General features: G+C 44.4%; 1 protein-coding gene across 1 annotated transcript; it reads left to right on the forward strand.

The window, feature by feature from the left end:
* Positions 1-23,257: 23,257 nt before the first annotated feature.
* Positions 23,258-116,965, forward strand: LOC147893064 (structural maintenance of chromosomes protein 4-like). The gene is made up of 21 exons (XM_087387582.1): positions 23,258-23,519; positions 23,629-23,748; positions 24,020-24,123; positions 24,209-24,277; positions 24,367-24,427; positions 24,578-24,741; positions 24,831-24,867; positions 24,952-25,062; positions 25,162-25,296; positions 28,012-28,299; positions 28,425-28,493; positions 82,554-82,718; positions 82,858-83,063; positions 114,158-114,479; positions 114,565-115,226; positions 115,324-115,420; positions 115,525-115,754; positions 115,900-116,065; positions 116,166-116,277; positions 116,483-116,664; positions 116,814-116,965. The coding sequence occupies exons 1-21, from the start codon at positions 23,340-23,342 to the stop codon at positions 116,940-116,942; spliced, it is 3,609 nt and encodes a 1,202-aa protein (XP_087243708.1). The 5' UTR covers positions 23,258-23,339; the 3' UTR covers positions 116,943-116,965.
* The last annotated feature ends 27,214 nt before the right edge of the window (positions 116,966-144,179 follow it).

The raw sequence follows: 144,179 nt of genomic DNA on the forward strand, positions 1-144,179 counted from the left end.
AACAACCATGTATGGTCACAAAACACATAGCCCACAGTGATAGCCATATTGCACCTGGCTCTGCTTACATCCGATGCACTTGACGACTAGCTAGCTCATAACTTGCTGCCTGTAGCACCTCTGGTTCAAAATCATGATTTGTATTACCACCTACTGCTTAGAACACTTATTTCATTAATTTTGGACTTGTCAATGTACAAATTCATTTTTACATATACTTTTGGACTAGTTTTCAGATAAAATTTAAGAAAGACCCAATCTTCAAAGCACATATAAAAACATAAAAACAAGCATTTTTTTATATATTTTTTAAGGACATGAAACTAAAATTATAAAATTTAACGCAGCCTAGATAAGTTACATGAAAAAATAAGATTCGGTTGTTGTAAACTCTCTTAATATTTAATGGTGTTAATAAACACCTTCAAAAGTTAAGCCTGAGATTTTCAAGACTACAGCCATTCAATTTAATGAATTTTCTATTTTCAAGTCCTTAGCCTAAATTCAACCCATTCAAGAGCTGAGCTCATCTCATCCTCATCGATGTAGTTAAAATTATAGAAGAGAAGTAAGGATTGATGAATTTTCTCCTGCATAACACTTTGTTTATTCCGAATGGCTTGCGCTTCCTCAGGGGAAAATCTTCCATAACGAGCCACACGCGAAGATATCTCACTTTGAAAGTCTATCAACTCTCTCCTATATGACTGCAATTTATCTATTTCAGTAGTAGCCATACTTATTTTTCTTTCCTCTTCCTTCTCTAAGCCCTTCTGACAAGCAAAGTCATCCTTCTCGTACTGGGTTAATGGAGCTGGATTTTGCTTTCTCTCCTCTCTCTTTCCTTAGTTCTCGGCAATCCATTCTTTGAGGCTGCTAATGGCTTGCTCGACAGAATCGATTACCTTAAAAAGATCCATAATGGCTGCAAGATGAAAGGAGTATGCTTGAGAAGAGGAGGTAAGGCTGCAGGCAAGATGGAAGGAGCAAGCTTGAGGAGAGGAGTAAGGTAAGAAGAGTAAAGTGGAAGAAGTGTGGAGAGGAGTAAGGTAAGAAGAGTAAAGTGGAAGAAGTTTTTGCTACGGGTGAGATATAGAAGACGAACGAGGTGAGGAAGGTAACGAGAGTGAGGAAAGATATAGAAGACGAACGAGGTGAGGAAGGTAACGAGAGTGAGGAAGGTAACTAGAAGAGGTAAGGCAAGATGAAAGGAGTATGCTTGAGAAGAGGAGGCAAGGCTGCGGGCAAGATGGAAGGAGCAAGCTTGAGGAGAGGAAGGAGCAAGCTTGAGGAGAGGAGTAAGGTAAGAAGAGCAAAGTGGAAGAAGTGTCTGCTGCGGGTGAGATATAGAAGATGAACGACTACTAGGGAATTTATAGAACTACAGATGCAAGACCGTAATGCGAGATGACTAGATGCAAGACCGTAATGCGAGACATTATAAAATAAAATGATGGGATGCAAGACCGTAATGGGAGACATTTGAGACATGTAAGATAGTGATAGTACATTGAAATCTATAAAATAAAATGATGGAACACAAGAATGATATAATTAATAGAATCTCATCATGAGATATTCTTTTAATACAATATAAGTTAGTAATTATTAGAATCTCATCATGAGATATTCTTTTAATATAATATAAGTTAGACTTGCTGTACATAATAAATGATAGATTTTGAGTACATTGAAATCTATAAAATAAAGTGATGGAACATAAGAATGATATAATTATTAGATTCTCATCATAAGATATTTATTGTACATAATAAATTAGACTTTCAAAAAAGTAAAACCTAATGTATTGTAATGAATAAATAGCATAAAATATCCTAATGTATTGCAACATTTAACATAAGTTTTAAAAACACTATCATTAATCAATACAAACAAGATAAAAATCTTCAAGGACTCATGTTTCTTTCTACATGTTTTACAACTGAATAGAGTCTGATGAGTCCTCTTGAGGCTGTGATTCTCTAAGAGTACATTGAGTCTCTACTTGTGTGGATGGTGTACATTGAGATTCTACTTCTGGTGCAATCGGGATAGACTTAATCTCTTCCTCCTTTACAAGATGTGATGTTGTAGATGCACATTGAGTCTCCACTTCTTGTGTAGGAAGAATGCATTGAGTCTCTAATTCAAGTGTAGACTATAATGCTTCTACTTGAGGCTGTGATACAGAAGGAGACTGAATTGTCTCTTCTTTTTCTTTGGCTCCCTCAGGTTCTTCATTGAGTCCATCATGTTGTTTCCCAATGATAGCAGTTAGATAGTGAACAGTCTTAGCCACAAAATCTTGTAGCTCGAGCTTGGTATATGCTTCTATTGAGACATGTTCAAAAATTTCATTGAGATACAACATGAAGTTGTAGGCAATTCTCCACCCACTACTAAACATGTCTTTCTACTCCACTGCGAGGCGTGTCTAGAAATTTGGTTGGTCTTGATGCTCCCTGATTTTCATAATCACAGAAACTAACTTGTTTGCAGACCTGTCCATCATGACATATGACAAAGTGAATTTGTGTAGTAAATAGTAAGATGCATGTTCATAATGATATGATAAAAGAACACTTACCTGAACACCCCGTGAAAGCCTGTAAATGAGTTGACAAACCAACAATGGTTGTCATCAAGGTCCCATACTATCAGGCTCCAATGTAAACTACATCACCAATAAAGAGCGATAAGATTTATCACAATATTAAGTATTAATTGACACAATATTATAAATAAGAGAGTAAAAGAAAGATTGAGACCATACTTACTTCTCATAGTATGGCATAAAGACACGTAGTATGCCATCCAAGTCTAAAGGTTGTAGAATTGAACAAACATCATCTATTGTCTTCTTGGTATCACTAAGTACAGCTGAAAGAAGAGAATCGAGCATACAGACGCGATTCTGTACTGATGTAGGAAAACGAGATATAACCGTACTGCGGCAATAAATAAACAAATGTTAGAAGCAGATTGAATCAAATGATTGAAGTATCAAGCCAAGAGATGTTCATATCAAACCTGAGGATGGCCATCATGACTTTGTCATTAGCCTCTTTCAAAGGGTCGGAGAGGATTGTAACTTCCTTGCTACCAAAAGTCAAAACAGGAGGTTGCTTGCTAATGATGACCCTAACCTCAGAAGAGCTCCCCATTTCGTCCAATACAACGGTTACATTAGGACAACTTATGGGCGTAGCAACCAATGTTTCCTCTGGATGCTCCACCACATTATCAATAAATGCCTTAATGATAGATGACATAAATGCATATAGATGCAAGTCTGTATATGTTGACAATGAGGTTTCACCGCCTCTCAAATTAAAAATTTGAGCAAGGAGCAAAAAAGCAGTTATATCCGACTCTCCACCCACAACTGTGGTCATCATTCTGCTTCGCTGCAGGGCATGTTACATACTCTATTTGATCTTCCAAGTCACCCTCCATTTGCATAAGTGATCTATAGCACCTACCAACTTTCGAGCAGATCTACACATCAAAATAGAAAACATAAATGAATGTGCGCATTGCATAGGATGCATCTCATTGACATAATTATGACACAAGTAGGTTATACTTACTCTGACACACTGCCATGGATAGATGCTATTGAATTGACAAAGAAGCATTGCTTGGCTAAGATGTCCACAATTACCAAGCTCCAATGCAAGCTGCATTATCAATTAAGAATAATTATTAGTTGATATAATCCTCCACAATGTAAGAGATAAGCTAGGTAGGGATTGATACTCACTCCTCGTGATATGCGGTAAAGATAACTCACGCCGCAGTCAAATCAATAGGTTGCAACCACTTAAAAACATCATCTATGGTCTTCTGCTTATTGCTAAGTACACTAGAAACAAGAGGATCGACCATATATGCACATCTTTGTATATATAGGGAAAGCTGTTGTAAAACCATACTGCAATAAAAAGAAAAGAATATTAGTTCATTTGATCCAATGGAAATATAAAAGCATAAAGTCAGTAAAAAGTTTGTGTTAAACCTGAGGATGGCTATTATGACCTTGTCATTGACCTCTTTCTTGAAGTTTATGAGGATTGAAATGTCCTCTTTATCGAATATAAAAGTAAGAGGTTGTTCTCGAACTTGAAACCTAACTTGAAATGACTTCTCCATTTGCTGCAATGTATGATTATTTTCTAGAGTCATCCGATGGATAGTCAGAGCAGCTTTGCTTTCTTGAGATGAGCTTTCTATATTCTCTGCTCCAGCTATGTCCTCCTCATCCTCCTCCTCTCCCTTCTCCTATAAAAGGATAAAATAATTATGAGATTCAAAATTTTAAATTAATTATAAATTTAAAAAGACCTTTAAATGAATAAAGAAAATTAAACATAAGTTTTCATACCTCTACATATCTTCGTGGTCTTTTTATGTAACCTTCAGAGGCAAGGTCAGTGTCATATCCATCTTCTTCTGCTTCCTTGCTATCGCTGGTGTCCTCACTATTATATCCAGAGCTTTGATCATTTTCATCATCTTTCTTGCTCTCATCATACATGATCATCTCTATGTCATCCTCTTCATGTGAGATCGGACCTTTCTTATCAAACTTTATTGTGAGAGAAGCCACGGTATCAAGGTATTCCAAGCAAGCAGGGCTCTCAATAATATTTACATTGTGTCCTTTTCTGATAAGAGCTTCAAACAAATGTCCCATTCGACACAATGTGACTTCCCATCCGGACGGTAGCAAAAATTCCATCATACTAATTAAAAGATCAGCACTTTTTGCTGGCCTTTCATAGTGATTTGCGTTGCGATGGAGGGGACTTGGAGCTTCATGCTCTTCCAGCAGTAGTTGCAATCTCTTTGCATTCCCTCTTATATTGTTTTGTAAGGAGTGATCATTGTAAGGGCTCTTCATGCACAAGAAAAAGGTTTCTAGACTCTTTATCTTGAGACCGCATTCTCTCTTGTCCATTTTTCTTGAGTATATCCCATTGTAAATCTTAAGCTCATTGCCATATTGCTTTTCTAGGGTAGCAGACATTTGTTCCTTGTCATCTTTATCAGCAAATATGACTATATTACATTGTCCCACTCTACCAATGGTGGTATGTAATATTCTGTCAAGGAGTTGACGAATGTCATCCGGTGATATTTCATAGACAAAGAAAAGCTGAGGTCTCTCCCAAGCAGTGTCGCCGGACAAAAAATCATTCAATGAAACTCCCTTGCACTCAACACTCTTTCCAAACTCTGAAATGATTTCATGTATGAAATAAAAGCCCTTGTTCAAAGTTTTTTCTTTTCTGAGAGTGTGCTTATTGATGACTTTTTGTGCATATGCATACACATTTTCCGGAATGTCACTTCTCATAGAGGGAGTAATTTCAGATCCATCATCTTCTACCTTCACCCATTTATGTGCCCAAGCCTTCTGTTTAGCTGACGGTAAAGCTGATGCCATCTGCCTCACAATGTTATGATCAATTTTACATTGGCTAATTGGAATATTTTTTTCTCCCAATAAATATTCAATTGCACTCTTTACTGCATCACGCTTGACCTGTTGGATGATGCAATCTTCCATGCAATGATCTTTATCCTTTTTGCCAAAAAACCATTCTTTGGACATTAATTTCTCTGCAGCAAGACTTGCGTATTTGTCTGGTAGGTTTCTTAAAGGCCTCCACATCCGAGCTGTCATCTCTTTTTTCTCAATCTTCTTTACCTTCTCTTTAATCAATGATGGAGCCTCATATGTGACATCTCCTTTCTCACATGCAAGACACACGTCTTTGATCTGATGAAAAACTTCATCACTACGGAAAAGTATGCTTGTGTAGTCTTGATACCTATCCCTTACTGTCTTAAAGCTTGTAATCACCTCTGCTCTTTCCTGCTTTCCCCTTGGTACAATGGCACTCAAGCATGTTTAGAAGTCAACAAGATTATCTGCTTTCACTTTAGTTGCAGTTCTTTTGAGAGTGGTCAAAGGAGAATTAAAAGTTTTCCATATGGTCCTAGCTTTGAGCAACATCTCTGAAGTGGAGGTGATTTTTTGTAGTGCATAAATGTCATGATTAAGTCTTTCCGACTCAATCAAATATTTTTTCTCGTTCTTGAAGATACAAATGCATGCAGAATAGTAGTGAAATTGAGGCACACTCGCGAAGGTTTGATAAGTAATTTCTCCTTTCTTGTATGCATCTCTAGAGCGCTCATTACAAGCATAGGCATAGTGCTGACCATCTATTGCCTCAAATGTACAATGAGCTAAGAAATTTCTCTTGGCATCCCTTATATGTCGTTCTGGATCATTCACTGAACTCTGTCCTTCTTGAAGTGAGGGAACTTGTTTTCCGAGGAACTTAGTGAATTGCATCTCAAAATCTATAGGTTGAGAGAAATTGATGGATTGACTATAATCTCCCATGACTGGCCAAAATGTTCTTGGACGGAGTACCAAATTAGAAACAACTGGTTTTTTTCCATCAATCAAAGCCTGAAAAATCTTTTCAGCATAGGTTGTATCTAAGGTCCTGCTGTTGGTGAAGACACTTGCTTTGACCACTATTGAAGCATGTATAACTTGAGTCTTCTGGCCCCATATATATCCTGGATCCTCATCTGTCACAGCCTCATTCAAGCGAAGATTTAGGTTCTTCATTGATAACATTTCTGCTTCTAGATCTGACTCCATTTCAAGACCCTCCGCATCCTCTTCATGTTCTTCCTCTTCTCTTCTTTGCCCTTTCTTTGTATATGAACGACCTCTTTTTCCAGTTATAGGACTTGGAATTGTAGCTCGTGAAGTACTTGCCTTTTGCATTTGACGTCGAGGTTTTTTTTTTAGGGGCTCAATGTGAACTGCTTTAGATCGCCCTACTTCTTCTTCTATTGCCTCAACTTCAGGTATACTTAAGGGCTTCACTTGTTCTGTTATTCCATCAACTTCATGAGTTACACCATCTAAGTGAGTAATACCATGAACAAGAGATGTGTGTGCATGTCCTGTCTTATCTGATGCATGTCGTGTCTCACTCAATTCAATTTCTGTCTGAGATGCATGTGCATGTCCGGTCTCCACCAATTCAATTCCTGTCTCAGATTTAGATCCCTTGTAAGCATCCACGTGTACAAGACCCTCATCCATTGCTACAATGTGTTCTATCTCATCCACTCCACTTCCTCTCTCATTTGTATTACCATGAACCAGGTCTACATGGCGTGTCTCATCACTTCCTTTCTCATGTGTGGATTCTTGCACCTTAGGTCCCTCCAATGAAGTTGAACCTTGTTCGATGACACCCTGAAAGTATTCAAGGATAATCTTTGACTGCATTTTTCTTGCTTCCTCAATGGAAAATTCCTCCCACACATGTTGAAGGATCTCCAATGCAAGAACCAATTCAGGAAATCTAGGTGCTTTTGGTGGCGGCATCACAAAGTGCATTGCATCTTTCTTAGAAAGAAGAAACGATCTGTTGCTCATTCTTGACTTTGTGTAAATCATCATTGTACTGCTGTCTTTTTCAATTTTTATTCCTACTAAGGTGCCCCCTTGAATCAAATTGCTCTTTGAGAAAGATACATTTGATGCCCACTCATCTTTCTCCAAATCTCTCTTTGTCATCACTAGAATGAGATTTCCTTTACTTAAGACCAAGGACCATGCTTTCTTTGTTGTGTCAACAACTGTCCACTTTGTGAAGTCCTTTGGGGCATAAATTCTTCCATTGTATTTCAGTGTCATACCATTGACAAATGTTGTAGCCTCAAGATCCATCCTGTATTCAAGCACAACACAAATTTTAAGTACTTTGACAAACTACAATTACATTGAAAAATCAAAAGTACAATGAGTCCCATTAATACACCTCAAGTTTTTATTCTTCCCAATCATATAAGCATCAATTTTATGCTTTGGGAATAGCCTAAAAGGCTTTACAAGGCTTAGAGCAAAATGCTTTGGGAATAGCCTAAAAGGCTTTACAAGGCTTAGAGCATAAATGTGAAAAAAAATAAGGATTTACAATGATCTCTGAATACAAATTTGAAGTCTGTCATATATAAGTGCAAAATGCTCTGTCAACTCCCGCAACTGATATAAGTGTAAAATGCTCTGTCAACTTCCACAACTGTAATCTGTCATGTCCACTGATACAACTTTCAATCATCTTGAAAGTTTAAAAACCTTAATCGTTGCTTAAATGGTAGGGTTGTTGTGACTGTGAAACCGAATGTAAACGAATGGACTGACTCCGATTAGGAACTAGTCGGGAAATTTTGAGCATGGCTTTGATTGGTTTTTTTTGAGTTCTCTCCTCTAAGGACAAACTAATCTATGCTAATCTAGACTACACCAACCGTCGAAGCGAAGAAAAGCAAGAAATAATTTCTTTTCCATTGTTCTTTTTAATATCCTTAGGTTGCGAATTAAAAGCAAAAAATAATCTATTTTCCATTATTCTTTTTAATACACTAAGGTTGTGAGTTTAAAAAAGATAAAATTTATATTTTATCTTTTTTAAACTCACACCCCTTTCTCTCTCTCTCCCCCCTTTCTCTCCCCCCCCTTCTCTCTCTCTCCCCCCCCTTCTCTCTCACTGCCGCCCCCATCCTCCCACCCCACCTCCCCCATTCTCACTCCCATGCCCACGCCCATTCTTTCACCTTCCCCATTCCCACTCCCATCCTCCCACCCCTTTCTCTCTCTCTCCCCCCCTTCTCTCCCCCCCCTTCTCTCTCTCTCCCTCCCCCTTCTCATTTTAAAAAAGATAAAATTTATATTTTCAAAAACTAATTTACTTACAACTCATAAGAATTGAACATTCACATTAATAAGAAGTTAAAATCTTAATAAATTTGAATTTAAATAATAAAAACATAAAGTAGTTTAACTTAAAGTTTATGAAAAAATAACGTAAAATAAAGAAAATAAGACTTAAAATTAAAAATTTAATATTTACCTAGAAGAATATATTAATTCTCCCTAAAAAGAAATAAATTAAAGTAATAATAACGAATGTAAGTTAAACTACTTTTAAAATTTTAATTTAAAATGTAATAAAATTAAAATTATACTTTTTATATTCCAAAACAAAATGCATTATAGTCTAAATTGAACTAGTAAATTGAAAATGAAAGTGAAACTCATTTTAAATTCAAAAACAAAGAAAAATTTAAAATTCAAGTTTCTACAAGTTTTGCTTTTAGCATACATTTGTCTTTCCACATCCACGCGTTTTTCTTGTGAAACACAAGGTTGTCTTTTATCACAATTTTCAAGTTTTCACACGTTTATCTTTTAAAACACAAGGATTCATAGTTTAAAAAAAGGCGAGAAATTTGAAATTCTAGTTTCCACACGTTTCTCTTTTCAAACACCAAGGTTTATAGTTTTGTTTGTTTAAGTTTCGACTAAATCACACACTAATCTCCTCTAATATGCCTCATTGATCGTAGCTCCCAAATTCTTCCATCAAAACATCTCTCCTTTATCTCTTCTTGATCGTCGCCCACTCATTTTTTCTCCTCATTGGTAAGATTTTCTATCTCGATCGTACTTTCTCTTGTGCCCTTCCTCTCTAAATTTTCATCAAACACCAAGGTTTATAGTTTTGTTTGTTTAAGTTTCGACTAAATCACACACCAATCTCCTCTCATATGCCTCATTGATCGTAGCTCCCAAATTCTTCCATCAAAACATCTCTCCTTTATCTTTTCTCGATCGTCGCCCACTCATTTCTCCTCTTCATTGGTAAGATTTTCTATCTCGATCGTACTTTCTCTTGTGTCCTCCCTCTCTAAATTTTCATCTCTCGTCCATCTCTCTCACTCTTCTCTCTCTCTCTTTCCTCTCCGCTCTAGTCTATGTTTCCTCTCATCTTAGTCTACTCTCTCCCCTCCTCTTCATTTCCCCTCTCTCTCTCTCTCTCCCACTCTCTCCTCACCTTTTCCCTCTCTCTCACTTGCGCTCCCCACTCTCTCTCTCACTTGCCGCGGCCTCCCCCCCCTCTCTGTCTCCCCTCCCCTCTCTCTCTCTCTCTCCCCCCTCTCTCCCTCTCGCTGCCGCGGCAGCGGCCTCCCCCCTCTCTCTCTCTCTCCCTCTCTCTCTCTCTCCCCCCTCCCTCTCTTTCGCTGCTGCGGCAGCGGCCCCCCGTCTCTCTCTCTCTCTCTCCCCCCTCTCTCTCGCTGTGCCTCCCCCCCTTCTCTCTCTCCCCCCCCTTCTCTCTCGCTGCCGCGACAGCGGCCCCCCCTCCCCTTCTCTCTCTATCGCCCCCCTCCTCTCCCACCCCCTTCTCTCTCTCCCCCCCCCTTCTCTCTCGCTGCCGCGACAGCGACCCCCCCTCTCTCTCTCTCCCTCCCCCTCTCTCTTGCTGCCGTGCCCCCCTCCTCTCTCTCTCCCCCCCTCCCCCCTTCTCTCTCTCTCCCCCCTTCTCTCTCGCTGCCGCGGCAGCGACCCCCCTTCTCTCTCTCTCCCTCCCCCTCTCTCTCGCTGCTGCGCCCCCCCTCTCTCTCTCCCCCCCTCCTCTCTCGATGTCGCGGCAGCAGCCCCCCCTCTCTCTCTCCTCTCCCCTCGCCTCCCTCCCTCTCCCCCCCCTCCCTCTCCCCCCCCCTCTCCGCTGGCCTCCCCCCCTGTCTCTCTCTCCTCCCCCCCTTTCTCTCCCCCCCCTCCTCTCTCGCTGCCGCGGCAGCGGCCCCCCCTCCTCTCTCTCTCTCCCTCCCCCTCTCTCTCGCTGCCGCATCCCCCCCCTTCTCTCTCTCCCCCCTGCTCCTCTCTCGCTGTAGCGGTAGCGGCCCCCCCTCTCTCTCTCCCCTCCCCTCCCCTCCCCTCCCTCTCCCCCCTCTCTCTCTCTCCCCCCCTCTCTCTCGCTACCCCCCCTTCTCTCTCTCCCCCTGTCTCTCTCTCCTCCCCCCCTTTCTCTCCCCCCCTCCTCTCTCGCTGTCGCGGCAACGGCCCCCCCTCCTCTCTCTCTCTCCCTCCCCCTCTCTCTCGCTGCCGCATCCCCCCTTCTCTCTCTCCCCCCCGCTCCTCTCTCGCTGCCGCGGCAGCGGCCCCCCCCTCTCTCTCTCCCCTCCCCTCCCCTCCCCTCCCTCTCCCCCCTCTCTCTCTCTCCCCCCCTCTCTCTCGCTGCCCCCCCTTCTCTCTCTCCCCCCCTCCTCTCTCGTTGCCGCGGCAGCGGCCCCCCCTCTCTCTCTCCCTCCCCTCTCTCTCGCTGCCGCGCCCCCCCTTCTCTCTCTCCCCCCCTCTCTCTTCCCTCTCCCCCCCTCTCTCTTCCCTCTCCCCCTTCCCTCTCCCCCCCCTCCTCTCTCGCTGTCGCGGCAGCGGCCCCCCCCTCTCTCTCTCCCCTCCCCTCCCCTCCCTCCCCCCCTCTCTCTCTCTCCCCCCCTCTCTCTCGATGCCCCCCTTCTCTCTCTCCCCCCCCCTCTCTCACTGCCGCGGCAGCGGCCCCCCCTCTCTCTCTCTCTCCCTCCCCTCTCTCTCGCTGCCCCCCTTCTCTCTCTCCCTCCCCCCTCCTCTCTCGCTGCCGTGGCAGTGGCCCCCCCCTCTCTCTCTCTCCCTCCCCTCTCTCTCGCGCCCCCCCTCCTCTCTCTCGCACCCCCCCTCCTCTCTCTCCCCCCCGTTCCTCTCTCACTGCCGCGGCAGCCCCCCCTCCTCTCTCTCCCCCCTCCTCCCCCTCCCTCTCCCCCCCTCTCTCCGCTGCCGCGGCAGCGGCCTCCCCCCCTCTCTCTCTCTCCCCCCCCTCTCTCGCGCTGCCGCGCCTCCCCCTTCTCTCTCTCCCCCCCTCTCCTCTCTCGCTGCTGCGGTAGCGGCCCCCCCTTCTCTCTCTCCCCCCTTCTCTCTCTCCCCCCCTCCTCTCTCGCTGCCGCCGCAGCTGCCCCCCCCTCTCTCTCTCTCCCTCCCCCTCTCTCTCGCTGCCGCGGCCCCTCCCCTTCTCTCTCCCCCCCCTCCTCTCTCGCTGCCGCGACAGCGGCCCCCCCCTCTCTCTCTCCCCTCCCCTCCCCTCCCTCTCCCCTCCCCTCTCCCCGCTGCCGCGGCAGCGGCCTCCCTCCCCTTTCTCTCGCTGCCCCCCCTTCTCTCTCTCCCCCCCTCCTCCTCTCTCGCTGTGCCGCGGCCCCCCCTCTCTCTCTCTCCCTCCCCCTCTCTCTCCCCCCTCCCCTCCCTCTCCCCCCCTCTCTCCGCTGCCGCGGCAGCGGCCTCCCCCCCCTCTCTCTCTCCCTCCCCTCGCGGCTTCCCCCCTCTCTCCCCTCTCTTCCCCCCCTCCCCCTTCTCTCCTCCCTCCCTTTCTCTCCCCTCTCTTTCCCCCCCCTTCTCTCCTCTCTCTCCCTCTCTCTTTCTCTCTCTCTCTTTTGCTGCCGAGGTAGCAAGACTCTCTCTCTTATATTCTCTCTCTAAAAATCTTTCCTTCACTTTTCTCTCTCTAAGTTCTCTCTCTGTAATAAAATTTCAAAGAATACAAATTTTAAAAAAAGTACCTGGAAAAAAGTTGAAATCTATGCTTGTGCTTGCTTTTGCTCTTCCTCCTCTTTTTGCTTCTCCTCTTGCTCTTCCTTGTTGAAATGAGAGAAACAATGAGAGAAGGAGAGTATATATAAGAAAAACTAGGGTTTTAAGTGCTTCTCTCTCATTGGTCCTTCTATAACATTATCTCCTCTCCCATTGGCCTCTCTATTAGATTATCTTCTCTCTCTCTCCCACCCACTCCCATCCTCCCACCCCATTCCCACTCCCACCCCATTCCCACTCCCACTCCCACCCCCATCCTCCCACCCCACCTCCCCCATTCTCCCTCCCACGCCCACGCCCATTCTTTCACCTTCCCCATTCCCATTCCCTCTCCCACTCCCATCCTCCCACCCCACCCCTCCCACTCCCACCCTCACCCCACCCCCACCTCCCCCATTCCCACTCCCACTCCCATTCTCCCACCCACTCCCATCCTCCCACCTCCACCTCTCACTCCCACTCCCATCCTCCCACCCCCACCACTCCCCCCCCATTCCCACTCCCACTCCCATTCTCCCACCCCCACCCCCACCCCCACCTCCCCCATTCCCACTCCCTCTCCCACTCCCACTCCCATCCTCCCACCCCCACCCCCACCCCCACCGCCCCTATTCCCACTCCCTCTCCCACTCTTCCTTTCTCCCACTACCACCCTCCCACACTCCCTTTCTCCACTTTCCCACTCTCCCTTTCTCCCACTACCACCCTCCCAACTATCAATTCCACTATTACTTATGAATTCTAATTAAAACTATTACTTAAATAAATGATATTACTTGAAAACACTCATAGGATTTAAGGTTTAGGATTTCGTGGTTTGGGTTTAGGATTTGGGGTTTGGTGAGTTAGGGTTTAGGGTTTAGGGTTTGTGAGTTAGGAATTAGGGTTTGTGAGTTAGGGTTAGGGTTTAGGGTTTGTGAGTTAGGGTTTAGGGTTTGGTGGTTTGGATTTAGGGTTTGGGGGGTAGGGTTTAGGGTTTAAGGTTTAAGATTTGGGAGTTACGGTTTAGGGTTCAAGGTTTGAGGGTTAGGATTTGGGGGTTAGGGTTTAGAGTTTGGTGGTTTAGGGTTTAGGGTTTGGGGGTTAGGGTTTAGGATTTAGGGTGTAGGGTTTAGGGTTTGGGGGTTAGGGTTTAGGGTTTAGGGTTTGGGGGTTAGGGTTTAGGGTTTGGGAGTTAGAGTTTAAGGTTTAGGGTTTAGGGTTTGGGGTTTAGGGTTTAGGGTTTAGGGTTTGGGAGTTAGGGTTTAGGGTTTAGGGTTTAGGAGTTAGGGTTCAGGGTTTGGGGGTTAGGGTTTAGAGTTTAGGGTTTGGGGGTTAGGGTTAAGGGTTTAGGGTTTAGGAGTTAGGGTTTAGAGTTTAGGGTTTGGGAGTTAGGGTTAAGGGTTTAGGGTTTAGGAGTTAGGGTTTAGGGTTTAGGGTTTGGGAGTTAGGGTTTAGGGTTTGGGGGTTAGGGTTTAGGGTTTGGGGGTTAGGGTTTAGGGTTTAGGGTTTAGGGTTTAGGGTTTGGGAGTTAGGGTTTAGGGTTTGGGGTTTAGGGTTTAGGGTTTGGGGTTTAGGGTTTGGGGTTTGGGGGTTAGGGTTTAGGGTTTAGGGTTTGGGGATTAGGGTTTAGGGTTTAGGGTTTAGGGTTTGGGAGTTAGGGTTTAGGGTTTAGGGTTGTTATTGGTTAGGGTTGAGGGTTTAGGGTTTAGGGTTTAGGGTTGTTTTGGTTTAGGGTTTAGGGTTGTTATTGGTTTACGGTTGTTATTGGTCAGTGTCTAATTAAATTTTCAAACAAGTTCTAGATTTTTAAATCATTAATAAAGTAGATTATTGAGAAGAGACTAATGTTCTTTATAATGGTTGTTACAGCTTGTTTGCAAAGGAAACTCACAAAGGAGATGGCTACAAAATTTATTCCGGGGATGGAGGTGATTTTATATTGCAAAAGAGAAGTAGTTGCATTTGCTACAATCCATGAAAGTGATCCAAATTCTATTTGTCACTTTAGAAGACTTGGCGAAGAGATTAGATCAACAAAGGACTATTCGGTGTTTGACTTTGATTGTGAACTTGTAAATGTTACAAATGGTTTGACGAATGAATCAAAAGCAAGGATGACATCAACAAAGGAATATTCAGTATTTGACTGTCAGAGTGATAAGATCAAGGATGCAACATCTCATGAAAACAACGTAGCAAATAAATCTTACAAGGAGAACTACACAAATCCAAATAAGAATGTACAGAAGGTCCCAAAACGGACATACAGATGCATGAAAAGACAACGAGTGCAGGCAGATCCAGAAAAGCAACCAAAGAGAATAAGAGTAATGAATGAAGATGTTATGCTAAAAGCAATGCGATCTACATGCTGTAAGCATACATGTATGCGATCCATTAACTTACATGACATCAAGGGTTATAGAGAACATGTCTGGCAAAGGAAAGGAAGCAGAAGAAATGAATACCTACTCACGAGATTGTCTTGCTTTCTTGTAAATGATAAGAGAAGGCGAAGTTCAGGACATCAAATAAGGCCTCTTATAAATGGAAAAAGTATATGCAATAATGCATATCGCATTATTAGAGGATTATCACATGGCACATATTGGAATTTGGCTAATAAAGCAAAGTATGGAGTTAAATTTAACATTCATGGAAACATAGGAAGGCCCAAAACAAGAGCCTCAACGGTTGCGGCAACAGCAATTTTGAAAGATTACATTTATGAAAATGCTTTACCGCAACCCCACCTATCAGAAATGCATCTTCCGATAGGTTTGACCAAAAAAGAAGTATTTAACTCTATTGGAGAAACACAGAGGCAAAGAGGGCATGCACCGGCATCTTTTCATACTTTGTATACTCTTTGGAAAAAAAGCTTTGGACATGTTAAAATCCCAAAGAGGCAAAAAATGTCAAAGTGCAACGACTGTGATGATCTAAAGCGAGCACTTGAGAGTGCAACATCTCCAGAACAAAAAGAAGCTTACAAAAGAAAGAGAGAATTTCATCATGGACGTCCATGCACCTTGATGGAGGTGGGGTCGAATGCGAGGGAATCCATTGATGATACTTGGGAATGATGGATTGTCCTAGCTGTTGTTGGTTGTATAGGGAATTGCTGTCTGCAAATTGAGTTCAAGTAGTTCTTCCCAATTTGAAATTCTCTTGCTATTCAAAATATAGGAGTCCACTTCTTGGGAATGTTGTCTTTGTAAGATGTTTGGTTGTTGTAGCATGCTTTCTTTCCAATTTTGTCATTGTTGAATAAAATCCAAACAACATGTGGTTTGAAGCTTGTACATGAAGATTAGGATATGCCGTTAGCACCATTAACCAAACCGTTAGGAATGTCAAAATTCCCAGAGCATATCTCAACTATCATGCCTGGCTTCAAGTGAAGGGTGTGGTGCATCCTGGAAGTGTTCTTGGGGTTGGTTGAAATTGTAATTGTTTTGCTGCATGATTAGTGTCTTTTGTCAATTGCTTTTAATATGTGTGGTTCTCCTTAAAGTAAATTGAAAACCTCTTCATTATGTCTATCTTTTGTTGCGTCTGTGTAGAGCAAGTGGGGCACATTCTCTTTTGTTGTCGGTTGTCAAATGTACTTGTTGTTAAGGAAGACGATGTTTGCTTGCGAGTGTTCATTTGCTCTTATTTGATTGAGTATTTCTATGCATGAAGCATTGTTTTGAAGCATTGGAGTTGTCAATTCATATAGAAGGATGTTGTCCTTCCAAAAAGATGGCATTGTTGTAGAGTTTGCTGAATGTTCCATGAATATCCATGAATCTTTTGTGGGGCTTCCTTGGCATAGATCCCCACACAATTAACGTCAAGCTAGCCGAATGGCTCTAGATGATTGTGTTTTATTTCATGCAGACACATGTCTGCTGCAACTAGTGTGCTATGGCCAACGAGGGAGATTTCGTCGAACACAATGAATTCGAGGTCTTTGTACATTTGTGAAAGTTCTTGCAATTTTGCTGCTGAAAAGCTCATGTAATGAGATGCCATTAGTGGCAAATGAAGAGTTGAATGTATTGTTGTTCCGCCAATGTTATGGGAGGCTTTTCCAGTGTAAGCAAGGAGCAAGACTTTTGGGAGATTTACATTCTCGGTTTGTTTGTGTGAGTAGTGTTGTAGAAGACCTTGAATGATGAGCAATAGCAAGAATGTTTTGCATGTTCCTGCATTCCCTATCAAGAATAAAAACAATTGTTTTGCTGGCCGATATCTTTTCTCAGGCATGATGTCCTCTAATAGCAAATGTTGTTCTTTGTTCAGCTTCCTTATCATTGAGTAGTAGGCATTGTTAGGTACCCATTTTTATGATGGCAATGTGGTTGCCTGATGTTTAGTGGACTTATTTTGATTTTTCATGTCAATTCCAATGTCATAGGTGTCCATGTTCTTGGATGTAGGTCCGTTAGATGTCGACATTGTTGTGGCTGAATTAGTTGACCTTGTTGGAAATTTTGGTATGAGTTTGTTGAATTTTCTTCTATTAGGTTCTATGGTGTGTTTGTTGTCATTGTACAAATCATGCCATGTGGAAGTGCTTTCATTTAGTGAAAGCTCAACATTGTCATATGGAAGAAATAGAATGCATTGCTCTTTGTAGTAGTTTTCTGGGTCATTTGTCTCACTATATTTATTGAAATGGATTATTTAGCCTTTCTCTTTTTTGTGGTAGTTGAAGGTGAGATTGTGTACTCGCTTGCAAATGTTGCCAAACAAATGTTGTTGATTTCTTGTTTGCACTTTAAGTACTTTGCCATGATGTCATCGAAGAAGATACTAGTGCTTTCGAGGTGCAATTGTTGTAGTTGTTCTCAACATTTCAACAAGTACGTACATTTTTTTGGAGGATTGGTGTTTATGTATTGAAATTGTCTTGTGGAGGATGACAATGGCAATGGCAAAGCCAAGTAAACAGCTTGCTAGGAACTAATATGTTGAGTGTTTAGGATTGCATTACCAACCTTGTGAATTCGTTCATTTGGTGCGGCATTGGTTTCCATGCTTTGTGCTAGTGCAGCTCTGACAGCTTCTATGGTTTCTTTGCCTATCTTTGTTATGTATGATGTGCAATATGCCGCAGCTCCATGGGGATTTAGGATGAATTGAACATCTGTACTTGCACCCCATAACTTTGAAATTGTTGGGTTGAAATTGTCTGTGTAAATGTCTTCTCGGTTTTTTTCCAGAAATATTGTTGGCTATAATATCGAGGACCTCATTGTAAGTATGTAGTCTTCTTTAGTTATGTGCAAGGATTTTAAAAAAGATGTAAAGTCTAGCGACAATGTTTTGTCCTCCAAAAAGAGGCTTACAATGGATTTCATTTTTTTCTTCAGATTGATGTTGTGCACATCATGTTCAAGTGGAAACAATATTTTCGTGGCTCTCATAAGCAAATGGGGGAAGCCAAAGCGACATTTTTTATTCCTCTTAAAACATGTTTTTTGATGTTTGTGTGTTTGTATTTCATGTCTTTCGAGAGGAAATTGGTGTATGTATCTACAAAAGCCTCAACTTCATGGTTCGATGATATTCCAAAAGTAGGTGCATGTTCAACCCTATTGTGGGTCTCAGCAATGACTCACGTGTCATGGGGATGTTGAAAATATGCCAACGGAGTCTCCACTCCTAGCTACTCCTTGTGGGAGCAATGCATAGAACGAGTCATCTGCAAGTGTCACTCGAGCTTGCAATGTGTCTCCATGCAAGAAAGAGGGAAGGGGAAGAGGAGAGAGGAGATGGGAGAAGGGAAGGGGAGGGAGAAGGGATGAGTAAGAAGAAGAGAAGAGAAGGGTGAAGGGGGATGGAGTGGCAGACACAAGGGCAGTATGAAGGAAACAAGAGAACACCCAAAACACTCTCTTGGAAGAGAAAAGGGAGCTTGTAATCAACTTGGTGCAAACAACAATGAAGACCAAAGTCAACCATTTGGCCTTTTATACAAGTCACCTTTTGAAGGGAGGGCCAACCCTTTTCCTTTTTAGCACTCTCCCTCTCTTCACAACCAAAGTCTCTTGGGCCCCTAGGGTTCCAAGCCATATTGCTATTCTTTCCATCTCTCCCTACTAGTGGAAATAGCACTTGTGTTAACCATATTAGAGTGCTTGGGACAAGCCTGGCATTAGGAGGTGTTCCTAATTGGCTCCCAAATAGCACTTGTGTTAGCCTCGCGCCTCCTAGGCTTAGGTGATTGGGGGCTTAAACTCCCTGAGCGCCCTCACACCTTAAACCATTTGTGGTTCTGTAGAGGCCCCAACAGCCCCTACAGGGAAATGAATACACGAAGGACTCTCAAAACACGAGCTCAAGAAGACGAGATAAGAATGGAAGATGAATGCTAATTGCATAACTGTAATGCGCGCATAGGTACATATATAGAGGCTTATACCCCTTCATTGCTCATACCATGCACCCCTTGGTATCCCATGTACACCCCCTTTGGCACCACCCCTATACACATGGCACTCACTATGGACTATGCGAATCCAAAATGTGCATTAGTAGAAGTCAGATGCCAAAGAAAGAGTGCAAGTGCGAATACAAAGTAGTACAATCATTTTGGCCACAAGCCGAGGCAGAGAACCTTGTAAGTGCATAAATGAAATACAAAAATAGTCATAGAATGCCACATTCTTGAAAAAACTCCAGCAATGTCGATGTAGATCTTGCCTTTTCCATTACAAAATAATTCCACCAATAGCTGCCCACACACTTGCAATCTGTAAAACGCCGTAGATTCTTCTTTTTCGTATCACCTCAACAATTGCATGCTTTCCATCCATGAATTAGATACCAAAGTCTAGGTGCTTACATCTAAACTATTTTGTTGGTATGTCCCTGTGATCGTATGTGCCTCCACCGGAAATACATTACATCTTCTTTGGTTCACTTTAAGAAGAACTTAGGTGTTTATAATTCAAGTGCAATAAGGAGTAAGGTACAAGAAATTCCTCCATAGGTATATGAGTTGCTGGAAGCCGCACCAAAAGTGGAAAAGCATCCCTTTATCACTCAGCATCACCATACACCACTGTGAGTCTACAACCTCGCTTTGATAATGCATTGAAGCACAATGCAAGAAATCTTGCACAAATCTTCTTTGAAGAAACAGTCGCATCTACTTCTCTTTGCAACAGAACAAGTCATAGTGCTCTTTATCGCTGTCATTCTCATCAAGGCTAGCACTGAGCAGTATACTGCAATGTACATATCACATGATGTTCCAACCATCGAGCTGGTTTAGGACAATCACATCAAGTCCAAGCTAGCTCGAGCTCAAAATTAAACAATTAAACTATTCTAAACTCAATCACAGACAACCACCAGGTTGGTTTAGGCAACCACTGACCTGCATTGTATCCAGCATGTGTATGAACATGAAGTCAAGTGTGAGTGTGTCCTAGAGTCCTAGGGTGTCCTACAGTTGTGTGGGTGTGAATGTACCTAGTAGGTGAGGCATTAATGCCACCTCCTAGTGGTTGGTGTGTTAACTGTGTGTGAATATAAGGCTACCCAGCCTATAAATGAGGCTCTTGTACTTGCTTATGATCACTGAATCTCAATCTAGTGCATGTGCCTCATCCTGTCTCCATCATGTGATTTCCTATCTCTCTCTCCCTGTTCCTAGTTTCTTCATGTGGTATCAGAGCCGGTTCATTCATCCTGTCATCTACTTCTCATGGAGGGTTTCTAGATTTCATCATCAACTTCTTGTAGCCCATTCGCTGATCTATAGCTGAAGGTTACCAAGCTACTCTTAACCTTTTGTTACACTAGCCTGCAAGAACCTATGTAAGGCCTTACGCATTTTCTGCTACCCTGTTTAGTTCTTCTAAAGATACCTTTGGTGACATTGCTGCTCTTGCTGATGTTCAATATCAAGGCGATACTCTTTCTACTAGAAAATTAGAATCGAATCATGCCCCTGTACTTGAGTTTCTACATGCAGCAAATCGGCACTGTGTTGATAAATAACGAAGGCTTGGATGTATGCCTATTCCTTGCGCCAAGAGAAGTCTAGAATGTCGCACAAAGAATCGTATGACAGAAATCCCATTTGAGAAGCTGCTATTATCTGAAGGTATTGACGACGAGCAAATTCGTGATTCGCTTATTTCCTGGAACGTTTTGAGTCGGATTGGATAGTGCAGGAATCCACTTGTACAAGCACAAGCCAATTCGTGAGTCTTGACGATTTGGCTGATGCAACACATGGGCTTTGTACATACATATTTGGTGGTGACTTTTGACCCATTCACGCTCTAAGTTTGTTGTAACTTGATTCAACGCACTTGGCCAAAAATGGCATGGAGCACCAAGATGAACAATATTGCCATGCAATCCACCCAAATTTGCAAGAACAAAACTTTGGAGATGAAGAATTTTTGCTACATTGCCTTGTGCGCTGGAGCAACAGTGACAAAGCAAATAGATGAAGAGAAGCAAGGTGTAGCAATTTTGAGAGTATATTCGTGGGTTCTCAGTTCAGCTGGGGATCTTCGCAATACATTTTGGGCAGTTGAACAGTGATGTAAAAACTTTGATCTAGAGAAGTGTTGTGTATCAGGATTTGAGGGATTGCTTCGTTCTTGGCCATGGCTATGGCTTCTTGATTGATTCTCTACACAAACAACATCTTTTGATACCCTTCTTATGGACTTCTTCTAGCATCATATTTGTTCAGATCCTTCACTGATTTGTACAATCGTTTGGGAATTTTGCTGAAAAGTCATGGAGCGTGTCCTAGAATGGGTGTGCATAATTTTAGCACAACATTGGAGGGCTGAGGCCCCTTAAAATCTCAATTAGATGTGTCCTTATCTACCAAACTTCTTCTCCCCATCCTCTTTCTATGGGACGAGCACAAAAGCAACGGAACCAACTCTTTGAGTGATATTGGACTTGACTTTTTCTTCCGATGATCATCGTTGACATAAACCTTTTCTAGCTTCAAGGAAGTAGCACAATCTGGCAATCTAGACACTTTCATTTTTTAACGATTTGTCATGCAAGTTGATCTCTGACCAGTTTCACCATTGTGACGTAGTCATGCACCAAATTGCCCTCATCCATCTTCACATTGAAAAGATTGTTTTTGAGGTCGAGTATTCGTGCTTCATCATTCACCTCAAACATCTCCTTAAGCACCTTCCATGCTCGATTTATGTCTTGGTCAATTATATGTCTATAATTTTTGCACCCACACTAGTGACAATCTATTGGGCTTCTTTGTCCCACACTGTCTAATCTAATCTGCAATAGGGTTTGTTGCAGTATTCTTTACTCCGTGGCATTCTTGATGTCTTGATGTCTCAACTCCACCGCAGTAGCTATTTGCTAGATACCTCTGACAACCAAGTGACTCCGAAGCTTCATCTTTCATGTTGGATTGTTGGACATATCCAGTTTCTCAATCTCACTAAAATTGGTAATGTGGGCATCTAGCTAGTCATCTTGAGGAGAACCTTTTATGAGTCTATGAACTTCGAAACTTAACTGAACATTGAGCTTCCTCCACTCGAGAGGAACTCCTTCGTTCAACATCAATATCGAATTCAAAAGATTTAAGCAACTTGTCTACGAGGCATGTTAACCAAGCTGTGATACCATGTTGAAGAACATGATATACTTTGATATCATGTTGCAAAATATGTGATTCGTACAACTAACCAACCTCCCCTAAATGAAGTGCAATGAAAGCTTGTTATTACTTTGTTTTGAGGGATGCTTATAGGGCAAAAGCTTCTTGAATCATAGTACTACTTCAATCGATTATTAAACATAGCAAATGATCTACATGATATACACAAATCATGTAGATCACACAAGAAACACTTCTTGATTACACAAAGTTATCAAGGAGCTTCAATCCTGTTTGATCATTGTCGTAACAATAGTTTTGCGAAGAGATGGTGTGTATCCTATTTGTCTCAAATGAGCGAGTCATGATTGCTCGAATTGGCCTTGCAAGTTGGGATTGCTTTGCTTTGCTCATGACTCCCTGAAGGAGCTTAAAATTTAAATTTACAACCAAAAAATTTGAAGCGTAGCTTCCATTTATGCAATCATAGAAGGTCATATGTGTGTAAGAAAAGGTGTACGCTGTGCGGCAATGTTTGAACACCCTTGAGTGTTGTTTGAGCCTATTGGGGCTCAAATGGGCACACCTATACATGCAATCGTGAAGGTGACGGTAGTGGCTATGTGCCCTCCATTAGTTTGTATTTAAATTGTGAAGGAGATGGTGGTGGCAGTTTGAGCAATCGTTGTGAAGAAAGTAGGACTCATTTGGGCACACAGCTTCGGAGACTGTGCTCTGTCCGCTTTCTCGGCTGCCTCTGCTCACTTTGGCGCGGCTGGTGTTGTTTATTTTCGCAATTGCCGTGGCAATTGAGTAAGTCAAGTGCGAAGTGGGAGTGGATTCGTCTATCCATGTTGAATGCTCCTTGAGAGACTCTTCTCACACTTCGACGTACAACATTTTCATTGCCACCTTCGAGTGAAAGGAGGTTCGCCCGCATTCCAATTGCATCCTCCACCAGAACATTTCGTCTGCAGATTTTACTTCAAATCGGTGCTTCGTAGCAGATTTCGCTTCAGAATTGCTACTTCAAACACATTTCGTCCGCAGATTTTACTTCAAGTTGGTACTTCTTAGCAGATTTCGCTTCAGTTGATCCTTGCTTCATCGACAAAATGTGAATGAATTTTCTTCAAACCTTCGGACCATTTTTTTCCTTGCAGAATCAGAGATGCTGGAAGATGAGCAGATTTCGCTCTGTGCCGTGCGGCCTCCGCTGCTATTTTGACAGGCTCGGTTTCTGCCGAGGAAAAAATGCTGGAAGATGAGCCGGAGTCCATGCCTGGTAAGATGCCTTCCGAGTTTGCTGAAACAGGATCGACCTTTCTGAAGGAGATTACCATCCGTGGCTTCAAAAGCTTCAGGCTGAAAGCGAAGATCGGTCCCCTCACTAGCTTCACCTGCATCGTTGGGCCGAATGGCTCTGGTAAAAGTGTATCCTTTCCTCCGTCAAAGAGTCTGCTGCATGGAATATAAGGTGCTTGAGGATCGTGAGTTTACCACGTAGAAAAGTGCCGTTACAGTACTGCCTTGATTCGCTAAGGTTATCGGCGAGGCGCTGGCTTTCGTGCTTGGAGGATCAGCAAAAAGTATGAGAGCTAAGTGCTTGTCTGCGCTTTTGAACGAAGATTTAAGAAACTCCGATCCGAAACTCGCCGCTAAGGTATTGCAGTGGATTGCGAAATTCTCTAAAGCTCCACGCTAAACTTGATTCAATGAAAGCCTCATGGATTTCAGTCGTCCTCATACATGCGCTACTTTAGAAATTTTAATTTCAGTAAATGAATAAGCTAGCTAGTAGCCACAAGAATACCCCCAGTCTTCATCTTCGTACGCAATGCTCGCGGTCTCTCGGCCACGTCCGGAAGACACAGCTAGAAACCACACCTATCTTTGAGCTTTTGCGCTCACATTTTTCATGCCCATGCTTGAAGGTTTCTGTGAGGATCGAAGCTTTTAAAAGCTTTCAGGTAAAAATATCAAGAGTCATGGTTGGATCAACGAGCAGTTACTATTGGAAGTCAGAGGGAGTAAGGAGGTATGTATACATCTTTGTTCTTAGGCTAGAAGCACAAATAGCTTGGAGGGGATTATCAAAATATATTTGATGTCTGTCGAAGCAGACAGCTCTCTTTCACGGAGATGAAGCAAGAGCTCGCAAAGGTTAGAATCTCTGCAGATATCTCGGAGAGGTTTGTCCTTCGCCTGTAGATACACTCGATGCTTCGCGCAAACTTCAATTGACAAATAGTGTAGCAGTAATATCAGAGAGTTCTTGCAGATTCATAGTGATGCAGAGCAGGCAAGCCATAAAAGCGAAACAACCATCTGAATTATGCGAGGTCACGTCCTTCTTCAATTTGATCAAAGAAAGCGTTCCCCTATCAGATATTCTCTTAGTATTAGCAAGGTTTTTCCAATTTGAAAGGCCGTCTTGCCTTCTTTCTCAAAAACTATTTTATTGATGTAAGGCCACTTGTATGATTGTCCAGTATCTCGAAGTTATTTTTGGAACTCGTCACTTTGAAGCAAAGATCAAAGAAGTAGAGAAGGAGATTTGTGAAAAGAGCATCGAAAGTAGTGTATTGCAAGATAAGCTTTCTGAACTACGATTGAAGATCGACAGGCTTCGGCCAGAGGTTGAGAAGTGGCATAGGTGGGATTAATGAGAGCCAAACTGTGGCCTATTAAATTGAATGTTTCTGCCATATGTAGCTAATGTTTTCTATTCCATTTCTGCAACAGTTTCAATGCAAAATGGCATGACTTCCAACGGAGGAAGGTGAGGTCAATAGAACTTTTATGGCTTGGTTACTTCCTTGAAATTTGTGGATTCTGAAGGCTGAAACTTCTTCCCCTTGGGCAGGTTTCTTATCTGAACTTGCAGGACAAATCATTGAGACACAAATTGCAACAGCAGACAGCACAGAAGGACAAAAAACGTTGTGCTCTCCTTAAAATTAAGGAGAAAAAGGATGTATCTTGATTTCATACATGTTTTCATAGAAGCTTCATTGGCATTTTTAACCTTGAGCGTAGATTGTTGTGCGCTTTGTTATCCTTGAGAGAGAATCAGGTTTTGCAAGATTGGCACAGACATCTCAGCTTGGATATCAATGAGTTGAAAGAGTGCCTACAAAAAAGACAGAGAAAGTTGGATGTTATCGAGAAGCAATTTGACGATTTATGCCTGAAAGTGATAAGATCGCAGGTTATCATTTTAGAAAATTCCTCTACATTCACACTTGTAAAAAATGCTTGGACCCCTTCTTCTACAGTCGGTCATAGGTCTGTTGCATATTGTGCCTTTGGACACTGCAGCCCAAGCTTTTGATGCACAAATCAAATTTCTTGTACGATGAAAAGTCCTCATTGACTCCTCAGATTAGCATTAAGATGACTGGTTGGAACGTTGATAATTTCACGGAGCCATACCTGTGTTGTCCAAATCAGACAACCATGATTGGGTGTTGCTCTTCAGTAATCCAACCATTTGCACAAATTGAGTGGCATATAGGAACGACTCATGGCCTGAAGTTCCATGAAGGGTTTGCCCATTTCATTCCTGTTGTCTCAGTGCTGGTATAAGAAGAAATTATTCATAATCAAACGTCAAGGTTTTAGAACTTCTGCATTGCTTTCCATTGGCAATACACATCTCGACAATTCTCCCTAAAAGGATAAGCAGCCTGTGCCGTTTACACGCCTTGCAAGCCTAATAACAGCATGTCTCCTCTTTGAATATTTGATCCTATGATCAGGGGACTATTTCTCTCCACAAAGGTAACATAGGTTCTTTTTCTTTCCTCCATAAGAGCTTGAGAGAGATGCTTGACAAACTTTTCTTTTTTGTCCCCCATATCATCATTGCTAGATGGCTTAGGCAGGGGCCGGGCAGGGCCTTAACATCATCAGCCTTATAGGGTTTATAATGACCCAAAGTACTACCATACACACTAGGAAATTAGGGATAGAGAGGACTGATGATGAAACCACCCAATACCAATACCTTTCTCCTTCCAAGTATACTTGGGCTCATAATGTTCAGAAAGTTACATAGCCTCCTTCAAAGAGCTGGGTCTCTGAGCAGAAACCTCACAGGCTAGGCTAGGCTGAAGATGATGAATGAATTTGAGCATCTTGCCCCACCATAATGATGTAAAAAAATGCAATTCTGATAACTTAGGTTTTTTGACCCCCTAGGGGCTGACATTTGGCACCCAATGATTGGAAAAACTTCCTGCAATTACAAATTTTATACATAGGCATGTCATAGGCTCAGGAGCACATGCTCCACTTCTCAAGTGAAACGGGTGAAACATTCTTGTGTTTTTCCATGATTTTGGGCTCTGATACCAATGCAACAAGACTGCTTCTGACAGACTATCCCATCCCTAACTAGTTTAGCCTAGTTAGACATCCCTAAGCTAGCCCTAATCAAGGTTAGAACATAAATGAATAGTTTGAACAAAGTAGCCCTACTGAAGCATAGAACATAAATGAATCGTTTGAATGGAAAGTATAGATCCATTCATTTAGGAACAAAGAGTGCAATGCTGAAGAGGGCTAGCAAAAAACCATGGTTGAGGCTGAAATGCCATCTCAACCCTATGGAGGACTCTGAGAAGGAGAGGGAGCCACTCCACTCCCTTAGGAAAACAGTCGTCCTATTGGAGGCTGCCCAAGAAGACCCGTGCATGCTCTCCCAAGGTGTGTATAGTATCTGTCCAAATACTGGCCAACGTGTATGCAGGGTGGACTTGAGAACTATCCAAGGCCTTTCTGCATCTCGATCTCCAAATATGCCTTGCTAATATGCTTGCCAGAATCTCTCATGAAGTATCCATAGAGAGCATGACTCAACCAAACATTGTCGTAGCCCCGTAAGAGAAAGCCAAGCTACCGAGCCCTAGGTCATAAAGCAGGGAGAGAGCATAAAGGTGCTCAATAAGCTAGCAATCCACTCCCGGATGATCCTCGCCTGTGTGTAGTTCTATAAGCAAGATCCGAGCACGGACCTCCACTGATTCACTGCGACCCCTCCATGAATAGAAAGCCAAAAGAAAGGGTGATTTCTCTATTCTTGAGGTTTTCCTAGAGTCTCTTCCTAAAGGATTTCTGCAAGTCAGCAGAAATCTGAAGATTCTGCCAATGAGAAGCTCTGGTGGGGCGCTTTCAGTAGTGATGGTAATTTTGAATCCATAGAGGTTAGGACACATTTCCTTAATGACAATGTATTGATTCTTCAAGCTATGTGCAAGATATGGTGATGAAATCGCCACATGCTAAGAGGAGGCAATTGCCTAACATATAGGATCCATTAGATTTCCTTGAAGCCAATCCCCATGCATTGATAGTTCGTGCATAATACAAGGGTTCACCAAGGAGGGAACTAAAGCATCTTCGATTCTGCGGCACCTAGCAGTTTTGGTAGGTTTTTGCCTTATTTTCTGGAATGCAAAATACTTGATTTTGGTTCAAAACATTGTTGTGGTATTGGCAATATATAGTTAGCAAGGAGGGGGAAAATGTAAAAGAATTAGGGTATGTAGGGATGAATGACCTGGTTCTGCTATTGTACATGTATAAATTTTTTGGGGATAAAAATAATGTTTAGATTTGCAGTTCTGGAAACCTAGCTTCTGACGAAAAGGCGAGACTTTTAAAAACCTATGTTCTTGTCTCCTCTATTGCTTCCAGATAATCCTATTCTCCTCTTATGTGAATTTACTTGGCATTGATTACTTTAACGTATATCCCTTGGTTTCCACAAAAAGATTGCCTCTTTTGTACTTGTAGCGCACCTTTTCAATTCACAAGTGGATCTCTTTGTAAAATGGAAATTTGCAGGATTTTGTGGACTATAAAAGCATGGAACTTAAAATGAATCTTTTTTTGTAATTTTTTTTTTTGGAGCCTATGACAGGTACGACTGAATGCAGCAAAGAAGGATGCTGCTCTTAAAAAAAGAGATCACATGGAGATAAAACAGCAGCAAGATGCTATAGAAAGAAACATTGCCTCTCTTTCCAGGAGCCTCGAAGAACTTGAGGAAAGAAAGAAATGCCTTGAGCAACAAAAAGAAGACCTGAAGCAGGAGAAATTAAGAATATCTAGTCAAAGGTTTAAAGAAGGGGTCCAGGACAGTACATGCTTTCAGTCTTCAGTGGAAGAAACAGAGGATGAACTGTCTGAGAGGATCTCAAGAAACCAGGTAAGACCCTTCTGAAGCGTAAATTTTTTATGTTATATATAATATGTGGTTCTTATGTAAGATTTCATGCTCTGCTTGGTAGTGGAATGTAGCTCCAGACTATTATGTTGCTCGTTTTGTTCCAGGAAACTCTGAAGGCAGTTGAAGCAAACATAAAAAGGCATGCAATGCAAGCATCCCACCTCATTGCAGAGGTAATTTAACAGGGGTCCTTTGAAAAAGCTTCATGAAATCCATCATTGTTGCTTCTTCATATTGAAACAACGTGGCCTGAGAAGGGTTGAGTTTTCAATATCAACTTAAACATTTACTTTGACAGAGCATTTCACCAATTCAAGGCCTTCTAAAAAAGTTGTTTTCTGCGATAAAATAACTGGATGAATTGCATAACGTTGTCACATTCCCTTAGTCTTTTTCTTTTTCATCTGCTTCTTTGCAAAATTGTGGCACATCTTGTGTCTCTTTTTGTCATTGGTTTGCTCTCCCACTTGATTTTACTATTCTGATGTTGCATGTTTTCATCTGCTTCTTTGCAAGATTGCAGCGCATGTTGTGTCTCTTTTCCTCATTGGTTTGCTCTCCCAACTGATTGTACTATTCTGATGTCGCATGGTCAGATTGAGATTATCTTTCTCGTGGTGTATATTCTAGGCTTTGATACAAGCTATCTAAAAGTTACTCATCCCTTTTCTTTTGTTTGCTGAGGTATAATTGAAGATTTTATAGCTTTCCCTGTACAAAAAGGGGACCAAAGGTGCCCGTGCATGAGACACTATGGCAACCACTCTCAAGAAAGAGGGTAGGTGAATGGTTATATGTAGAAACGTACGAGCAAGAGAGAGAGAGAGAGAGAGTCCTATATATTAACGTCCTTGGAAGGCCTTTTAGGCCGATGGGACAAAGTACATCAAGAGAAGGAACTCATACAAGTGAAGCAAAGGGAGCGCTAGGGTTCTTGCTGAGTGCTATGCTAAAGCTAAAGAGCTCAAACTCAAAACTCAAAACTGAAACTCTAAATCCGGAACCTGATGCCGTAGTGGCTCTCTGGTCGGTTGCGTCTGTCGAGTTGTCTCTTGATGTGGCGGAGGACGTGGTCTCTGCGGCCTTTGTATTCGATGGGCCATGTCGAGAGTGATGCCTCGACTCAGGCAAGTCTCCTCTTAGAAGAGCTGAGATAGATCAGAGCTCTGGTCACTATCTGTATCGTGTGTGATCTTTGCATCTCTAGCGCAGTAGTGTTCCGTCGTTTCTTCTTGCTACTTCACACTGCCCTCATGTCAACTAGATCCTCCTCCTCCACCCCACTATCTCCTGGAGCTGACTCAAATGCATAGAAGTTTGTGCATAGACAAAGAAAGAAAGAAAGAAAGAAAGATGTATTAACGTTTGCGGGAGGCCTTACATGCCGGGACAAAGTGCACAAAAAGGAGACTCATACAAGCCTCAATGGGCTGTAGCAAAGGGCACACTAGGGCCCTTGGTGAGTACTAATCTATCTATGCTGATTTACTGAGCTCAAGAGCTCAAGCAATATCATAATCAAATACAAAGTGCAAACTGAAGCAATCTGAGCACTGGGACTCAAAAACGGAATCCCGGCACAGTTGTGGCTCTCCGGTGAGTTGTGAAGATGCGTGTGTCGAGCTGTCTCACACTGCGGCGGTATCTCTGAACGTGTTGTCCAGAGTGACCCCTTGTCTTTGTCGGACTGGCCTGAGGAAAGCTGTGATAGGTTGGAGCTCAATAGAATGTGCTTTGGGCGCTCTTTGACTCACCGTGTGGTCTCTGCGTCCCTCTCTCGGTGGCACCCCGTCGGCTCTAATCTAGGCTGCCCTCGTATCAGCTAGTTCCTCCTCGACTACGCTATGTCCTGGACCTGTCTCAAATGTATAGAAGTTTGTGATGCGTCGCTGTGCTTGGTGAGCCTCTATATCTTGTGGCCTAGTTGTCTCTTGTTGCTCTTTGATCTGTCGTAGTATTTGTCTCCTGTGTCGGCGCGTCTCCATCAGATAGAGCCCAATGCAAACCTGGCCATGGAAGTGGATTAGTCGTGAGAGTGGACCGAATCCCCTCCCCTCCACTATCTAGGTAGAGACAAGGGGAGTGTCCTCGGATCTCATAGTAGGCTAGGCAAGCACAAAGAAAATGCTCCTCTGCCTCAACCACCCCCAAGGTGCATAACATGCAAATCCGTTGCTCTCTTTGTATATACACCTGTGGCGCTCCCTGCCTCAATCCTCAGCTGATGGATGAAACCTGCATCTGCCGAATTGCAATTCTCGGTGCATGTGAGACTCCTCAGTCCTCGAGGTACTGGGATCTGATAATGAATCCCTCCTCTGATACTTCTAGGAAGTGGTCACGATAGAACTGGATCTTGGTGGGGAGCTCCTAGTCCTCCTCCCAAGTCCAAGATGTATGGAGATGGAGGAGGTCTAACCGTATGATATGGTTGATCTCATCTTGTGGGATCTCGACTCAGGTGGCACGTCCATGCTGTACTGAAAGGGGGAAGTCTGCCCATCTGGATACCATGCTTGGCAAACCATGCGGATATACGTGCTTACCATGTGCTTGCCCCACTCTTTGCTAGTTGTCTGGATGACTCATGGCCAGCCTCGGTGATCTCCAGTGAGGTAAGTCCCAAACTCTATGAATGAATGTCACTGTTTGAAAGATGGCATCAACCTGGAGAGGTGTCATGGCAAACCATGCCTGTACTATCGCATGTGGGATTGAGGGTTTACTCTGTCTCATCCTAGATCCCATAGTCACTTGTAGCCGCTCCACTCCATCATCGGGAGATCACCTCCCCAGAAGGGTGCTGCATACATGGAAGTCGGCGCACTAAAGTGTCGAAGAGCTAGCTCTTTGCCGGTGGATCTTGAAAATGTGCTTGGAAACACTATCTCTGTAGTTGGTCTGCCCTTGTGTGAGTCGTGCCATGGCTGCCTGAGTCATTCGTGCAGATGGGTCCTGTGAAGACTGCTCTCAAGTACGTATAGGACTGTACTATCTCCACTGGCTCACCTCGGTAAATGAAGCTATGTCGGTGAAGCACTACCGTGAGGTGTTGAAGGTCATAAGCTTGGTCTTCCAAAGGTTGATTGTCTGGTCTCTCTCTCTCTAGAAAATCTCTAGGGCCTCCAGGTGTATCTGCAACGCCTCCGTTGAAGATGATATGAGGACTATGTCATCGACGTACGACAATATTTGTATCATGAGGTCAGTCAGTACCCCCTCGGCATTCTATGAAAGATGTAATCTCATCAATGTAGAGTCCGAAAAGAGTCGATGAGAAGGGACATCTCTACTTCACCCCTATCATGCTCTCAACCCAATCCAATAAACCACTTGGAGCACAGACTCTCCCTCTGACAGACTTATAAAGGCTCATCACACCCCAAATCAAAGTCTTTGGAATTTGCATCTCTTGTAGTCTCTTGATCATGTGGCTCGTGGGATGGTGTCAAAGGCCTTCCGAAAGTCTACAAAGCAAGCACAAACTTTCTAGTGTTTGGACTTCACCTCCTCAATGATAGCCCTCAAAGTGAAGATGTGATCTAGAGTGGAATGCTGCCTCCGGAATCTTGCCTGTCCTAGCGCCTGCTGCCCCCGAGCCTCTGTGTGACTGCTGATCTCCCTCTCTAATACTAATTCATTAATCTTGGCCAGTGTGCGGCCAATCATGAGGGTGCGGTAATTCCTAGTATCCATGGGGTCTCTTGCTTTGTGTATCGCTAGAATAGTGGTAGTGCTCCAAGCAAGTGGGAAGCCTTGGCATACAACATAGTTGAACATTTGTGCTAGAATTGGGGCTAAGACCTCATGTCCATGTGCAAAATGCTCAGTGCGCAGGCCCTCATGATCCTGTGCTTTCCGATTGTGTAGCCAACGGAGTGCAGCCCGTACATTTTGTGTAGTGAACAAGTTGATAAGGAAAAATATGGATGGACAACCAGGAATTATGTACTTCACCACGTCAGATAGGTGAGACTTCACAGGGATCAGCTGCAACGTGGGCTCGTAGATGATGAGCTTATGAACCAGATTCCAGAACAGATATCCAGAGCACACAAATAACAAGTCAATCTCCCACACAATCTGACTAGTACACACACAGACTCTTTGAAAGAGGGGAAAGACTACACAGCCCGAAACAGCCTAAACTCAGAACTGAACTTCCCCCCAAAAAAACTCAGGAAACAGTCAGCCTCAGAATACTATGAACCCACAGCCCACTGCTCAATGACCACCAAGACCCCCAAGCCCACATGCTGTTCATAAGAAGAACTGGCGGGTACAATCATCTGTAAACCTGCAGGTACATTCACGGTACAAGCAGCTGTACAATCGTACGTACGACAGCAGGTACTTACACCCCGTACCAATCATACACAGTAATCCACACAGTCTGCATTTAATGACGACCATCCTCCGTACAGCTCGTAGAAGACATCTTTAATGACCTGTACGTGCCTGTTCAGCCTGCAATCAAGGCACCGTACTACCAGCCCGTACCAATCAACAATTACACCCCGTACAACCTCGTACTGCAGCCCGTACAACCCACGCTTCAGATTCCGTACCAGCCCGTACGGTTCTTTCCAGCCTTCAATCAATGCACGCCATCCGATGCAAGGCTACACTTGTTCTCAGAGCTCATATACTCAAAATTCCTGCAGTCAGAAACCTACACCCATCTCATCACGTACGTAGGCCTTTTTCTTCATAGGCGCTCAGCCCTTCGCTTATGCACACACACACCCTCTTTCATCTACGGAAACCCCCTCCTACAGTGTAGCCCTTCAACCAGCTAACAGTTGCGCTCCTTCAGCTGCTCTCTCCTCTTCACCCTACGAGCCTCCCACCATCGCAATGGCCTCCAACCAGCCCACAAGCTCTTCGCAGCCCGTACAACCTCGCTCTCTCCTGCCACTTCTCTCTCTCTGCAAGCCCAAGCTCCACGTACCATGCTTACTCATCGACCAGAAGCTTCCCTCTTCTATCATGTAGCCACATGCATGAGCACGATGCCTTCCCAATCAGTCCAGCCACATCAGCCTAATTTGCCACCTCATCAGTGACATTTTTACCACTCTCAAGACATTTCCCCCAAATCACATTAAATGCACATTTTGACCTTTAGTCACACAATTCCACACACATAAGCATGCACATTAAAAGTTGCATGCGCCCCCCGTACACACAAATAAAAAGCCCCTTGACATGGGTAACATCCAAGTACACATTGACTTAGGAAAATATAAAAAAAACCCTTCATGACTTGACTTACATAACCCCAAAAACATTTCACTTGACCACACACTGGACACCCTTGCTCTGGAGGTCTGGTACAACCACATTGCATTTCATCATTTCCCATGAAGTCCCTGCAAAACATACTTTATTATCTCAAAAAAAATATACATCAGTCCATCATACTTGTGAAAGAAAAAAATCCACAAATGGCAAAAGCCCACACTATCCTAGATGTGTACAACTATGTGCCTACCCATAGCTATATACAGTGCTAAAAAACATGATACAGATTTTGTCCTATCAGTTTGCCCATCCCCAAGTCTGCAGACGTTCATGTCTTGCAGATAGAGGGATATAAGGTTTGCATTTCTTCAGAGATATCCTTATCCATGAGGTCTTCCGGCTTTTCTGGTTTCATCACAGCAGGTCCATAGCCGCCCACACTCATGATCCTATGAAAGTATTTCTTGAGTCTGAAGCCATTAACTCTATTCTTATGCTGCTGACCATCCAAATCCTCAAGTTGATATGATCCATTTTTGAATTTCTTCGTCACACGAAAAGGTCCATCCCATTTGGTCACAAATTTCTTCTTGAAGGTAGAATCCTTGATCACCCTCCTTGATTTTCTTATCTTTGAATTTTATGTTTACTCTCTTTTGATTCTCCTCTTGAACTAAAGCATAATGTTCCACCGCCTTTTGTCTATCTAGTTGTGCTTCCTGCAAATCCAATAACCGGTTCTGGAAAGTAGAATTTGAATCTTCATTTATCTTCATTAGCATCTATAATGCAGGAATTTGTACTTCCAAGGGCAACAGAGCTTCTTTCCCGTAAACAAGATGAAATGGTGAAAACTCAGTGCCTTCTTTTACTGCAACTCTGTAAGCCCATAAAGCCCAGTGCAAAGCAAGATCCCACTCCTTCTCATAAGTTCTCATGATCTTTCCCATAATATTAGTACACAAACCATTAAATTTTTCATTCATCCCATTACATTGAGGGTAATACGGACTTGCATATCTGTGTTTAATTTTCAGCTTACCACATAATAAATCCATCAGTTCACTCTTGAAACCTGGACCTCTATCAGAAAGCAACTCCAGTGGTACACCAAATCTACGGCAGATATCCTGATACACAAACTTACATACAGATTTTGCATTGACAGCCCGTACTGCTTGTGCTTCAGCCCACCTCGTCAAATAATCCACAGCTGTCAGCATATAACAATTTCCCTTGGCTGTCATGGGTAGAGGACCGATGGCATCTATTCCCCATTTTTCAAAAATATTATAAGCAAGCATGATATTTCTGAATTCTGGATGTAAGATACTCTTACTCATTTGCTGACACTGTAGGCATGACTTGCACCAATGTCTTATATCTCTCTGGAGGGATGGCCACACATATGCTTCTGTAAGTATTTTTCTCAGCATGATTTTGAAAACAAAATGTCCTCCACATACTCCCTCATGATTAGCTTGTAAAATATGAAAAATTTCCTCATGCCAGGGAATTCTTCTGAGCACCAGATCAGCTCCTTTCATATAAAGAACATCATCTATCAGACAATAAGAAGTACAGCTTTTAATAAATCTGTATTTTCTTTGTTTTGGAACTTCTTCAGGCACTTTACCGGTTAACAGGAAGCTTTCCTCACAAGCTAATGTCTCCCTTCCTTTGTATAAGGGTTCTTGCACTCCTACTGCATCAACATAGGCTGCTGTCATTTCCTGCGCAGCATCATGTGCACTTACATTCTTACCTCGTTCAATATGCTGGAGTGTCCAGGCATCCAATTGATTTAACAGCTTCTTCACCACACTTATCCATCTCTTCAGATGAACATGCTTAATCTTCCAGACACCTAAAATTTGCTTCACAACCAAGAGAGCATCTCCCTTAATCATGAGTCTCTTAATACCTAGACTAATGCATACTTTCAAACCTTCGAAGAGGGCTGCATATTCAGCTTCATTATTGCTGTTGGCTTCAAGCTGAATTCCCATTTTCCGAATCTCATTTCCTCCAGGATCATAAATGACAATTCCTCTTGTACTTTTATTTAAACTTTTTTTGTAAGATCCATCAAAGTGTAAAACAAATGCATCCTCTAGTACTTTCTCTTCATTCATGTCAGTGTTCTTCTCCACATCTTCAACTAAAATAGGTCCATCCTTATAGGTGAGGAGATCAGCCAAGGAAGCTCTGGTAGAGTTCTCAACCAAGAAGGTAAAAGAGTACTCCTGTAACTCTACTATCCATTTAATCATGCTCCTGGAGATGTTTGTACTATTCAACATATGAGGCAATAGTGAACATGAGGTGAGAACCACAAAAGGCCTGGACAATAGATAAGACTGAAATCTCCTACAGGCATACAAGAGGCTAGCCAAGACCAATTCAGCCGCTGAATACTTTCTTTCTACTTCACTCTTCACCCTACTAGCATAGTAGATTGGCCTCATATATCTAGAACCCTCTCCCTGTTGCAAAAGAATAGCACCAATAGCATCTGGTCCCACAGACGGATTCACGTAAAAAGTCCTGGAATAATCTGGTGGCTTTACACTTGAAATATGAGTCAAGGATTCCTTAACTGCCTCAAACACCTGTTCACTCTCTGCCGTCCATTTCAAAGGCTCATATTTTACTACCTGCTGAAGGGGATACAAAATCTGAGATAACATATGAATAAATCTCGACAGATACTTCACCTTCTGGAGAAAGGTATGCAACTGCTTGGTATTCTCAGCAGAGGACAGCATAACTAAAGCTTTTACTTTACCTGGATCTGGCTCAATCCCATTCTCAGATACAATATGCCCCAATATTTTAATGCTGGTCCGAGCTAACTGAGTTTTCTTAGGATTTAATTGACCACCATTATTATCAATCTCATAGAATACTTGATCCAGCTTTCCACAGTGCTCCCTTCTTCCACTGTACACACAAATGTCATCAATAAACACATTACAAAATTTATCCAGTAAGGGTGATAAAATCAGATCTGAATTCTCCTGATAGTGCGAGGGGCCGTTGGTACTCCAAAAGGCATTTTCCTGTAACAAAAACAGCCCCAGGGGGTAATGAAAGTAGTCTTGATTTCATCTTCCTGGGCTATGGCTATCTGGAAGTACCCCGAATATCTGTCACACAAGCTATACATTTCATGACCCGGCACTTTATCAAGAATATCATTCAGAAAAGATAGAGGATAGTGGTTTCTCTTTGTCACTGCATTCAGAGGTTTGTAATCAACATAGACTCTCCACTTGTCTACACCTTTTGGCACTATGACCACATGACTTATCCAATCAGAGTGAACTACAGGATAAATTATTCCTACCTTGAGAAGCTTATCCACCTCTTCCTTCAGCACATCTCTCTGTTCCGGGCTTAATCTCCTTATTTTCTGAAAAATAGGCTTGGCGCCTTCCTTCAGCTCAATTCTCAGAGGCTTCCCTTTAAATCCCCTAATCTCCTCATAAGAAGTGATAAACAAATTGGGGTATTTCTGCAACATCTTCAAATATTCCTCTTTCTCCTCAACATTGAGATTAGGATTCAATGATTGCTCAATCAACAACTGGGTTGATTCTGGAGAACATTTGGGCTGCATTAAATCCTCAATAACCTCAAACCTATCCACATCTTCCTCACTGAATCCTGTTGCTCCCACAAAATCCACCTGTGATTCCTCATCTACCAAATCCACTAATGCTATTGTTCCTTCATCACTTTCTGAATTCACCGAACTCTCATCCTCACTGCTGGTTTCACTTCTCTCTTTCTCTTCACTTGCTGAATCTGGAACTTAGGCCCTGCTTACCATATCAAAATTCAATTTCTTTCCATTTGTATGTGCTGAACCGTTCTGCCAATTCTGAATTGCACCTACCTTCCTCAACCACGGCCTTCCAAGAATCAAAGGATAGGCTCCCAACCCTGCAGGCATTATATGACAATCCACTCGACATGAAACACTGAATGCCTCAACCTCCAGACCAGGTACTATCCCTAAAGTCTTCACCTTGGAGTGGTTTGCCATTCTGATACGATAACTAGAGGAGCGGGATATCTTCAATCCTAATCTTTCCACACAAGCCTGGGTAATCACACAAATCTGTGCACCTCCATTTATATAGGTCTCTCCAAAACCCTTTCCTTTATGCCAGGCTTCTACAGCAGGTAAAAGATCCGGCAACTCTGAGACAGACATCAGCTTAATTGTACCTTTATGAGAGTTCTTCTTTGCTGGATTTACAGTCCGCCTCCATTCTTTTTTAAGCTTTGGGCATAGACCAATCATTTGAGCAAATGTAATGTCCGGTTTCCTCGTTGAAAGATCTTCCACCAAATCATAATCTCCTTGCTTGCTCCTTCCCCATGGGATAATCTGCAGTTCTGTACTTCCTTCTGGGCTTCTTGCTCTTCTTCTTTTGATAGGTCATCATCTCCTTAGACTGCTTTCGCTTCTTTGCACTCGGACCAACCTCCTCTTCTCTATCTCTCTTCCGTAATGGCATGACATCTTTAACTTCCTCCAACTCCAACAAGCCAAATGTAACTGCCTTACCTTTCCCTTTCTCTTCTGTAGTGGCTTTACAGATTCCAGAGGCACTAGGTTGACCTGCATCTTTTACTTCTACACTATGATCATTCACCCTATTATTCAACCCTGTTGGCAATGGATAAACATCACCTCCAGCATGAGGAGGCTTATCACAGTGTGTGCTGTAATGTCCCCACTCTCCACAATTAAAGCACTGGACACAAGGTGCAAATGACCCTTGACCTCGTCCTGCTTGACACGGGCTTGGATTATTTGAAGAAGGCATGCTGCCTCTACCATAACCACCCGATGATCTACCTCTTCCCCTACCATTCATCAAGTTCAAACTCAAACTCTTCTTAAGCTTCGACATTTCATGAATTTCTTCTTTCATATTCTCCTCCTTCTTGACTTCAGGCTTCCGTATTTCTGGCTTCACATGAGAGATAATTTCAGGCACATGCTGAACCATTGGCATCTCTTGCATCATTTGTGACAATCTTATCTGCTTCCTCTCCTTCTCTTTTGCTACCCTGAGAGCATCCTCATAAGTGACCAGCTCTTTACATTCAATCTTTATCCTAATCTCCGATTTCAGACCAGCAACAAACCTATCCTTTTTTATACTCTGGGAGGAACTTCAGGTAATAAGGCCACCTGCCGTTTGTTCCACAACACAGTGAACTTATCGACATACTCATCCACTAACTGTGTCGGCTGTTGCTGCAATGAACATAGCTCTCTCCAAATGCCATCAAGATCCCTAACACACATAAACCTGCCCAGGAAAGCTGTCCTCACCTCTGGATAGGTCGGGTTTCTGTGAGTACCCCGATCATCACGCATCCTTGCAGAGAAAGTCTGCAGCCAAGTTCTCGCTTCTCCCAACAGACAAAAGGATAGAATTTGAAGAACAACTTCTGAAGCATTCCTGTCTTTAATAAGAGCTGTGAACTCCAAGCACTCTAAAAATCTCTCTGGGTCTTCATTGGGCAATCCATGAAATCGAGGAAATTCATGAGCCATCTCTCTCCTTAACTGACTTCTCTCAAACACACTTCCAACCAGAAATACCACCCAACCTCTTCTGGGAAGAAAGCAAAAAAATAATCACTCTACTGAAGGAAGCTTACCCTGCATCTGACTGGCATTCTTCTTCCTAAGAGCAATTATTTTCAAAGCCTTTTGAATCTTAGCACGGAGACGTATCACCCGAAGTTCAACATCAAAGCATCTCTCTCTCCTGTGTCCACACTCCCCACATAACTCACAATGGACCACTCTCATACGAGGCTTTGTCTTCATAGTTTCAATCCCTAACCACACAGAAATTCAAGCAACATTCCCTAGCCAATTCTTCTGGGCTGTTTTGTCTTGAGTACCCAATCTCAATTCAAAACTCCTCCTGTCCCCAGCAGGATCGCCAAAAAAGATGATAAGGAAAAATATGGATAGACAACCAAGATATATGTACTTCACCACGTCAGATAGGTGAGACTTCATAGGGATCAGCTGCAACGTGGGCTCGTAGATGATGAGCTTATGAACCAGATTCCAGAACAGATATCCAAAGCACACAAATAACAAGTCAATCTCCCACACAATTTGAGTAGAACACACACAGACTCTTTGAAAGAGGGGAAAGACTACACAGCCCGAAACAGACTGAACTCAGAACTGAACCCCCCCCCAAAAAAACTCAGAAAACAGTCAGCCTCTGAATACTATGAACCCACAGCCCACTGCTCAATGACCACCAAGACCCCCAAGCCCACATGCTGTTCATAAGAAGAACTGGCAGGTACAATCATCTGTAAACCTGCAGGTACATTCATCGTACAAGCAGCCGTACAATCATTCGTACGACAGCAGGTACTTACACCCCGTACCAATCATACACAGTAATCCGTACAGTCTGCATTTAATGATGACCATCCTCTGTACAGCTCGTAGAAGACATCTTTAATGATCCGTACGTGCCTGTTTAGCCTGCAATCAAGGCACCGTACTACCAGCCCGTACCAATCAACAATTACACCCCATACAACCTTGTACTGCAGCCCGTACAACCCACGCTTCAGATTCTGTACCAGCCCGTACGGTTTTTTCCAGCCTTCAATCAACGCACGCCATCCGATGCAAGGCTATGCTTGTTCTCAGAGCTCATATCCTCAAAATTCCTGCAGTCGGAAACCTACACCCATCTCATCATGTACGTAGGCCTTTTTCTTCATAGGCGCTCAGCCCTTCGCTTATGCACACACACACCCTCTTTCATCTATGGAAACCCCCTTCTACAGTGTAGCCCTTCAACCAGCTAACAGTTGTGCTCCTTCAGCTGCTCTCTCCTCTTCACCCTACGAGCCTTTCACCATCGCAATGGCCTCCAACCAGCCCACAAGCTCTTCGCAGCCCGTACAACCTCGCTCTCTCCTGCCACCTCTCTCTCTGCAAGCCCAAGCTCCACGTACCATGCTTACTCATCGACCAGAAGCTTCCCTCTTCTATCACGTAGCCACATGCATGAGCACGATGCCTTCCCAATCAGTCCAGCCACCTCAGCCTAATTTGCCACCTCATCAATGACATTTTACCACTCTCAAGACATTTCCCCCAAATCACATTAAATGCACATTTTGGACCTTTAGTTACACAATTCCACACACGTTAGCATGCACATTAAAACTTGCATGCGTCCTTGTACACACAAATAAAAAGCCCCTTGACATGGGTAACATCCAAGTACACATTGACTCGGGAAAATATAAAAAAAACCCTTCATGACTTGACTTACATAACCCCAAAAACATTTCTTTTGACCACACACTGGACACCCTTGCTCTGGAGGTCTGGTACAACCACATTGCATTTCATCATTTCCCATGAAGTCCCTGCAAAACATACTTTATTATCTCAAAAAAAATATACATCAGTCCATCATACTTGTGAAAGATAAAAATCCACAAATGCCAAAAGCCCACACCTATCCTGGATGTGTACAACTATGTGCCTACCCACAGCTATATACAGTGCTAAAAAACTTGATACAGATTTTGTCCTATCAAAGTGACAAGGAGTGGGCCTGGGCATAGAGGACATATCTGATGGTGCCTGCATTGGAACATCATATTGAGAACATAGGTGTGCCACACATCCGGCGCAGTGATGGGAATAGGTGGCTTCCCCTCCGATAGAAGCCTTCATCTTGTGGTGGGATCTTCTCCTCGAAATGATAGTTAATCTCATCCATTTTGTGTGAGAAAAGCCTGCCTCTTATGATGTGGCAGTCGTTGGAAGGCCCGCTGTGGCAGATGCCGTCAAATGGCCAGGGCTCAATCTCGTGTGAGGTGGGCTCTCGCCTCTCTGCATTCATCGTCGAACCAAGGGTTTTGAGGCATCTTCCTATCTCGGGCGCGTGTGGTTCGAGGTCATGGGGAAGGATGTGGTGGCAGCATCCTATACGATTGAGGCCAAGGTGTCCAAGGTGTGGGCGAGGTCTATATCATCTCCGAGTAGGGTTGGAAGCTGTTTGGCTATGTGAATCACATATATTGGGTCGAGGGCACGCTCAAAGTGGATTTGGGTACGAGCAGCCGTGGGGAAGGCTCTCCCCGTGGTTGGCATAGTAATAGAGATACGGAAGGCCGAGTATGAGTGGCTAGCTTTGAGTGGGGGAGGGTGTACAATGAGGTTGTGTATTTGCGAGGCAAAGGTTAATGGGCCCAGTACATAGTCCGTTGTACTTGTTCCCCTGCCATGTGGGAAACAAGTGAGTCCCCTAGATGATGGCCATCTGTGAAGACCATTATAGATGATGAGGTTATGGACTGCCCCCAACTCAAGTAAATGTTGCCCATACCCTGTTACATGTGAAGCATTTGCGGGGTGTCTCATTGTCCCGAGCTTTGTTGCATCTAGCTCCGGAACCATGTGGGGATCTCTCTCATATTCAAACTCTAGCAGACTCACTTGTCTATCTTCTTCTGTCTGTGCATTGAAATCCCCCAAAAGGAGGGCGTCTCCCTGCCTAGAGAACTCTGTGATGCCATCATGTATCGTCTCATATGGCTTGTGCCCCTCTATAATGACCTCAAGTGCATATGATGACGTGCCTGGGGGGAAGTAGCACATTGCAATGAAGATCGGTCAAGCATCTAATAGCTGGACTCGTATCCATATATGGTGTGCATGCTCCTCTTTTTGTACCACAGATTTGAGTGGTCCTAAGTGTGTTTTGAAAAGGGCAGCCATGCCCCTAGGGCCTCATACCCCCCTCATTTCCTTCCTATGAGCTGACTCCCATGTGTATCCTGTCATTGTGGGCAGCCCTTTCTCTAGGCTCTCATGTGTCTTGGTGTAGAAGATAATGTCTCTATCTGTGTATGTCTCCAAGAAGCCCCCCTGGTCAGACCAATTCCAGACAACCATTCTCAACTTGCTTTGTGCACTCGTCCACTGCGCTTGACACCATCACAATTCTGGTTCTTCCTTCCCTCTCTCCTCTTTCTGCTCTCTTACAAATAATCACCTTCCCATCTCTGTAGGCTTCCCATTTCCCTTCTTGCCTTGCTGCCATAACTCACACCATCCCTTCCCTCCTATGCTTTTGCTATAGGAGTGTGAGGTCATTATCCAAGAAAACCATGGTGCCCTTCAGTGTTGCCCTCATGCTTAGAGCTCTCCAACTGACTGAGATCAAGCTCAGAAAGTATATAGAAAACCCATGAAACACAAATCCTAAGAAAATGACAACTTCAGAACTGCATAACTGCCATGAACACTTCCTGACAGCTCAAGGTATAAACAACCATGCTCATATCTCCCCTGACAAAATTCGTGAAGAACAATCCCGGGTCTCTTTAACTTCAAGTAGCATATGCTTAGAACACCACCTTGTAAGAGAACTACACCGTGAGCTATACAAGCATGTTATATAATAGCACCTTGGACCCCATGAAGCTCACTTTTCATCATTTACATGCTGTCCATAGCCTCGTCATCACAAGCAAGGCTTCCTCTATAATCAACAAGGGACACATCAGTAAAGCTCTTCACTGTCAAGACCCCTACAGCTGCACCCGTCACCTTCATGAGATTATAGTTGCCACTCAGCTTCTCAGCTCATGGAGCTCATGACCTCTAAACTTGCATAATAGTGACGCCCATGGTTATCCAGTCTCCTAGTAGAGACTCACCCCCTAACAGTTGACCAATCCGGCAACATCTAGCTTGCCATAGATGCCCTTTCTAAAGGCTTTCAGCCTGCACCGTTTCCTTCATCTAATACAACAGCTCCTATTGAAGGCCACAGTCGACTCTTTCAAGACACTCTAGCTGAGCTCACATACCTTCTCCTTCCCCACACAATAGCATCGTTCATACTTTGTCCATCAACTCCCGGCCTCATGCAATAATCCACCTCCCATCCGGACCCGAGAAGCTCCCCAAAGCAACAGTCACACCCTCCAGCCAAGCTCCCAGCCTGTCGCTGCAAGCTCACCTTCTCTGTCGCCCAAGCCTTAGCGCTCCATAGCTCTCTCTGAAAGCTGCAGCCCATGCCCAAATGGTGAAATATGACCTGGTAGCAGCTCATGTTGACCGTCTTTGTGTTTTGCACAATGACTCCCAGCGCCCATGTGTAACTCTTGCTCACGGAGCTCATGTGATCAGTCTGCTACTACAGTCCATCGCTTCTCTTTCATGTGATGATCACAAGCATTGTGACTACTCTCTTGCTCACAGATCTCATGGAACTCATGGACTCGCGTCGCCTGTCTCCTCGAAGCCTCTGCTATGGAGATCTCATGGCCAAGGTTCCCAAGACTTCAATCAAGAGCACCCGTAACCTGACATGTGATCACAGTCACCATGTAGCCTCTCTTGCCCACGGAACCCTCCTCGTCTGTGGTCCTCCAAAACTGCATAATAGAAATCCTCCACCAGAGCAGCCCATGGTTGTGCCTCTTCAACCAAGCTCCTGTTCTCTCTTATCACCTTTTTTCCGCTAGCTTGCCATAATTGTGTTCACATGATAACTCCCCATCCAGAGCTCTCCATTCCTTCCTACTCTATGGCCATCCTTCCCTTGAGAGCAGCTCATGGTTCCCTACTCCACCCAAGCTCTCCCTTGCTCCTCTCTCAGCCTCCTCCTTTCCACAAGACCCCCCCCCCCCCTTCCCGTCCCTGAGCTCGTGTGCCCATCCTCCGTTTGCCCACGGAACCTTCTCGAACTCTCTTGGAAGCCCCAGCTCCACGTACATGCTTCTTCGTCCATCTAGAAGCTCCTTCATCACGTAGCCCATTTGCATGCATGGCTTGCCTTCTCCCTAAAAAGCCACGTCATCTCATACTTTTTACTCCTCTCCAAGGTTTTGTCAAACCTTAGGTCCATTAATCCCCCACCTTAGGCTTTAAGCACACCTTTATATACAACCTTCAAGCAAGCCCTTAGTGCTTGATTGCCGCATATGACCACACATTCATGAAGCCCACAACCCATGATATGCCCATAGGACTTACAAATCAGGAACCACTCATGGCAAGATAAACATAACACAGGATAACAATGAAAGACATGTCATCCCACACCAAATGCTTTGGAGTGCCTGATGCACCCATAGTGCTCTATCATCATATCTTGAGAGTCCTCGTAGAAGTATCTACCATCTCAAGAAAATATCTACATTAGTGTAGAGTCTTTTATGAGAGTGTCCATAACTCAAAGCCACGACCAACTAGCTATGTGCCTACTCATCAGCATGCAACAAGTAAAACATATTTGCAATTTTATCCACACATCTCTAGCAACCCCTTTCTTCTGTTGTGACATTCATGTCCAGCAATGAACCGAAAAGAGAGGAAAGATCCAGATTGTCTTCTTCTTCACTTTGTACTGATTTCCACGGCTTCTACCACAACTCATTATCTTCATGATCCTCCTCTTTCAGTGCTACCATCAACCATGCAAAGTATTTCTTCAACCGGACACCATTGACTCTCTTCTTATGTTTCTTACCATCTAAATCAGTCAATTGATAAGTTCCATTTTCAAATTTCTTCTCCACTCTGTATGGACCTTCCCACTTGGTCTGAAAAGCAGTATGAAAAGTACTATCCAGTTTGCTATTGTATCTGAGAACCAAGTCTCCATCTTTGATTTCCTTTTTCTTTAATTTTTGCATTTTCCAACTCTTGCCTCCGCATTTGCACTCTAGCATCATGCTCAAAAGCCAAATCCCTGTCCAATTGCATCACCTGCAGTGCCAATAATCTCTCCTTGTAATTGTCTACAGGCTCATATCCTTCTTCAACCAAAAATTTCAAAGCTGGTATTTCCACATCCAGTGGCAGTATTGCTTCTTTCCCATGTACCAAATGAAATGGCGAGAATTGAGTGCTGTGCTTCACCGCTACCGTGTATGCCCACAAAACTCGATTCATCTCCAAATCCTAGTTTTTGGTGTGGTTTCCCATCATCTTAGTCATCAACAATTTGAAATCTCCATTAAAATTCTCATTCAACCCATTGCACTGAGGGGAGTATGGGGTGATGTACTTATGATTTATATTCAGCTCACTGCACAAGTAATCTGTCACTTCTCCTCTGAATCCAGGACCATTATCTGAAAGTAACTCCAAGGGAATCCCAAATCTGCAGCATATGTGCTCATATATAAAATCAGCAACCCCTTTGCTGTCCACTCTTTTTACTGCCTTCACCTCTGCCCATTTTGATAAATACTTCACTGCAGTAAGCATATAACACTTCCCTCTGGCAGTTCTGGATAGAGGACCAACTGAATCTATCCCCCATCTCTCAAAAATATCATAAACCAGCATAATATTTCTTGGCTCCATTTTAAGAATTCTTTTTCCCATCCTTTGACATTCATGGCAGGATCTACACTAGTGCTGCACATCCTTCTGTATTGAAGGCCACACATAACCCTCCAGAAGTATTTTCTGCAGTGTAATCTTAAAAGCATAGTGTCCTCCATGACTGGATGATAGTATATAATATAAATTGACAATAGAATCTTGATATTCAAAAATCTAGATAAACAACTTAACAAGAGCCTAGAGGGCTACATAGATTATGTACCAACATCATTAATTAATACACATAAATATCATGGCAACAGTCTATCAATCACATGTGACATGAATGAAATATGCATCTCGATACATATAATTGAAAGGAAAATTTTGACTCTCAAGAGTCAAATCTCTCAAGGTTCATCCTAATCCGAATCTGCGAGGTCACTGCCACTGCTGGATTCGAAGTCACCATCATGGTTAAGTCAAACTCGATGTTTGTTGTTACACCCAACCCACAAAAAAAAACAAAAAAAAGTCTAAAGGTGTCTTAAGGTAAGACACGTGTCTTAAGTGTCTTATCATAAGACACGAGTGTCTTAACAACCATGCGAGTCTCCTCAAAACTTGATCAGCCCCTCTCATGTAAAGCTCATCATCAATCATCATATACTGTCTGCTCTTCTGTATGAAGTGAGGAAATGCTAGCCAAAATCTCCCAAGAGGTGTCCATTGAAGCATGCGAAGCTTAGAAGGGAGTAAGTGGTACATCTTGAAAAGAGCAGGGCTCTGTCACCTGCCGGCGGATCGAGAGTGCCCAAAAAGAAGGCTCACCCTCATAAAACACCTGGGGCCCGGTAAGGGATAACCATGCGACCGAGCCCCAAGTCATGAAGAAAGGGGAAGTATGAAAAATGCCGAGTATCCAAGCAATCTCTTTCCAAACAGTCCTTGCTTGATTGCAGCCCCAAAGGCAATGTCGCATTGACTCCTTTGTAGAATGACAATGAGGGCAAGTGGGATCAGCCCCAAATCATGATCTCCACAGGTTCACTGCATTCCCTCCATGAATAGAAAGCCAAAAGAAAAGAGTGATCTTTCTATTTATGAGGGATTTCCAGAGCCTTCTCTAGAAATTCCTACGCAAATCTACGGTGATGAAGAAGCTGTCCCAATGGGGGGCTCTAGAGGGAATCCAACCCCTACTGCTTAGCTGAAATCTCCTGGCATTACCAACCGTGAAACGAAAGAAGGGAATCCCCCTCTCTTGGTGCCCATGATCTATCCACTCCCACTCTCTTGGGTCCCACTGCAAGCACCTGATAGGTGCACCTCCATATAACCACAACCTCCAGGATCCCAGGGCCAAGAGCAAAGGTCGGGGTCTAAGTACCACTGCAAGCCCGCTCCATGGTCCACAAAACCAGCAATCCTGATAGGTTGAAAGGCAACCTCTAGAAGAATATCATCCGTGGATCTAGAGAGTATACCTCCAACCCCAACGTCAAAGACCAGTGCATCTTCCTTGAGACCTCGAAGAGCGATCACCTGTAGAGGAACTGCTGTCCTCGAAAAAGCTCCCATCCAAGTGGTGGAAGTAATATGCATCTCAACTGTCCATTCCACCGGGATGGCTGCATCTATCTGCTGAATCCTGCATGCTACCCCTCTGAGGTGACTCACGGACTGTAGTCTATGATCCTCAGGTAGCCTGATAAAAGCCTTCCAAGTGCCTACTGTGTAGGCAGGGCTTCTCTCCCATCTAGACCACTGCATGTAATGGGAAGTGCCTAGTGGTCTGCCATGCTCATCAAGTATACTATCATTCCAAATGATCGGCTGCCTATCAATCTCTTCAAGGGTAGAGGGCGGAAACCTTCGAAGAGTGTTCTTGAAGCTCCTCCAAGCTTTTAGGATGGCAGTCATGAGAGGAGAGACATGAGATCTGAGCGAGGCGGAAGTAAAAATCTGGCGAGGGCTGTCCACCCAATCATCTCCCAAGGTAGGTGTGCAAGCCTGACTGCGTCCAAAAACGAAATCCTTCCAAGGCTCCTGCCCAGGCATGAGTCCCCTCACCACCACCTTACAAAGCAATGCGTTGCATTGCAAGTCTGGGTCAATGATATTAAGGCCCCCTTCACATGTAGGGAGAATAATGGTCTCCCAGGTTACCCTCGCTGCAACATCTGCTGTGCCATCAAGTCCACTCCATAGAAAATTCCTGACTAGTCTGGCACTAGCAAAAACACACAAACCAGGCGGTGGCCAAAAGAACTTGGTTCACTACCACAACTCTAGATGCAAGATCGAGTTTGGCTGAGCTTCAAAAAAGGAGCTTTTCCTTATACTTTCTAGTACTACGAATTCTAGCTGGCATCCCAAATATCTGATAGGAACACCCCCCTGAATCCAGGAAAAGCCAATGTCAACTTCCCAACCTGGAGTGTCCTCCTCACTGATCCAAAAGCCAAAGGATTTATGCCAGTTAATGTGTGCCCTTGCAGCTGAGCAAAAGATATCCAAGGCTGTCCGGAAAGAATCAAGTAACTGCGAAGAGGCCTCAATAAAAATAGTAGTGTCATCAGCCAACTCATAGTCAAGAAGCTCCTGCTCCTGTCTCAAGGGCAATCTTAGCCCATAAAGCTCAGCCTGGGATCTAAGGAAGATACTCATAGCTTCTGCCACAAAAAGAAAGAGGAAGGGGGCTGAAGGTCATCCTTGACGAATTGATCTGGAAATTTGAAACCTGTCACCCCTTACCCCTCCAATCAAAACCTGGCTGTGGGGGGCTGATCTGTAAAGGGAGGCCACCCCTCTAATCCATGCATTTGAAAATCCAAATCATAGAAGAGTGCCCTCAAGAAAACCCCAATCTACTCTGTCATAGGCTTTTTCAAAGTCCAAGAGTAGAACTGCCAGCCTCTGCCCGCTCTGCATAGCCCACTTTGTGGCTTCCCAAAAGAAAAAGATATTATTAAATATGTTCCTGCCATGCACAAAGCCTGTCTGAGTATCATGGATGAGGTCTAGAAGAAGGGGCTGCAATCGGATACTGATCGCCTTGGCAAGGATTTTGTATAGAGTACCCAAAAGAGTGATGGGTCTCCAATGGGATACAAAATTCCTGTTGCCACCTTTTGGGATAAGGTGTATGAGTCCCTTAGTCAGTGAGTCAGGCATCTCACCCGAGTCCCAAATGTCTTGCAGGGCTGAAGTAATATGATCACCTATCATATTCCAAAAGGCTGTAAAAAAAGATGGAGTAAGACCATCGGAACCAGGGCACTTGCCCTTATGAAGGGTGGAGAGAGCAGTCTTGAACTTTGTGTTGGTAAAGCGTGCATCAAGTGAGCATATCATCTCTGGTGTGACCAACACAGGTAAACTTTGCCAAATTTCATCTCTAGCCACATCTCTGGCCTGTGTGTTAGGCTCTGCAGAAAGAAGAGAGGTATAGAAAGCTGTCGCTAAGTGCATGACGGTATCCGGATGAGACTGCAAAACGCTGTCAGAGTCAATAAGCTGCCTGACACTCTCTCTACTATGTTTGGGACCAAGTGTAGAGAAAAAGTGTTTATTGACCCATCTATATCCAAAAGGACTCCTGTGCATGGAAGGCATACTCTGCTCTCTGATCAAGCAATGTCTGCAAGTGATCCCTTGCCGCAGCAAGGCGCCCCTGTATCCAAGCATTTGCTGGTCGTCTCTGCTCCTCCCTCTGCAAGGATGCCGATTGCTGACGAATATCAATCTCCTGCATGAGTACCTCACCTCGACGAGCACTAGCGACAGAGTAATAAAAGTCGCTGATACTGGCAAGTGCTGTGGCCACATGTGAAGGACCGGCCACTCCCCTTGCATGTGAGAAACCCAGACTCCAAGACTGCCTTTGTGAGAGTCTCATTTGTGTGTAAGGCATCGGGGATCCTGATACTGTGAGACCGTCCTCTCAGATGGGGTTGTGAGATAGACAAAACTATCGAAAAATGGTCAGAAGTGGAAACACCGGGTGCAATGCAAATTGTCCCCCCTCTGTCAAGAGCCCAGTCATCCACATAGAATCTGTCAATCCGAGCATGGATAGGCATTTGCACCCTACGGTTCGACCTCGAAAACAAAAGTGACTGAGACTGAATGCGTGAAGCTTGGCCACAAGAGAGACCAAATGGGCATGTTTTTTTACCTCATGCACTGTGGATGTTATCAAAGCTAGAGATGGCGACGGTGAAGCGCACTATTACTACAATTCGTACTCCCACTGGATCCATGAGGTGTTTGAAGGGAGCCTTAACAAAGAGTAAGAAAAGAGGTGTAGAGCAATTATATGGCTTGAAATCTCATGATTGGCACAAGATGCTCCAAGTAAGTATTTTATGTGCATAATATCTTTTTCCTTTCAAATTTCTTTTATGTGCATAATAGAGCCTAACCCGCCTTCATAGCCACCCTCATCCACGTTTAAAACACCCGAACAACACAATCACGAGCAAAAAAACTTTCATTCAACATCCTTCTCTCTACACATACCTTCTGATACAACTCACACTTTGGCCACATTTTCTCCAGAAGCCAGACAACCTCAAACAAAACCAATGGGTTATACAGCTCAAGGCAAGCTCCTACTGACCGAGATCAAGCTCAAGAACATACAAAAGAACCACAATTTAGGATGCACAGAAGATTGATGATTTTCACATCTGTTCAACTATCATTTGAAGTCCCCTCTTCACTGACTAGCAATCATCCAAACAACCATGTATGATCACAAAACACACAGCCCATTGTAGTCAATACATACTCTCCATCCTCCTGTATGCTTAGGAATGATTACCACTGGACTGCCCCAATCTGAATGCTCCACTGGATATATCAGCCCAGCCTTGAACAACTTATTCAACTCCTCTCTCAGTACTGGCAAAAGCTCTCTGTGTGTCCTCCTCAACTTCTGAAAAACAGGCCTGCTGCCTTCTTTTATCTCAATGTGCATTGGCTCACATCTGAAACCCCTGATCTCTTCATGTGAGGTTATAAACAGCTTTGGATACTGATGAATGACTCTCATATACTCCTCCTTTTCCACTTCTTCTAGACTGAAATTCAGCATGGACAGCAATATCTCTTCTCTTTCTGTCTGGGAAGGTGGGGGTTGCATCAAATTATCCATATCTTCAAGCTTACTCTCCTCGTTAGCTTCTTGTATCTCTGCCGCTTGCAACTCATATGCATCAGACTCCTTCAACAGAAATGATACTTGCCCCTCCTCCTCAGAGGTAGTACTTTCTTCTTCAGTCTCACTGTCTGACTCCTCCTCTATGCTTGTTTCTTCTGGTTTTTCTTCTTGCTCATATCAAATTTCTTGGCCTTTCCCTTCTTATTATGCAGTGTAATTGTACCCATCTTCCAGTTTTGTATTGCTCCTACCTGTTTGAGCCAAGGTCTGCCCAAAATCAATGGGTATTCTCCCAAACCAGTAGGCATAATGTGGCAATTAGTACAACAGGATACTCCAAAAGCATCCACTACTACTCCCGTGCATATACCCAGACACTTCACCTTCGCATGGTTTGCCAATCGGAGCCTAAAATCTGAATGTGCATTCAATTTTAGCCCCAACCTCTCCATACATGCCTGAGTCATGACACTTATCTGTGCACCGCCATCAACATATGCCTCCCCAACACTCATACCTCCACACCATGCATCCACTGCAGGGCATAAATCTAGAAGATCTTCTACAGACATCATCTCCATCTCTCCTCTCGTAGGCTCCTGCTCATTACTTTTCCTGGGATTAGCCAACTTCTTCCATTCTCTTTTGAGCTTCGGACACAAGCCAAGTAACTGTGCAAAAGTTATATTAGCTGTCCTCCCCTTCAAATCATTCATCAGTGTGTATTCCTCTTGTCCTTGACCCATATGCAAATCTGAAGTCTTGTAATGTTTCCTGGGCCTCGGACTCTTCTTTTTAGGAGACTGAGGGCTGAGATCAAACTCCACATGCTTTCCTTTTTTTGCAGAAGGTCCATTCTCTCCTATTGCACTCCTTGTTCTTTTTGCTACTGGCATGATCTCCGGAATAGTCTCCACCCTAATCAGGCTGATTGCCTTCCCTTTTCCTTTATCATCCCATTTGACTCCACTGGTAGAGGGCTGATTTAAATCCTTCACTTCCACATTGAAGTCTCCTGACCTATCATTTGTTTTCTGCATCACAGGATAAACTTCTCCACCTACTCTTGCTGGCTTATCACAGTGAGGGCTGATATGTCCCCACTCTCCACAATTCCAGCACTTCACATTGCTCATGTATCCCCGTCCTCTACCTGTTCCAGCTGTATTTCCCTCACTCCCAGCCTGTACATCTCTCTTGTTGTTTTGCACACCTCGGCCTCTTCCTCTTCCTGCAGTCTCCATCCAATTTAGACTGAGTGACTTCATAAGCTCTACAGGATCATGCAAGTCCTTCTTTAGGGAATCATCCTGCACAGGAACAGACACCGGCTCTCTCTGCATAAGCCTTTATTATTTCTAGACTTCCAATCAGACTCCTAGGCTCTTCTTGCATGCCAAGCTGCCTCAGTCTCTGGGCTTTCCATTCTTTCTCCCTGGCCACTCTGACAGCATCTTCAAAACTATCCAGATTCTTCAGCTCCACTTTCAATCTGAGTGTAGGCTTTAGGCCAGCTATGAAACGATCACGCTTGATCATTTGAGGTGATACTTCCGGAACAAGAGCTTCGCACCACAAACTCCATAATCTCCCAAACTGGATTATGTACTGGTTCACATCTTGTTCCTCCGCCTGTCTCACTGAGCATAGCTCTTTCCAAACTTCATTAGGGCTCCTGGCTTGTGCAAACCGTGCAAGGAAAGCTTCACCACTGTATACTCTGGATTTTGTTGCTGAGGATGAGGAGTCCTGAAGGTAACAACTTGAGTCTCCCTGCAAGCAATAATTCAAGATCTGAAACAAAATCTCAGGGGCTGCCCTATCTTTCATAAGTGCTGTAAATTCCATCTTTTCCAGGAATCTTACTGCATTTTCATACGGCATCCCCCAGTACTCTGGGAAATCCTGTGCCATCCTCACAATCTTTCAACTGTCACACACCCTGGCTTTCTCAACCACAACAAAACCGGAAGGCAACAACACAAACACACTACTGAAGAAGCTCACTTTGCATCCGAAGAGCATTCTTTTTCCTGCGGGCAAGCACTTTCAAAGCTCTCTGCACTCTGGCTTGGAGTCGGATCACACGTAGCTGGACTTCAATACATCTGTCCTTCCTATGACCACATTCTCCACACCACTCACACTGTATCACTCTCATGTGTGGATTTCTCCATTGCAACACGTCTCAGAACACCTGCTCCTCCAATCTTGTAAATTGAAGTGAACTGCCTCCGTGGAGGCACCAAAACGTGGATGGACAAAAATAATAGAGCCTAACCCGCCTTCATAGCCACCCTCATCCATGTTTAAAACACCCGAACAACACAATCATGAGCAAAAAAGCTTTCATTCAACATCCTTCTCTCTACACATACCTTTTGATACAACTCACACTCTGGCCACATTTTCTCCAGAAGCCAGACAACCTCAAACAAAACCAATGGCTTATACAACTCAAGGCAAGCTCCTACTGACTGAGATCAAGCTCAAGAACATACAAAAGAACCACAATTTAGGATGCACAGAAGATCGATGATTTTCAGATCTGTCCAACTATCATTTGAAGTCCCCTCTTCACTGACTAGCAATCATCCAAACAACCATGTATGATCACAAAACACACAGCCCACAGTGATAGCCTCATATTGCGCCTGGCTTTGCTTGCATCCTATGCAGTTGTCAACCAGCTAGCTCATAACTTGCTGCCTGCAGCACCTCTGGTTCAAAATCATGATTTGTATTACCACCTACTGCTTAGTCTTTTCTCATAGCTGCTCCTTCAGCATCTTAGAGCTCACGGCCTCTTCCCAAGAGTCACCCCTGTCCATCTCCATCTTCATACTTTAGTAGCTACCCTGTTGCTCACCTGCAATCAGCGACTAACTACGTTGTATCTTGAATCTCACCCATTGTGTCTTCTCTCATGAGTCTGGTGTGCACGCTTTCTTCCATCCAAGGCATCCCATCTCCCACAATAGAGATATCACGCTCCTATTCAATGACTCTCGACTAGCAACAGCACCTCTCCATTAAAAGCAAGCAGCCCGTACTCATCGCATAAGCCAAGGCTCTTAGGCTCCCAACGAGGATAGCAGCTCATGACTTAGAATATGATCAAGATAGCACTACAGTGCGTCACCTTCCCTGTCGCTCAAGGTCTAGCTTCCATAGCTCTCAACACAGCTGCAAAAACTTCCAAGCCTTGTGACTTCGATTGCAAGCTTACACAATCTACTCTCTATGCTCCACGACCTTTGCAATGCGTAATCCTCCTCTGTAGTAGCACCTTAGTTTGGTTATCTTCCGCTCGATTAGCTCCTCACCTCTTCTAGCTGATTGCAGCTTCTCTTGCACTCGAAGGTTGGATCTCTCGATGCCAAGGTCTTCTAATCTCAAAGCAGCTGTTCGTCATCTCTGGCCCTTCCTTGCATGGCGACCCGACACTACGACTTCCCTAGCTCACGGACAACCTACCCGAAGGACCTCCATTGCGCGCCACCTTCAAGAAACCTGAGCTCAGAAGCTACCCTCTTGCTGATCAAGCACACAACTCACGGACTCCAGGCCTGCATAGGAGTGATGCACCCAGCCAAGTCCCTTATCTCTCCACAGTCCAGGAGTTTCCAAAGCAATTGCTGACCCCGATCAAGAAACTCCCAGCAAAGAGCCACGTCCAAAACTCACGACCACCTCCAAAAGCTCCCTGCAAGAGAATTCGACTCATCCCCAGCAGGATCCCCCCTCGCCATAGTCACCAACTTGCTCATAGAGCTCTCTCTCTCTCTCGCCCACGAGCCTTCCCTTGTACTCCCGTCCCCATCAGCCTGCTCTTCTCGGACTCTCCAGTAGCTCCTTCTTCTGTGTTGATCCTCCGTGTGCCCACGTACTCCTTCCAAGACCATCTTTTCGCCACCTTCTCCAAGTACGTGCTCTTTTCCTCCAGAAGCTCCTCTTTCCTTTTACGTAACCAGGCTTGCTTGCATGGATTGCCTTTCTCTCACAAATAGCCACGTCATCATTTTTTAAGACCACTCTACCCACACACTGAATAAATACTAGTACCAAGGCACAAATCTAGCACCTCCACTTCAAATTTCACTGATGACAAACCTGCTCAAGGCCATAAAAACCCACATACTTGTCATAGGCACTCACCCAGAACTTCTTCCATTCTCTTTTGAGCTTCGGACACAAGCCAAGTAACTGTGCAAAAGTTATATTAGCTGTCCTCCCCTTCAAATCATTCATTAGTGTGTATTCCTCTTGTCCTTGACCCATATGCAAATCTGAAGTCTTGTAATGTTTCCTGGGTCTCCGACTCTTCTTTTTAGGAGACTGAGGGCTGAGATCAAACTCCACATGCTTTCCTTTTTTTGCAGAAGGTCCATTCTCTCCTATTGCACTCCTTGTTCTTTTTGCTACTGGCATGATCTCCGGAATAGTCTCCACCCTAATCAGGCTGATTGCCTTCCCTTTTCCTTTATCATCCCATTTGACTCCACTGGTAGAGGGCTGATTCAAATCCTTCACTTCCACATTGAAGTCTCCTGACCTATCATTTGTTTTCTGCATCACAGGATAAACTTCTCCACCTACTCTTGCTGGCTTATCACAGTGAGGGCTGATATGTCCCCACTCTCCACAATTCCAGCACTTCACATTGCTCATGTATCCCCGTCCTCTACCTGTTCCAGCTGTATTTCCCTCACTCCCAGCCTGTACATCTCTCTTGTTGTTTTGCACACCTCGGTCTTGTTGTTTTGCACACCTCGGCCTCTTCCTCTTCCTGCAGTCTCCATCCAATTTAGACTGAGTGACTTCATAAGCTCTACAGGATCATGCAAGTCCTTCTTTAGGGAATCATCCTGCACAGGAACAGACACCGGCTCTCTCTCTGCATAAGCCTTTATTATTTCTGGACTTCCAATCAGACTCCTAGGCTCTTCTTGCATGCCAAGCTGCCTCAGTCTCTGGGCTTTCCATTCTTTCTCCCTGGCCACTCTGACAGCATCTTCAAAACTATCCAGATCCTTCAGCTCCACTTTCAATCTGAGTGTAGGCTTTAGGCCAGCTATGAAACGATCACGCTTGATCATTTGAGGTGGTACTTCCGGAACAAGAGCTTCGCACCACAAACTCCATAATCTCCCAAACTGGATTATGTACTGGTTCACATCTTGTTCCTCCGCCTGTCTCACTGAGCATAGCTCTTTCCAAACTTCATTAGGGCTCCTGGCTTGTGCAAACCGTGCAAGGAAAGCTGCTCTCACCACTGTATACTCTGGATTTTGTTGCTGAGGATGAGGAGTCCTGAAGGTAACAACTTGAGTCTCCCTGCAAGCAATAATTCAAGATCTGAAACAAAATCTCAGGGGCTGCCCTATCTTTCATAAGTGCTGTAAATTCCATCTTTTCCAGGAATCTTACTGCATTTTCATACGGCATCCCCCAGTACTCTGGGAAATCCTGTGCCATCCTCACAATCTTTCAACTGTCACACACCCTGGCTTTCTCAACCACAACAAAACCGGAAGGCAACAACACAAACACACTACTGAAGAAGCTCACTTTGCATCCGAAGAGCATTCTTTTTCCTGCGGGCAAGCACTTTCAAAGCTCTCTGCACTCTGGCTCGGAGTCGGATTACACGTAGCTGGACTTCAATACATCTGTCCTTCCTATGACCACATTCTCCACACCACTCACACTACACCACTCACACTGTATCACTCTCATGTGTGGATTTCTCCCCATTGCTTGCAACACGTCTTAGAACACCTGCTCCTCCAATCTTGTAAATTGAAGTGAACTGCCTCCGTGGAGGCACCAAAACGTGGATGGACAAAAATAATAGAGCCTAACCCGCCTTCATAGCCACCCTCATCCACGTTCAAAACACCCGAACAACACAATCATGAGCAAAAAAACTTTCATTCAACATCCTTCTCTCTACACATACCTTCTGATACAACTCACACTCTGGCTACATTTTCTCCAGAAGCCAGACAACCTCAAACAAAACCAATGGGTTATACAACTCAAGGCAAGCTCCTACTGACTGAGATCAAGCTCAAGAACATACAAAAGAACCACAATTTAGGATGCACAGAAGATTGATGATTTTTAGATCTGTTGAAGTGCCCTCTTCACTGACTAGCAATCATCCAAACAACCATGTATGATCACAAAACACACAGCCCACAGTGATAGCCTCATATTGCGCCTGGCTTTGCTTGCATCCTATGCAGTTGTCAACCAGCTAGCTCATAACTTGCTGCCTGCAGCACCTCTGGTTCAAAATCATGATCTGTATCACCACCTACTGCTTAGTCTTTTCTCATAGCTGCTCCTTCAGCATCTTAGAGCTCACGGCCTCTTCCCAAGAGTCACCCCTGTCCATCTCCATCTTCATACTTTAGTAGCTACCCTGTTGCTCACCTGCAATCAGCGACTAACTACGTTGTATCTTGAATTTCACCCATTGTGTCTTCTCTCATCAGCCTGGTGCGCACGCTTTCTTCCATCCAAGGCATCCCATCTCCCACAATAGAGATATCACGCTCCTATTCAATGACTCTCGACTAGCAACAGCACCTCTCCATTAAAAGCAAGCAGCCCGTACTCATCGCATAAGCCAAGGCTCTTAGGCTCCCAACGAGGATAGCAGCTCATGACTTAGAATATGATCAAGATAGCACTACAGTGCGTCACCTTCCCTGTCGCCCAAGGTCTAGCTTCCATAGCTCTCAACACAGCTGCAAAAACTTCCAAGCCTTGTGACTTCCGATTGCAAGCTTACACAATCTACTCTCTATGCTCCACGACCTTTGCAATTGCGTAATCCTCCTCTGTAGTAGCACCTTAGTTTGGTTATCTTCCGCTCGATTAGCTCCTCACCTCTTCTAGCTGATTGCAGCTTCTCTTGCACTCGAAGGTTGGATCTCTCGATGCCAAGGTCTTCGAATCTCAAAGCAGCTGTTCGTCATCTCTGGCCCTTCCTTGCATGGCGACCCGACACTACGACTTCCCTAGCTCACGGACAACCTACCCGAAGGACCTCCATTGCGCGCCACCTTCAAGGAACCTGAGCTCAGCAGCTACCCTCTTGCTGATCAAGCACACAACTCACGGACTCCAGGCCTGCATAGGAGCAATGCACCCAGCCAAGTCCCTAAGCTCTCCACAGTCCAGGAGTTTCCAAAGCAATTGCTGACCCCGATCAAGAAACTCCCAGCAAAGAGCCACGTCCAAAACTCACGACCACCTCCAAAAGCTCCCTGCAAGAGAATTCGACTCATCCCCAGCAGGATCCCCCCTCGCCATAGTCACCAACTTGCTCATAGAGCTCTCTCTCTCTCTCGCCCACGAGCCTTCCCTTGTACTCCCGTCCCCATCAGCCTGCTCTTCTCGGACTCTCCAGTAGCTCCTTCTTCTGTGTTGATCCTCCGTGTGCCCACGTACTCCTTCCAAGACCATCTTTTCGCCACCTTCTCCAAGTACGTGCTCTTTTCCTCCAGAAGCTCCTCTTTCCTTTTACGTAACCAGGCTTGCTTGCATGGATTGCCTTTCTCTCACAAATAGCCACGTCATCATTTTTTAAGACCACTCTACCCACACACTGAATAAATACTAGTACCAAGGCACAAATCTAGCACCTCCACTTCAAATTTCACTGATGACAAACCTGCTCAAGGCCATAAAAACCCACATACTTGTCATAGGCACTCACCCAGTGCACATATACTTCACAAATGTGGACTCCACATTATTGGGAAGCTCCCTCAGTGACAGGAAAAAACCTTCACTGAGGACCACGAAAGGACACATCTAAAGATAAAAATATCCCATGCCCAAAACCATTTACAGAGGGACTCTACATGCTCTAGGATGCCTGGTGCATCTACACTAGTTTTCATCATCTCCCAGAAGTCCCTGTAGAAGCCTCTACCGTCTGTACATCAGTGTAGAGTTCTTTTAGGAGTGTCCAGAACTCAATACCACCACCAACTAGCTATATACATAGCTATGCACCTACCCAGTAACATGCAACAAGTAAAAAACATAGTTACATTTTTGTCCACACAACGTCTCTGCCACTGAACCTGAACAAGAAGGCATCCCAAGCTGCTCTCTCGAGGGAATGACCTCTCTGCGTCCTTGCTTATCGGATGGTGCCTCAACCATGTTGAAGTCACCTCCATTAATGCACGAATCTGCAATGTCAGCCCACGAGAGCAACTCTTTCCAAAACAGAACACGGTCTCCTCTGTTGTTCGGAGCGTAGAGGTTGAGGAAACCAACCTTACATCCGTCAATCAAAAGTAAAACCCATTGGGCCCTGGAGGGGGTGATGGTACGGTGTCCAATGACCAGAGGGAGAATAGAATCTGAAATTGATATGCAAGTACCTCCTTTGGTTCCCAAGGCAGGAAGCCAAAAACTCCAGCCTGAAAGCAGCTTACTTGACTTGGAGCAATCTCTGACATCCAGTTTGTGTTCCTGATGAAAAAGAATGTCTAAGGAACCATGTGAAACACTTGGATGGAGCTAATTCCTGATCAATTGTCTGCGACGGTGATGAGGGATGCCGCCCAATCCTTGTATATTCCAATTGGCTATCCTCATCGGCGGGAGGAAGCGGGTTGGAATGCCTTACCCGACGTGGTGGCGGAAAAAGAACCCTCTACCGGAGCGGACTCCCTGCCATACACACGAGGTCCAAGGGGAGAAAAGTCCACAGGTGAGAGAGAGAAAGATCTCTCAATAGGGATGTCGATAACTGGCTCTCGGAAAGTGGAAGGTACAAAATCATCATTTGGCAGGTCAGAGAGGTCCTCCAGAGTGGAAAAGGAGTTCCGTTGAGCCAGTCTTGGGGAGGGGGTCCGAAGGATTCCTACCGAAGCAGGGAGAGAATGTAAGACCCCCTTCCCTCTATCCACGGAAGGAGGCACTTGTACTGGGTCCTGATCAAGAAGTGTTGCAGACGAGGTGCCAACAACCTCGGCTGCTGAGGGAGCTACAGACTGATCTTGGGGTGGAGTGGAAGAAGGCTCCTGAACACTAGGCTCCAAGGCGTTAGCCTCTCGAGGCTCCAAGGGGGTAGTCTTTGAAGCGATGGAGGTATGATCTAAAGTAGAGGGCCTAACTGCGACCGGATCCCACCATGGGCCAGAGGTGGTGCGGGGTGCACGAGGCACTCGAGTAGCCCTAGGAGGGGGGGGAGCCCGTGTCTGAGCGGTGCCTGTGGAGCGATAGGTCCTGCTCTTGCTCTTTGTCGTAAGCTAGTACGAGCTGGTTGCTTTCTGGGCCTCTTTTTCTTATTTGGGCAATCTTTGGCGAAGTGCCCCGAGGATCTACAAATCTTGCATTGGTCCTGCCGACTTGCAACCTCAAATCTCTGGCGGAAGAAAGACCCATCGGGTCGCCGTAGCATGATGTGGTATCTTAAATATTAGGGTCTTGGACAATGACCCTAACCCTGGGTACCCCATCCATCCTGACCGCCTCAGCAGCCGAAGAGGGCTCGCCAGGAAGAGGGGGGATCTCTGCTACCACACCAAACCTCTCGCCAATAACTGAAAGAATCCGGTGATAAACTGAGGGGAGACCAGGGAACCTAATGAAAATAGAAGCTCCCTGCTTGTCCTCTTCAAAGCCCAGTTGAAGGGAAACAAAAAAGTCCTCCTGTAGCCTAGAAATAGAAATTCGGCCTGTAGCAAGTCTCTCGTGACGTTCGGGGAATCTAGGCACACTTGAAAGAAACCCGGTCCCAACAAACGAACATCCTTAAGGTGGGGGGCGAGCTCCCGGGGAAGCGCCGCAAGAATCCAATCTCTAGCCTGTGATCTGGAGGGGTGTGAACCAAAGATGCATGCGAAGAGAGTCGTGGAACACTCATTCTCCAAGTCCTTTTGCAACTGCTGCAGCTTGTCTTTTGAAAATGTGACGGTTCTCGCGGCCGGTGTGTGCGGTAACGGATTGACTAAATGGGTGCCCATTCGTCAATTGAGGTGGGGAAGGCCGACTCAAACACAAAAAAAAAACTCCGTCTGCTTTCCTGATGCCCAGGAGACCCCCAAAAAACAGGGGTACACTTGAAGGGAGAGGGTGAAGGAAGGAGGGAGAATGGAGAGAGAGCAAATCAGAGAAGAAGGGGATAGGTTGAAGGAGGAGGGAGGCTGAAGAAGGGGGGAGCTGGAAGGGGGGAGAGGGAGGGCAGCAAGGGAGAGAAGGGAAAGGGACAGCAGGGGAGTGAAGAGGAGAGAGGGAGGGGAGGAGAGGAGAGGAGGAGGGGGGGAAGAGGAGGAGAGGGAAGGGGCCGGGGGGGAGGTGCAAGCAGCAGGAGCACGGGAGCAGCAGTGGGGGGGGCAGTGTAGGCAGCGGCACGGGGGGGGCACGGGAGCAGCAGTGGGGGGGGGAACCGTAGGCAGCAGTGCGGGGGGGTAGCGCAGCAGCAGCGCGGGGGGTGTAGCGCAGTAGCAGGGGGGGTTGCATAGCAACAGCGCGGGAGCAGATAGCGCAGCAGCAGGGGAAGGGGAGGGGAGGAGAGGGGAGGGGAAGGGGCAGCAGGTAGGGAGGGAGGGGATGGAGGAGGCAGCAAGGAGGGGAGTCGAGGGAAGGACAGCAGGAGGAGCGCGGAGCAGCAGCCACGTTGTTCAGGAAGCAGTTTTTTGTCCCTCAATGCCATTTTGAGATACTATATGTACCAATAACTTCACTTTGGAGCATCCCAAATGACACTTCCGTGGATTGAATTGTCCTCCTGCTTCTTCCATTCTGTGGAACACTTGATCTAGCCTCCATGCATGCTCTCTCTTGGAACTGTACACACATATATCATCCAGAAATGCTCTCACAAATTTATCAATGAAAGGGGCTAACACTTCATCAGTATTCTCTTGATCCCATCCCGGTGCATTCTTCAATCCAAATGGCACTACTTTGTAACAAAAGCAGCCCTAGGGTGTGATAAATGTAGTTTTGATTTGATCTTCCTCTGCAATTGAAATCTGGAAGTATCCATAATATCCATCACACACAGTGTATTTTTCATACCCTGCCACTCTATCCAATATATCATCAATAAAAGAAAGAGGATAATGATTGCTTTTTGTTATCGCATTGAGAGGTTTGTAATCAATACATACTCTCCATCATCCTGTGTGTTTGGGAATGATTACCACTGGATTGCTCCAATCTGAATGCTCCATTGGATATATCAGCCCAGCCTTGAGCAACTTATTTAATTTCTCTCTCAGCACAGGCAAAAGCTCTCTGTGTGTCCTCAATTTCTAAAAGCAGGCCTGCTGCCTTCTTTTAGCTCAATGTGTATTGGCTCACATCTGAAACCCCTGATCTCTTCATGTGAGGTAATAAACAGCTTTGGATATTGATGAATGACCTTCATATACTCTTCCTTCTCCACTTCTTCCAAACTAGAATTGAGCATGGACAGCAATCTCTCTTCTCTCTGTGTCTGGGAAGGTGGGGGTTGCATCAAGTTATCCATGTCTTCAAGCTTACTCTCCTATTTAGCTTCTTGTATCTCTGCTACCTGCAATTCATATGCATTAGAATCCTTTAACAGAAATGATACTTGCCCCTTCTCAGATGTAGTACTTTCCTTTTCCGTCTCACTGTCTGGCTCGTTTCTTTTGGTTCTTCTTCTATTTCCCGTCTCTTGCTCATATCAAATTTCTTGGCCTTTCCCTTCTTATTATGCATTGTAATTGTACCCATCTTTCAGTTTTGTATTGCTTCCACATGTTTGAGCCAAGGTCTGCCCAAAATCAGCGAGTATGCTCCCAAACCAGCAGGCATAATGTGGCAATTAATGCAACATGATACTCCAAAAGCATCCACTACTACTCCCGTGCATATACCCTGGTTTGCCTAACGGAGCCTAAAATCTGAATGGGCATTCAATTTTAACCCCAACCTCTCCATACATGCCTGAGTCATGACACTTATTTGTGCACCGCCATCAACATATGCCTCTCCAACACTCATACCTCCACACCATGCATCCACTGCAGGGCATGAATCTGGAAGATCTTCCACGGACATCATCTCCATTTCTCCTCTCGTAGGCTCCTGCTCATTACTTTTTCTGGGATTAGCCAACTTTTTCCATTCTCTCTTGAGCTTCGGGCACAAACCAAGGAACTGTGCAAAAGTTATACTGGCTGTCCTCCCCTTCAAATCATTCATCATGTATTCCTCTTGACCTTGACCAATGTGCAAATCTGAAGTTTCGTAATGTTTCTTGGGCCTCCGACTCTTCTTTTTAGGAGATTGAGGATTGAGATCAAACTCCACATGCTTTCCTTTTTTTGCAGAGGGTCCATTTTCTCCTGCTGCACTCCTTGTTCTCTTTGCCACTAGCATGATCTCCGGAATAGTCTCCACCCTAATCAGGTTGATTGCCTTCCCTTTTCCCTTATCTTCCCATTTGACTCCTTCACTTCCACATTAAAGTCTCTTGTCCTATCATTTGTCTTCTCCATTACTGGATAAACTTCTCCACCTACTCTTGTTGCTTTATCACAGTGAGGGCTGATATGTCCCCACTCCCCACAGTTCCAGCACTTCACATTGCTCATGTATCCCCGTCCTCTACCTATTCTAGCTGAATTTCCTTCACTCCCAGCCTCTCTTGTTATTTTGCACACCTCGTCCTCTTCCTCTTCCTGCAGTCTCCATCCAATTTAGGCCGAGTGACTTCATAAGCTCTACAACATCATGCAAGTCCTTCTTCAGGGAGTCATCTTGCATAGGAACAGACACTGGCTCTCTCTGTGCATAAGCCTTCATTGCTTTTGGACTTCCAATCAGATTCTTAGGCTCCTCTTGCAGCCAAGCTGCCTCAGTCTCTGGACTTTCCATTCCTTCTCCCTGGCCACTCTGACTGCATCCTCAAAACTATCCAGATTCTTCAGCTCCACTTTCAATCTGAGTGTAGGCTTCAGGCCAGCTATGAATTGATCATCTGATGTGGTACCTTTGGAACAAGAGCTTCACACCATAAACTCCATAATCTCCCAAACTGAATTAGATACTGATTCACATCTTGCTCTTCCTCCTATCTCACTTTGCACACCTCTTTTCAAACTTCATTAGGGCTCCTAGCTTGTGCAAACCGTGCAAGGAAAGCTGCGTTCACCACTGTATACTCCGGATTTTGCTATTGAGGATGAGCAGTCCTGAAGGTAGCAACTTGAGTCTGCAGCCATGCTTTTGCATCTCCCTGCAAGCAATAATTCATGATCTGAAACAAAATCTCAGGGGTTGCCCTATCTTTCATAAGTGCTGTAAATTTCATCTTTTCCAAGAATCTCACTGCATTCTCATATGGCATACCCCAGTACTGTGGGAAGTCCTGTGCCATCCTCACAATCCTACAACTGCCACACCTTGACTACTGGACTGCAGGAGGGAGCATGCGTGACCATCACGGGGCTACAAGAGGGACCCGTTGCCTGCAGTTTGTGACCAGGAGGGATCCTCCGTGCGATCAAGAAACCAGGTGAGGCGGGCTGAGGGATGGTGGGAGTGGCTTGAGGGGTGGCGAGGTGGACTAAGGGATGGCGGGGGCTATGTGTGTGTGTGTGTGAGAGAGAGAGAGAGAGAGAAAGAAAGAAAGAAAGAAAGTTTATTAAAGTCTTCGGGAGACCGTGAAGGTCTATGAGACTAAAGATAACTGATACAATGAGCATAACGGTGGTGGTCTCAAAAGGGGTCAACCAACCGTTTCTACAAAAAAGAGGTTATGAAGGACTATGTGTCTAGTCCTGATACAAAAAATATGCGTCTACCTCCAGATGATACAAAGAAGAAGAAGGGGGGGGCACAAAAAAGTGGGGCAGAGGGGGGAGATACAGTATACATGTGCAGGTGGTGATCGTCAGAGACCAATCATAGAGGGGCCGTCAAATGGGAAGTCGAAAAAAACCCTGCGATAGATGATTGGCCTCTGACGTCACGCGGCCTAGTCGAGCTCGGTCGTCGGGGGCGGCGGGTGGCCCTGTGGATGAGGGCAACGGTAACCCCAGTGGGACGGGCCGAGAGCAGAGACGAGATGTCATGGACCTGAATGTGTGAATCTGTCCGCTGACGCAGCTGTCGTGAATCTGGCTCTCGCTCACGTCCGTGTCGTCGGCTAGACTGAGAAGAGGTATCCTGTGGCTGAAAGAAGTCAGTGATAGGCCGCTGGATATCCTCACGCCGTGTGTGCTGCTCGTGTCGTCGTGCTCGGAGAGAAGTATCTCGGTGGCGGGTCATCTCATGTAAGAAAGCGGCAAGGCACCGCTGATCCGGGAATTGTAGCATGTGTGAGAGGGAGCCGAATCCGTTGCGGAAGAGGCAGTGGTATCGGCCTCGAATGGCATAGTAGATAGGACATCTGAACTCAAAATGCTCCTCCGACTCGATCTCCTGTAAGTCGCAAAGTGGGCAAAGGCAGTCCTCTCGTGGGATACCCTCTGCGCGTCCACTCTCGATCCGTAATCGGTGTGACGAGACCCTAAACTGACCGAGGGAGATCCGGAGCGCATGTGGTAAGATGAAGTTGTGTGTAACCCGGAGGTGTGATGAAGCCCTCTTGTGAGATCTGGAGGCAGTGTCGGCGGTAGAAGTTGAGCTTCACAGGAAGCTCGGAGTGAAGAAACCATGTCCACTAGGTGTGGAGCTGGAGCAGATCCGCTCGAATGAGCCGGTTGACCTCCTGGTCAGTGGGGGAGAGAGGAGATGGTGGAGCGTCGAGGTTGTACTGAAAAGGAGGCAACCGGTCTAAGTCGAGGCCCAGTCGGGTGAACCAACTGGAAAGACGACTATACCAGCATCGCTGGTCCCCATCAACGGATAAGGCCATAGAGGAGGATAGGGCTAACCAAGGTAGGCGGAGGTGACCGTCAGTGGAGGAGCCAAAATCCCTGACTCTGTGGAGGTAGGTGATAGCCTGAAAAGCCGCATCAAGTTGTAGGGGTGAGGCGCCGAACTCTGCTAGAATGATCTGGTGTGGTACCGATGGTTTGCTACGGATCATCCGAGCAAACATCAGTATCTGCAGGCGCTCAACTCGAGCCCACTCTGTGGAGTGGTAGCACTGTCGCTCCAGCCTGGCAAGAGCGGCGTATCCCCGGCTAATCTTGGCCTGCATGGCCGGGTGCATCGTGAAGATCGGGCCTGAGAAGACAACGCCCAAGTATGTGTAGGAGTCAACTATCTCAACAGGGTTGTCGGCGAAGAGGAACTGCTCTCGGTGCATAGCGGGTCTGGAAGTGTTGAAGATCATCACCTTGGTTTTCCCAAGGTTGACCTTCAAGTCATGTGTATCACAGAAGGCCTGAAGTCCATCCAAGTGTCGCTGAAGACCAGGAGCAGAAGAGAATAGTAGTACTACATCGTCTGTGTATAGGAGAATCTGGATGGCAGTCCCCGCAAGAGAGCAGCCTGCACCTCCGAGTGTCCTGATGGTGGTCTCGAGCTTGTCGATGTAGAGGCCAAATAGAGTCGGTGACAAGGGACATCCTTGTTTGACTCTGATAGTGCTCGTGATCTCTGGGGTCCAGCTGGTGCCAATCCTGACCTGCCTCGTCACCCGCTCATAGAGAGCTACTACTGCCCAGATAATCGCCGAGTCGTAGCCTAACTCCTGCAGACGTCTGATGAGTCGGGCGCGGGGAACGGTGTCGAATGCCTTGCGGAAATCCACAAAGCAACAATATACTCTCTGTCTCCTGTGTCTGGCCTCCTCAATAATCCCTCTAAGTGTAAAAATGTGATCGTAAGTCGAGTGATCCATCCTGAAGCCGGCCTGTCCGGATGCCCTGAGCCCCTGTATCTCTGCGCGAGCACTGACCTCGCCATCTAACACTGATGCATAGATCTTGGACATAACATGTCCAACCATGATGGTCCTGTAATTCCCTGGATCCATGGGATCTCCTGCGTTGTGGATGGGTGTGATAGTGTTCAGGGTCCAGGCTCTAGGGAACCCGTGACAGACAGCTTCATTGAACAGCGTTGCCAGGATGGGAGCTAGAGTTTTGATGCCGTAGGCAACAAACTCTGTGCATAGGCCCTCATGATCCTTAGCTCGACCGTTATGAATCTTATGTGCTGTGTGGGTGATTCCCTGGGTTGTGAAGAGGATACAAGAAACGGGGCGGGGGGTGGATGACAGGTCAGGGGGGGCTGATCAGGGATATCATAGAGTGTGCGTGCATAGGTGTGCCAGAGGGAAGTGTCCGTGAGGGGGGAGGGGGATCGGCGTTCTAGGAATTTCCTCCAGAAATCCTTGGAGTTGCTACTAAACAGAATGTTCAGTAGCGTATCCTCATTCTGGCGCAGGAAGGCTAGCTTCTTGCAACGGACTAGTCGACGATAATCCCTGGTGAGACGTGGGTTGGCCCTAGCGTTTCGCTGGGTTGTGAGTCGGAGTGTGCGGCGTAATGCTTTGCACTCGTCATCATACCATCTGTTGCAAGGGGTAGAGCCAGCGGGTGGAGGGCGGGTGGACCGGGCAGTGGAAGGAAAGATGTGGCGGGCTGCATTGTGAAGGGAGTGGGTGATAAGGGTGGCTCGGTGATCTAGAGAGGGTATGGTGCCTATGTGTCTGAGGAGGGAGGCTAGGTGGGCTGAGTAATTAGGTGAGAGGTTATGATCGAAGTGTATATCATGATAGGTAGTATAGTCCGGGGTGTGGCTGGGAGAGGCTCGGGACGCAAGGATATGAAAGAAAAGGTAAGTGTGATCGGCTCCTGGGGGTAAGGGTGCAGTGCGGAAGTCAATGATCTGTGGGGCTAAAGCAGGAGATCCCAGAATATAGTCGACGACACTGGCTCCTCTGCCATGTGGGAAACATGTGAAACCAGAGGAGGCAGGCCACCGATCTAGTCCATTGTAGATGACCAGATCATGTATACGTCCAAGGTCCAAAAGAGCCTGCCCATACCCAGTAACGGGAGCGCGACTCTCAGCTGAGGAGCGAGGGAAGCCCGAGTCCTCTGTGTCCATCTCAGGTAATAGGACCGGATCTGAGTGGAAATCCAGGAGTGATGTCTGACGTGCACCTGTCCTTGCGTTGAAATCCCCAACTAGGAGGACCTCTCCGCGTCTGGAGAACTCCACAATGTCTGAGTAGAGATCTAGATAGGGGGATACCCCCGTGTCCTCGCGAAGCATCCGTGCGAAATGTGACGTCTCAGGAGGAAAATAGCAGACTGCAATAAAGAGGTCCCGTGTGGAGGGGCGTCGGAATCGGAGCCATAGGTAACGGGCATGGGCATCCCGTCTAACCACGGATGTCAAGCTCGTGAGCGCTGAGCGAAGGAGTATTGCAACTCCGCCTGACCCTCGAACCCCCCCAGTATATCTGGTCTCCTCACGGAATACTGACTCCCAGGTATAGCCACTGACCAAGGGGAGAGGGTGCTCGGGGCTCTCATGTGTCTCTGTATAGAAAGCGATGTCGCGTCCAGTGTATGACTCTGAGAAGTTCCCAGGGTCAGACCAGAGGGTACCATTACAGTTCCATACGGTGCATGCCAAGGGTACTGTGTGCTGAGTCTGAGTCTCATAGACCATGTCTCCCTATTTGGGGGGGGAGTCTGCTACCATGTCTGGAGTACCTGGTGGGGCTCGGCGACGAGGGCCAACTAATAGGCGGCCATCTCGGACGACAGCCCACTTCCCCTCCTGACGGGCTACATCTCGCTGTTGAAGCAGGGTGCGCCGCTCTTCCACCTGCATAGGTGTGAGATCCTCATCCATGAAGATAGTAGGGTGGTCCCGTAATGTAGCACGCTGCCTGAGTGCTGCAAGTCGAGCCTGAGTATCCTTGAATCGGATGATGAGTGGCTGCGGGCACGTGGGATCCCGTCCTGTGCGCCATGCATGCTCGATCCCATGCTCGACGAGGCCGAGGGTAGAGGTCACAAAAGCAGTCGCGTCCGCTAAGGGAGTGAGTGAATCTGCGCGGGGGATACCTCGTACTCGGATGTTGAGAGCCTTACTGGCCCTCTGTTCCTACTTGGTGATGGTGGCTGAGACCGCTGCTTTGGGTGCCCGTCTCGCAACGTCCACCCATCTGGTAGTCTCCGCAATAGCAGTCTGGATAGTAGCGATCCGCTCCTCTACCTTTGGTGTAGTTTGCGGGGCCGCTGTGACTGTAGCAGTGAGAGAGACAACCTCGTGATGGAGGTGAGTGATCTCCTGGCGCATGCTCTAAATAAGCTGGTCTTGTGCTACGGTGTGATCCCGTAGTCGATGTAGCTCCGCAAAGATGTAATCTATCGTCTCAGGTGGGACCCAGGGGGGTGCGAACTGGGACATGGCATATGGCTGTGGAGGCGTGGGCGATAGGCTAGCTGTATATGGTAGACGAGTGGAGAAAGGCTGCTGGGTGAGGGGAAGGGGGGACATAAGAGTGGTGGAGACAGAAGGAAGCTGTGTGGGGGGTGAGGGACTGTGACCCTCTCTTGTGGGGGGCAGGCTGAGTGGTACAGTGGTGGGGGGGGCAGTGATTGGAGTAGAGATGATGGCTACGGGAGAAAGAACTGCATTGGTGTCCATTGCACCCGATGTTTTCAGGGCTGGTTGGTTGTCAATTGCTAATCCACTCCTGGAGATGCGCTTTGTGATCTCTCCCACGATTGGCTTCGGAGACTGTTTGGGTTTGTGGGCCATTGTAGGACTTGTTCAAGTGCACGATTTCCAGGGGAGGCAGATCTTGTGCAGCATTGCTATAGGGGTGCGCAGGCCAGTGGCAAGCCAAGGCTTGCAGCAGACAAGGGCCCTCAGACCACGGGAAGGCTGCGGGAGGGTGTGGGGTAGAGGCTACGGGAGGGGGGGGGTGGTGCAGAGGCTGTGGGAGGGGGGGGGAGTAGAGTGGAGCTACGGGAGGAGGGGGGCAGAGTGGAGCTACGGGAGGGGGGTAGAGTAGAAGGACTTTCTTTGATTTTTTGGGTATTTGGAGAGGGAACAGGGTGTCCTCCCCCCCATGCGAATAGACCCTTAAAACCGTTAAACTGTGGGGAAAAGAGACCCCCTATAAGATTTTAAGGTGTTTATTTACCCACCAAGTACCCCCTATAATGGTATCTAGAGCACCAATCTGCTCAAAACAAGTATCCCAAACAGAGTGTACCAGTTTACAGCATAAAAACAAGGAAGAAAGGTGAAAAGAAAAGGAGAAGAGGTCATTTGAAGTGGTTTTTCGACACAAGCGAAGCGGGAGTTGGATAAGTACCACCAACTCTACAACACTTGACTTTTGCTTTAAAATAAACCCCTTTTCTGAAATTACAAGAAGTCATTTTGTATTACTAAAAGGAAAGAATGGAAGGGGAAGGGCAAGGGATATTTAATAATGGACTTGTCCTTTTTCCTCCACTACCAAAAGGAGATAGGGAGAGAACATCATCACCTCCTCCTAAAGAGGATAATGTAGATGAGAGTTACACACATATTGAGTATGATAACCCACGTATAGAATTACCTTCATCTCTCCTTCAAGAATCTCTTGATAGAGAGTTTCCCTTTAGAAATGAAGGGAGAAACGAGTCCATCCAAGAGTAAGGCGCTGAGTTTACACCTTTAACTCAAAATACCATACACATATATTATAATCCAAGTGCAAGAGGGAGAGAGGAGTCTCCTGTTGATAAGCTGGTTTCTCAGCTTAGCCATTCCATTATGACAAAATTTGGGACTAAGAGAGTGCTGAAATTTGGGGATGAAGATTTAAGTACCCCCTCCAAGAGAGCTAAATTCCAACCCGGAGAGAGAATTGAATTTCCAAAGTATGATGGAGCAAGAGAGGCGGATAAAATCCTCAATTGGATTCACCATTTTGAGCTATATTTCGCCCATCAAGATAAGACTGACCACGAGAAGGTTGCTCTTGCCACACTACATCTACAGAAGGATGCTTTGATGTGGTGGTCCTTATCACAAACTAGAAAAGAGCCTATCCGTGATTAGTAGACATTAAAACATTATTATATCTTATACGCCAATGGTATAACATGTATTTGTATTTACGATGGACACCGTCCAATTTGTTATGGCGGTGGATCATCTGAGTAGATAGGACTAGTGGAGCTGAAGCCGTTGCTTCAGATGGCATCAAATTTGGACATGTGATACTTATTTTATTAATAAAGATATGCACACGTGTCTAAGTCCTAGGGGCAATAGGAAGGGAAGGGTGCGTTAAGGTGCATTGAATGGTAGATGCATGGGTCATAGGATAAGGGTAGGTGTAAATGGGAAGATGGAACTTGAGTGATCTCAAGGGACATCAATGAAAGGGTATCACTGTGTCAAAATCCTTGCAGAAATCCTCAAAGTAGCAATAAGCCCTCTATCTTTGTGCCCTGTTTTCCTCAATGATCGCTCTGAGTGTGAGTATGTGATCCATAGCTCTTGAGTCCTTGAAGCTTTGTAAAATGGCTAACCTCTATGTTGAGCACGGATTCATATACCATGGACATGACACGCCCAATCAGAATGGTACTAGTTTTCCGGGCTCATGGGATCTCCTGTCGTGTGAATGGGGGTTATAGTGTTAAGAGTCCAGTTGTGAGGGAAACTAGTGTAAATTGCTTTATTAAAAAGCTTTGCTAAGATCGGCGGGGCCAAGGTATTTATTCCATATTCAATGAACTCATTACATTGGCCCTTGTGATCTTTTGGTCGGCTGTTGTGAAGATTTTGAGCTATGAGTTTGACACCACTGGCTTGTGAAAAGTGTGCATGATGTGGGGCGTAGCGCATGTGAGAGATCCGATGTTGGTTGGTTAGGAACATCATAGTCTATGCGCATAGGAATGTTAGGGTTTGGTGTCTGTGAGGGGGGATGGGGCTCGCCGCTCAAGGAACTTGTGCCAAAAGTCTTTAGGGTTTTTACTAAGCAAAATGTCTATTACTCCTCGTTCTAGCAAATGAAAGCCTACTTCTTCCGACGTACCAGATGACGATGATCGCGTATCATCTCTGCCTCCCTCGGAAGATGATGCTTATCTCTGAATCTGAGTTGTCAGCGTAAAGCCTTACACTCATCATCACACCAATTGTTACATGGTACTGAGCCAAGAGGTGGTGGGCGTGTGGAATGGGTAGTGTCGGGGAAAATGTGTAGGGCGGCCTCATGGAGAGAGCGTGTGTAGGAGTGATATGTGGTCAATGTATGTGAGTAGAGTGGAGAGGCGTATGGAGTACTCGAGTTTTAGGTTGTGATCAAAAGGTATGTCTTGGTAAGTAGTATGTGTTAGTGGTCTCGTGGTGTGCAGCATAAGCCGTGGGGTGGATATACTAAAAAACAAATAGGTGTGGTCCGCTCTTGGAGGTAGTGGCAAGAGCGAGAAGTCAGGAGATTCAATGAGATAGTCAACTACACTGGATCCACGCCCATGTGGGAAACAAGTGAATCCACCTGAGGAGGGTCAGCGGTCCAGCCATTATAGTTGATAAGATCATGTATCTTGCCCATGTCTAGTAGTGCATGCCGATAAGTTATGATTGGTGCTCGTCTGTTTGCAGAGACCGAGACATCCTAGCCTTGTCTAGATCAAATCTGGTAATAAGTTAGAATCATCACAAAAATCTAGAAGTGAAACCTGGCGAGGTACACATGATATGTTTGTGTGGGTTTGGATTAGATGCCCTTCCCGAGAGGACCTTTTCATTGTAGTTTTTGAAGAGACCTAGTAGCTAGCTAGGAACGGAATGGAAATATGGAAAGCATAATGAAAGGCAAAATGGAAAGGAAAATGAAAGAACAAGTGCTAGGCAATGATAACCAAAATACTCACATGATATAAAGCTTGATGTTGACTGATGTAATAGACAATAGACAAGTACAACACTATATAGTGTGCCAGTAGACTCTAGAAAGTCACAATGTCTATGGGATATCTCCCAATATGACACGTGGCGTGTCTAGGACTCACTAGACTATAAAACCACACCTAGACCACCTAGAACACTCATTTTAGATTCACTTTGGCTTCATATTCCAACACCCCCCCATGAAGGCAAGGTGAGAGACTACTGGAATGGAACCAAGAACAGAACATGATAATGACGGTCATCAAAACTGTGCATGCTGGTCTAGAACTAGACATGGTTCCTACACAATCTCAGAGGCAAGTGAGCATGGCTCAGAGGCTAGTGAGCATGGTACAACAGACTCAGAGGCTCATCTAGCATGGCTCAGAGGCCCAACATGCATAAATGCATGACCAATTCAGAGGTCTAGGAGACCAATGTACCAACATCCTGGAGCTCTCGAGCCAGGCCTGATAAACAAATAGACCTATCAAAGCCAATACATATGGCTCTCACAGTACATTCCTACTTGGCTTTATATCGGGAAACCGGGATGAAGTCACACACTAAAAAATAGGAAAACCAATACATCTTTTTAGGAGGACTATCCAAGGCAGAGGACCTTCAGACTCAATGAAAACCAACCACTCAATACATATCATTTTAAGGGAACTACCCAGGGCAGAGGACCCCAAAATAACATCAAGCATGTAGTAATAAAAAAATAGGTCGCTTATGATAAGAGATGTCCTCCAGATAGCCACTGCACATGTGTGCACATCCCTGCGAGATGATGACGATGTCGATGAAGCGCGAGGTAGGAATGCTCCAAAATGTGTGTTGGTGAAGTCCATGGGGTAGCTACATGGAGCACTCACATGATGACTCTCAAAATGCCAGAAGGAGAGTCACCAATGTCGAAGTAGAAGCCTCAGGTACCACGACCAATCGGGAAGTCAATCAATGCGAAGTACCTCAGGCATCGATCGAATAAGCAATGTTGAAGAAGTCACTTGTTGATGTAGAGTGGTCTACATCAAGCTCGAGGTGATGCACTAATCAGAAAGATCACTGTAGTGTAGTATGTCGGAGTAGTATCAAAGAACTCACATCTAGCTCGGGAAGTTTTCACCAATGTTGGAGTAGCCATGTGAAGGAGTCACCGCAATGTAATGTCAAGAGCTCATTTGGGACAGAGATGCAACAGGAAATGGGACAGGAAAGTGGTGCACTTTTGGAGAGAAGAATGGCGTAGCTCTTGAGCAAGTAATGGCGGGCTGAAAATGAAGACGATGGAGAGGGTAGTGACGAGGTAGATCAGCTCCAATGCCGGTGGTGAGGCTTGGGTAGGAAGGGAGCTCAAGGTGGAGAGGCAAAGGAGAGGAGGAGAGTGGAACTAGAGTGGAAGGTGCTAGCCTCTCCATAGGTCTGAGATGGGCTTCAAGGCCTCCTCATCCCTTGAGGAAAGCTCTGATACCATATGAAGAGACCTAGTAGCTAGCTCTGATACCATATGAAGAGACCTAGTAGCTAGCTAGAAACGGAATGGAAATATGGAAAGCATAATGAAAGGCAAAATGGAAAGGAAAATGAAAGAACAAGTGCTAGGCAATGATAACCAAAATACTCACATGATATAAAGCTTGATGTTGACTGATGTGATAGACAATAGACAAGTACAACACTATATAGTGTGCCACTAGACTCTAGAAAGTCACAATGTCAATGGGATATCTGCCAATATGACACGTGGCATGTCTAGGACTCACTATACTATAAAACCACACCTAGACTACCTAGAACACTCATTTTAGACTCACTTTGGCTTCATATTCCAGCAGTTTTGTATTTTCCTCCCAAGACCTCACACTTTGATTGAGACCTACAAGAGGAGGCTGACTTAACCATACACAACCCTCTACCCACACATCATGGATTTCTGGAGTCACGGTGAAGTTCTCCTTGTTGGGTGAAGGAACAAATGGAGAAAGGTTGTGAACACGAGTGAGCAAGAAGTCGTCACACAGAAACTCCAATAATTTTGCTCAATGAAAATGAAGTACAAGTACTTGGTATATATAGTACCCAAGTACCACACACCAAAATAGACTAAGTCCTCTTCTATCCTACACCACCATATCATTGTATGTGTCTATAAATCCCCCCTCAATGATATGGCTGAAGTACTTTGGAATGATCTCATAAGTACGTGCTGTACCTAAAGTACCTGCTGTATTCATTCATGTGTGTAAGATATTTGCCACATTGTCCTCAGTGGAACATTAGATAAGGTCAATGAAGCCATTTGAAATACAATCCCGTATGTAGTGATGATGATTTTCAATCGTTTCATGCGAGCATGAAAGACAAGATTGGTGCCAATGGCAATGCAACTCTGGCTATCACAAAGGAGAGAGGTTGCCTCACCATCCTGTGCATGATGTAAGTCATGCAAAAGCTTCCTTAACCGCATGCATTCCATATTGGCTGCACTTGCGGCTTTATACTCTGCTTCACTAGAGGAAAGAGAGACTGGGTCTTGCTTCTTACTGAGCCAAGAAATATTGGCTGAACCTAATGAGAAGCAATAGCTAGAAGTGGGTCTTCTATCATCAATGTCCCCTGACCAATCTGAGTCTGTGAAATTACTCAGAGAAATGTCACAAGCTGAAGCATAATGCAAACCATAAGAGAGAGCGCCATGCACATATTTGAGAACTCTTTTGGCTGCATTCCAATATGTGATAGTAGAACAATGGATAAACTGACTTAGCAACCTTGTAGCCTAGACAATGTTTGGCCTAGTGGAGCATAAATAAATGAGACTACCAACCAGCTGCCTGGAAAGTGTGCCATTAAACTTTTCAGCCTCATCATGCTTAGTAAGTTTGAGTCCTTTTCCAACAAAGTAGCCACAGGTTTGCTTTCTTCCATCTTAAATTTCTACAAGAGATCTCAAGCATACTTTGTCTGTGACGTGCATATTCCCTCTTGGCTCTGCCAAAACTCAATGCCAAGACAATAGTGCAATAAACCCAAATCTGTCATGTCAAGTGTCTGACATAAGGCGGACTGCACTGCTGCAATTTGCTGTGTATTTCTCCCTGTGAGTAGTATGTCATCCATGTAAAGCACTAAAATGACCAAGTTTGAGTTTTCTTGCAGAACATAAAGATTAGGCTTTGTATGTGTATTGACAAAGCCTTGGGACAGCACAAAATGATGTATCTTGTGATACCATGCATGGGGTGCTTGTTGACCTCTTCTTTGAGATCTCTGCTCAAAAAAGAAGTCTTAACATCCATCTGATAGACTGGCCAACCATAATTTGCAGCAAGAGAAATGACACAACGAATGGTAGTCATCTTGGCTACCAGAGCAAAAGTCTCCTCATAGTCAATTCCCTCTTCTTGAGCATACCCCTTGGCAACGAGATGGGCCTTGTATTTTTCCACAGTACCATCGGAATGGTACTTGACCTTATAGATTCATTTGGTGCTCGCGATATTTTTGCCAATGGGTGCACCAACCAAATCCCATGTGGCATTCTTTTCAACGCACTTAATTTCAGATTCCATGGCATTCTGCCATGAAGGATGTCTCTATGCATCCTCAATCCTTTCAGGCTCAATTTCAGCTTCCATAATGGAGGTCATCAATGCAATATTGACCTGTCCATGAGCACTTTTTGTGCTTGCCCTGATTCTCCCCAAAGTAGGCTGATCCTTTGGTCAATCTTGCCGATTTTGGAATGGATTTCTCAGCTGTACTGCTGGATGCACCACTTGGAGTTGTATCCAGAGGTTGACTGACTCAATGATGGTGGTAATGTATCCAAACATTGGGCTGTTTTCCCTCACTAGCTAGCTGCTCATCTGGAACATTTGAGGGAGAATCACCCTCAACATGTGGCAAACTAGCTGAAGTATGGGAGAAACCCATATCATCATCCTCAATCTAAATTATATCCCAAGGAATATCATCATAAGGTGGAAAATCCACACTAGTGGGTTGCATGTATTCATTTTCAGCAAATGCAACATCTCTGCTGATTATTATCTTCGTGGTTGCTGAATCATAGAGCCTAAAGCCTTTACTTTCTGTACCATATCCAATAAAAATGCATTTGATGCTTTTGTCATCAAGCTTTGATCTAAGCTGAGATGAAATCAAAGCATAGACAACCTAGCCAAACACTCTGAAATTATGAACCTTTGGCTTTGAGCCATAAAACCTTTCAAAAGGTGTCACAGTGACCAATGCTTTTGTAGGGCATCTATTCTGTATGTATGTGGCTGTAGTAATGGCCAAAATGCCTTTGACACTTTCTTGCATTTCTGCATGCATCTTGTCCTTTCCATAAGTATCCTATTCTTTCTCTCTGAAATAGGATTGTGCTGCAGTGTGAGTGGCACGGTCTTGTGATGTTTGATCCCATTTTCGTTCAAATACCCTTCAAAGGCATTTGATGTGCACTCTCCCTTATTATCTGAACAAAATGTGTGTATCTTGGAATTGGTTTGGTTCTCAGTCAAGGCTTTGAACTCTTTGAACCAATAAAACACTTCAGATTTAGTCTTCATGAGGAAGAGCCATGTGAATCTAGAATAGTCATTAACAATGAAGGTAACAAAATACCTTGCCCCTCTATGGGTTGTCACGTTCATAGGACCACATACATCACTCTGTATGATCTGCAAAACTCTAGTGGCTTTCACTGAATCTGAGCGATCCTTCTTGAACGGAAGACGGTGCAATTTGCCAAGAGCACACCCTTCACACACTTCATTATCTGGCTGCTGTAATTTTGGCATTCCATGAACCATTTCATTGTTGTACAAGCAGGCCAATGCCCTATGATGAACATGGCCGAAATTGGAATGCCATAAATCACTAGGAGAAGAAAATTGAGACAGCCAAAGCTTGCTTGCTGGCAGAGCATCAAGCTTGTAGAGCCCTTTATCATAAGTACTTGTTGCCCCAATTTCACACCCTTTCTTGGGATCCTTGATCTTGCATTGATCATCTTAAAACTCAACAAGCATGTGTTGATCATGGGCAATAGAAGAAACTGAAATTAATTTTTTCTCAAATGTGGGACATACCAAATATCACGGATGTATTTTTTCTTTCTTGAATCCAAAAGGATGGTAATATCTCCCACTCCTATGATGCAACATTTGCACATGTAACCTATCTGCTATGAACAGGTGAGATTTCCTCAAACCTCTCCTTTCTAGGAGTCATGTGCTTAGTAGCACCACTATCCAAATACCATTTATCATAAGTACTTGTTGCCCCAAATTCATACCCTTTCTTGGTATCCTTGATCTTGCATTGATCATCTTAAAACTCAACAAGCATGTGTTGATCATGGGCAATAGAAGAAACTGAAATTAATTTTTTCTCAAATGTGGGACATACCAAATATCATGGATGTATTTTTTCTTTCCTGAATCCAAAAGGATGGTAATATCTCTCACTCCTATGATGCAACATTTGCACATGTAACCTATCTGCTATGAACAGGTGAGATTTCCTCAAACCTCTCCTTTCTAGGAGTCATGTGCTTAGTAGCACCACTATCCAAATACCATTTATCAATGGCAGCAAAAGAAGCATCAATAGAGAATCCCCCTTGGCATCAGCAACATTTGCACATGTAACCTATCTGCTATGAACAGGTGAGATTTCCTCAAACCTCTCCTTTCTAGGAGTCATGTGCTTAGTAGCACCACTATCCAAATACCATTTATCAATGGCAGCAAAAGAAGCATCAATAGAGAATCCCCCTTGGCATCAGCAAATACAAAATCTTTGTCCTCTTGTGCAAAGTGTGCCTGTGGTGGAGCATTTGCATTTTCAGCTGGTGCAACAAAATTACTGCTTGTGCATTTCCTTTTCTTCTCATTAGCAATCCTTTTTTGACACTCTGCAATATAATGACATGACCATTTACAATAATTGCATCTGCCCTTCTTCCCCTTAGGGCCTTGATTTGTACTTGCATTCCCCTCATTCTTGGGCTGATATGTATGGCTGTTCTTTTTCTGAAAATGACCTCCCTTTTGCTGAAATTTTCCATTTTCTTGGGTGACAAGTGCTTGCCCACCTTGACGCAAAGAATAGAAAAAATTGGAGGTCCTCTTTTCTTCCTGTAACAACAACCCAACTAGCTCATCAAACGAGAGAGGGGCTGCCTTGAGCATAATAGTCAAAGAGGTAACAAGTGTGCCATAAGATGGAGCCAAGCTGTTGAGAGTGATGGAGACTAATTTCTTGTCATCTGTTTCCTCTCAACACTTTTTTTTTTGGGGACGTAGAATGCGGGTTTATATTCTAAAGTCAAGAAGATGTACAAGTTTTTTACATCACCAAAAACAACAAAACTCCTTCCCTACACGGGGAAGCTGTACTCAGATCTAAGAGTCTGTCTACTGATCTGGGAAGCATTTCAGTTAGCTTCGTCCTTTGGCACCACGTGGGATACCACCTTGATTTCTGTGCTTGTGCATGTATGACCCTTTTTATCGCTGCTCTCTCTTCAGGCGCACTAGCAGGTACAAAGATAAGATCATGAGAAATAGGAGGAGGAGTAGTGTTCTGCAAAGGGATCGGTCTTTCAATCTCTTGGTTTTGAGGCTGTTCTCTTTCGTTTGCTTCCTTCTCCACAAGCAGTCATATCTGCTCCAGCAGGCTGTTTCCTTCATGGGCAAGATCATCTTCTTTCTGAGTGAATGCATGTATTTGTGTCTGAGCTGTGAGGATCTTCTGAAGAACGTCACTGCGCTCCTAGTTGCACACATGAATTTTAAGAAGACATTAGTAGCATGAATAACTTTATCCTTAAAAACTTTTGCACACCGAGAGAACCAAATTGCCCAAAGTGCCGAGGCTTGGAAGGTGTTCTACTTTGATGGAGCTCTGTTAGGGGTGTCTCCTAGTGAAAGCAGCCTCAACAACGTAAAGGGTGGTAGGATCCACTTAATTACAGCATACACAGTAAATAGACAAGTAAATATACACCACAAAACAAATCACAGGGGAGCTAGAGCGCTCCTACTTAGAAACAAGGACGCCAATTGGCCCCAAACATTGGCGCTCCTTGCGGTATTTATTTAACATTCATTTGAAGCCAAGCGGTTGATTACAAAGGTCTCTGGGAAGTTGCACCACAGGCAAACCAATGCCCGCAGACTCCCAGTCCAGCCCACCTTGGAATTCCTTGCTCAACTTCAAACGGTGAACAGCATCCAATCAATAGACAATCCTGTATCCTCAGCCAACCAAAGTATGCAACAAAGACCCCAATAGCATCCACTGTCTGAACCACGCTTGCAATCGCACAACCAAGTGCCCAACCAGCCAAACACGGTTGAAGAACTGCAAGACAAAGCCCTCATCAGCTGAACTCTGGTGCAATCAAACAACCAAACACTTCCTAGCGGGTTGCCACAGTCTATAGCTTCCTTGGCCACTGCCCAACAGCATAAATCGACCTTTCTTCGCGTGGAAAGAAACCCAAACGCAATAACTAGCCAGCAACCAACCTGGGAACGGCAAAAGCAGGCAAAGACAAGCCTTCTTCTACCTAGAATCCACAGAAGAAAGGTTACCCTATCTAGAAAACCAAGATCCTGCGGAGATAAGCTGATTCTGCTCTGGCATAGCCCTAAGAGCAGCCTAGAAGCGAACACCCACGCTTGGAAAGTTACCAAAACCAGTCACAACACCCAGAAAGCTCCGGAAAATCAGGTCGAAATCTCCTGCAGAGCCTGAAAGCCTGAAAAGGTAAGTCGCATTTCACCTAGAGCAGCTTGGTTAAGTCATGAACTCCTGAAACAGCCCTAGAACCAATTGCAGGCACCTAGAACAGCCCAAAAGCAAATCGCAAACTGGAACAGATACCCTGGCAGAAATCGCCACCTGCAATAGGCTCCTGGATCAATTGCGATTTGCTGTGGCAGTCACTTGGAACTGGCTCCTAGGTAAAAACGAATTTCCCTGGCAGGCCCTAGGTCTTCTGGCAGGCTCTGGATCACCTGAAATTGGCCCTTGGGTAAAAACGAATTTCCCTAGCATGCTTTGGATCACCTGAAACTGGCCCCTAGGTAAAAACGAATTTCCTTGGCAAGCTCTGGATCACTTGAAACTTGCCCCTGGGTAAAAAAGAATTATCGTGGCAGGCTCTGGAACCTTTTGGTAAAAAGCAATTTGACTCTAGCAGCACCTGGCAGGGTCTGGCAGCTCCAAATTGATGATCTGGCTCCTCTAAAACTGATTTGGCCAATTGAATCTAAAAGAAGGGCTCCTTTCCCCTTTCAAAGCCATAGGCTCCAAAAAGCAATGTTTTTTAATTGCACCACTCTTTTGGCCCCTAAAAGCAATTTTTTTTTTTGGCACCACTCTTTTGGTCCGCTGTTGCACACTTTGGCCCTAGGAATTAATTGCTTAGTAACTGGCACATTCACTATTTCCAAGGGCCCACTAGGAATTTTAATTTCCCAAGTCTCGCCCCATGGCCGGACCCTTGCGTCCTAGAGGCTCAAGGCAGTCACGTGCAAATTACGGGAGTCGCAAATCAAAAGTCTCATAATTTCATGTCCTCGTGACACCCAGGAGGAGATGAGCGTAGTTTAGTGGTAGTCGGGCGTGACGGATCTGGGCGGATCTATGTTGAAGACCATAATGTTCTGGATCTACGATTGAAGAATAGTTGCGGAATGTCCTCCTGGGCGCTTCTACATTGATTGCAGATGCCGTCGTCATGTCTGATCCTGCGAGATCTTTTAGTAGTCCAGACTCCTTTGTGTAGGATTAGCCAAAGCAAGCAGGATTGCTTCTTAGAGATGTTTTTTTCTCATACTTTTTCGAATCTCTTCACCCATGTCTCCCAAGAATCTCTTCTGCACCATTTTAGGTTGAGTGTCTTTAGTATTTCTTCCTGACCTTCTACCCAAAGTCTATCCTACACCACCATATCATTTATGTGTCTACATTGGGGATTTCAACAGGAGGACAGGTACATGGGAGAGAGACAGAAGGGAAAGGGATGGGGGGAGGCAGCAGCAGGGAGGGAAGGGGCAGGGGTTTGGAGACAGCAGTGGGGAGGGAGGGAGGGGGAAGGGGGCGGGGGGGGCTGAGCAGAAGCGGGAGGGAGGGGTGGGGGAGAGCAGTGGAAGGGGGGACAGGAGCAGGGGGACGAGAGGCAGCGAGAGGGAGGGGGGAAAGGGTAGGAGCTGCAGCTCGAGTTTATTTAACCCTCTTCTCCTTTCCCCCCCAAAGAACCCTCTTTTCCTCTTCAGTAGATGTGACATGAGAATTTAATAACAGCATTTTAAAGGATTCTGCAAATAAAGTAAAGTAAATTGTTTATGTCCTTCCATCATCTATAGTGGATAGATGAGTCATAATAAAATAAATGTCTGCAAGGAAATGCAATCTAATTTCCAGTAAAAGGGAAAGCTTTTGATTTTATGTCTGGTTAGTATACATAGGATATACATAAAAGCTTGTAATTTAGTCTCTAATATGAAGCATGTCCAGGTAACAGGACATAGTAACTTTTGCAAGCTCTACACCTAAGCAATGACTTACTTGAAGTCGAGCTTGCAGGTGGGTTTATTGGAGAGACAATTTACGGAAATGACAGAAGCAAGAAATAAAAAAGAACAGGATATATCCAGCGTTCAGGAGGCCATAAATGCTCATTGTCAAGAATCAAATAAGATCTCCTCACGCATACTTCCTGACCTGAAGGAGGAACTGAGAAGACTTGAGGTTTTTTAATGGTGCAATTTGTATGAATAAACTACATATACTTGAAAGGTCAATAGCTCTGTTGCCTTACCACACATTTTGGCTTCTGTTTTTCTGACTCAGCAAAGTATGCTATTGTATTTCTTGGTCCACTTGCAAGTTGGAGCTTTGCCATCTGAAAAAGAAGATCCATAATTTCCAAGCAAGGAACAGCAGGATTTCCAAGGAGGACAAAGCCATAGAAGTCCTGATGATGAAGTTAAAGGAAAAGCTCCATGGACGCTTGGTAGACTTGGCCAAAGTGAGCGGTGACATGATGAACGCAATCAATTCAATTATGAATCACATGGTCAACACATCGATGACGTAGGGTCATCAAATAAACATATAAATCTTTCCTGTAGTACTTGTTAATGGTTGATTGTGATGGCCTTGTTTAGAAACATCACATGCTGAACTCGATTTTGTTTACATAGATGTAACAAAATAAGGAGAAATAATTATAAATATAATACATTAGCTCACCCTCCTGACTACCTCACCTCGTACATTTTGCCATCTCTTCTTCAACTGCCTGATTGCACCTGTCTTCTTCCCACAAACCCATGCCCTGCATCCACCCATCATCTAGCCTGTGTCGTCCACCCTCATTTTCTGTTTGTTTCTTCCCTGTCTTCCATCCCTTTGTTCTCTGCCTGAGTTCATGTTTGCTTCCTGGCCCCTTGCCATATCACGCCTGTCAACTTTCTTGCTGCCACTTTTTTACTCATTATCTCACCACTTGTCTTCTTTCTGCTATTGCAATCCTTTCCACCAATAATCCATTCTTTACTGCGTGGCAGCTCTCTTTGTGAACCTTCCCTGCTCACCTTTTCTTCTTGTGAGCCCCTTTCCCAATTGCTTTCTCTTTGCCTCTTTGATTTTATGTTCAACTTGTTCTCTTATTAGCTGCCTTATTTTTCAAACCTTTTGTCTTCACTAGACTGTCTCCTATCCTGGCAGCCTCTAGTAAGTGTTCTTTCCTATTCATTTATTAAATGCCATAACAAGAGGAACCAACTGGTCTCATGCCATACTCACCCAGGGTCTGATAAATTTCGCAGTACGGTTGGTAACTGCCCAGGAGTTGCTAGAAGATTTCGCCCAAGTGGCTGCACGTGTTGTGAATGATTTCTCTCCAAATCAGGGTTAGGATCTGCTTGCCAATGACATCACTGCAATTGGAATGGAAAATTCTCCAAAGGATCTGCTTGCCGATGATCTCACTGCAATTGGCATGGAAAATTTCCAAATGACAATGCTAAGCATAGCCTCCCATGGGAACCCTTTACAAGTGAAGTAAGAGAGGCATTGTCTACATGAGAGCATGGAGGATATCTTGGATTGGGATACAAACTGTCCCGGATATGGATCTCTGCCCCGAATTCGGATTGCTGTCCCAGTCAGACCCGTGTCTTGGTCCCGAGTCCAGCTTTGAATTGTGGTCTTTGTAGGACCTGGATCTCTATCCTGAACCGGGATCCGGATTTTTGTCCTGGGTGGACCAACATCACTGTCCATCAACCCGGATCTGGATTGTTGGCCTTGTCTGCCCTTGATCTCTGTACCAAGCCAGATCCAAATTTTTGTTTTGGACCAACATGGATCTCTGACCCGAATGCAAATCCAGATTGCTGGCCTGGCCAGATCTCTACCCCGAATTGGATCTAGATTTCTGTCCCAGTTGGACCCAAATCTCTGCCTCAAAACTGGATCAGGATAGCTGGCCCGATCAGATCCGGACCTTTGTGCTAAACCCGGTGATAGGACAAAACCTGTATCAAGTTTTTTAGCACTGTATATAGCTGTGGGTAGGCACATAGTTGTACACATCTAGGGCAAGGCGTGGACTTTTGGCATTTGTGGATTTTTCTTTCACAAGCATGATGGACTGATGTATACTTTTTTGAGATAATAAAGTATGTTTTGCAGGGAAAAAAAGCGTGTGCTCCATCATGAGAAGAGGAGCTGTGAGGCAGCAGTGATCACGAAAAGGAGGTGTGGGAGAAGCGTCGGGTGCTAGGGGACGCAGCTGTGGTGTCGCTACTGTGTAGCCGGGGAAACTTTAGAGACACGGGGAGGTTGAAGATGGCACAGAGGAAGGCATACCGGGAACCTTGGAGAGGAGACTGAGTCTGGGAGCTTGAGTTGCTGGAGGCAACTCGATTGCATGAACTCCATGAGCGAAGAGAGGTGATGGCGGGTTCTGTGAGCTGGGGGTCGTGGCTGCTCAGACCAGGAGACAAATGAATAGAGGGGGAGCATCTCTGTAAGAGGGCATGACGGTTGCCTTGGAGAGGAGCTTCTGAAGTTTGGGGGTCGAGAGCTTGAACGTGGCGTGGGAAAGATGGCGCAAGGAGACCGTGAGCTGCTGGTTGTAGAAGGGCGTCTCAACCACGGAGGCCAGAGAACTTTGAAGGGCGACTGAGAGATTTGGAATTTGGCTGGGCGTGGCTACTGCCGCTAGAAGAGCAGGAAGCCCAGAAGGAAGTATAGAACTGCAGATTATCCCATGGGAAGGAGCAGGGAGATTATGATTTGGTGGAAGATCTTTCAGCGAGGAAACCGGACATTACATTTGCTCAAATGATTGGTCTATGCCCAAAGCTTAAAAAAGAATGGAGGTGGGCTGTAAATCCAGCAAAGAAGAACTCTCATAAAGGTACAATTAAGCTGATGTCTGTCTTAGAGTTGCCGGATCTTTTACCTGTTGTAGAAGCTTGGCATAAAGGAATGGGTTTTGGAGAGGCCTATATAGATGGGGGTGCACAGATTTGTGTGATTACTCAGGCTTGTGTTTAGAGATTAGGACTGAAGATATCCCGCTCCTCTAGTTATCGCATCAGAATGGCAAACCACTCCAAGGTGAAGACTTTAGGGATAGTATTTGGTCTGGAAGTTGAGGCATTCAGTGTTTCATGTCGAGTGGATTGTCATGTGATGCCTGCGGGGTTGGGAGCCTATTCTTTGATTCTTGAAAGGCCGTGGTTGAGGAAGGTAGGTGCAATTCAGAATTGGCAGAAAGGAATCTTTTCTGTACATATGAATGGGAAGAAATGGAATTCTGATATGGTAAGCAGGGCTGAAGTTTCAGATTCAGCAAGTGAAGAGGAAGAGAGAAGTGAAACCGGTAGTGAGGATGAGAGTTCGGTGACTTCAGAAAGTGATGAAGGAACAATAGCATTGGTGGATTTGGTAGATGAGGATTCACAGGTGGATTTTGTGGGGGCAGCAGGGTTCGGTGAGGAAGAGGTGGATAGGTTTGAGGTTATCGAGGATTTAATGCAGCCCAAATGTTCTTAAGAATCAACCCAGGTGTTGATTGAGCAATCATTGAATCCCGATCTCAATGTTGAGGAGAAAGAAGAATATTTGAAGATGTTGCAGAAATACCGCAATTTGTTTATCACCTCTTATGAGGAGATCGGGGGATTTAAAGGGAAGCCTCTGAGGATTGAGCTGAAGGAAGGTGCCAAGCCTGTTTTTCAAAAAATAAGGAGATTAACCCCGAGGCAAAGAGATGTGCTGAAGGAAGAGGTTGCTGAAGGAAGAGGTAGATAAGCTTCTCAAGGTAGGAATAATTTATCCTGTAGCTCACTCTGATTGGATAAGTCCTGTGGTCATAGTGGCAAAAGGTGTAGACAAATGGAGAGTGTGTGTTGATTACAAACCTTTGAATGCAGTGACAGAGAGAAACCACTCTCCTCTGCCTTTTCTGGATGATATTCTTTATAAAGTGCCGGGTCATGAAATGTATAGCTTGTGTGACGGATATTCAGGGTACTTCCAGATAGCCATAGCCCAGGAAGATCAAATCAAGACTACTTTCATTACCCCCTGGGGTTGTTTTTGTTACAGGAAAATGCCTTTTGGAGTTACTAACGGCGCCTCGCACTTTTAGGAGAATTCATCAGGAGAACTTAGATATGATTTTATCACCCTTCCTGGATTAATTTTGTGAAGTGTTTATTGATGACATCTGTGTGTACAGTGGAAGAAGGGAGCATTGTGGAAAGTTGGATCAGGTATTCTATGAGATTGATAATAATGGTGGTCAATTAAATCCTAAGAAGACTGAGTTGGCTCGGACCAGCATTAAAATATTGGGGCATATTCTGTCTAAGAATGGGATTGAGCCGGATCCAGGTAAAGTAAAAGCTTTAGTTATGCTGTCCGCTCCTGAGAATACCAAGCAGTTGCATACCTTTCTCCAGAAGGTGAAGTATCTGTTGAGATTTATCTCAGATTTTGTATCCCCTTCAGCAGGTGGTAAAATCTGAGCCTCTAAAATGGACGACAGAGAGTGAAGAGGTGTTTGAGGCAATTAAGGAATCCTTGACTCATATATAGAGTGTAAAGCCACCAGATTATTCCAAGACATTTTATGTGAATCCGTCTGTGGGACTAGATGCTATTGGTGCTATTCTTTTGCAACAGGGAGAGGGTTCCAGATATATGAGGCTAGTCTATTATGCGAGTAGGGTGAAGAGTGAAGTAGAAAGGAAGTATTCAGTGGCTGAATTGATCCTGGCTAGCCTCTTGTATGCCTGTAGGAGATTTCGGTCTTATCTATTGTCCAGACCTTTTGTGGTTTTGACCTCATGTTCACTACTGCCTCATATGTTGAATAGTACAAACATCTCCAAGAGCATGATTAAATGGATAGTAGAGTTACAGGAGTACTCTTTTACCTTCTTGGTTGAGAACTCTATCAGAGCTTCCTTGGCTGATCTCCTCACCTATAAGGAAGGACCTATTTTAGTTGAAGATGTGGAGAAGAACACTGACATGAATGAAGAAAAAGTACTAGAGAATGCATTTGTTTTACACTTTGATGGATCTTACAAAAAAAGTTTAAATAAAAGTACAGGAGGAATTGTCATTTATGATCTTGGAGGAAAGGAGATTCGGAAAATGGGAATTCAGCTCGAAGCCAACAGTAATAATGAAGCTGAATATGCAGGCCTCTTTGACGGTTTGAAAGTATGCATTAGTCTGGGTATTAAGAGACTCATGATTAAGGGAGATTCTCTGTTGGCTGTGAAGCAAATTTTAGGTGTCTTGAACGTCAAGCATGTTCATTTGAAGAGGTGGATAGGCGCGGTGAAGAAACTGTTAAATCAATTGGATGCCTGGACACTCTAGCATATTGAAAGAGGTAAGAATGTAAATGCACATGATGCTGCGCAGGAAATTACAGCAGCTTATGTTGATGCAGTAGGAGTGCAGGAACCCTTATACAAAGGAAGGGAGACATTAGCTTGTGAGGAAAGCTTCCTGTTAACTGGTAAAGTGCCTGAAGAAGTTTTGAAACAAAGAAAATACAGATTTATTAAAAGCTGTACTTCTTATTGTCTGATAGATGATGTTCTTTACATGAAAGGGGCTGATCTGGTGCTCAGATGAATTCCGTGGCATGAGGAAGTTTTTCATATCCTACAAGCTAATCATGAGGGAGTATGTGGAGGACATTTTGCTTTCAAAATCATGCTGAGGAAAATACTTACAGAAGGATATGTGTGGCCATCTCTCCAGAGAGACATAAGACATTGGTGCAAGTCATGCCTACAGTGTCAGCAGATGAGTAAGAGAATCTTACATCCAGAACTTAGAAATATCATGCTTGCTTATAATATTTTCGAGAAATGGGGAATAGATGCCATCGGTCCTCTACCCATGACAGCCAGGGGAAATTGTTATATGCTGACAGCTGTGGATTATTTGACGAGATGGGCTGAAGCACGTGCAGTACGGGCTGTCAATGCAAAATCTGTATGTAAATTTGTGTACGAGGATATCTGCTGTAGGTTTGGTGTACCACTGGAATCGCTTTCTGATAGAGGCCCAAGTTTCAGGAGTGAATTGATGGATTTATTATGTGGTAAGCTGAAGATTAAACACAGATATGCAAGTCCCTATTACGCTCAATGTAATGGGATGAATGAAAAATTTAATGTTGTGTGTACTAATATCATGGGAAAGATTATGAGAACCTATGAGAAAGAGTGGGATCTTGCTTTGCACTAGGCTTTATGGGCTTACAGAGTTGTTGTAAAAGAAGGCGCCCAATTTTCACCATTACGGGAAACAGCTCTTTTGCCCTTCAAAGTAGAAATTCCTGCATTACAGATGTTAATGAAGATAAACGAGGATTCAAATTCTACTTTCCAGAACCGGTTGTTGGATTTGCAGGAAGCACAACTAGATAGACAAAAGGTGGTGGAACATTATGCTTTAATTCAAGAGGAGAATCAGAAGAGAGCAGACAGGAAATTCAGGGATAAGAAAATCAAGGAGGGTTATCTAGTTTTGAGATACAACAGTAGTCTGGATTCTACCTTCAAGAAGAAATTTGTGACCAAATGTGATGGACCTTTTTGTGTGAAGAAAAAATTCAAAAATGGATCATATCAACTTGAGGATTTGGATGGTCAGCAGCATAAGAATAGAGTCAATGGCTTCAGACTAAAGAAATACTTTCATAGGATCATGAGTGTGGGCAGTTGTGGACCTACTGTGATGAAACGAGACAAGCCGGAAGACCTAATGGATGAGGATATCTATGAAGAAATGCAAATCTTATATACCTCTATCTGCAAGACATGAATGTCTGCAGATTGGGCGATGGGAAAAATGATAGGACAAAACCTGTATCAAGTTTTTTAGCACTGTATATAGTTGTGGGTAGGCACATAGTTGTACACATCTAGGGTAGGTGTGGGCTTTTGGCATTTGTGGATTTTTCTTTCACAAGCATGATGGACTGATGTATACTTTTTTGAAATAATAAAGTATGTTTTGCAGGGAAAAAAAGCGTGTGCCCCATGAGGAGAAGCGGAGCTGTGAGGCAGTCGTGCTCACGAAAAGGAGGTGTGGGAGAAGCGTTGGGTGCTAGGGGACGCAGCTGTGGCGTCGCTACTATGTAGCAGGGGAAACTTTGGAGACACGGGGAGGTTGAAGATGGCACAGAGGAAGGCATACCGGGAACCTTGGAGAGGAGACTGAGTCTGCGAGCTTGAGTTACTGGAGGCAACTCGATTGTAGGAACTCCATGAGCGAAGAGAGGTGATGGCGGGTTCTGTGAACTGGGGGTCATGACTGCTCAGACCAGGAGACAAATGAATAGAGGGGGAGCATCTCTGTAAGAGGGCATGACGGTGATAGGATAAAATCTGTATATATTTTTCTCCACATAGATTGTGCATGAGGGTAGACACTGAACACATGATAGTGTTAAATTGTGGGTTGTGTGTGAATAAGCCAATGTAACTGGCTGTACATGTAAAAGACACTTTTATTTTGAACTTGAAAGACTAAAAGTTTTTTGCAGGGACTTATCAGGGAAATGATGAAATGCAATGTGGTCGTACCAGCCTTCCAGAGCAAGGGTGTCCAGTGTGTGGCCAAATGGAATGTTTTTAGGGTCACGTAAAGTCAAGTCATGAAGGGTTTCTTTATGTTTTCCTGAGTCAATGTGCACTTGCATGTTACAGGAATTTGATATGTTATGGTGTCCATGTCAAGGGGCTTTTCATGTGTGTGCATGGGGGTGCATGCAAGCTTTAATGTGCATGCTAATGTGTGTGGAAATTGTGTGACTAAAGGTCCAAAATGTGCATTTAATGTGATTTGGGGGAAATGTCTTGAGAGTGGTAAAATGCCACTAGTGAGGTGGCAGATTAGGCTGAGGTGGCTGGACAGATTGGGAAGGTTAGCATGTGCGTGCAAGGTGGCTACGTGATGAAGTTTTGCACGCTTCTAGAGAGAGAGCTAGCATGAATCACATAGAGATGGTGGGCTGCAGAAAATTTCCGGGGGAGAACACGCTGGAAAAAAGGCAGAGTTTGACGCAGAGAAGCAGATGGGGGTTCTGAAAATGGACGATTCGAGGATGGGAAAGTGTCCTAAAGGAACTGGATGCCCTCTTCGACAGTTCATGTTGGTTTGCTGATACGAAGCAAAGGGAAGCTGAACTGTTCTGAATCTGAAATTGACGATTCTAGTGTGGGGAAGTCCAAAAGGAATTGGAAGTTTCCTCAAAGGATCGTGAAGGATTGTCGTTTGCTGATGACTGATGCAGATTAGTGCAATTTACTGACCGTAAGGATCATACGGAGAAGCTTGCCTGTGACGTGCGTGGGTTGAGGGCTGGAAAGAACCGTACGGGTGGTACGGACTGAAGTGTGGATTTTTGTACTGGCTGCAATACGAGATTGTACGGAGGTGTTTTCGTCGATCAGTACGGACTGGTAGTACGGTGCCTTGATCGCAGGCTGAACAGGCACGTACGGGTCATCAAAGGTGGCTTCTACGAGCTGTACGGAAGATGGTCGTCATTTAATGCAGACTGTACGGATTACTGAATGGTTGTACGGGCCTGCTGTCGTACGTATAATTGTACGGCTGCTTGTACGGTGAATATACCTGCAGTTTTTCAGATGATGGTATCGGCCAGTTCTTCTTTTGAATAGCTTGTGGCCTTGGGAGTCGTGCTGGCCATTGAGCAGTGGGCTGTGGGTTCGTAGTGTTTGAGGTTGACTGCTTTCTGAGATTTTTTTGGGGAAAAGTGCAGTTCTAAATTCAGTTTGTTTTGGGCTGTGTAGTCTCTCCCCTCTTTCAAAGAGTCTGGGTGTGTTCTAGTCGGATTATGTGGGAGGTCGACTTGTTACTTGTGTGCTCTGGATACCCGCTCTGAAAGTCGGTGCATAGGTTCTACCTTAAGAGCTACCATATTACAGTATTGATCCCGAAGAAGTCCTGAAAAAACGACTTTGCCTCTAGAGTTGGATTTTGAAGAAGTGGATATGATTGTATGGGGGTTAGCGATGAAGTATTGAGTCATTTTGTGTTTGTCTGAGGATAGTCTTGTGTTTCTTTTTTTTTCACATCATTGTGTTGGCGATCCTGCTGGGGACGGTCTTTGTTTTGGTGAGTGATAGTCCACGCAAGTCAAAGAGTGCTCAGAGAGAGTGAAGATGGCTCAAGATTTTGCAAGATTTTATGGTCTGCCCAATGAAGATCCTGAGAAGTTCATTGAGAGCATGGAATTTACTGCTCTTATTAAAGACGGGAATGCACCTGAAGTGTTGTTGCAAATCTTGACTTATTGCTTGGTAGGGGAAGCTCGTACATGGTTGCAGGAATTTCAGGCCAGTTTTCAAAATGATCAAGGAGAACGCAGGAATCTCACTTATGGAGAGGTAAGAAGTGGTTTTTTAACACGGTTTGCATGTACCGGGGATGCAGATGGAGTATGAAGGGAGTTATGTGCTTTGTATCAAAGGAAAGACCAAACTGTGGATGATTATGTGAGTAGATTTATGGTCATGTGGAATAAATGGCAGGCAATTCTTTTGCCAGAAGTACCACCTCGTGTCATAAAGAAGGATAGATTTAGTGCAGGCTTAAAGCCTAAGATACGGGTGAAGGTTGAGGTGAAAGACCTGCCAACTTTTGAGGAAGCCTTGAGAGTGGCTAAGGAGAAAGAGAGGAAGCAAAGAAGGATGATTCAGTTGGAGTATGGCGTGCCCGTTGTTCCTTCTGTTACGGAGATGCCTGTGCAGAATGTAATTGAGCCAGTGAGGCCAGAAGAAAAGAAAGAGGGATCAATGAAGGATGAAATTCATGAAATGGCTGAATTAATGAAGAATCTCAGCTTAAACCTTATGGCAGGAAGAGGACGAGGTCGCACTCCAGGTGGTAGAGGAGCAAGTAATGCATCCAATTCAAGTGTTCAAGCACCTTTGCAAGGCGGGAGAGGACGAGGAGTGTACGCTCCGTATGTGCAATGCTTCAATTGTCTAGATTGGGGACATTATAGTACTCAATGTGATAAGCCTCCCAGAGTTGGCGGTGATGTGTACCCACTTCCTTCAAATTTAAATGATAGGTCAATTGATCATGGAGTGGAGATAAAAGAGCCTGGACCTTCAAGTAGTAATGGAGTAAAGAAGGTTCCCTTTGAAGATAAGGGGAAAGGCCAGTTTGTTAGCGTGCTTGGATTGGAAGAGAGTGATTTGGATGTTTTGCCTCTTGGGAAGAGAGACAGGGATGAAGAAGGAGAGCCAAGTGTTAAAAAGAGTAAGCAGGTTGAAGATGTTGTTACTTACTAGAGGAAAAAGGTGAGGAAGCCCAGACAGAAATACAAAACAGCTGATTATCCCTTGGGGAAGGAGCAGGCTGAATATGACTTGATTGCTGATCTGTCTAACAGAAAGGTGGATATTACTTTTGCACAGATGGTTGGGCTTTGTCCAAGGCTGAAGAGAGAATGGAGGAAAGCTGTAAATCCAGGTAAGAAGAGAGTTGTGCATAAAGCAGCAAAAAATATTATGTCTATTTCGGAGCTTCCAGATATTTGCCCTTCGGTGGAGGCATGGCATAAAGGATATGAGCTTGGAGAGGCATACATTGATGGAGGTGCCCAGATATGTGTGATGACTCAATCTTGTGTTGAGAGATTGGGTTTGGAGGTTACTGATCCTTCTCACTTCCGAATAAGAATGGCCAACCACACCAGAGTGAAGAGTTTGGGGGTAGTGAAGGATTTGGATGTGGAAGTCTTCAATGTGCATTGCAGAATAGATTTGTCATGTTATGCCGGCAGGTATGGGCGCTTACCCTCTCATTTTAGGCAGACCTTGGTTGAGGAAAGTGGGAGCTATTCAAAATTGGGGGAAGGGAATAATCTCAATATATACATCTAATGGTAAAAAGTTCAGTTTTGATATGGTGAGTCATGCTGAGATATCAAGCCCAATCGAAGAAGAAGAAAAGCAGAGTGAGACCACGAGTGAAGAAGAAAGTAGTATTACTTCTGACAGTGATGAAGCCCAGGTTGCTTTTATTGAGGGAGTGAACTTTCTGGATACAAGTGAGCAGGCTGAAACTGTACATCAGTTAGAAGAGGACAGATTTGAAACAATGGAGGAGTTTATGCAATCTAAAGAGGCACCTGTCCCAACACAGGAATTAGTACAGCAAATGATTAATCCAGATCTTACTCTGAAAGAAAAGGAAGAGTATTCAGCCATGTTGCGCAGGTATCCCCATTTATTTATCACATCGTATGAAGAGATTAGAGGGTTTAAAGGGAAGCCTTTGAAGATTGAATTAAAAGAAGATGCAAGGCCGGTATTTCAGAAAATGAAAAGATTGAGTCCTGGGCAAGTGAGAGTACTTCGAGAGGAGGTGGTCAAGTTGCTTAAGGCTGATATAATTTTCCCCATTATACACTCTGACTGGGCCAGCCCGGTGGTTATCGTACCCAAGAAAGATGGACGATGGAGAGTATGTGTTAATTACAAACCGTTGAATGCTATGACGAAGAGTAATCACTATCCTCTCCCACATGTGGATGACATACTGGATAAGATAGCCGGTCATGAGATGTATAGTTTATGTGATGGGTATTCGGGATATTTTCAGATTGCAATTGCTCCTGAAGACCAGACAAAGACAACTTTTATTACTCCCTGGGGCTGCTTTTCTTATAAGAAGATGCCTCTTGGTTTGAAGAATGCTCCCTCGCATTATCAGGAGAACACAAATGAGGTACTTGCCCCTTTTCTTGATAAATTTTGCAAGGCTTTTATTGATGATATTTGTATTTTTAGTGATCGGAAGGATCATTGTTCCAAACTGGATCAAGTACTTGGGAGAATTGATGATAGTGGAGGACAGCTTAATCCCAAAAAATGTAAGCTGGCACGGCCAAGTATTAAAGTATTGGGTCATGTTTCTGAAAATGGAATAGAGCCAGACCCTGAGAAGATCAAAGCACTGGTTACTCTAGCACCTCCAACAGAGACAAGGCAGTTGCATACTTTCTTGCAAAAGGTGAAGTATCTTTCCAGATTCATTTCTATGCTTTCTCAAGTTTTGTATCCATTACAACAAGCAGTGAAGAAGGTGCCTTTGCAATGGACAAGTGAATGTGGAGAGGTTTTTGAAGCAGTCAAAGAGATTGTTGAAAGAGTGTCAAGTGTTAAAGCTCCTGATTTCGATAAGACTTTGTATGTCAATCCTTCAGTGGGGCCGGATGCATTGGGAGCCATTTTATTGCAGCAGGGAGAGCAATCAAGGTATATGAGGCCTGTGTTTTTTGCTAGTAGGGTAAAAAGTGAAGCAGAGAAGAAGTATTCAGCTGCTGAATTGGTATTAGCCAGCTTTGTATTTACATGTAGAAGATTTCAGAATTATTTACTGCCTCATTCTTTTGTGGTACTTACCAGTTGTACTCTGTTGCCACAACTTGTGAATGGTATTAATTTTTCACGAAGTATGGTGAGATGGGTAACAGAATTGCAGGAATATACTTTTACTTTCCTGGTAGAGAACTCAACCAGAGCAACCCTGGCAGATTTGCTTACTTACAAAGATACTCCTATTTTAGTCAAGGAAGTGGAACATCATACTGAAAGAGTGCAGGAAAAAAGTTTAGAAAACAGCTATACCTTGTTCTTTGATGGGCTCAATTCTACAATCCTTCACTTACAATCATGAGGTCTGATTAACAAGTGAATTTTGAAAAAGTGCGGGTATGCCAAAGCAACCGGTGGAATGGTTGTCTATGATCTTGATGGTAAGGTAATCCGAAAATCAGGTTTTCCCTTGAAGGTAAGCAGTAATAATGAAGCTGAATATGCTGCTTTAGCTGAAAGTTTGCAATCATGTTTGAAGATGGGAATAAAAAGACTGATCATAAAAGGTGATTCAATGCTGGTTGTAAAACAGATTATGGGGATAAAGTATGAACATTTAAAGAATTGGGTTAGTATTGTTAAAAAGTTACTCAGACACTTTGATGCATGGTTGTTACAGCATGTGGACAGAAACTTGAATCATGAGGCACATGATGTTGCTAGTAGAGAGGAAAATGTTCAGGTGTGTGTAGTAAAAGTTCAAGAACCTTTGTACAGAGGGGGAGAGTATCTTTCGAATGTGGAGACTTTCTTGCTCACAGGAAAAGTGCCAGAAGAGGTTCCGAAAGAAAAGAGGTATAGATTTGTTAAAACTTGTGAGCCTTATTGTCTTATTGACGATGTTTTGTATATGAAGGGTGCAGATTTAGTCTTGAGAAGAATCCCATGGCAAGCTGAGATCATGCATGTGCTTGAGGCAAATCATGAGGGGATTTGTGGCGGACATTTCGCATTCAAGACAATGCTAAGAAAGATACTAATGGAAGGGTATATCTGGCCCTCTCTACAGAGAGATATAAAGCATTGGTGCAGATCCTGTTTACAATGCCAACAGATGGGAAGAAGAGTATTACATCCAGAGCTGAGAAATCTCATCATAGCATACAACATATTCGAGAAGTGGGGAATTGATGCAATCGGTCCACTTCCCATGACTTCAGGAGGTAAGTGTTACATTCTCACTGCGGTAGAGTATCTTTCGAGATGGGCAGAAGCACAGGCAGTTGCTTCAGTCAATGCTAAACAAGTAAGCAAGTTCATATATGAAGATACATGTTGTAGATTTGGAATGCCTCTGGAATTGGTAAGTGATAAAGGGCCTAGATTTAGGAGTGAGCTGGTTGACTTGTTGTGTGATAAGCTCAGAATTAAGCATAGATATGCTACTCCCTATTATCCTCAATGTAACAGTAAGAATGAATATTTCAACGGAGAGTTGATTAATATGATGAGTAAGATCATGAAGATGTATGGGAAAAGTTGGGATCAAGTTGTACCACAAGCACTGTGGGCTTACCGAATAGCAATCAAGGAAGGTACACAGTTTTCTCCTTTTCATCTTGTATATGGAAAAGAGGCTTTGTTGCCATTGGAAGTAGAAATTCCAGCTCTGAAGTTGCTCATGAAAATGGATGAAGAACTTAACACCGAGTATGAAAGAAGGTTGAACTACAGGAAGCTCAGCTTGATAGAATGAAAGCAGTTGAACACTATGCTCAGACTCAAGAAAAGAATCAAATGAAAGCTAATTTGAAGTATAAGGATAAGAACATCAAAGAAGGAGACTTGGTATTAAGATATGACAGTAAATTGGATAGTACTTTCCAGACTAAATTTGTGACAAAGTGGGTGGGTCCTTTCAGTGTGTTTAAGAAGTATTCAAATGGATCATATCAGTTGAGTGATTTGGATGGAAGTTTGCACACCAATCGAGTGAATGGGTACCGGTTGAAGAAGTATGTGATAAGAATAATGCAAGTGTCAACATGTGGGCCGATCGTGATGGAAGAAGATACAATCAGTGAACGTATGACTGAAGATATACTTGCTGCAGTACAGGTTATGTTGGCTTCAAGCTGTCAAACATGAATGTTTGCAGCTTTTTGGTTGGGCTAATATGATAGGATAAAATCTGTATATATTTTTCTCCACATAGATTGTGCATGAGGGTAGACACTGAACACATGATAGTGTTAAATTGCGGGTTGTGTGTGAATAAGCCAATGTAACTGGCTGCACATGTAAAAGACACTTTTATTTTGAACTTGAAAAAGTTTTTTGCAGGGACTTATCAGGGAAATGATGAAATGCAATGTGGTCGTACCAGACTTCCAGAGCAAGGGTGTCCAGTGTGTGGCCAAATGGAATGTTTTTAGGGTCACGTAAAGTCAAGTCATGAAGGGTTTTTTTATGTTTTCCTGAGTCAATGTGCACTTGCATGTTACAGGAATTTGATATGTTATGGTGTCCATGTCAAGGGGCTTTTCATGTGTGTGCATGGGGGTGCATGCAAGCTTTAATGTGCATGCTAATGTGTGTGGAAATTGTGTGACTAAAGGTCCAAAATATGCATTTAATGTGATTTGGGGGAAATGTCTTGAGAGTGGTAAAATGTCACTAGTGAGGTGGCATATTAGGCTGAGGTGGCTGGACAGATTGGGAAGGTTAGCATGTGCGTGCAAGGTGGCTACGTGATGAAGTTTTGCACGCTTTTAGAGAGAGAGCTAGCATGAATCACATAGAGATGGTGGGCTGCAGAAAATTTCCGGGGGAGAACACGCTGGAAAAAAGGCAGAGTTTGACGCAGAGAAGCAGATGGGGGTTCTGAAAATGGACGATTCGAGGATGGGAAAGTGTCCTAAAGGAACTGGATGCCCTCTTCGATAGTTCATGTTGGTTTGCTGATACGAAGCAAAGGGAAGCTGAACTGTTCTGAATCTGAAATTGACGATTCTAGTGTGGGGAAGTCCAAAAGGAATTGGAAGTTTCCTCAAAGGATCGTGAAGGATTGTCGTTTGCTGATGACTGATGCAGATTAGTGCATTTTACTGACCGTAAGGATCATACGGAGAAGCTTGCCTGTGACGTGCGTGGGTTGAGGACTGGAAAGAACCGTACGGGTGGTACGGACTGAAGTGTGGATTTTTGTACGGGCTGCAGTACGAGATGGTACGGATGTGTTTTCGTCGATTAGTACGGACTGGTAGTACGGTGCCTTGATCGCAGGCTGAACAGGCACGTACGGGTCATCAAAGGTGGCTTCTACGAGCTGTACGGAAGATGGTCGTCATTTAATGCAGACTGTACGGATTACTGAATGGTTGTACGGGCTTGCTGTCGTACGTATAATTGTACGGCCGCTTGTACGGTGAATATACCTGCAGTTTTTCAGATGATGGTATCGGCCAGTTCTTCTTTTGAATAGCTTGTGGCCTTGGGAGTCGTGCTGGCCATTGAGCAGTGGGCTGTGGGTTCGTAGTGTTTGAGGTTGACTGCTTTCTGAGATTTTTTTGGGGAAAAGTGCAGTTCTAAATTCAGTTTGTTTTGGGCTGTGTAGTCTCTCCCCTCTTTCAAAGAGTCTGGGTGTGTTCTAGTCGGATTATGTGGGAGGTCGACTTGTTACTTGTGTGCTCTGGATACCCGCTCTGAAAGTCGGTGCATAGGCTCTACCTTAAGAGCTACCATATTACAGTACTAATCCCGAAGAAGTCCTGAAAAAACGACTTTGCTTCTAGAGTTGGATTCTGAAGAAGTGGATATGATTGTATGGGGGTCAGCGATGAAGTATTGAGTCATTTTGTGTTTGTCTGAGGATAGTCTTGTGTTTCTTTTTTTCACATCAACGGTTTCCTTGGAGAGGAGCTTTTGAAGTTTGGGGGTGGAGAGCTTGAACGTGGCCTAGGAAAGATGGCACAAGGAGACCGTGAGCTGCTGGTTGTAGAAGGGCGTCTCAACTATGGAGGCCAGAGTACTTTGAAGGGCGACTGAGAGCTTTGGAATTTGGCTGGGCGTGGCTACTGCGCGCTAGAGGATTTTGAACGGCAGAGGGAGAGCATACACCATGAAAAAGAGAAGCTGTGAGTTGGCGCTGTTTTCCAACGAGCTGTTTACTCTTACTGGAGTCGTGGGTTTCTTGGCGGTGAGAAGTATAGCTATCATGAAGGTTTTGAGCAGAATATCTTGAGTGACGGAAAGCATACAATACGGGAAATAGAAGAGGCTGAGGCTGTTGCTTGAGATGTCTTCCGTGTGGGCTTGTAGGTGGATGGTTATGAGCTATTGGTTAGTAAAAGCTTGAGGCATAGCTGTGGTCTCAATTCTGCTGACTGGAGGACTGTTGGCGACATGAAGCTATGAGTGTGGAGTACACTACAAGCAAGAGAAAAGTACAGACGCTGGATGTAGTTGTGTAAGAGCAGAGATGATCGATGCGATCTACCAACCAGTCCCTTTCACTCTTTGGTTGTTGACTGGAATTTTGGGGAGAGTTATGGAATGTTGGAGCTCAGTGTTTGAGAAGGAGATGCTGTGGAGCAGTTATGATCACATCAAGAGTTACGAGCTGTTGCTCTTGATGGAGGCTTACGAATCTTGATTATGGGATCTTGATTGTGGGTTGATGTCTTGAAAAGTCCCAAAGATAACCTTCCATGTGGGCTGTGGGTTCGTAGTATTCTGAGGTTGATTGTTCTCTGAGTTGTTCAGGAAAGTTCAGTTCTAAAGTTTAGTTGTCTCGGTTTGTGTAGTCCTTTGGTTCTCTCTGAGTCTGTGTGATCTATCTTCAGTCAGTTTTTATGGGGGTTTGTCTCGGTGCCTATTACAAAGGCACATACTCTGGAATCTGGTTCATAAGCTCATCATGTACAAAGCTCCAGCCCACATTGCAGCTGATCCCTATGAAGTCTCACCTATCTGACGTGGTAAAGTACATAACTCCTGGTTGTCTTTCCTTTTTTTTCTTATCATCGGAACCAGATTTTGTCCCAGCTTGACCTGGATCTTTTTGCCAAAAATTTGTATCTTTGTCTGAATCCAGATCTGGATTGCTGTCTCGGTCGGCCCAGGTCGCTGTCCCAAGCCCTTTAGATCTGTTGGAACAAAATACCAAACCTAAAGTCATCCCCATGCTGCACAATTCATCAGTTGTTTCCAAACGAATCCACCAATTCGCTACGCATCAATGAACTCAGAGGTATAAGGCATTGCATTCCTTTGAAGCCAAGAAACCATAGTACGTGACTCCTTAACCTGACCCAATTTCATATGAACGTTCTAGGCACATTCCTAAGCAATAAGAAAGTATAGTCAAGGGTAAGGATTTTATTTTGACCATAACTAAGCTTCACACCAACTTTGACTGTTGAAAATTCATGAAAAGGTGTGCTAAGTCCTCTGCCCTATTTTATCTGGTGCAGTTGCCATCTCCCATTGCTATGGCAAAAGCTCTCCATCCCGTCCACACAGCTTTATGAATAATTAGCCACAAGCATGCTTGTTAATAGACTTGTCCCATAAGGTGATAAATCGAGCCTTTTAATCTACACAAACCTCTTCCTTGCCAATTCTTGTTGAGAGTATCCATTACTCCTTGGAATCAAACATTAGCACAAGATGTGTCTGAAATACTCGTGACGGTGAACTGCTCGGCTTGCCCATGTTCCTTGGTCAAGGATTCGTTTCCTTCGATAATGGTTGCTAGCCTTCTTCTTTGAGCGTCGAGTCCCACAAACAGTTGCTCTCTCTATTGTGAATACCTTAGTTGCCTTCTTATTCTTTTGTTCGGAGATTCCATCATCCATGTGGATCACTCACACTCTGTCAGCTTCTCCAACGCGCATGATTTACACTTCCCAACAGGATCGCCAAATGTTAACGTTGAATTGAGGAGATGTGTGTGGATGGCGGGGCAATTGCCTTTTCTAGATAAATGGTGAGTAGCGCCCTTCAACAAGCAACTGTGATGCAAGTGCAACAAATGTGAGTGTGGTGAGCAATCAAAGTAAACAATTGAATAAGAGGAAGAGGTAGAGTAGGTTGTGAAACAGATGCAAGTAAGGGGGGTGGAATAGAGTTTTGCATTAGATGGTAAAACGTCTAGATACGTTAGCACTTTGCTGCACTCCACGCACTCCAAAATTGACGGACCCTAACTACTTGGGCTTCGGACCTTTTATACGTGGAAGGAATCTAACACTTGGCCGACGGAGACGGTGGGTGCTACCCACTGCCTCTATAATAATTGCATTTGAGATGTTAGATTCTAACATTCATCCGTTACAATGATTAATTTTGCTTGTTAGACCATTTATGTTGAAGGTGCATGGTGGAGAGGGAGAGAGATAATAATACTCAAAGAGAGACATAATGAAATGGAAATGAAATAGTAAGAGCAATGAGCAAAATGAAAGTACTCACATGTAGACTAAAGAGCTTGTAGGCTTGATACTTGATTGATTTGACACTAGACAAGTACAGCTCTTATATAAGAGTACACACACACACATATGAACTCCTTTGCATATGGGATAACTTCCAATGTGACATGTGGCATCCATAGGACACACTAGACTAGAACTCACACTAGAACATACTAGAACACACCAAACTAACTCAACTTGGCTTCATATTCTAACTCTCCTCCATGAAGGCAAGGGGAGAGACTACTGGAATGGATCCAAGAACATGACAATGACGGTCATCGAACTGTGCAATGACAGTCTAGAACTAAACATGGCTCCCATGCTATCTCAGAGGCAAGTGAGCATGGCTCAGAGGCTAGTGAGCATGGTATAGACTTAGAGGCTCACCTAGCATGGCTCAGAGGCTCATCATGCATGGATGCATGACCAACTCAGCGGTCTAGGAGACCAATGCACCAACACTCTGGAACTCACATGCCAGGCCTGATAAATAGACCTATCAAAGCCAATACATGGCTCCCACAATATAACCCCCTCCTGACTCCAGGGACTAATGAGGGACATGGAGCCATCCATACATGACAAATATAAAATCAATACATCATTTTAGGACGACTATCCAAGGCTGAGAACCTTTATTGACACAACACATATCATTTATTCCATTCATTTTTGGAAACAACCCAGGGTAGAGTACCCAAAATAGAACATGCTTAGAAAATATATGGATCATCATCTACATCGTTCTGTGGAGGGAAAGAGAGATGTCGCATTTCAGCAGTAAGAGCATGAACTTGTGTTGGAGGGTCGTCATCTTCATCGTCACTCGTGGCGGCTGCAACCCAACTGGCATGGTCCTTAGTTTGCTGTTTGGCAAGCCTCTGCTAGCATCTGTCCTCCGTATGACCAAACTTGTTACAAAAGGTGCACTTGAGAGGATTGAATGGCTTTGACTTTCCATATGCTGACGTAGGCCTGGGTTTCCATTTGCTAGTGGAGGCAAGAGCCTCTGTAGTATCTGAAGAAGAGATTGGAGAATCTTTGTTCCAACGATCTTTTTCGAGAAGAAGAGTCACCATATTATCAAAGGTAGTCATGGCAAGCCTAAGTGTTTCAAGAGGATGATCAAAGCGAGTGACTCCTTCCATACTCTTCATGAGGACAGCCATTTTATCCTCATCGTCTGGGGGACACTTCAAGCTGGAAAGTTGTTGCACAAGAGATTGCATTTTTGCTAAATGTGCACTTAAGGTATCACTATCCTCCATTTTCAAATGATAAATTGTAACTTCAAGAAAACCTTGGAGTTTGTGATTTTGTTACCAAAAGATTCTCGAGACGTGCCCATATCTTCTTGGCCGTTGATTTGGAGTCGATGTGATGAATCAAAATATCATCGAGGCAAAGTCTGATGATAGCAATAGCTTTTGAGTTGTGTTCCTTCCATGACCTGAGGGAGCGTCATCCTCAATATCATCTCATACATTTTCTTTCATGAGGAGCAACTGAACCTTAGTTTACCAAGTAGGGAATCCTTCCCCCTTGAACTTCTCCACGAGCAATGAGCTTGAAGAAAGAGAACTCATTGTGTACCTTGGAAAATGGCAAATTCAGTCTTCAACACTTTAGGAGATGAAACTAAGGGCTGGAACTGAAGGTAGAAGATGCGGAGGATCGAGATGTCATCATGAGACATTTGGAGCAGCAAACTATGGGCAAAATGAGGGTAGCTCAGCTCTCTTCAAGTAGGTCATTTCTTAAAAAACGGGCTCCAAATGAGGTTGGTTTTTTTTTTTCCTCAAGAAATTTACTTCATTAAGTATGAATGAAAACCGCGAGAGCAAGCTCAAATGCGGGAGTACATCATGCAATGAATGAGGAAAAAAAAAGCTTAAAAGGAGCTAATAAAAAACCAAGGCGGAGGCTGAAAATGCCACCTCAACCCTGAGGGAGACTCAGAGAAGAAAGGAGATCCTCTCCAAACTCTGAAAAAAGTAACTCTCCTGGCAGTGGCTGCTCTGGAGGATCCCTACATGCTCGCCCATATGGCCATCAGAGTGTGTAGTGTGTCGGTTCAAATACTAGCCATAGCCTGGGAAGGGTGAACCTGGATACCCTCCATCACCTTTGTACACGTGGCTCTCCAAACATGCCAAGCTGCAATGCTAGCCAGAATCTCCCAAGACATGTCTACTGAGGCACGAGCATCTCTGAAAGGAGTGAAGGGAACATCTTGGAGGGAACAAGACTCCACTAAGTGTTGCCGTGCAATGAGAGCTGGATCTGGATCATGTCCCTCGAAAAACACTTGAGGGCCAGTAAGAGATAACCAAGCCACTGAATCCCAGGTCATATAGAAAGGTGTTGTATGAAAGATACTGAAAATCCTAGCAACATCTTTGTAGATCGTCCTCGCTTGTCTGCACTCCCAAAGGCAATGCTGTACTGACTCAACTGCAATGTGACAACGAGGACAAGTAGGGTCAGCCCTGAACCTGGATCTCCACAGGTTCACTGCAATCCCTCCATTAATAGAAAGCCAAAAGAAAAGAGTGATCTTTCTATTCCTGAGGGATTTCCAGAGGCTACGCTAAAAGTTTTTCCGCGCAACTACGGAAACATGAAAGCTATCCCAATGAGGCGCTTTGGAGGGCCTTCAACCTCTACTGCTGAGCTGAAACCTCCGGGCATTTTTGACTGTATAGCGAAAGAAGGGGAAGCTCTTCTCTCGTTGCCCCTCATCAATCCATTCCCACTCCCTTGGGTCCCACTACATGAACCTAATAGGGGAATCACCATATAACCAGAGTCTCCAAGACCCCAGCGCAAGAAGAGGATCGGGATCAAGATACCATTGCGAGTCCTTGCCCCACTCCATGAAACGTGCAACCCTGACAGGCTGAAACCTCCAAAAGAATATCATTAGAAGATTTGATAAGTCTGCCTCCCGATTGAACATCAAAGACTAGGGTATCCTCGTGCATCCTGTAGGGCAATAATCCGTAACAGAATGCTCATCCCTAAAAACTCTCCCCACCAAGTGGACTTTGTGATCGACATGTCATCTGTGTCAATCCACTCTAGCGGAATGGCTGCCTGTATCTGCTGTATCGTGATTGCACTTCCTCTAAGGTGGCCAACTGCTGTAAGTCTCTGATCCTCTGGAAGTCTCCTAAAGGCCTGCCAGGTGCCTACTGTAGAAGCAGGTCATAAAAAATCGAGTCATTCCACATGATGGGCTGCCTGTGAATTGCTTCACGAGAGGTGGGTGGAACTTTGCGAAGAGTGTTTCTGAAGCAGCCCCAAGCTTTCAGAATAGAGCCATGAGAGGGGAAGGGGGAGATTTGAGATAGACTGAAGTAAAGATCCATGTGATGCTATCTATCCAATCTCCCCCATGAGATGGAGTACAAGAATGAATGCTGCGTGAAAAATATTTCCAGGGCTCCTGTCCAGGCATCAATCCACGTACTATGAACTTGCATTGAGACCTTCTCTTGTGGGAGAATGAGGGTCTCCCAAGCCACCCTCGCTACAACATTTGAGCTGCCATCTAAACTGCTTCATAGGAAGTTCTTGATAGGTCTCATGAGCTGAGCGATACAACAACCTCTAGCTCTGCACCAACATGAGCAAACGAACCAGGCAGTGGCCAATAATACTTGGTTCACAACCACAACTCTGGATGCAAGGTCAAGTCTGGCAAAACTCCAAAAGATGAGTTTTCTCCTGATACTCTCCAACACGGGAGCATACTGTTGTGCTGGAGAGATGCCCACCCCAACTTGGCATCCCATATCTCTGACGGAAACTCCCTCTGAATCCAAGTGAACCCTATGTCATTCCCTCAATCTAGAGTGTCCTCATCACTAATCCAAAAGCCATTGGATTTGTTCCAATTAATGTGTGCACCTGCCGCAATGCAAAACAAATCCAATGCCGTCCTGAGAATGAAGTCAGTGTCTGTGGAGTGGCATCCAAAAAAACAGCCGTATCATGTCCCAACTCACTTTCTAAGAGCTCATCCTCCTGCCTCAGAGGAAGCTTGAGTCCTACAATACCAGCTTGAGCTCTAATGTAAAAGCTTATTGCTCCAGCCACAAATAGGAACAGAAAGGGTTCTAAGGGCATCCCTAATGGACTGATTTGCTGATCTCAAACCTGTCCCTCCTAACTCCACCAATAAGAACCTGGTTGTGGGCTGATCTGTAGAGGGTTGACACCCCTCTGATCCATGCATCTGAGAAACCATAACAAGTAATTGTGGCCTTCAGAAAGCTTAAGTGTATCCTGTCACAAGCTTTCTCAGCCAGCCTGTGGCCATTATGCATGGCCCAATCCGAAGCCTCCCAAAATGAGAAAATGTTGTCAAAGATGCTCGTGCTATGCACAAATCCCGTCTACGTATCATGGATAAGACTCTGGAGAAAGGGCTACAGACGAAGGCTGATAGCTTTAGCTAAGGTAATCGATCTCCACTGAGACACTAAATTCTTGCAACCCCCTTTCGGAATCAAATGAATGAGACCCTCGGTAGGTGAGTCTGGTATCTCACTCGAGTCCCATACAACTTGCAAGGCTGAAGTAATGTGATCCCCAATCTGATCCCAAAAAGTAATAAAAAATAAGGGGGTAAGTCCATCTCAACTAGGACACTTGCCCTTGTGAAGTGCAGAGAGAGCAGTCCTGAACTCTACGTTGGTGAAGGGTGCATCAAGTGAGACCGTCATATCCCTTGTCACCAACCCAGGTAAGCGTCGCCAAATAACCACTCTAGCATCATTTGTGGCATGAGTGTGAGGATTTGCTGTAAGAAGGAACGCATAGAAATCAGTGGCAATCTGCAAGACGGCATCTGGATGTGTTTGAAGAAATCCACCCGAGTCAACAAGGTGTGAGACGCTCTCCCTACTATGTCTGGGGCCAAGAGTAGAGAAAAATTGCTTGTTGACCCTACCTCCCGTCTGAGTCCAAAATGACTGTCTGGCATGAAAGGCATACTCTGCTCTCTTATCTAAAAGTGATTACTGCTGGGCCCTTGCTGCAACAAGGCGCTCCTGAATCGAAGCATCTCTAGTCCTCTTCTGCTCCTCTCTCTGGAGGGTAGTCAATTGGTGGTGGATACCTATCTCACATTTGAGGATCTCACCCCTCCTGATACGAGCAATTGAAATATAAAAGTCGCTTATATCAGAGAGGGTTGTGGCTAAGTCTGACGAACAATGCTGCCCATCGTGCATATGAGATATACAAGTCCTCTGCATAAAAGGCATCTGGAATCTCAACACTGGTAGAGCGGTCCCTCACATGAGGATTTGGAACCATCAGAATCATTGGAAAATGATCCGAAGTGGACACCCCAGTTGCACTGCTAACAGTACCACCTCTGTCAAGAGTCCAATCATCCACATAAAATCTGTCAATCTGTGCATGGATAGGCATCTATAGTCTCCTATTCGACCAAGAAAACAAGAGATCCACAAAGAGAATGTGGCTAAGTGTGAAAATTATCATCGTGCCAAGCATCCTTGCCATTGTATTGAAAAAGGAAGGCATCCCAAGCTGCTCTCTCTAGGGAGTGAATACCACCCTCCCTACCACCCCTTTTGGCTGAGGGCATTTCAACCATGTTGAAATCTCCCCCTATAATCCAAACATCTACAATATGTGACAAGGAGAGCAGTTCCTTCCAAAGAAGGACATGATCCCTCCTAGAATTGGGTGCATAAAGGTTTAAAAGACCAACCTTATTCCCGGCAATCAACAGTACAATCCACTGAGCTCTAGAAGGGACTATGATCCCGTGTCTAATCACCAAGGGAAATATAGTTGGCACAATCCTTGACATCCAATTTGTGTTTCTGAATCATCATAAGAATATCAATGGGTCCCCTAGTAACACTTGGATGAAGTTGGTTACGAATCGGCTGCCTACTGCGGCGGTGAGGTACACCCCTGAGGCCCTGAACGTTCCAACTGACAATCCTCATCTGTGAAAGGAGGTCGGATGGAAGATCCTACCCGACCTGGTAGCGGAGAAAGCCCTCTCTTGCGAAAAGTTCCTCCTATCAAGAGGAGGAAGTTAACTGGGGATAGCACATCCACACTTGCTGAGGGGGAAACTCTGTCCATGGATGTCTGAAAGATATGCTCCCCTATTGTAGAGAGGGCACAAACTCCTCCTCTGCCTCAAACTCAGCCAAGTCTGTCAGAACTGAAAATGAATTCCTTCGAAGTACCTCTGGCGTAGGAGTAGGAGCCCTGCGGAAGGAGTGGAACCAATAACCCTCTTACCTCTATCAGATGTAGACAGATGTGCAAGAGAGGGATTGGGTGCGGCAAGAACTCGGCACCTCGGCCTGAATCTGTATGACCTTGGCCACGACTTTGGCATTGTTCTCAAGTAAGGCACAGGTCTCTATCGAAAGGTTCTCCCAAGGTAAGCGCTCTTACACATGAACACCTGAAGGGGTAGGAGCAGTCTCATCTGTACATGGAACCAGGACAGGAATGTCTCTTGCCTGAAGAGACGGGTCCGTGGCGCCATCTGTGGTAGCTTGAGGTGGAACTGGCTTTCCAACTCTGACAGGCACTCAACAGGGGACGATCTTAAGAGGATGTGTTGATTGTCCTATTCGCGCTAAAGAAGTACCAGGACGAGAGGCTGATGGTCTTGGCTGCACTGAAGAAATACCAGGACAAGAGGTTGACGGTCTTGGCCGTGAAGTTGAAGGTCTAGCAATGCGTGAAAGCGGTAGGAGCTGGTCGTGAGGAAGTTCCAGGTTGGGTGAAGTGATGAGGCGCACCCTTGGATCTTTTAGGTCTTTTCTTCTTTCTTTTCCTTGGGCAATCTCTGGCAAAGTGCCCAAGGGTCCTTCAAATCCTACACTGATCCTGTCTCCTTGCAATCTCGACTCTCTGTCTGAAGAAGGAGCCATCTGGACGCTGAAGCGTAATGTGGTCATACGAGATGTTAGGGTCAGAGACAATGACCCTAACACACGGTACCCCATCGGAGAGGGAAGATCTTGGTAACCATCCCAAAGGCGGCTCCAATGGAATGCAAAAGTCGATAATACACCTGAGGAAGGCCGGGAAATCTGATGAAGAGTGACATTGTCTTGTTGTCCTCCTGATAGCATCAAACCCGAATGAAAAAGGGGTAAAACAAATCCTCCTGGAACTCAGTGCTAACGGGCTAGCTTGAAGCACTGTACCTGCTACCTCTGAGGAGTCAAAAACCATTTGGAAGAAACCTTGCCTAAGTAGACGAACATCTGCAAGGTCTCCAGGTAGAGCAACGAGCATCCAATCCCTGGCCTATAACTTGGAAGGGCGGGACCCATGGATGCGAGCAAAGAGCGATGTCAAGCTCTTCCGCTCTGTATCTTTTTTGAACTGTTGCAACTCGTCTTTGAGAAAATGATGGTTTTTGCGACTGGTGAAAGTGGGTGAGGATTGGCTGAAAGGCTGAGCCATCGTCAATCGAGGTGGGAAGGCCGACTTGAACACTATTGAGCTCCATCCTATTAAAAATGCTGCTAGTAGAGAGAAAGGGGAGGTGAGGGTGAAGGTTGAGGGGAGAGAGGGGGATGAAGTGACACAATCCTGTTCTAACTCTCTCTCAGATCACGGGCGATGGCACTAGTTATTTCCACCCAGCCATACTCTCATGGATCGCAGTTTTGCAACAGATACGTCTTTTCTTTTTCCTCATGCATATCCACAAGACCCACAACTCCCTAGATGGTTCCCCCTTGCCACATGTCATCATTTTAGCCTTTTTCACTTGGTGCACCATTTACCCCTCTCTTGGGGCACATTTAAACCTTTTTCCCCTTGGCATTATTGCACATTTAGGTGCACCTAGGCCTTAGCACTCAGAACCACCTAGTCAATGCCATTTCACCCTCTCCTAGGACCTTGGCAGTTACTTCTCTTGACCATTTTATTTACGCATATTAAATTGCCACTTGCATCGGTTTCCAGGAACAACGGTTTCTGGGGATCAACTATTTTTAACACCGGTCCTGTGACCACAGCTTGTTTTATGGTGTTAAAACTTTCTTGTTGATTTTGTTTCCAAATAAAAGGTACTTTATCTGAGGTCAGATCAGTCAATGGTGATACTATTCCGGAATATCCTTTGATATGCCTTCTATAAAACTGGACAAATCCCAAGAATGATCGCAACGTGGTCAGACTCTAAGGGATTGGCCAAGTTAGTATCGCAGCCACTTTCTTCAGATCCATTTCTACCTTCAGGACTATGTTGAGAAGCTGGACTTTGAATTGACCATACTTGCTCACGCAGATATAGCCCTAGGCATGGCTTGGCATTTTTGAAAAAATCCAGCCATTGATTGGAAAAAGCATATTTACCAGTTCAAGATGAACGGGGTAGAATATGTTTTGCGAGGTGAGAAGGATTTACCTCGAGGACCACTGATTTCAGCCATGGAAATTCGGAGGACTCCGAAAGAGTTTCTGTGTCTGTGTATAGCATCGGTAGAGTCGATTGATGATGCATCGACTAGCACTGAGGCTACCCAAGATGGGAAGATGGTCGAGTTGGCTAAAGAGATATCAGAGAAGTTCTCTGAATGTTTTAGGGATGAACTATCTTATGGGTTACCTCTAGAGCGGAAAGTTCAGCATAAGATTGAACTGATCCCGGGGGCAGAACCTGTAAATAGGCCGCCCTATAGAATGAGTTTTACTGAAGAGACGGAGATGCGTAGACAACTGGAAGAATACCTCAAGTTAGGGCAGATTCAACCAAGTTTCTCACCGTTTGCTTCGCCAGTGATATTAAAGAAGAAAAAGGATGATACGTTTCGCCTTTGTATAGATCACAGAGCATTGAATAATATCACTGTTAAGCACAGGTATCCGATGGCTCGGATTGATGACTTGCTAGATGCATTACATGGGGCCGTGATTTTCAGCAAGATAGATCTTAAGTGTGGCTACCATCAGATCCAGATTAGAGCCGAGGATGTGCATAAAACCGCTTTCAGAAGCAGGTTTGGTCATTATGAGTTTTTGGTAATGCCCTTCGGACTTACCAATGCTCCAGCGACATTCGTCATGCTTATGAACGATTTACTACGTCCGTATATCGGAAAGTTCGTAGTACATTTTATTGACGATATTCTAGTGTTCAGTAAAAGTATTACTGAGCATCGTGAACACTTGAGAATAGTGTTCAGTACTTTGAGGAAAGCCAGTCTTTATGTAAATAAAAAGAAAACTATAGTGTATATGGTTAGGCTGGAATATTTAGGGTTCATAATTACTCCACAGGGGGTAGAAATGGATCCGAAGAAAGTGGCTGCGATACTAACTTGGCCAATCCCTCAGAGTCTCACCGCATTGCGATCATTCTTGGGATTTGTCTAGTTTTATAGAAGGCATATCAAAGGATATTCCGGAATAGTATCGCCATTGACTGATCTGACCTCATATAAAGTATCTTTTATTTGGGGACAAAATCTGAGTTTGTAGTCGAGTTGTTTGTACAGCAAAGGTTGTCGTTTATATTTCCTGCATAACAAAAGGAAAATCTGAAAAAAAAAATATTTATTTTTTCTTTTGAAACTATGGAGGCAGAAGGACAAAAGTCGGTCATCTAAGAGAAAATGCCCACCGATCTTTCCGAGGTCATGCTATCTTGGCTAGAGCATAACATGAAGAAGGCTAGAGGAGGGGGAGAGAGGCTAAGACTAGGGGTAGGAGTAGAGAGGTGGAGGAGTAGAGAGTGTTGGTGCAAGCATGGAAGCATGATGGAGGTAGACAAGAGGTAGAGACAATGGCACAAGTATGAAGGCAATGAGCAATTGATTCATTCATAGAATGGAGTACATATAGGCAACTGGCCATGAGTAGGTGGAATCTAGATCCACAATCATCTCAATCAGGAAGACCACCAATGTCTCCTAGAATCTCTCAATCACAACCACACTCCTATATTCACTCAATCACACCTACTAAGTGACACATCATCAGTCACACCTAACTCAAGCACACCTACACACACGTGTTCACACACTCACTCATATGATCACTCAACCATAGACCTTGGTATGATCCATTACATTAATTTTTCCTTCATACCCCCCCCCACAAATTGATGACCTCAACCCTAGCAGTAGTCCATGGGAAACTTCATGGCTTGCCCACCTCTAGTGGCAACACACATGATCCACCTGGTACTCACTCTAGTTGCATCAGCAGTAGACTCATTTGGGCATCCTCACCTCAACATGATCTCATTCTGACTTTGGTCTCTTGGTTTACAATTTGGAAGACTGGACAACGACTATGCATGGGAAGTCCCCATAGGTCTAATAAGGTAAAACATAAGACTAACAATCATTTGAGGAAGACATCCCAAGGCAGAGAACCCTTATTGACCACACACAACACAAGTTCTAAATTGAAGATGTGGGGAAATTTTCCCCTTTGATGGTATATCTTGTCCTTTTCCTCCTTCTCTTCCAAGCTACTATAGTGTGAGGTATATTGTCATTGGAGAGGTTCTTGGTGTAGCCCTTCTTCTAACTCCTTTGCCCTTTGATCTTTCTTGCATCCCATATGTCTTCACATAAATCAAATATGAAGAGGGTCTTACCACTTGTTAGTAAAACAAGGGCAATGTCTACTCTTGTATATAGAAGCTCATGAATGTATGGCATAATGCAATGATCCAAATGTAAATACACTTCAACTATCATGATAGAAACTTCATTCATCACTGAGTCACCTTCAAGCATCAAATAGGCTACATAATTGTTGTCAATGAAGCTCATCATCCAAACATATACATAGTTAAACTGGACAGCAACCGAAAGATCCATCTTGAATCGATGCTAGAAGACATTATATGGGTAGATGACCAAAAGCAAAAGTGAAAAAGATAAACAAGGAAACTTTTGAGCATCTAACCACTTGTAATGCTTCAGCCATGAAGGAGATTTGAGAGAAACCCCCAAATCGAGCAAACAGAGACTGGAGGATCAAACCTAAGCAGCAACCAAGGGGCTTTTGGGTGGAAATGAAAGCCCTTGCTGAGGCTACTACTAGTAGCACAAAGGATGGGCGAAATAGTGCGCACAGTAATCCGGCATTACATCAAGAAAGTCGGCCAAAGAAATAGTGATATCTCCCTCGTCTGTGGTCGGATTGAGCTCAAATTTCGGCTGCAGCTAGTCCTAAATGTTGTCCAAGTGTGGCTAATAGGGCAGGTCGAAATTGTGACTGTAGAGGCAAAATTTTGAGGATATTCGGTGACCAAAGAACAGGGCGGCACAGTAGCTCAAAGTACAATTCCGTTGATCCCAACGGTGGAAAGATGCGCCCTAGTGTGGGGAAGCTGCATCCGGAAGGATTTTGAAAGTTAACGGATAGATGTGGAGAAAGCAAAGTTGCAAGATTCTGGCAGAATTGTGGCATCCATAGGACACACTAGACTAGAACTCACACTAGAGCATACCATAATGCACCAAACTAACTCAACTTGGCTTCATATTCTAACATATGTCGTGTTTGACATCCTGTTGCCAAGTGCCCTTGGTATTGACTTTTGTCCACCATAGTCGTCGCTTATCTCTATTACTTCTTGAATAGGTCCCAAAAGGAGAGCTGGCAGTTTCATGGTGCTTCTGCGATAAGGGAGGCATGAAAGAGACCATGTGTGAAGCCACTATAGCGCAAGGAGCAACCATCAGTAGCGTGGCCAAATATGACCCAAGACTGGGGTCTGGGAGGGCAGGCCCATGAGGAGTATCTAGGGTAATACATGGCTCATGAGGACATCAAGCCATAGTACATGCAAAGTTCATTCGTCCAAGCTAAGGATGAGCGTTGGAGATAGATGGGGAACAAGAATCCAACCAATGGAGAAGAAAGAGCCATCCGCCCAACCAATGGGGAAATCTACCCAGCAATGGCCCAACCAATGAGGGGACTCTGCTCATCAGTGGCCAAGATAGAGACTCAAAGGGGAAAGGAGAGAGGAGTCAGAAAGAGGGGGAGTGCATTGTGGAGAGAGTAGAGAGGAGATACCACCGTGGGAGCAAGGGAGTGGAGAGAATGAGAGAAGTGACCTGAGCTACGAGTTCAGAAACCTTATAAGATCTTGGCCACCTTCTTGTAATGAGAATGCAAGGGAAGTGGACACCTTTGTCCCTTTTGCTGAGTTTCTCCTTTCATCTCTCTAGCAACTTGTGTTTTATTTGTGTCTACCTTCACGTCTGCCTTGTGTCTGATTACGTCCACCTTGCTTCATGAGTCCAGAGCACATAATTGTTTAAACTTGTATTCAAACTATCTGCCAAGTATTTCCATAGTTGTGTGGATCTATTGGAGGACCAGCTCCCTGCACGAGTGGTCCTAGGCCAGCAGTAATACTTCCATCATGGCACAGTCATTAGGCTGATGGAATCAAATGACCCAGCATTATCCCTCTCATCTTTATGCCTATGAAACTATACGAGAGAGAATTGGAAGCATAGCTCCTTGTGTTATCTTAGAAGGCTCCCTGTTTATAAGCATCATTGAGGATTGATAGAGAATCAGATGCCCAAGCCTTATCTTTAGATCAAGAGGTCACTCTTCAGTCAATATATGTGCAACCATGAAATAAATTTCTTCTTTTATTCACATCTGATTGCAAACCCTTGCAAGCTGAGACATTTGCAACCCCAAAACTATTTTCTCCTTGTGAATAAGGGAGAGATTGCTGTTATTTCCTTCTTCCTAGAGCATGAATTTAAATCCATCTTCCTGTTTATGGCAGGTTTGTAACAGAAGATTGGGAGACAGCACACGAGGTGATACTTTATTTCCAAGATAACAAAATTGGCGTTGTAACTTGCGAAATCCTATCGGAGCTTGCACAATCATATCAGAAGGCCTGTACTTCACCCAACCACGAAGAAACAGGACAGAGTGTCATGCAGTACCTTCACTGCTCAAATATTTACAAGCCTATTTTCTGGAAATATGTCAGGAACTGGGTGATTGTTGAGGATCGTAATGCTGCGATTCAGTATTTCCAAATGAGGACAGCTTGTTCTTTGAACAATGTTGTCACAGTCAAGGGAGATATTTTTAAAGCGGTATATTCATGACACTTTAGCTCCAAGCCTGATGTAAATAAAAATCACAATTTCTGATGCTTTTCTGCCTTTTGCTTATGTTCAGGATGGGGAAGTCATTTGTGTAGGCAAAAGTGTGCATGGAAAATCTCTGCTACAGCACTGTGATAGTGTTGGCCTTGAAGCAGGGCCTGAAAGAATTTGTTCACAAATCCCAGTTGGGGACTGCGAAGAAAAAATCAAATGTCTATCTGAAAGAATAATGGTTCTCAAGGAACATATCCTTGGCAACGAGAATGCATTAGAAACAGTGAACCTGAAAATCAGAGAACTCAAAGTACAGTTGCAAAAACTTCTGGAGGGAAGAAGAATCGACTATGGTTTGTTTTTTGGCTCATTAAGATCCCAGATATTGGAAAAGAATAATATAATTTCCGACCTTCAATGCACAATTGCAAATTTGCAGGCAGAGGCGTTGCAGCACAGAGTGGTCATTTCAGAGCTTCAGAACTCCAGAAATCGAACTTTGACTCCTGAATTGATGGTATGGAGTGAAAAGGTCACTACTGTCGATGGAGAGTTAAAAAAATGTGACATAGAGGCCAGACAAGGAAAAGTTAACATGAAAGGCATGCTCAACAAACTAAGTAGGATGATAAATTTGGCTGCAAAAGCTGGAGCCCAGGATTTGCCGCTAGCAGAAGCAGGAGACCAGCATGCCCAAGTAAAGGAGCAACTGGAGAATGAGAGAATTAAAAAAGATGAAGTGTATGCAAAATTCAAGTTGTGATATTGTCCCTTGAAAAATTTCATCTAATGGAAAAGACAATTCTCCTCATTAATGACTCATAATGCCACTTTGCAGGGCATGTGAAATTAGGAGTATTAGCTGCAAGCTGGCCAGAACGGAACAAGAAATGCAGAAGTGCAAGAAGAAGGTCACAGATGTGCAGAGAAATGAAGTACGCAATTTGTTTCAAGAACAAATAATACCTTGATACGGTCATTTTGTTTTCAAGTGTGCTACATAATACTTTTGTATAAGTCGTAAGAGTTGATGTTACAGGGTGAGCTGCAGATAGAGCTTGGTAAACTCACAGAATCTGAGAATGAACTGAAACGTAAGCTTGACAAAATCTTGAAAGCTTTGCCTGAGAATGGAGAGCCAGCGTCCCAAAAGAGGCTATTCCGGGATTGTATGGATTTCTCTTCTGTTAGTCCCATTGGAAGGGAAAATGAAGATGAGGAAGGTGTAGCACTTGCAGAGGAAGAGTTGACTTTGAAGCATTTACACACGTAAACTTTCGTACATAATATTCAAATTCACACCTTCACACTGCAATGGCTTGTGATTTCTATGGTGTTCTTCTGTTTTTGAATAGAGTCCATTTTCCCAGATTTCACCAAGGTTCACCTGAGTGATAAGTTTTGTGGCAAACAGAGCAATTGATCCGGACATATTAGATGAAGATGTAAAGTGCAGAAAGGAAGAATCTTCTCTTGTGAAAGAGATAGAAGCTCTGGAAAACTTATTGAACTGCAAAATGTTTGAAAAGGAAAGTCTTGAGACTGAACGATTTGACATATTCGCAACTTCTGCAAAGAAGGTGACGACTTGTCTGCTAGTATTTTTGAAAATTGCACAAATATCAATCTATGCCTCTTGAAAGAGCATAAGACCATAGTCTAAATCTTGTCTCAATTCAGGTTAATGATAGTCTTTCTCAAGTTTATGGTGAACTTACCAAGCACGGAGATGCGTATCTGTCATTCACTGAAGAAAAAACTCTCCTTTTTATCGAGGGCATTCAATTTCAAGGTACTACAGTAAGGTTGAATGTTACATGCAGCTTGGGCTCACTAGCAATGTTCAGGCGATACATATGTGTCACAACAGAATCTGATTCACTTTGTCTGATTTCTAGATGAACCTTGATTTGAAATCACTATTTTTCTTCACAGAAGTTGCTTAGACAGAAAACTCAGCTTCCTCTTAAATGTGTCAACTGTTGCATGTGCTGAAGTACGGCCTGGTCGAAATAAATGGTGCAATTTTAGTTCCTTGTCTGGAGGGCAACAAGCATTGGCAGCTCTTGCTCTCTCCTTCAGTCTACAATCTCAGTTCCCTTCTCCTTTTTACTTTTTTGATGAAATTGATGCAGCATTAGACACCAAAAATGCTCGGTTGGTTGCTACTTATATCAAGGTTTTCCCTAAGTGAAATTTTCTTTCTACTTTTACACTGTTAGAAAGGTGTTAACTATGTGCAAAAGAAACAAACATGCATTCAATGACAATCTCATCGTTCGAGTTTTATATCATATATTAACTACGTTTAAATGCAATGTGCAACAGAGGCAAAGATCAGCCCAGTATATTATTGTTTCTCACCGGCCCCAACTTTATGAGCATGCTTTGACATTAATTGGCATCTACCACTGCAGTGGAAGTTCAAGATCGATTACTGCTATGGTTGATCTTTGAGCTTTGTTTACTTTCAACACTGCGGATTTTTGAAGTCTCAACGTCTTAGGAGAAAAACTGAAGGCTCTTCAGTTAAAAGAAAACTTGATTGTGTCTGAACAAGACAGTTCTTCATGTCAACCATTCAATATTTTCTGTGTAAGGAAACGTATCCAAAGCAGTTGGATTTTTGAATAGTATCCGATGTACTGACTAAAATCTTTTGTGGGGGATAATTGTTCCTTTTGTACATCTGAGTGCCCTCGTTTAGGCACCATTCTTTTTGGGTTTTTTTCGGTGTACTATGTTATTTGGATGACATTGATATCTCTTCTGAACATAAAATTAAAAATTCAAATCTATAAGATTCATCGTCTATGCACAAAAGTCTTGCTGCTCTCGCCTACTGAAGGTTCTAACTCAGGCAAGATTTGTTATACTCGTTGCATAGTGCATTTATGTTGTGGTAATTGTGGAAGGTTCCCTAAGAATCTGTAATTAACTTCTAACTAGAATTGATGACACCTCATTTTCAGCACCTGTGATAGTAGACAACAAATTATGATTATGGGTAAGTGTGAGGACATGATCGAGCTGCCATTAGTAAGTAGATGCAGGAGAACGCTATCATATACTGGTCTTGTCATATTTTTCACATGATTTCTACTTAGATATTGACTCACAACACTTCTCAATGTGCCAGCAACAATCCCCCTGGAAATGTAGATACAACAGCAGCAGCAGGGCCAAGCAGGAACAGCAGTTTGTCATTTATAGACTAAGGAACAGCAAGACTGTAAAGAGTTGTTTACAGACCGGAGGACTAGTTGGCTGTTTGCAGACTGGACCCTTAGTCTGTGCATGACACCCAATGTAGTGTTTTTCCTGAAATATAGAGGACTCTTCCATTGCATTATCACCCAGCCTCAGATCCTCTTCTACAGCTTGATTTTAGGAGGGTTATTTCTAAGTTTGTGAAAATCTTGTCATGAACATATTTATATCGTGTTTGTTTCTCTCTCTTTCTTTCCCATTACAAATTGGTGGCTTTATAAATTTCAGGATATTTGAGGCGTCTCTAAGTCCAGTGGTAGACACTCGAATTTGAGGTGGAGGAGTTCGCAGTATTCCAAGATCGAGCATTTGATAAATTGGGAATTAGTTCAATTAGAGTTTTTAATGAATCATTAATATAGCCTAACTAAGTTTCTATATTAAGCTTTTTTCCCCCCAAGAGAAAAGAAAACCTCTATTAATTCTTGAAAATCCTGTGCTTCTAGCATTTTATAAAGGGGTTTAAGATGCTAAATACAATGAAAAGGTTGTTAGAAAAGAACACAACCTATTCCCAAGGCACCGGCTCACTACCTAGGTTGCCTTTGGAACAGGGGCTAATAGCTACAGAGGTGGTCTATACATCCAGCGGAGAAATGTAAAAAATCCTTGTAGGCCAAGCCTTGCAAAAGTAGTCTTGCCTTTCGGCAGTCCTTATAGATCTTGGAGTGTCACGCTCCCAAGTAGAGCATAACGGGAAGATGTCATGTCAAATGGCCACTAGGTGGTCGTCGGAGTTGTCGTTTGTCCTCCCATCACCTGACTTCAACGAGCAAACCAAATGTTCCAGGTGGTAATGTTGGCCATCATCTTCCAAACATTCTCCTCTGGTGAGAAAGAGGGGCATGAGCGAGAAGGCGGTACTGCATCATAGGCCTCTATTCGGGAGACTTGTTGGCCATGGATCTTATACACTAGTTCGATGGAAAAATGGTGCCCGTCCTTTGTGAGCCATGCTACCATCTCCCAAGTGAAATCCCTCTGCGTTTGTTGTGTATTGGCCATAATTCGAAAGGACGCACGCCAAATTGTCTACATAGCTACGCAACCCCACATGCAATGGGGATTCGTCTCCAGCATGTCTTCTACACAACAAAGGCATTTGAGGTCGACTCGCATTTGCTCAGGCCATGGGCCGATGGGCAATGCTCCTTGAGTCATCAACCAAAAGGAGGACATCTTCTGTGGTCTCAGGTTAGTCCAGACCCGATGGGCACGATACTTTGTAGGTTTGTCAAAAAAACTTATTTTGAGCCATGTGCAAAGTATTGTGCCTATTGTATATGCTCTGAATGATCAAAGTCGCCACAAATCTTGTTTTCCATCAAGTGTTATGCACAACCGTAAAAAAATAGTACTTGAGATGTATTATTTGAACGTGCTCATATCCAAAGGGTATGATGCTTTGCACACGTGTGAATATAACCTATTTTTATGTGCATGCATTGGATGGTCAAATGCGCCACTAACCCTGTTTTTCACTAAGTGTTATGCACAACTGCTAAAGAATAAAATATCGTGTCCATCGGATATGATTTGGATGGTCAAACATGTCACAAACACTGTTTTTCACTAAGTGTCATGCACGACCGTCAAAAAATAGTATCTGAGGTGTATTATTTGTATTCTCTCATACCCGATGGAAACAATGATTTATACACGTGTTAATATAACCAATTTTTGGTGCATGAAAAATATCGTGCCCATTGGATATGATTTAGATGGTCAAACGTGCCACAAACCCCTGTTTTCACCAAGTGTTATGCACAATTGCCAAAGAATAGTATCTCAGGTGTGTTATTCAAATGCATTCATACTTGATGGACATGATAATTTTCACACACATCAATCCAACCTATTTTGAGGTGCGTGAAAAGTATTGTGCCCAAGTATTGTGACCATTGGATATGCTTTGGATGGTCAAAGTCGGCACAAATCCAGTTTTTCATCAATTGTTATGCACAACTGTTAAAAAATAGTATTTGAGGTGTGTTATGAAAATGTGCACATATAAGATGGACACAATACCTTTCTCTTGAATCACTTTAACCTTTTTTGAGGCTTGTGTAAAGTATCGTGTCCATTGGATATGCTTTGGATGGTCAAACTTGCCACAAATCCTATTTTTCACCCAGAGTCATGCACAATTGTCAAGAAACACGCTTTGAGGTGTGTTATTCAAACGTGCATACACTTGATGGGCACGATACTTTGCATGTGTGTCAATACAACCTATGTTGATTTATGTGCAAAGTATCGTGCTTATCAGATATGCTTTAGATGGTCGAAGTTGCCATAAATCCCATTTTTCACCAAGTGTTATGCACAACCACCAAAAATAGTATCTGAGGTGTGCCATTCGAATGCAATCATAACCAATGGGCATGATACTTTGCACACACATCAATAAAATCTATGTTGAGGTACGTGCAAAATATCGTGACCATAAGATATGCTTTAGATGGTCAAACATGCCACAAACTCCATTTTTCATTAAATGTTATGCACAACCGCAAAAAACGAGTATCTGAGGTATATTATTCGAATGCTCTCATACCCTATGGGCACGATTATTTGTACTTGATAATATAACCTAATTGGAGGCACATGAAAAATATCATGTCCATCTGGATGGTCAAACACACCACAAACACAATTGCCAAAGAATAGTATCTGAGGTGCATGATAATTTAAATGCACTCATACACGATGGGCATGATAATTTGAATGCACATCAATCCAACCTATGTTGAGGTGTATGAAATTATCATGCCCATTGGATATGCTTTGGATGATCAAAGTCACCACAAACCCCATTTTTCATCAAGTGTTATGCACAACCGCCACAAAATAGTATTTGAGGCGTGTTATTAAATGCGCACATAACGGATGGGAATGAGACTTTAAAATTGTATCAATCCAACCTATCTTGAGGCATGTGCAAAGTATCATGCCCATCGGATATGATTTGGATGGTCAAATTTCCCACAAACCCCATTTTTCACCAAGTGTCATGCATAACTGCAAAAAAACATGCTTTGAGGTGTGTTATTCAAATGCGCACATAACCGATGGGCCTAATACTATGTGTAGGCATCAATCTAGCATATTTTTATGCATGTGCAAATTATCATGCCCATCGGATATGCTTTGGATCGTTAATGTTGCCACAAACCCTGTTTTTCATCAAGTAATATGCACAACCGTCAAAAGAAACTATTTGAGGTATGTCATAAGAATGTGCTCATACTTGATGGGAATTATACTTTACACACATGTGAATCCAAAATATGATTAGGAGAGTGCAAAGTATCATGCCCATTGGATATGCTTTGGATGGTCAAACTCGCCACAAACAGTGTTTTTCACCAAGTGTTATGAGTATCTAAGGTGTGCCATTCGAATGTGTTCATACTTGATGGGAACGATACGTTGCACACATTTTCTATAAGTTGGAATTTGAAAATTCTAATGATATATATGACTCTAGATGGCTTATGCCAATCTATTTGAGTACTTAGAGGGCTAAATTTGGGTCTCATATGAGGAAGTTATGTTAATTTTTGGGCTAATTTATCAAATTTCAAGATTGAAATATTAGCTAAACTAGTTTGGTCAGCTCCTAGATTCACCTCTCCCTTTCTCTCTCCCTCTCCCTCTTCCTCATGTTGCGCTCCCCACCCCCTCTCCCTCTCCCTCTCCTTACTCCTCCCTTCTCTCCCGCTCTCTTTCCATTCTCCTCCCTTCTCTCCCTCTCTCTTCCCTTCTCTCTCTCTTTGTCTTTGTCTTCTCCTTCTCCTCTCCTCTATCCCTCCCTTTCTTCCCCACACTTTCAAATGTCCTCTTGATGTTACAAAGTCAATGAATCACATCAGTGTGCCCGAGGGATTGCTCTACCGAGGCAGTGCAATACCTTCCCCTACTCCTTGCAATCCCTTCCCCTGCTCCTGTCACCCACCTCTCTCCTCTTATCTAATTAAATTTGGTTTTTTTTGGTTACCTCGGCAGTGCAATCCCTTTCCCTCCTCACCGTCACCCACCCCTCTCCTCTTATCCAATTAAATTTGTTTTTAAAAAATTATTTCTCCCCTCCCCTTCCCTCTCCCATCCCCCTTCCTCCTTTTTTATGTTGAATTCTTGCTGCCACGGCAGCGCAAGAGACCTCTCCTCCCTTCTCTCCTCCCCTTTCTCTTTCCTCTCCTCTGTTCACTATCTTCCCCTTCCCCTCCTCTCTCTCTCTCTCTCTCCTTCTCCCCCTCCCCCCTCTCTCCCTCTCCCTTCCTTTTTTAAAATTTCTTGCTGCTGTAGCAGTGCGAGAGCTACCCTACCCTCCCTTCCCTCTCCCTTCCGTCTCCCCTCCCCCTCCCCCGGTCCCCCTCCCCCCCCCCCCCCCCCCTCTCTCTCTCTCTCTCTCTCTCTCTCTCCCCCCCCCTTCCCTTCTTTCCTTCCCCACGGAAATGCAAGGGGCTGCACAAATTATGATGATGATGATTATTTTTTGGTGTACTACTACGGCAGCGCAAGAGCTTCCTTACCCCCCCCCCTTCTCTCTCTCTCTGTCTCTCTCTGTCTTTGTCTCTGTCTCTGTCTCTCTCTCTCTCCCCTTATCTTCTTTCCTTCCCCAAGACTTCCACTTCTCTTTCCTCCTCCATTCCATCTCTCTCCCCATTCCTCTTCCTTTTACTTCTTTCCCTCTCTTTCCTCCTCCATCAAGATGCATCATTTGAAGGTGTGTCCTTTGTAACTATTGCAAGGTGTTTATTGGCACATTTATAAATTTCTTTGAGATTATACCATTGTTGCTTTTTGAAATTCTGAAAGGTGTTTATTGGCACCATTATTAACTCTTGGAAGTTTTAGAGTTCTAAAAGTTTGAAAGGTGTTTATTAACACTGTTATTAAGTCTTGTTGATTTTAGAGGACTCTCATGGTAAATTAATCTCATGCATGGACCTTAACTATATATATATATATATATAGTGCAACGACTGGCTTTAGCAGTGGCTTAGCATTAATAAAGCAGTGGTTAGCTTTATTAAAGTAGCAGTTAGCTTTATTAAAGCAAGGATTGGCATTAGTGTGATAGCGTGTCGCTGTGTTTTTAGAGATGGGGGCGTTATAGAAGTCACTACTTCTATAGTGCCCCCACCTCTAACAACACAGCGACACGCTATCACACTAATGCCAATCCTTGCTTTAATAAAGAATTTAGCCAGAAGTCACTGCCATATTAACGCCACCCACTACTTTACTAATAACGCCCCCACCTCTAACAACACAATGACATGCTATCGCACTAATGCCAATCCTTGCTTTAATAAAGCTCACCGCTACTTTAATAAAGCTAACCACTGCTTTATTAATGCTAAGCCACTGATATATATAAAGTATTAAAGCAAGGATTGGCATTAGTGTGATAGCTTTATTAAGCAAGGATTAGCATTAATAAAGCAGTGGTTAGCTTTATTAAAGCAAGGATTGGCATTAGTGCGATAGCGTATCGTTGTGTCGTTAGAGGTGGGGGCGTTATCAGTAAAGTAGTGGGTGGCATTAAAATTTGATGCAGACCGATGGATGGGTAAAGAGTCACAAGTGAGGTCAGAGGTGGATCCCAAGGTCTCCTGCCCTCACGAGGTGCCTGCGAAACCTGAGGAGAATTGTTCGAATGCCGAGGCACTCTCTGGTACCGCAAGGCGAGTCAAAACAGCTCACAACCGGTTGCTAGCGACAAACATCGCCCATAGTGCACTCCTCCATCATGCCATCTCAATGCCCTGCTTTCCCTCTTTGCTACATTCATCCCGCTCCTCTCATTGCCTTGCTTCTCATCTCTCTTCTCAATCCACCACTCTCGGTCTTTCTTCATAGCGTTCGTTCACCTTTTCTCCATCGCTCTTGTAAAATGGGTCTAAACCTTCTTGGGATGAAAATTGGGAGGTTCTAGAGGGTTCGGATGGTGACTACAACGATATGCAGGTGAGCTATGGCAGGCTTGTTTGGCGACGAAGGAGAGGTCACGCTGCTCGACACTCAACCAAGCATACAATCACAAACGCAGGTGATCGAGGAGGACCCGTCCATACAAGCAGTGAAAGTAGGATCTGTACGTAGTGGGAAGGAGGCTGCAAATTGCAAAAAGAAGGAAGTTGCATGTCGAGGAACAAAAGAACCCACAGGTCCTAAGAAGACGTCAAAGTTGAGCGCCAACCAAAAAGCCACAATGGAGACATCCTTCTCCAACACCGTCGACGGTGAGGATAAGGCCACCATTGGCAATGGGAAGAAGAAGAAAGAGCAAGAGGAGATTACAAACACATAGAGGTGGAGGCAGTGGGAGGTGATAGCACTATTAGAGAGCAAAAAGAAGAGCGATATGATGGCTCAAGACCGTGGTTTGCTCGACTGAAGGACAAATGGTTGGTAGTGGCAACGATCGTGAAGGAGCGAGCGCACATCAGAGCAATGCAAAAACAAGTTCGAGAAGGTGAACTTATCTTTTCACAAGATTTTAGATTTTGAAAGGAAACTCACCTCGGGAACAAGTAGCTATTGGAAATTGATGGAGGACGAGAGGAGCCAAGTTCTCCAATTGATAGAGAAGATCACCTTTGCGGTCTACTCCAATGCATTAAAGCTTTTTGGGGGTGACAGGTCCGTCAATCCAAGGCCCATAGTTGTGGACTTTGGTGTTGCTGATGAAGGTGGTCTTTCTCCTATACCTTAGTTGCCATAGTTTATCAATATGGCTTTGATTCTTTCTAATTTGGTCAATAATGCATTGTGGTTCTCTATTTTGATAGTGATGCCCAGTGCTCCAAAGGTTCAGCCTTCCCATAGGCATGTCTACAGATGACAACTCCCCCTTGTAAGTGAAGCAAGTGATGTGGATGTGAATTGAGGATGATGGCAAGACGCTAGACTTGTCCTCCTCAGGTGTGATTCGAAGGAAAGCACGTAGGTTGTCAGGAGGAAAGAACCAGACTGCCAAGAAACTTGTGGGTGCTTTCGAGCTAGCTGAAGAGCAAAAAACAAAATGTTTCAATGAGGAGCAGTAGGCTTGAAAGCGGGTGGAGGAAAGTCGAGCAAATTGTGAGCAGGCTCGTGAAGAATCATATGAGGCTAGAGCGTGAGAAGATGGATGCTCAAAGAGAGATGATAGAAGGAGCAACCTCTGCAATTTGATGGGGAATTCTTTCAACACACAACCTTCTCATTTCATAACACAATAGTCCCTGACATTCATAACACAATAGTCCTTGACATTCATGACTCTTATGCGCTTGAACATTACAAAGAGAAGTGCTAGATTTAAGCTTTACCAGTCTGATGAAATAAGAGCACAAAAGGAAAAAAAAGTAATGACTTGATCTTTCAAGCTCATGAATACACATGCTACAGCCGTGGCAAGCTAAAGCAATCATCACCTCACTAAAAAGGAAGGTTGTCATGATAAAGTTATAGAGGCAACTCAATGGGAAGGCACCCCTTCTAAATACCTTACAAAGTCTCAAGCAAATCAGCAAACTTATTATATAACAAGAGCAGTCAAACCTCGTGATGCCTAGCATTCTATTGTCAAGATTTAAACATACAATATCAAGAGACCACATCTGCAAATAAAAACATATGACCATAATTGCATAAAAGGACAAAATAGCTCTCTAGGAGAGAAGATTAAAATCATGTTGCAAGATAAATGGTACATTGGGGTGCTACTCCAAGCTCAAGACATATTCCATTAGCCTGTCCCTAGAGCTTCCTGGAATTGCATCCCCTGGCTCTAGCACCACCTCCATTTACATTCAATGGAACTACCACATCTTCCATCTCCACCCCAAAGTCAATGAGTATATGATGCAAGATGCAAGCATATGCAATCACTTTGGGAAGCAAGTAGAGGTCTGGCCTCTTCACCGTCCCATGCAAGTAAGACCAAGTATTTTTCAGCTTTTCAAATGCTCTTTTGACCACAATCCGGGTAGATGATAGCATGAAGTGGAATTCCTTCCAATCTTCCCTATTTGGGTCCAGGTAGAGAATGATTAACCATGCAAGGAGCATGTACCCACCATCCCCAACAATGTACTCGTAGCATGAGAAAGATCCATCAACAAAATTTGTACCATTCAATATTTGCCCTTGCTATGCTTTATGGTAAAGTGATGAGTTTCATAGTAGTAAATGTTAAATATGCTGAATGCCCCACCGTCTTGGTAACCACCAGTGGTCCAAGGTGCTCAAGTTGTAAGGCCCCCATATGAGGAGAAGCCATGTGTGAGCTCGGGACACTGGATGTGGATCCTGACTTGCATGTTAGATGAGGTCTATTAATGAGATTGTTGATGGTAGAAAGGTGATTGTGTGGGAGCCCCTTATTCTGGTGTCGAGGGTGAGAGCCCCCAAGGCGATGGTAAATATTCCTTGAATATTCCATGGACGACTAGTCGGTTCCATCGACTAGATTGGCTGGTCGGCTTTACCGACTAGGTTGACTGGTTGGTTTCACCGACTACATTGATTTGACTACCACCCTCATAGCTATAAAGAGGCGGCCTCCCCATTCCATTGTACCAGATCAGATCTTCCAGCTAGTAGCTCTTCACCTAGTATTTGTCTAGATCGCCATTTAAGCTCCACTATGGGAGCACACGGGTGGATGGAGCCATCATCTATACTACATCAGTATTGAAGGAAAATTTTGTTCATCTCCAGTTTGCTGTGTACTCTCTATTCTTTGTTCAATTTCTGTTTCGCTGCGCCGTGTAATTTAACATGGTATCAGAGCCCAGGCAGCTCTAAGGATCAAAGAATAGAAGAGAGGCGAGGGCTTCAATAGCATACGGAGTGATGGTAATAGGAAGCGTTTCAATAGGAAGCAGCTCAAGTACAATAGCTACTGTTGCACCAACAATCCAGGCATTGAGGATTTGCCCACCAGCCTTCAATGAAGGCAAGCTAGATGGTACGCACTATACTCTGTGGAAGTTTAAAATTATTACTATTCTGGATTCATATGAGCTTCTGGAGACAGTACTGGAGACTGATCTAGAATCACAAGGAACCCCTGACCCAACAAATCCGGGGAGTATGATACCTCCTAATGCCGACCTTCTACAAGCTTGGAAACGCAGGAACACAGATGCTCTGTGTGCCCTGGTTACAAGTAATACTGATAGTGTTTTGACATCTAGAACCTAGAAAATTAGCTCGTAGGTGAGAAGTTTAATGAAGGAGAGACAGTGGAGGCGTTCATAACCCAAATCAAAAATCAAGGTGACCAGATGGCTAGTGCTGGGATACAAAATACTAGTAATGAGCTAGCTCGGTAGTGTCTCCAGATTTGTCCACCAAGGTTTGATGGACTGGTAACAACGCTTAACACTCAGGTGAGACCCCAACCATTGTCATTTGAGGAGTTCTGTGCTTTACTTATCGAGGAGGAATTGAGGCTTAAAGCTCAAGATGGAGGCAACAATGGGGATGATGCATTCTCTACCACTGCGAAAGGCAAAGGTGATTCCTCCACCAATGGTGAGTCCTCTACTAGTGGTGACAAAAAGAAGAAGGGCGGTAAGAAGAAGTTTCAGCGAGAATGCTTCTACTACAAGAAGAAGGGCCATGTGATTGCAGATTACCGATGTGGATAAAAATGAAAAGAATGTTTTTCACTTGCTACATGTTGATGGGCAGGTGTATAGCTATGTACATAGCTAGGTGGTGGTGAAAATGAGCTATGGACACCCTCATGAAGGACTCCACACTGTAGATATTTTACTTGAGAGGTAGATACTTTACAGAGGCTCTTGGGAAGTGATGAAAATGCAATATGGAGTGCTAGACATTCCAGAACAAGGTTTCCTTGTGATGTGTGTAATTTTGGGGGGTTTGAGAAGTCCCAAAATTTGAATTTGCTTGGGCTTAGTCTTATTGCATGTGATGTTTGGGAGTGGTAAAAAGGTAGCATGAGGTGGCTAACTATGATGACGTGGCTATAATCAAAGGAACCATGCAACGGGTTACATGATGATCTACCTTGCAAACACGTACATGGAGAAGGCGGTTGGAGATGGTCCTGGAAGCATATCGTGGGCACAGAGAAGAGGAACACGAGAAAGGAGTAAGCCGGAAATCTCTGGGAGGACGATGTGTCATCATCAAGAGGGGGGACATGGGCTTGTAAGCTAGGGGGGATCGCACTACTGAATGGGGGAGCTAATACTGTGTGGGCTAGGAGGAGCTCAAAAGCGTGACAGGAAGGATGGCGTAGAAGAAAAGAGAGACCAGGGAATCTTTGAGAAGGAAGGAGTCAAGGGACTAGAGGTAATGGGTAAAGGAGCTTCTGAGAGCAGTTGATGACAACAAGAGGCCATGGCGATTGTGCGAGGCTCATAGAGAGAGAGAGCAAAGGCAGAGACGGGCAATAGTAGGGGAGCATGCGAGCTTAGGAGGAGCGAGGGAGGATGGGGGTGTTGCAGTGTGCTCATAGGTTGGCTGTTTGTCAATTGCTCAGAGATGGAGGCAAAGAGGACTTTGGCCAAGCGGTGCTCAGATGTACTACAGAGACCTTGGCTGATGGAACTCCGGGGATGTCAAGCTACAATGTGGGAGCCTAATTCACCTTAGACGTTAAGGATTCTGATAGGTGCTGGGGGTCGCTAAGAGGGCGCCATCAGAGGAGGAGGGAGTTACGTGGAGCGGCTGAGTGGAGAAAGATGGCATGAAGCTAGCGGGCAAGTGGGAGGTCTTTGACAGATGTGGAGGTTCGTAGAAGCAGGAGGACTATGAGAGGAGGAGAACCATGAAGGCCAGGAGCTCGTGAGTGCTCCATGAGCAAGAGAGAGCCACAGTGCTGGGAGCTTCTAGAAGGGTAGCACAATGAATTAGGCTAGAGGACATTAGGCGACAGAGACCATGAGCTCTGTGAGTTAGGGAGAAGCCAACCGGGAGCTTCGCGACTTGGCTGGAGATCTCTACTAAGGAGGAGAGGAGGTGGAATCCCGCTAAGAAGTCGACTATTGCTTGGAGGCTAGAGCGTTGGGACGTGGCGAGAGGCATCACTATTACATGGAGAACCTTGGGAAGAGGCCATGAGCTCTAAGATGCTAAAGGAGCAGTTATGAGAAAATACTAAGCAATAGGTGGTAAGACAGATCGTTATTTTGAACCAGAGGTGCTACAGGCAACATGTTATGAGCTAGCTAGTCGTCAACTACATAGGATGGAAGTAGAGCCAGGCGCAATATGAGGCTATCACTATGGGCTGTGTGTTTTGTGACCATACATGGTTGTTTGGATGATTGCTGGTTAGTGAAGAGGGGATTTCAACTGACAGTTGAACAGATCTGAAAATCGTCAATCTTCTGTGCATCCTAAATTGTGGATCTTTTTTTGTTCTTGAGCTTGAGCTCAGTCAGTAGGAGGGTCGTGAGCTCCGGGAGCTCTAGAATGCTTTAGGACTAGCTATGGGAGGTAACAAAGCAGTTGGTCATTGGCTGCATGAGATGATGGAGGGTATACAATGTGCGTAAGAGAGGATTGCAGTGGGTGGTTGGCCGGTGAGTTGTGGGATTGGATGCATTATGAATTTGAATGCTTTGTGAGCTTGAGCTCAGATAGTAGGAGCTTGTGTTGGGCTATGTAGTCCACTGGTTTTTTTTTAAAAGAGGTTGTTTGGCTTCCAGAAGAAATGTGATCAGGGTGTGAGATGTGTCCAAAGGTGTGTAGAGACAAGGATGTGGAATAATTGTCTTTTACCTTGTGATTGTGTTGTTCAGTTGTTTTAAACATGGATGAGGGTGGCTGTAAAGGCGGGTTAGGCTCTACTGCTTTTGTCCATCCACATTTTGGTGCCTCCACGGAGGAGTTCACTTCAGTTTACAAGGCTAGAAGAGCAGATGTTCTGAGATGTGTTGCAAGCAATGGGGAGAAATCCACACATGAGAGTGATACAATGTGAGTAGTATAGTGTGATTGGTGTGGAGAATGTGGTCATAGGAAGGACAGATGCATTGAAGTCTAGCTATGTGTGATCCGTGACTCTGAGCCAGAGTGCAGAGAGCTCTGAAAGTGCTTGCCCATAGGAAAAAGAATGCTCTTCGGATGCAGAGTGAGCTTCTTTAGTAGTGTGTTTGTTTTGTTGCTTTCCAGTTTAATTGTGGAAAAGAAAGCTAGGGTGTGACAGTTGAAAGATTGTGAGGATGGCACAGGATTTCCCAGAGTACTAGGGGATGCCGTATGAAAATGCAGTAAGATTCTTGGAAAAGATGGAATTTACAGCACTTATGAAGGATAGGGCAACCCCTGAGATTTCGTTTCAGATCCTGAATTATTGTTAACAGGGAGATGCAAAAGCATGGCTACAAACTCAAGTGGCTGCCTTCAAGACTACTCATCCTCAGCAGCAAAATCTGGAGTATACATTGGTGAGAGCAGCTTTCCTTGCACGGTTTACACAATCCAGGAGCCCTAATGAAGTTTGGAAAGAGATATGCAAAGTAAGACAAGAGTAGGAGTAGGAGGTTGACCAGTACCTGATTCAGTTTGGGAGGTTATGGAGTTTATGGTGTGAAGCTCTTGTGCCAGAGGTACCTCCTCAGATGATTAAGAGAGAGCGCTTTATTTCAAGCTTGAAGCTTCACTCCGTTTGAAGGTGGAGCTGAGGAATATTGATAGTTTTGAGGATGCAATCAGAGTGGCCAGGGAGGAGTGGAAAGTCAAGAGGTTGAGGCAGCTTGGCATGCAAGAGGAGCCTAAGAATCTAATTGGAAGTCCAGAAGCAATAAAGTCTTATGAAGAGACAGAGCCGGTGCTTGTTCCTGTGCAGGATGATTCCCTGAAAAAGGATTTGCATGAAGCTGTGGAGCTGATGAAAACACTCAGCCTAAATTGGATGGAGATTGCAGGAAGAGGTAGAGGTCAAAATAACAGGAGAGAGGCTATGGATGAAGGAGAAGGAAGTTCAGCTAGTGCAGGGAGAGGACTAGGTTATATCAGCAATGTCCAATGCTGGAATTGTGGGGAGTGGGGACATATCAGCCCTCACTGTGATAAGCCAGCTATGGCAGGGGGAGATGTCTATCCTATGCAACAGAGAACAAATGATGGATCAAGTGATTACAGTATGGAGGTGAAAGATATGAATCAACTCTGTACCAGTGGTATGAAATGGGAGGATAAGGGGAAAGGAAAGGCAATTAGCCTGATCAGAATAGAGACCACACCAAAGATTATGTCTGTACCCATGTAGTGCAATATGAACTGTAGGTTGGAATTGGAAGAGGAACCTGAGGAGACAACCACAGATGAAGAGACAGAGAGTGAGACAGAGGAAGAGAGCATCTTATCAGAGAAAAATAGTCAGTTGCCTGAAGGAACCAAATGCATATAGAGTTGATGATGTAGGGGAGCTGGAGATCATTACACTTAGTATGAAAGGAGGCTTGTCAGTTGCTATGGAGGAGGGTGTTGCTCAACCAGATCTATGTGAGGTGGCAGAGGAGAGCCCGAGTGAAGGGGTTGTTGCCATAGATGGCAAAAAGGTTGAGAGCCCATCAAAGGTAGCTAAGGATAAGTCTATGTGTGTAGATGATGATCATGCTCCAGTGTTATGTGATGATGTGCCTATGATGGCTGAATGCAATCAGGTTGTGGTTGACACTTTGATTGTGCATACCGAAGAGGCTGAGATTTCAGGTTCAACAAGTGAGGAAGAGAGAGGTGAGACTAGTAGTAAAGATGAGAGCTCAATCATGTCTGATAGTGATGAAGCTGAAGTGGCTATTACTGATGATAAAGTGAAAGACCTACAGTTAAAACTCTTAGTTTGGGTGGGGCCAACAAGTGTTGATTGTGTGCATGGAGGCTTTGATGTGTATGATGAGGTTAAGATTCAGTGTTTACAAGATGATGGTGATTTAGATGATGAGCTGGATTGCATTCTTGATGATGCACTGGATGATATGTTAGCATTGATCTCTTCGAAATAGAATGTAAACACTAATATGCATGTTGAGCAGGATGGTAGTGATAGTGTGGTTGATGATTAGCTAGATTCTTTACTTGATGATATCCTTGTGGATTTTGCACTTGTGGTTGGTAATGACAAGAAAATATGTACTTCTTATGACTATTCAGAAAATGAAAATGTCAGTGAGGACAAGATGCATAGCAAAGAGTGTGCTTATATGTTTGAGCATTCTTTAGGTGGGAAGGATGTTTGTTTGCTTCTCGATGATCTTGATAACTCATGTGATGGGCTAAGTTTTGCAGCTTATAAGGTTGAGGCAATAGGGTATGTTGAGAAGTCCCTAATCATAGATTATGAGTTGGTGGTGCTCATGAGATCTATGTGTGAGGTAGTGACCTCAAAAGATGTGGCTCATGTGAAGCTGAGCAAGACTCATGATGCAAGTGTGATAGCTAATAGCCAGTGGAGTTGTGTGATATCTTGGCAGGATAAGCTACGGGATCCTAGAGGCTTAGTGAGGATGTGGGTACATGGAAGGAGCTTGTGGCTACAACAATTTAGTGTATTGTTGATTCCTTTTGATCCAGGGGGATGGTGGATTATGCATATTTGGCAGTGGAGGGTTCAAAGTTATCCTTTTGATCTGGGAGGAGAAAAGTAGAGGCATAGAGTACAAGCTTGCTTTGTTGTGATCCAGGTGGTTTGCTGATTTTTTTCTTTAGCTGCTGGACATGAATCTCATAGTAGAAGAGAAGGGATTGCTAGAGATGTGTGGATAAAAATGAAAAAAATGTTTTTCACTTGCTACATGTTGATGGGCAGGTGTATAGCTATGTACATAGCTAGGTGGTGGTGGAAATGAGCTATGGACACCCTCATGAAGGACTCCACACTCTGGATATTTTACTTGAGAAGGTCGATACTTAGGCTCTTGGGAAGTGATGAAAATGCAATATGGAGCACTAAACATTCCAGAACAAGGTTTCCCTGTGATTGTAATTTTGGGGGGTTTGAGAAGTCCCAAAATTTGAATTTGCATGGGCTTGGTGTTATTGCATGTGATGTTTGGGAGTGGTAAAAAGGTAGCATGAGGTGGCTAACTATGATGATGTGGCTATAATCAAAGGAACCATGCAATGGGCTACATGATGATCTAGCTTGCAAACACGTATGTGGAGAAGGTGACTAGAGACGGTCCTAGAAGCATATTGTGGGCACACAGAAGAGGAACACAAGAAAGGAGTAAGCGGGAAATCTCTAGGAGGAGGATGCATCGTCGCAAAGAGCGGGGACGTGGGCTTGCAAGCTGGGGGGGATTGCACTGTTGAATGAGGGAGCTATTGCTGTGTGGGCAATGAGGAGCTTAGAAGCACGAGGGGAAGGATGGCCCAGAAGAAAAGAGAGACCAAGGAATCTCTGAGAAGGAAGAAGTCAAGGGACTGGAGGTGACGGGTGAAGGAGCTATCGAGAGCAGTGGATGACAATAGGAGGCCATGGCATTGGTGGGAGGCTCATAGAGAGAGAGTGGAGGTAGAGACGGGCAATAGTAGGGGAGCATGCGAGCTTAGGATTGAGGGAGGACGAGGGTGTTGTAGTGTGCTCATAGGCTGGCTGTTTGTCGATTGCTCAGAGATAGAGGCAGAGAGGCCTTTGGCCAAGCGGGTGCTTAGATGTACTGCAGAGACCTTGGTTGATGGAACTCCGGGGATGTTAAGCTACAATGTGGGAGCCTAACTCACCTCAGATTTTAAGGATTCCGATAGGTGCTAGGGGTCGCTAAGAGAGCACCATCAGAGGAGAAGGAGGGAGTTACTTGGAGTGGCTACATGGAGAAAGATGGCATGAAGTTAGCAGGCAGGCAGGAGGTCTTTGATAGATGTGGAGGTTCGTAGAAGCAGGAGGACTATGAGAGGTGGAGAACTGCGAAGGCCAGGAGTCCATGAGTGCTCCATGAGCAAGAGAGAGCCACAGTGCTAGGAGATTCTAGAAGGGTAGCGCAATTAATTAGGCTGGAGGACATTAGGCGACAGAGACCATGAGCTCCATGAACTCCATGAGCAAGAGAGGAGTAGTTACACTTATGATTATCCCATGAAAGAGAAGTGCAACTGCGAGCTGCTTGAAGAGGATCGTGAGATGAAAGCTTGGGAGGTCACTGCTGTGGCATGGTTATTGTGTAGCGGGGTGAACCTTGGGTGATAGGATTCTAATAAGAGCTTCATGAGCTTTGTGAATTAGGAAGAAACTGACTGGGAGCTTCACAACTTGGTTGGAGATCTCTACTAAGAAGGAGAGGAGGTGGAATCTGGCTGGGAAGTCGACTATTGCTTGGAGGCTAGAGCCTTGGGACAGTGTTGGAACATGAAGCCAAAGTGAGTGTTTTCTAGTATTCTAGAGTAGTACTAGACTACTTTATATCCTAGAGTGCCATGTGTCACTATGGGACTTATCCCATATACATGTGACACCTAGAGTGTGTGTGTCTATTCTATAAAGGCATTGTACTTTCTAGTTTTGTCACATCAATCAACATCAAGCTCTCTTGGCCTACATGTGAGTACTCTTGGTTATCATTGCTTTGCACTTGTATTGTCATTTCATTTCCATTTCATTCCGTTCCTGTGCCTTCATGTGGTATCAGAGCCACTGCTCTTTTGCTCCTAGAGATTGAGGAGAGGGAGGCCAAAAAGAGAAGCCATGCCCTCTCTCTCTTTCTCTAAGTGCAAGAGAGTATGCTCTCCTCCAACTCCGTCAAGGCAGCCCGCCATTTTCTAGTTCCCTTGCCTTTCTTCCCTCAAAGCTCCTCCCTAGTCTCATCATGGAGATCGAAATGCCAACTTGGAGGAACTGCTCATTATCGACTTGCTGCTAGCTGCCAGCACCTCTAGTCTGTCTACTTGTGAGGAGTTGATCTACACCGAAGTTGTTGGAGCTGCTGCAAATTCATTTTTGGACCTGCTGCAATTTCGTTTTTTGGAGCTGCTACAAAGTCATTTTTGGACCTGCTGCAATTTCGCTTTTTTGAGCTGCTACAAATTCGTCAGCTCTTGATTATCCACGCAGCTCTTCCTCCTGCTGTCCCAAAGCTGCTTCTGCTCCCTACGTAGTTCTAGATCCAGCCCTCGGGATTGCCATTGCCTCTGCCCTCGCCATTGGCCTCGGGTCTGCTGCTCACGCTGCCCTCGGGACCGCTTCCAAGCTGCTGCTCTTGCCCTTAGGATTCCCACCAACGACTGTTGCTATCCACGCCTCATTTCATGACTCGAAAGTTTTGCCTGCTGCTACTTGAGATATTGATGATCACAAGGTTCCACCTCTGAATTTGCTACTTGCAAGTTGATTGCCATGGAGTCCTCGAAGTCAAGTGCCTTTATTGAAAAGTTCACGGGTAAGAACTTTCCGACATGGCAAACAAAGCTGCGTCTTATCCTTATGAAAGACGGGGTGTGGAACGTGGTTTGTGGCAAGGATAAAAAGCCACAATCGGATGAGAAGAAAATTCTACACTGGGAGAATTTAAACGACAAAGCCCTTTCTCTCATTGGTTTGGGTTTGGGTGATGAAGTTATTCATCATCTTGACTTTGATTCCACTGCTCAAGAATTATGGGAGAAGTTTGAAGGTCTTTTCGGCAATAAGGTAATCAATTCTAAGGTCTTTCTCCGCCAAGAATTCTTCAAACTCTAGATGAAGCACGAGGACTCTCTTCTCACCCATCTGAATCATATGGAGTCTCTCATCACTCAACTTGCTGCGTTGAAGGCCCCAGTTGGGGATGATGACCAGGTCGCGGTGCTCCTCACAAGCATTGAAGACATTCCTAAGTATCGGGTGATTCTACCAGCATTAAGAGTGGCAAGCATGAGCTACCATGACATGGTTGCTATGCTTCTTGATCATGCAAGAAGGCATATTGATACTCCTGACGCCAATGCACTATTTTCTAAAGGGAGGTTTCCTAAAGGAAACGGTAACTTCAAACCTATCAAGTGCACTTACTATGGGAAGCTTGGTCACACCGAAGATCGTTGCTTCAAGAAGCTGGCCAAACAACAATCTAAAGACCATGCCAACTTGGTTGGGACTATATCCAAGGAAGACGAAGATGATGCAGACATCTCTACTCCAATTCATGCTCTCACTGCTCACATCCAAGATCTCTCTCTAGATGAAGAGGTCTATGCACCAGATGATCTTGACTTTGTTTTTTGAGTGTGTCGAAGGTACTCTGCCTTGGGAGTCCCCCTAAAATGAATGCAAATAAATCATGTGTGTTGAGTCAATAAAGGTTCTCAACCTTGGATAGTCCTCCTAAAATGATGTTGTTTTCTTTTACTTGTGTGTGGCTTCCTACCACTTCATGTTATGAAGCCAGGGGGGGATGTACTCTGGGAGTCCTATTATTGGCATTGATGGATTTTGTTATTAGGCCTGGCCGAGTTCCAGGATGTTGGTGCACTCCCTAGACTGTTTTGTTGGGTCAAGTAGCCATGCTTCTCTTTTGAGCCTCTGAGCTATTTGGGATGTACAGATTAGTAGATTCATCATGTCATGTCCTGTTCTTGGCTCCATTCTAGTAATCTCTCACCTTGCCTTCATGGGGGGGGTGTTGGAACATGAAGCCAAAGTGAGTGTTTTCTAGTATTCTAGAGTAGTACTAGACTACTTTATATCCTAGAGTGCCATGTGTCACTATGGGACTTATCCCATATACATGTGCCACCTAGAGTGTGTGTGTCTATTCTATAAAGGCATTGTACTTTCTAGTTTTGTCACATCAATCAACATCAAGCTCTCTTGGCCTACATGTGAGTACTCTTGGTTATCATTGCTTTGCACTTGTATTGTCATTTCATTTCCATTTCATTCCGTTCCTGTGCCTTCAGGGACATGGTGAGAGGCATCACTATTACATGGAGAACCTTGGGAAGAGGCCATGAGCTCTAAGATGCTGAAGGAGTAGCTATGAGAAAAGACTAAGCAGTAGGTGGTAATACAAATCGTGATTTTGAACCAGAGGTGCTGTAGGCAGCAAGTTATGAGCTAGCTAGTCATCAAGTGCATAGGATGCAAGCAGAGCCAGGTGCAATATGAGGCTATCACTGTGGGCTATGTGTTTTGTGACCATACATGGTTGTTTGGATGATTGCTGGTCAGTGAAGAGGGGATTTCAACCGACAGTTGAATAGATCTGAAAATCATCAATCTTCTGTGCATCCTAAATTGTGGATCTTTTTTATGTTCTTGAGCTTGAGCTCGGTCAGTAGGAGGGTCATGAGCTCTGCGAGCTCTAGAATGCTATAAGACTAGCTATGGGAGGTGACAAAGCAGTTGGTCGTCAGTGGCATTAAATGATGGAGGGTATACAATGTGCGTAAGAGAGGATTGCAATGGGTGGTTGGCCGGTGAGTTGTGGGATTGGATGCATTATGAATTCGAATGCTTTGTGAGCTTGGGCTCAGACAGTAGGAGCTTGTGTTGGATGCATAGTCCATTGGGTTTTTTTTTTGGGAGGTTGTTTGGCTTCCAGAAGAAATGTGATCAGGGTGTGAGATGTGTCTGGAGGTGTGTAGTACGGGCACTTCCTTGGGTGGTCATTGTGACTCAGATTGGGCTAGAGATGTTGATTCCAGGAAATCAGTTTTTGGATATTGTTTCTCTTTAGGTTCAGGTATCTTCTCTTGGATCAGTAAGAAACAACCAACACTGGCATTGTCTTCTACCGAGGCTGAGTACAAGGTAGCATGTTTTGCCACTTGTGAAGCAGTGTGGCTGAGGAGGATCTTATGGCACATGGGAGTGCAAGAGGATGAGGCAACTGTGCTGAGGTGCGATAATCAAAGTTGTATGGCCATTGCAAAAAATCCAATGTTTCATGCATGCGCAAAACATATAGAGATTCAGTATCACTATGTGTGTGATTTGATCGAGGATGGGATAGTGGAATTGGTCTATTGTCCAATAGAGCAAAATGGATCAAATATCTTCACGAACGCACTTGGGATCAGCTTCAAGTTCTGAGAGTGCTCTCAACGGAAGCAAGAATGGAAGAGGGAGAGAGAGAGAGAGAGAGAGACAAAGAGCCACAAGTTTTGGTGGGTGCAGAACCACCCTAATCTTCTTTTTCATTCATTTATATATGTGTTTGAGTATTGTACATAACCGGGGTAAAGGCACAGTGACCTTTAACCCCCACAACCTCCCACTTAAAGGACAATGTGCCTTTAAGGGAGAACAACCAGTGAGCATACTATCCAATGCCCATCAATACACGACAATACTCAAACCGCTGACTAGGTAGACTCTTCGTCAGCATATCTACAGGGTTATCATCTATATGAACCTTGACAAGCTCTATGCGCTTGTCCTCAAGTACCTCCCTGATGAAATGGTACCTGACCTCAATGTGTTTGGTCTTTGCATGAAAGACCGGATTTCGTGCTATCTGAATAGCACTCATGGAATCACTATGTAATGTCGGTACACCTGTATGAATCCCCAAATCTCCCACTAGCCGATCAAGCCATATAGCCTCCTTGCAACCCTCTGTGGCTGCAACATACTCAGCCTCTGTGGTAGACAAAGCAATGCACTTCTGTGTGCGAGACATCCACGACACTGCACCACCTGCAAAGGTGAACACATAACCAGAAGTGGATCCCCTACTATCCACATGCCCTGCATAGTCTGAATCTGTGTACCCAAGTACACGCATGTCTCCTTTACCAAAGCAGATGCACATCTCCTTGGTACCCTTCATGTACCTCATAATGCACTTAACTGCCTCCCAATGCCTCTTTCCTGGATTAGCCATATACCGGCTAACAACTCCCACTGCAAATGTAATGTCTGGTCTAGTAGCTATCATAGCATACATAAGACTCCCAACCGCTGATGCATAAGGAACCTTGGCCATCATGGCCCTTTCCTCATCTGATTTGGGACTATCTGTATGACTCAGTTTCACATATGGAGGCAATGGAGTACTCACTGCCTTCCCCCCCTCCATATTGAAACACTGCAATACTTTTGTAACATACTCTTTTTGTGAAAGCCAAAGGAGTTTCCTACTCCAATCACGCGTGATGCACATACCAAGAATATGACCTGCAAGTCCCAAATCCTTCATATCAAAGGCCTCATGCAACTTGGCCTTTAATGCATCTAGCTCATAAGTATTCTTGTTAGCCAATAGCATATCATCCACATATAGTGCCAAGATTATCAGGCTATTATCCTTAGCCCTTTTAGTGTAGAGGCAGTGATCAATTTCACTCCTTTTAAAACCCTGGGACCGAATGAAAGCATCAAACTTCTGATACCATTCTTCTCTAGGTGCTTGCTTAAGACCATAGAGACTCTTCTTTAGCTTGGAAACTAAATGCTCTTTGCCCTTTTCTTCAAAGCCTTCCGGCTGCACCATGTAAATTTCCTCATGCAAATCCCCATGCAAGAAAGCTGTCTTGACATCCATCTGCATAAGCTCCATATCCTCTGATGCCACTAGTCCAAGCATGCATCTAAGTGTGGTCATCTTCACAACCGGAGAGAATATCTCATCAAAGTCCACACCCTTCTCTTGCTTGAACCCTTTCGTGACCAAACGGGCCTTGTATCTAGGCATATCATCACCTGTGACCTTCATTTTGTAGTCCCATTTACATGGCAAGGCTTTCTTTCCATGTGGCAAAGAAACCAAGTCCCAAGTCTTATTCTTCATAACTGAACTCATCTTTGATTGCATAGCATACTCCCACTTGCGTTGATCCTCGCGCATCATAGCCTCTTTGTAGCAAGAAGTCTCCCCGCAATCAGTAAGCATCACATAGTCTATCCCTGGAACAAACTTATCAGGCGGTCTAGACACTCTAGAAGATCTTCTCAAGGGCATTTTAGCTTGCTGTCCCACCTGCATATCAGCCACATTTGGCTCATCATTTCCACCAATAGATGATCCATCATCTACCCTTGATTGTATACCTGTGGGAGTACTTGGTGGTACCATTTCTTGCACATTTGGTGCATGGACAGCTTGCTGTCTATCAACATATGCAGGTGGATTCACATCCTGGAAAGTGATTCTCCTCATTTTCACATCCCTCATGGATGCCTTATACATCTTCTTCTCATTGAAGACCACATCATGGCTGCGGATGAGATCTTCTTTGCTTCTGGGTCCCAGAGATGATAGCCCATCTCTCCACTTTCACCATAACCCAGAAAGATGCATTTCCTAGACTTAGGATCTAGCTTCTTTCGAAGCTCTTTTGGCACATGTGCATATGCCTCACACCCAAATATACGCAAGTGAGAGTAAGAGGGCTTCTTGCCACTCCATGCCTCTTCAGGAATACCACCATCCAAACTCTTACTAGGTGATCTATTGACTGCAGTCTTCATTGCCTCAGCCCAAAAACCACCAGAAAGACTTGCATTGGTGGAAAGCATGCATTGCAACCTTTCTTGAATGGTACGGTTCATCTTTTCTGCAACTGGATTTTGCTCTGGAGTATGAGGGGATGTGAGCTCCCTCTTAATCCCATGTGTATCACAGAAATGTTGAAAGTCATGAGAGAGATACTCTCCACCATCGTCAGTCCATAGGCATTTAAGCGTTCTACCTGACTGATTCTCAACCAAGGCCAGCCATTTCTGAAATACCTAGAACACATCACTCTTTCGAGCTATAGCATAAGCCCACACTTTCCTAGTTGCATGATCAATGAATGTCACATAGTATTCAGCCCCGCCTAATGACCGAGTAGGCATGGGACCACATACGTCTGAATGCACCAAATCAAGCTTTTCAAACTCTTTCTTTCCCCTTCTTTTATGGGCTGGTTTAGTATGCTTCCCATAGAGACAGTGCTCACAAAATTCAAAATCAGAGAAACTCAAATGCAGTACATAACCCAAACAGCATAAGAGTTTCATTCCATTCTGGCTCATGTGTCCCAACCTGCAATGCCACAAAGAAGTGCTTGGCTGCTCGGTTATTGCAACAACATGATTAAATACCCCTGATACATGTAAGGGATACAAAGTCCCACACTTGGCACCCCTGGCCAAAAGCATAGAGCCCTTTTGAATTTTTCAACTCTAAAAGCCAAAATGGTGTGAAAACCAGCATCATCTAGCTGACCCACTGAAATAAGACTCTTGGTCAGCTTAGGCACATGTCTCACATGTTTCAAAACAAATGCAGACCCATTTGCAAAAGAAAACTTTATGTCACCTGCTCCCACTATATCACATGCATAGTCATTTCCAAGATGCACACAACCTGTCTTTCCACTATCATAAGTGGAGAACCATTCCCTATGGGGAGTAACATGGAATGAAGCACTAGAATCCAAAATCCAATCCTGGGAATATGCATCATCTGAAGTGGTAAGCAACTCTGCAGATAAACTGGACATGAAGAGAACGTCATTGTCACTATCATGTGTGACTGCATTGATCTCCTCGATCTTCACTTTTCCTTTGTCCTCCCTTGGACTCTCTTCCTTTTGATATGCACCCCAATTTGCATTCTTTTTCTTATCCTTTTGCTCTCTTTTCAGTTTGTAGCAATCCTTTTTCATATGGCCCTTCTTGCCACAATGGTAACACTCAATGTTCCGTGCCCTGGATTTGCTATGAGACTTCCCTCTTTCTTGGGACTTCCCCCTGAACTGTGATCTGCCCCTTTGCACATTTAAGGCTGCATCCTGCTTGTTGCCATCCATAGACTTCCGTCTAATCTCCTCGGCCAACAAGCTACCCGCAACATCATCAAATTTCAGTACTCCACCAGGTGCAGAGTTACTGACAGCTGTACGGACGGTATCCCATGAGGATGGCAATGAACATAAGAGAAATATTGCCTTAGTCTCTGCATCAAAATTCATCTTCTAGGCCTGAAGTTGGCTGAAAATAATATTGAATTCATGCAAGTGAGAAGCAATGGAGACCCCTTCCTTCATCTGCAGCTCAAACAACCTCTTCATGAGGTAAACTTTATTAGAGGCAGTTTCCTTCTCATAAGTGGCACACAGTTTCTTCCACAAATCTTCTGTAGTCTGCTCATTTACTACTGTGAAATAAACTGACTCTGTAAGATGAACTCTAATAGTAGACGTTGCTAATGCATCCAACTCATTCCAATCATCCTCAGACATATTTGCAGGCTTAGCTTCAATCCCTGCCAAGGGTTTAATCTGCTTCTTTTGAATAAGCACATCCCTTATTTGTTCTTTCCACAAAGAAAAGTTTGTCCCATCAAACTTTTTAATGCTGAAAAACTCCTTTTCAGACATGGAAGAGGATGCCATGATGCAAATGAAACAAAATCCCAAATGCTAGTGCCTGCAAGAGAGAATCACACCAAATACCAGGTGCACCCAAATGTGTATGCCACAATAGAGTGAAATATCACCAAAACTCAAAGCTCAAAGCATCAAAAGATGCATCTGACTCATGTGCATATACTATGCATCCATATGAGCAAATCTGGCCCAAAAGAAAATGCCAATAAGTGCCAAATGACTCAAGCATAAACACCATCCATTGGCATATGCATCAATAATATCTCATCCAAGAGAGTATAGCACTATCAGTGCGTCACCTGCAATGTGTCAAAGCTATCCCTCAGCATAAAATAGCATCCATGTGCAAAGCGTCCATAAAAAATAGCATCCCACGAGGCAATTTAGGCCTATCAGTGCATCCAATAAGGACCGTAATGCATCCAAATGGCCTATAACTCATCCACTGCAACCCAATGCATACCACAAATGAGCGCACATGCAACGAGAGTGATCTGCATAAGGTATGCTCAAGAAATCATAGTCCCATGGTAATGACCGCTACTGAAAATAGAACTTGAGATGCCTCAAAACATGGGCGCCATTGCATAATTGGAATTAGCAAGAAAATCTGCAAATATCTCTCTTCTGGCAGAACTCCAAAATCCCAACCGATGAGTGAGAAATGGGAGTCAACACTTATCCACTGCCATGTGGCATAAATCTAAGGTTTCAAAACCTCAGAATGAAAAATGCATAATAGAGAGACGAAATCAAATACACAGAGATCTATAACTCTGAAAATCCTCCACCAAATCGCGCAAGAACTGACAGGTAGGGGTTTTTGGGCGTCCGGAACGCAATGGGTCAGACGATTTAGGAAACCGTGGTCTCAATCACTGGGTCCAACACACGGGCTGAAAAACGTTTTTTTGAAACAGAGCTGTTTGTAAACTCCATCGGAGTGCGAATGATGAGTAACATAGAAGTTTTAGGACCTCCTGAGTCCACCGGAACTGACAGATCTGCAAATGGTTGCTCCAAACTTGAGTTCCAACACCCGGGCAAAAAACGCAGAAACTGACACAGTGAGTCAAAAATCCAATAAAATGATCCCAGATTCAAGAATGAAGGTGTTTCCAAGCTCCTGAAGTGATGTGGATACCAAAAGCAAGCAATAGTTGCCTCTACAAGTCAATACGGAGTCTCTGTCATCGAACGGAACAGGGAAAAGCTCAAAAAACGACTTTTTTCTTTGAAAACTCTTAACAGGCTCTCAAAACCACTTTGCAAAACCAAAGTGACTTTTCCAAAAATTCCTCCAAGGTCTCTGCATACTCGGATGCAAGTAAAGTCACCCACAAAGCTTCCCACAGAGCTTCTCCTTCCTCCCACCGACCCGTTGAGCTTCAAGCATTCACACACGCTCAGCTAGAGCTTTTCCTTCCTCCCACAGAGCTGCTGAGCTTCAAGCATTCACTCGGGCTCTGATACCAGTTGAGAGTGCTCTCAACAGAAGCAAGAACAGAAGAGGGAGAGAGAGAGAGAGAGAGACAAAGAGCCACAAGTTTTGGTGGGTGCAGAACCACCCTAATCTTCTTTTCATTCATTTTTATATGTGTTTGAGTATTGTACATAACCGGGGTAAAGGCACAGTGACCTTTAACCCCCATAGGTTCATGTTCAGAGACTCGGCATTGGGCCGAGAAGGTAGTTCACCTATAGGTGGACATTGAGGGGTGGTGTTAGATATGTTGAATGCCCCACCCTCCTGGTAACCATGAGTGGTCCAAGGTGCTCAAGTTGTAAGGCCCCCATATGAGGAGAAGCTAGGTGTGAAACCGAGACACTAGATGGATCCTGACTTGCATGTCAAATGAGGTCTATCAATGAGACCATTGATGGTAGAAAGGTGATTGTGTGGGAGCCCCTTATTCTTGCTAGAACCTGGGGTCCAACTGGCCCCCATCTAGGGGGTCCCAGAAGGGCCATTGGCCCCCCTGGTGGGGGTTCAGGGACAAGAGCCCCCGAGGCAACAGTATAGGTAATATTCCTTGAGAATTCCATGGATGACTAGTCAATTCCACTGACTAGGTTGATTGGTCAGCTTCACCGACTAGGTTGATTGGTCGGCTTCATCGACTAGGTTGACTGGTCAGCTCCACCGACTAT

This window comes from Dipteris shenzhenensis, chromosome 16 (genome assembly GCF_047967505.1).
Source record: "Dipteris shenzhenensis isolate YYH24624 ecotype China chromosome 16, Dip_SZ_1.0, whole genome shotgun sequence".
In the NCBI taxonomy this organism is placed as follows: Eukaryota; Viridiplantae; Streptophyta; class Polypodiopsida; order Gleicheniales; family Dipteridaceae; genus Dipteris; species Dipteris shenzhenensis.

Bases quoted from the DNA above. Each gene is read 5' to 3' on its own strand.
- LOC147893064 (XM_087387582.1), top strand. From the start codon at position 23,340: ATGCTGGAAGATGAGCCGGAGTCCATGCCTGGTAAGATGCCTTCCGAG. The intron at 28,494-82,553 runs GTAATTTAACAG...TCGAGCTTGCAG, and splicing joins CATCCCACCTCATTGCAGAG to GTGGGTTTATTGGAGAGACA. The intron at 114,480-114,564 runs GTATATTCATGA...GCTTATGTTCAG, and splicing joins AGGGAGATATTTTTAAAGCG to GATGGGGAAGTCATTTGTGT.